This window comes from Neolamprologus brichardi, unplaced genomic scaffold (genome assembly GCF_056152115.1).
Source record: "Neolamprologus brichardi isolate AB-2024 unplaced genomic scaffold, ASM5615211v1 NODE_ptg000033l+_length_6344489_cov_1, whole genome shotgun sequence".
Classification (NCBI taxonomy): Eukaryota; Metazoa; Chordata; class Actinopteri; order Cichliformes; family Cichlidae; genus Neolamprologus; species Neolamprologus brichardi.
In genome coordinates, this window is record NW_028270137.1 from 645,240 (window position 1) to 789,418 (window position 144,179).

Genomic DNA, 144,179 nt, shown 5'->3' on the forward strand with positions numbered 1-144,179 from the left:
CTTGCTGTTCCATCTCTTCAGCCTGCTGCACAAACCTGCTGGGGGGACGTCCTCAAGGTGAGGTGTGTGTCTGTATCCTCCCAGGCTGTAGCCGCCACCGTAGCTGTAGCTGTAAGGCCTGTAGCCACCACAGATGGAGCTCCCATAGGGGCTGTAAGAGGGGAGAAGGAGCTGCTGGATGGACAGTAGGACTGCTGGACCTTATGAGGGGGCACCAGGGGCGCCATCCTGGGCAGGACAGAAGGGCTAGCAGGGGTAGAGGAGCCTGTAGCTAATCCTAAATCTGTAGATCTGTTTGGTGACAACATAAAGATAGAATATCAGTAAAATCCACCCATAATTCATTGCAACATTAATTGAGCAAAGCATTAGTTCAGAAACGTCATGGAGTCAAGCTAAACCACAAACTGAATGAACAGCTCATAGAGTGGCTCTCTTCCACAGCGTGTCCTTTGTTCTTTCTCCCTCCCCTCAACCCCAACCAGTCCTCAGAGGCTGCCCCTCCCTATACCTGCTTCTACTGGAAGTTTCTTCCAGTTAAAATGGTGTTTTTCCTTCCCACAGTCACCAAGTGCTCGCTCAAAAGGGCTTGTTTTGATCATTTCGTTTCCTCTGTATTACAATAGGGCCTCCACCTTGCAGTATAAAGTGTCTTGAGGTGACTGTTGTTGTGATTAACGCTATATAAATAAACTGAAATTGAATTGAGTCAACTCTTCCTCCTGCCTCATCTCCAGCTCTGCTACTCTTCATCTGTACAGACGGTGGAAACACACAATAAATTCACCATCAACCAGCAGCTAGCGGCAACTTTTAGCATGGGATGTTTTCTCACATGAGCTGACGTTATGAACCAGTCAACACACCTTAAATATCCTTAAATATCATTATCACAGCTCTGATTGTTCAGCTTCTCCAATCTGATGACCATATTCTCTTAACCTTAAAAAGATATGTTGATATGTCCAAAAAAGATAAAGATGTGTCAGATTTAATTCCATTTCCTCACTTAAAGTGGAAAAAAGTGTCAGGGTGGGGGGACTGATTGAACTGTGATTGTGGAATTTGCCTCACACAGGTGCGTTCACTGTTGCTTGTTTGAGAATACTGCTGTATATATACAAATGCTGACTGCATAAACAAACTGTTGTACAGATATTTTTAGAATGATCTGAAGATATTAAGAAAAAGACAATAAAAAACAATGACTTGCAGCATCAAGCGGAGGACTTTAATCTTCTCTTGTTTACGAGTTTGGGGACAGGTGAACAGAGGACTGACAGATGAAAAACACGAGCTTTCTCTAAGGGTGTTGCCTCTCCCTTAAAGACAGGCTGAGGAGTTCAGTTACTCAAAAGGGGCTCAGAGTAGAGCTGCTATTCCTACACGTTGAAGAGAGGCTGATGAGAAAAGGAGAAAGAGGCCCAGGGCAGACCTAGGACACTCTGGAGAGGCTATATCTCTCAGCTGGCCTGAGGATGTCTTGGTGTTATCCCAGAATAAGTGGAGGAGGTGGCTGGGGAGAGGGAGATGTGGGCTTCTCTGCTTAGGCTGCTGCCCGGGTAAACCAGTCCTTGATAAGCAGAAGAAAATGGATGGATAACAATAATAAGCAGAAGAAGCTAAAAGACACAAATTTAAAATAAAACATTATTAGTTATGAATTGAAAGATATAATTATTCAGCTATATAATAACTCAGCTTATAAATATATATGTAGGCATTTTTTTGAAGTAAATTATTGGGCAAAGGAACTGAGTTTGTTGGCAAACAGCAGCTACATTTTCTTCTGAACTGACAGTTAGCAAGTACAGAACAAACAGAAATGCAATGAAAATATTTCTGCGGCTTTTATTAATTTCACTTATTAACCAGAACGGCACAAAACAAACAAAAATGCTCAATTAACAGAAGAGAGAGAAATCTAGCGAGACACACTGACTAGGACACGGCCTCAGAGGACCAAACTAGCAGTCAGCCACTTGTACGGCTGTGCAGATAAATAATTAGTTGCTTTTTTATTCCTGGGACTTCTGATCCTCTCCAAATACACAGGGAAGTACCTGATGCAGCTAGTTTTGGGTACTACCATCACCAAGCATTTAAAAAATCTATTAGAGGATAATAAAGTGTTTTCATCAACCAGAAGAAAAACATATTTTAGCGTATAAAATAGCAGTCTCTTCCAAACAAGTCCTTTAGCATGCTGATGTTAAAAAAGATCATGTAGAGTAAGACAGGCATAGAGAACAGCACTGACTGGGAGAGGCTTTGAACAGATGACATACTCAGATCAATTCAACATATAAGACTTTAACAATGCACAAGCATCTATCAAAAACCTATTTAATCTATCATCTGTGATATTATTATATACAATTATAATGTATTGTTCATCTCCCTTAAATAAACAGGCAGCCTTAAGGTATGAAATATTCATTTGTCTACTGTTTCAGTGGCTGATAGTGCCCCACAGGCCTCAATGTGAGTTTGAAGCCATTATAATCTTCAAGTTGTTTAACGATAAACAGATTTTGAATGAAAGCCACGGAACTTCGGTAGCACAAAAAAGTCTATATTCTTTGTGTCCATATGGATCAGTCATATTACCATTATTTCCCCCTAAGGTTGCCAAAAGCACCAAGTTAATACTTGAAAAAACTGCAGCAATACACCAAAATAGAATCAATATTCTGTTTACTTGGTGACAACGCTGCTTTTAGCCTTCAATCAGAAAGCTTGAGTTGGCTAGTTTAGCATCGGGCTAACGTTTAAAGCTTTCACTTTGGGGAAGTAACTCGCATTACTGCTACTGCTGTGTAATCTTGGTTAAATTCACAGCATATTCCAGAAATTACCCTGCAATAACTAACTGTTAGAATAGCGGCACCGTATTGCATCACACTGAGTGCATTTCAATCATTTATCCCGCGAGTTTGCTAGCTAGCAAAATAATAAAAACGATTTTAAAAATTAGCATGTGTAACGTCCACACTGGAGAAAATGATTTACTAGGACTTACGCAAACTCCTCCACAGTGAAAACGTACAAATCCTTCTTGCAGACTCCTTCTTGTATTTTTCGTTTTCCAGCAAACACTCATTAAAACGGCCTCCAGGCACGTTAGTGCGCTCACCCCCGACTGTTCGGGGAGGGGGGGTCACACATTGAAACAGACTGACGTGCAGAGGTACAAGGCAGCCCAGGCAGAGAAATGTTGCTTTTAGACTTTGCCATTTTATTTCTCTATCTGATAAGAAAACTATTCAATCAGATAGTTATTTGTGGTGAATGAAATACAGTTTCAAGACGTTTTAAGCACCAAATCCGAAATAGAAGCACTACAATATATCCAAGATTTTTCAAGGATTTCAAGCACCCGTACGAAACCTGCATATGCAGTTGATGATTGTTAAAATAAAATAGAACATTTTCATCAATTTCTTGTTTGCTCCGAAATCTACGACATGGCTATATACAGAAAAGCTCGACATGTTATGCAAAAGAAAAAAATACACGAACAAAAATTCTCGTAATTGTCAGTTTCGTAATTTCAAAATTCTCCAAAACTAACATTTTCTTTGATTGACTCATATTAAATTGCCTACGGTCAAATTTAGTGTGAACAATATTACACAAACAAACATGTGTGTGTGCGCCTGCGCATACATTAGAATCACTTTGATCCCTTGTGACGCGGTAGCTTTGCTTCGATCCTTCATGACGTGGTAGCTTTGCTTTGATCCTAAAACCCAAATACGAGCGCTCACCCATTATACTTGATGGCATAACGGACGTTGACCTGACACCAACCCAAACCCTTTCCAGATGTTTTCAGAGCATTTTACAAAAGAAACCAAAACAAGTTCAGTTTTGTTTCTAACCAATTCACAGAGCAAACAGACAGATCGTGGCTATTAAAGTCAACAAGAGCGACCCTGAAATTCTGCAACAGGTAAAACTGACCAAAGAACAATTTCAATACGAGACAGATTATCAATCCAAGGAAACTGGATATATAAAACCTAAGCGTTTCAATGACCTCGAACAACTACTGAAGGTTAGGCGAGCACCTGAAAAAGGTCAAGCATTATTTGTTAGTCCAATCAAACAGATGTTGGCCATGTTTCTGAGGTCGTTTTCTCCTTTTTTATGTTGTTCTTTCAGTTTTTCTCCTGAGATGAGGTATGAAGTGTCTGTGGTGCAGCTGATCTGGTCTGTCTCGAGACAGTCCAGGCTGCACTCACCTGCAACAGGTGGAGACTCACCAGAACATTCAGACCTCACAAATTGTGTCTTTCTCAACTCTTCTATAAAGGGTTTCTCTCAGGAGGGGAAGGCAGTGAGGCCTGGAGGAGGTCCACCCCATCACGAGGGCTGGCTAGGCTTTCACAGCCTGTGTGAGTGTATGTGTCTGCACGACCGTGTTTATTGTTTTATATATTTCAAAAAGACGCATGTCCTCACATCTGCAGTTTCTTTGGTGGATCTGGTCTCGTCTGTCTTGAGACAGTCCAGGTTGCATCCACCTGTAATAGGTGGAGACTCACCAGTACATTATGAACTCTGAATGTGTGTGCAGTGTGTGCAAAAGTTTCCATGTTTGGATTTCTTTGGGGGAGTTTTTCTCTGAATGTGTGCAGATGTATGTGCATTAATGTGTGCCTGCATGGAGATCTGACGTTGGCTGCTAGGATGGACCTCTGTGCATAATCACAAGTGTGTGAAAGCATTTCCGTGTTTGGATTTCTTTGGGGCGGTCCATTAATGTAACGAGCGGTGAGGCGGCCCGCTCCCAGTTTTTCCTGCTTTCTTTCCCGCACCTGGAGGGCGTCGCAACCTCCTCATGAGGGCTGGCTAGTTTTTGGGAGTGTGTGTATGTGTCTGTACAACTGTGCTTATTGTTTTGTGTATTCCAAACTAACAGGATTATGACATCACATATATTTAGAATCTTACCACCAATTTGATCCTTTGATCCTTGAATCCATAAATAGGGGTGAGAAGCGATGACTTTTAGTCCATTAATCACAGCATTTATGTTCGCAGAATTGAAACGTTCGCCAGAGAAGTATTTTGAAACATCTGGATCCTTTTCGGAGTAACAGTTTACAGATTCCAACATGTCTCAGAGAAAACAACCCTACAGATTTTTAAGGTAAGTTTTCTTACTGCTGGTCACGTGATGGTGTCAGACTGAGCGGAGGTCTTTCCTGATGTTGCGGGAATTGCCGTCTTGTGTGTGGCTGGGTGCAGTAAGGAGTGTATGTGATGTGTGTGTGAGCATGCGCGTGAAGGAAACGCGGGGAGCGGAAGAGAAAAAAAAGAGAGAGAGAGTGTGTCCTGGGTAGAGAGGGCGACCGGGAGCAGCGATCTAACGGGCTACAGCCTACGCAGTGTGTTTTCGAAGTGTGCAGTACTGTTATTAAAGCCTCATCTCTTCAGTACTCTCCGGTGTCCCGGCTGATTTCTGTCTGCCTCACTACTCCACAAAAGTGAAAGGAGTTAACCCTGAAGGAGGACAAACTTCGGCCCTGGAGGAAGAATCTCCCCTCGCGTCTCCCGACCACAGTCAGGGGACTGACAGCGAGGAATGGTTAACACTGGCGACCACGAAGGGACCCTCTCACGTTGTTAAAGGAGTGGTGAGCACTGAGAAAAACAGACAGGCTAAAGTGGCTAACGATTAAGCCGAGTGACCGTAATTACAAGTGTATTGGCCTGTAGCTAAGCTAACTCGCGATGGCCGCTGCTCGCCATTCTCGTGAAAACTACGGACTTGAGACCAATTACTCCAACCCGTTCATATCGCTGACCAGTGTCTCCGAGGGTGCCGCGAGCATTAGGGAAGCTAACAGAGCTGTGACTGAATACGAACATATGAACCCATTCCTGTGTGCTGAAAGTTGTGCTAACACACACACTAATGGAGAGGGTGTATTCGCGCCGCCCGATGGTCCTGCCCAGCCGCAGTTTTCCCGCATGAATCCCTTCCTTGATGCTGAATACCGCAGCTATGGCCGTGAGAGAAACACAGGCAGCAGCATGAACTACTATCCAGCTCCTACTCCCCAAATGAAAATCCACTATCCAGACTCTAGAATCTAGAGAGAGAGTCCCCACCCTACGTCTGGGCCAATATGACGGCACCACACCGTGAAAGGAATTTCTGCACAGGTTTGAGAGCTGGGCTGAAGCCAACTATTGGTCAGAAAAAACAATGACAACTCAGCTTAAATTCTGCCTAGTTGGAGCAGCAGGGGCCATTATCCACAGAAATCCCCGCTCATCCAAATGGGATTACCGCCGCCTGGTGGACGAACTGGAAACTGCATATGGCCCTTCTTCTGACCATGCAGCTGCTGTTGCTGTAGAACTGAGGCAGCGAGTGCGTAAACCTGGTGAGGCCCTGCATGTTTTCAGAGATGACATTTATGGGAAAGTGGCTGTTGCATATGGTGATAGAGCAGAGATTGAACAAGACTCTATAGCTGTTGAAGTTTTCACCAATGGGCTGGGTGATGCAGAAATAGTACAGAAGTTGCTAGAGAGGCACCCAGCCACACTTGCCTGTGCATACGAAATAGCCCACCGACACGAAACCACTAAAAGGGCTGCATCTTATGTAACCAGTTCCATGCAGCAAGGAGCCCGTAACGCAGCTGAACGCCGGCCCCGAGCTGCCGTTGTCAGAGAAAAAGACAAAGAGGAGACTGTTGCTGAGCATGCACCTGCAGCTAGCCCCTCACCGAATCATTCTGTCCCACACACAACCTCGACAACACCGAACAATCACAGAAACTTTAAAAGGAGTGGGGTTCGCTGCCATAACTGTCAAGGTTGGGGCCATGTCCAAAAGCAGTGCCCTTCCCCTCACAAAACCACCAAGGCCTTAACATTGAACAGTAGCCCTTGGGACAGCCCAAAACCCACCGTGCTCCACCTTAAGTGCCAAAGCCAAGAAATGAGTATCCCCATGCGCCTCTACGAAGTGGAGGCATGTGCTGTTTTGGACAGTGGGGCCCGGAGGAGCGTGCTGCTGCTGCCCTACTACAACTCCATCCACCCAGACGTGAGGCCACCACTACAGCCCTCAGTTGTTGAGACCTTGCTTGGTGTGGGACCTGGGGACGTGCCGGTGCTAGGTGAAGCCCAGATATCTGTCAATATCAACAATCGACAGGTGGATGTTGATTACCTGGTGGCAGATATAGCAGAAAATGAGGTGCTGCTTGGGCATCCCTTTCTCACTCAAGCTGAAGCACGTCTTGATTTCGGCCAACGCTGCATCATCCTGTTTGGTGAAGAGGTGCTCTACTACCAATCCGAAGCCAGTACAAAGTCACACGCAGTGAGAATAGCTAGAACTGTGGTGGTGGAACCGGGGCAAGAGTATATGGTGAAAGGCAATGTGCATCCTGGTGCAGCAGCTCAAGGTGACATGATGCTTAGTCCTACCAAAGGTTTTGTTGAGAAGCACAAAGTACTTATCGCCAGAGTCCTAGTCAACGTGCAGCCTTCTAAAGCTGTCCCACTTTGCCTTTTTAACCTCGGCAATAAAGCAGTAACAATTACGGAAGGATCCATTGCCGGGCTCCTCCAGCCAGATGAGGCCGTGGAACCCTCCATGGTCTCTCCAGCTGCAGACTCACTGACCAGCCCTCCTGTGGTTACACCTGCAGGAGCTCTATGCCCAGAGCTCCACAGACCTCAATGATTATGAACAGCTCCAACTGAAACGCTTGCTTAGCACTTAGGGGGGGCGATCGTGGCTCAAGAGTTGGGAGTTCGCCTTGTAATCGGAAGGTTGCCGGTTTGAGCACCGGCTTGGACAGTCTCGGTCGTTGTGTCCTTGGGCAAGACACTTCACCTGTTGCCTACTGGTGGTGGTCAGAGGGCCCGGTGGCGCCAGTGTCCGGCAGCCTCGCCTCTGTCAGTGCGCCCCAGGGTGGCTGTGGCTACAATGTAGCTTGCCATCACCAGTGTGTGAATGTGTGTGTGAATGGGTGGAAGACTGGTTGTGTAAAGCGCTTTGGGGTCCTTAGGGACTAGTAATGCTCTATACAAATACATGCCATTTACCATTTCACTTATGGACATGTGTTTTCTACAGGGCCTGCTGACCTGGGCCGAACCAGCCTTGTGCAGCATGACATCATAACCCATCCTGGTGCCCGAGTCAAACTACATCCACGAAGAATGGCAGGGGGAAAGCAGCAAGATGCCGATCAGCAGATCTACGACAGCCTACAGAGCGGTCTCGCCCAACGCAGCTGCAGCAGCTGGGCCTTGCCCATTGTTATGGTGCGGAAGAAAGATGGGACATACTGTCTCTGCATTGACTACAGGGCTTTCAACGACCGCACCATAACAGACGCCTACCCGCTGCCCCGCATCCAGGACACGCTGGACACACTCTCAACTGCCAGATGGTTCAGCACATTAGACCTCGCATCAGGCTACTGGCAGGTTGAGCTGACGCCTAGAGCACGCGGGGCCGCCGCTTTCTGCACTAGGACAGGCCTCTTTGAGTGGAACGTCATGCCATTTGGACTATGCAATGCCCCGGCGACGTTCCAGCGGCTGATGGACCGCGTCCTGGCTGGCATGCAGTGGGAGACCTGCCTGGTTTACTTGGACGACATCATCGTGCTGGCTAAGGACATGTCGGGGATGCTGCAACGGCTTGGCCAGGTATTCTATAGACTTCAACAAGCTAACTTGAAACTGAAACTTGCCAAATGCTGCCTCTTTCGCCGCAAAGTTGCTTATCTTGGCCATGTGGTATTCGAGTATGGTGTGGCTACCGACCCCAGCAAAGTTCAAAAAGTTCAGATGTGGCCCACACCTACGTCCTTTGAGGAGGTCAGACGCTTCATCGGCCTGGCCTCATATTATCACTGGTTCGTGAAAGATTTTGCCTCTATAGCCGAACCCCTGCACAACCTGACCAAGAAGAACGCACATTTTCAGTGGTATGCTGAGCACCAAGCAGCTTTCAACAAGCTGAAGTGTCAACTCACCTCTGCCCCTGTTCTTGGCTATCCACTTGACCATGGAGAAATGACACTAGACACTGATGCCAGCGACACTGGTATCGGCGCGGTGCTGTCACAGATGCAACAGGGCGTGGAACATGTGCTGGCATATGGCAGTCGTAAGCTATCAAGAACTGAACAAAACTACTGCACCACACGACGTGAACTACTAGCCGTAGTGGATTTCACATCCCATTTTCGCCAGTACCTCCTTGGACGGCCTTTCAAAGTGCACACAGACCACAGCAGCCTGCGCTGGCTAACAAAAATGAAAGAGCCAGAGGGACAGTTAGCTCGATGGCTCGAGAAGCTTGCTGAGTACAACTTTGAGATCATCCACCGTCCAGGTCCACTACACCAGAAACAAAGACTTTAGATCAAACTGCTCTTACTAGTTCAGACATTTTATGTCAAAACACTCCTACTAACACAGACATCTCAGAACAGATAATTCACACTAGAACAGACATATCACATCAGAACATTTCCACTAATACACACACAGTAAAGCTGACTGAGAAAGTATATGTGGCTAAAACCCTTGATACTGCTTCTCTGTTTCACGGCTGGACCATGGGGGAGCTGAGCCAAGCCCAGGACGCTGATGCAGACATTGCACCCATACACGCCTGGATGGAGGCCAGCAGTGAGCGCCCCCCATGGACTATTGTTTCACCATGCAGCCCAGCCACTAAGACATACTGGGCTCAATGGAAACGGCTCTACTTCAGAGATGGAGTTCTGGTCCGTCGCTTCTACTGCCTTGACGAGACCCAGTTCTATCCCCAAATCGTACAGCCACGCAAGCTACAACCAGAAGTGATGGGCCAGATGCATGAAGGGCCAGTGGGTGGACATTTTGGTGTCGAGAGGACTGTGGCCAGACTACGAACCCGATTCTATTGGTATCACATGAGGGAAGACGTTGCTCTTTGGTGCCGTACTTGTACCAGCATCCAGGGCCCGACCCCAGAAGACACTGCAAGCTCCGATGGGAACTGTCCGGGTAGGAGCCCCAATGGAGCGCGTTGCGCTGGATATTATGGGACCACTGAATGAGACGGAGCAGAGAAACCGATATGTGCTTGTGATACAAGACTACTTTACAAAGTGGACTGAAGCCTTTCCTATCCCAGATGAATGGGCTGCAACCATTGCCGAGGTCGTTGCATCTGAGTGGGTGTGCCGCTACAGGATACCTCAAGCACTGCACAGTGACCAGGGACGCCATTTTGAATCTGATGTGTTCCAGGGGGTGTGCAGTTTGTTTGGCATAGACAAGACTCATACAACGCCATTCCGACCCCAGTCAGATGGCCAGGTTGAACGTTTTAATGCCACTCTCCAGAAGATCCTGGCCTCCACAGCAGAGCGTTGCCATTGGGACTGGGACCTGATGATCCCGTACGCTGTTATGGCCTACAGGGTGACCAAACACAGTGCTACAGGTTTCACCCCAAACTTCATGATGTTTGGCCGAGAACTGAGTGAGCCAGTGGACCTTGTCGCAGGTCTACCTCCTGATCCAGACAACCAACCCTTAGCTCCAGAGTATGTGCAGCAAATGCGTGAGCGGATGGATCTGGCCCACCTCATCGTCAGGGAAGCCCTGTGTGAGTCAGTCACGTGCGCAAAAAGGCAATATGACAAGAACTGTTGCCACACACAGTATAAGACTGGAGATCCTGTGTGGTATCTCATCAAAGGAACATGTCACATCAAGAACAAGGTCAGAAAGTTCCTCCCATCGTATGAAGGACCATTCTTTGTCCTGGTGCAATTGGATGACCTAGTTTATCGGGTCCAGAAGAACCCAAGGTCTAAAGTGAAAGTTGTCCACCATGACCAGCTAAAGCATTATCGCTGCTGCGAGCCCCTGGACAATACCTGGGTCCTTGATCAAGCTCATCAGTGGTCCCCTACAGAGGTCCCACCACCAGCTTTAGAGGATGACCCAGCAGACCGTGATCTGGGTCTGCACAGTCTGTTCTCTACTGCAACTGGCAATGGCCCCAGCTCCTCTCAGCCATCTGTCTCAGTTGCAGCTGATCCCGCTCCAGTTGTGGTTATCCCATCGTCCCCTTCCCATGTAGACCATGAGAATGGTGGGGGTGTGGTGGGTGAGCCAGACCACGTGGGCCAGCAGTTTCAGCGACCAACTCGTCGGCGCAGTGCTCCAGACCGGTATGGAGTGTGGATCACTTAGCTTGGTTTACCTACCATGGACAGTTCCAAGTAGGACTGAAGATTCAGTTCAAGTTTAAATCGTTTCAGCCTCCTACACTGTTAGCTACAATGGTTTAAGAGAGCTATATTTTTCATTGTTCCAGTGTTTACATTTGGAAAAAAAGGGGAGTAAAGTATCTGAAGGACCTACGGGGTTATCTACATGCACTTATCCATTTGTATTTGGGAATTATAACAGAAAAAAAAAAAGCTGAGCTGATATGACTGATCTTAAAATAATTTCTTTAAGGGCTGAATAATGTTGTTAAATGACAAAAAAAATCTTTCATTTTTGAAGAAGGAAAAAACACAAATTGCCTTAGTTTCAGAAAGTCATTTAAATGATTTGGAACACTCAAAACTAAAAAGAAGTTGGGTTGGCCAAGCTTTTTACTCATCCTATAATACAAAAAGTAGAGGAGTAGCCATCCTTATCCATCGTAATTTGCCTCTAACCATAAAAAGTCATAAAAGATAAGGAAGGACGCTACATTCTTATATCTGGTTTCTTATTTAGAGAATCTATTTTTATAGGATGTGTTTATGGTCCAAATTCAGAAGATGTCTCTTTTTTTCCCAATCTCTTAACCCATGTTTCAGCCATAGCTTCCCCATATTTGGTTTTGGGAGGTGATTTTAATTGTGTTCCTGATCCTAGGGTTGATAAATCTCCACCAGGGGGTGAATTGTCCCCAAAAAGCATTAGACTGAAAGAGTTTTGTTCTGATCTAGAAATTTTTGATTCCTGGCGAGTAGCTCACCCCACAGATAGGGATTTCACTTTTTTTTCTTGCCTCCATCAGAGTTTCTCAAGAATAGATTTGCTCCTGTCATCCAGGACGGTCTTGGATAGGATGGAAGAGTGCTCAATAAGGTCTTGTGTCATGGTCCCGGGTCCTTTTGACCCAGCGTTTTGTGTTTTCTATTAGTGTGATTATTGGTTCTGTTCTTCCTCTGTTTAGTGTTTACTCTGTTCTGCCCGTGTGTTCCTGTATCTAGTCCGCGTTTCTTAGTTTGTGTCCTTTCATGTGTAAGTTCCTGTTTTATTGTGAAGGTCTGCGTCTTATGTGAGTGTTTTCAGTTTGCCTCCCTAGTCTCATCACGTTAATCACTCCCAGCTGTGTCCCCCACCTGTGTGTAATCTCCCTGTGTTCTCTGAGTGTATTTAAGTTGTGTCTTCTGTCATAGTAGTTGCTGGTTCGTCTGTGTTGTTTCCCCCTCGGTCTCCCTGCGTCTCTCCGTGTGTATTTCCCCGGACCTCCCTGCATCTTCGTTCTGGTTTGTTTTCTTAGCTCTGCCCAGTTTAGGTTTTCCAGTTTCATGTTCACCCACCATTGCTGTTTGTACCCACTCCTGTAAATAAACACTCACCTGCACCAGAGCTGCCGGCTTTTGGGTCCTTTCTACAAACCCCACATGTCTGCCACAACCGGACGTGGCATCTTGTCCATTATCTGATCATTCAGTAGTAAGCATAAATATTCACCCACCTTATTTTGAGCCACATTCCCGCCGATGGAGGATGAATCCTTATTTATTGAGTATATGACTAAAGAGTGGAATGTTTTTATGACCACTAATAAAACGGAAGATGTAAGCCCATCTTTATTGTGGGAAACTGCTAAAGCCTATCTTAGGGGTAGTATTATCTCATACAGCACAGCGCAGAAAGAGGCTTCAATGAAAGAACAACTCGATTTAGAGCACATAATACAAAAACTAGAAGTGCAGTTTAAAATCTCCAGGTCCAAAACTATACTTAAGAAGTTAGAAGCAGCCCGCTCAGCTTTAAATCAATTACTGACTAAAAGAGCAAAGGCAGCAATTTTAAGATAAGATAAGATAAAACTTTATTAATCCCTCGGGTGGGTTCCTCTGGGAAATTCGGTTTCCAAAAAAGCACCGACAGAAGTTACAGAGTTACAGAATTTTATATATATATATATATATATATATATATATATATATATATATATATATATATATACACATATATAAATACAAAGACATATATAGATAAAATATACAAAGGGGATAAATAGAATAAATAGGAATAAAAATAAAAATACAAGTGAATTGCACATTTCAAGTATGGAGTCTATTGCACCGTTGACTATTAACAAAAGGTATTGCACAAAAGGTAATTGCACAGTGAAGTGAAGAGGCACTACAGCTTAGTTGTTCCCCCCTCCTTTGTCCTCCTGTCTCCCCTCCCTCTCCCCTCCAGAGAGGAGTTAAACAGTCTGATGGCGTGTGGGACAAAGGAGTTTTTAAGTCTGTTGGTTCTTGTCTTTGGGAGAAGCAACCTGTCACTGAACAGACTCGTCTGGTTGTTTATGGCCGTGTGCAGAGGATGCCCAGCATTGTCCATAATGTCCAGCAGTTTCTTTAGTGTCCTTTTCTCTGCCACTAACACCAGAGTGTCCAGCTTCATGCCGACCACAGAGCTAGCCTTCCTGATCAGTTTTTCCAGCCTGGATGAGTCCTTCTTTGCTGTGCTGCTCCCCCAGCACACCACTGCATAGAAAAGTACTCCAGCAACCACCGACTGGTAAAACATCCTCAGGAGCTTCCTGCAGATGTTAAAAGACCTCAGCCTCCTGAGGAAGTACAGTCGGCTTTGGGCTTTTTTGTACAGGTGCTCTGTGTTGCATGACCAGTCCAGTTTGTTGTCCACCCACAGCCCGAGGTACTTGTACTTGTTGACCACCTCCACCTCCTCCCCCTCTATCTGAACCGGCAGTGGACCTGCTCTTGACCTCCCAAAGTCCACAACCAGTTCCTTGGCTAGAGAACCCTCCGGAGGAGCTTCGCCGAACCGTGGAAAGCCGGCTACAACGGCTCTTTTCTGGCCTGCCATGGCTTCTGAAGTCGCTTCCTCCGACCATGCAGGCATTTCTCCGGCACACACCTCACCTTCTCTCAGCCACTCCTGCCTCGCTGCCCGACTCGCCGGATGTGATCTTGCCCGGCCCGTCGGAGCCGTCTGTGGGGAGGAAACGCCGATCGCGCCGCCGGTCCACAACCAGTTCCTTAGTCTTTGAGGTGTTGAGTTGCAGGTGGTTTGTGTGACTCCATGTGACAAAGTTCCTCACCAGACTTCTGTACTCCTCTTCCTGGTCATCCCAGATACACCCCATGATGGCCGTGTTGTCTGCAAACTTCTGAATGTGGCATAATTCAGAGTTGTAGCAGAAGTCAGAGGTGTACAGGGTGAAGAGAAGAGGGGACAGCACAGTTCCCTGTGGTGCTCCTGTGCTGCTGACCACAGTGTCCGACGTGATGTCCTTCAGCCTGACGTACTGTGGCCTGTCGGTGAGGTAGTCGGAGATTCAAGCGACCAGGCAGGGGTCCACCTGCATCCTGTTCAGTTTCTCCTGAAGCAGACAGGGCCGGATTGTATTAAAGGCACAGGAAAAGTCAAGAAACAGGATCCTGACCGTGCCTTTTCCCCCATCCAGGTGTGAGTGGGCTCTACGCAGCAGGTACAGGATGACATCCTCCACTCTGACACCCACCTTGTAGATGAACTGTAGTGGGTCCTGGGCATGTTGTACCTGTGGTTGGAGGAGGTTGAGGAAGAGAGTCTTCAGTCTAGAGTCTTCATAAGATGTGACGTCAGTGCCACCGGTCGGAAGTCATTCAGCTCATTGGGCCGGTTCCTTTTTGGCACCGGGACGATGCAGGATGTCTTCCATAGGGCGGGCACTCTCCCCAGTCGCAGACTGAGATTGAAGACTCGTTGTAGCGGCTCCTAGGATCCTAGGACACACCTTGTCTGGACCTGCTGCCTTTCTGGGGCGAAGCTTCCTCAGTTGTCTCCTGACCTGATCCACTGTGACACTGGGAGATGATTGGAACCTCTGAAACCACTCAGCAAGTAAAAAAAGACAATCAAAGATTGCATTAAAACACAGTTTGGTTCATAATAAATCCTATCAGGTATACAACAGTATCAGTGAACAATATATCAGCTTTCACGTTAAGATAACTACAAAAATCATAAAATCCTATTACAGTTTATGTTATATAATTTATTACCTAAGTCTGAAATTTACCACTAACACTCATGACTTAATCATAACATAATTATTCTAACTTTCACTGACTTACACTAAAGTAAGTGCTCATTTTTCAGGTTAAGGTCCTTTTCTCAGTAGTCATGAAAATATCATTATAGAGTTAAGCCATTATTTTTTAACCCAAGTTAAATGCTATAAGTGAGGAATTTAACTGATGAATGACATATGGGAAACCATAGTTTGCTATCACAGACAAATATGACTTATATATGTTCTGTATTAAGGACATTTTAAAAACTTTTGGCTGAAAGTTCTTATTTCTAATTTTTTCATGCCATGTCTAAATATCACTTTAGCCCTAGTTCTATCAAGTAAATCTAACTCCCGAATGTCTGATGACCTGAGTTAAGGTGTGACAATGGTTCTTTGTTAATCATGGTTTGGTCGTTGGCAGTGTTGGGGAGTAACGGAATACATGTACCGCCGTTACGTATTTAAAATACAAAATATGAGTAACTGTATTCCGTTACAGTTACCGTTTAAAAAGGTGGTATTTAGAATACAGTTACTTTGTTGAAATAAATGGATTACACGGCGGTACTTCCCTGTTTCATATTGTGGCGGGTCAGGACTGTTTGGGTTTTGTTTGACAGCTACGTTCTGTTGTTCCAGGCGGCAGCGTTACGGTTGCCATGGTTACAGGGTGACGCGCTCTCTCTGTGTGTTTCCTGGGTGAGAGAGCGCCTGTTGTTGTTGTTGTGCTAAGCTAATAGGCAGAATGCTACAGGTCTAAAGAATGTAGCATCATAGGCAGTGTAGTCCGTGCTGCAGGGAGAATGGACTGCCATACCCGTTATGTGTCTGTGAGCGCGAGGAGGGAGAAAAAGGAAAAGTACGAGCTGTCATCGAGCAAAAACGGGAGCTGGAAGCATGTAAATATAATAATAACCACTGCAGCCAAGAAGAGAGCCTGACGAGCCCAGCTGTAAGTAAACTATTAAGACTCGACTGTACGCTTTGTTCGTGTTTTCCTCCAAAAAAAAGTTCAGTTGGAGCAGCCTTTCAACGCCTATCTCTGTCTCTGGCTAGCAAAGTTGACCCAGACAACAAAGTAAAGCTAGTTTTCGGCTACGAGCCCGACACGAACCGACGTATTAGTCAGAGGTCCCTTTACTACGGTTCGGAGCCGCGGACCTTCAGTAACAGTAATAAATCACAGCAATAGTACATTCATGTAGTTGTAAACAGCATGATAATATATTAAGTAATCCAAAGTATTCAGAATACGTTTCTCTCATTGAGTAACGTAACAGAATACGTTACAGAATACATTTTGGGGCATGTATTCTGTAATCTGTAATGGAATACATTTTAAAAGTAACCTTCCCAACACTGGTCGTTGGCCAGCCATTATCTAGACCATTGAAATTTGGTGTAAAAGAAGGCGGAGTTGGGTGGAAGAGGCAGCACCCAGCAGTTAAGAGTACCCTATAAGTATATCACCACATCCACTGCAAAAGGGAAACCAAATGGCAGATGCTACAAACCATGGTCAATTTCATTGGTAAGTAAGCATGTTCTTTACATATCTGTTATTGACCCATTGGTTTTATGTTCTATGATTGTTATTACCACATTGTCTTATTTAGTTCTGTTTATAATTATCCTTTGATGGAAGTAATCCAAAGTATACTTATCATAAGAACAGTAACTTTGGTTTTTTTGTGTTTTAATGAAGAAAGTACTTCTGTTAAGGTACTTGATCATGTTAGGTGTCTATTTATAGTTCTATCAGGGTCACATGATGATATAAACTTCTGAATTGGTCACCAAGATCACAACAACATGAGCACTTAAGTGAATTCTGAAAGCATCAAGTGCTAATTGTTGTTGTAATGCTGTTGTCCACAACAAACCATGAACTGACTGAAAACAGTAGGATTAGGTTGATTTCTGAAAGAGTAAGTGTGTATGTAAATGATTTGCTAAACTATATTCCTAGCCCATAATGTTGAATTGTGACTCGAGATACAATTAAGCTTTATTTATTTATTTATTTTTTTTAAAGAAAAGGTTGGATTTGTTTTCCAGAAAAAAATCACAGATCACACTTCTTTAATTAAAGTGCTTTGCTAAATTAAGTCACCAACATCACAACAACATAAGCACTTATTTGAATTCTGAATACAGTAAGTGCTCATTGTTGTTGTATTGTTGATGTCTTCTACAGCCAACAATCACTGTAAAATTACCTTTGCATTATGAATTGTAGCTCATTTTGACCATCAGAAATCTTTGTTGCAAATCTTTCCTCTTTGCCAAGGTTGCAGGACTTGATATAAAGATGCATGTTAACTTAAGTCGACTTTAGATTTTCAGGACGTATCACATTAAGATCACCTCGAACGGAGACACTAATGGTTCATGTTTTCCTAAGTGCTTCCTTTCAAAGTAATCTTGATTGTATTACATCAGGATCACACAGCCAGGTTATTTCAGGATTTGTTCACCATCATTAAAAACAACTGTCACAAACTGGAATTCAAACTACAGTAAGTGCAAGTTTTGGATTGAACTCTTGGATTTTGATTTATATTGTATTTTGACATTCTGAAATCTTTATGTCCTGTTAAAATAAAATTCCTTATGACAACTTAAGCGTAAAACTTTCCTTTTTTCTAAAGCATATAGTTAGGGCTGGATCAGGTGACCCTGAGTCCTCCCGTAGTTATGCTGCAATAGGTGTAGACTGTTGGGGGATTCCCATGATGCACTATTTCCTTCTAGTCACCTATCTCACTCAACATGTGTTAATAGATCTCTCTGCATTTAATCACATTCGTTATTAATCTCTGGCTCTCTTCCACAGCAGGGAGTTTTTCCTTCCCACTATCACCAAAGTTCTTTCTCATAGGGGGTCATATGATGTTGGGTTTTTCTCTGAATTTTTTATTGTAAGGTCTACATACAATATAAAGCGCCTTGAGACGTCTGTTGTTGTGATTTGGTGGTGTATAAATACAGTTGAATTGAACTGAGTTGTCAAGATTTCATGGAATGAAAATGGAATGATTCTTTTTTTCCCAAGTGCTTCCTTTGAGATAATCTTGGATTGGGTTCACATCACGATGAAACAATGACCTAATTTAAGGAATTATTCACCATCATAACAAAAGAGACTATTACCAACTGGAATTTTAGGTTCTGTAAGTGTTAGCAATTATACTCTTGATCTCAGCAACAAAGTATTACATTCAAGACATCAGCTTTTTCACTGATACCCTTGTTATATATATATTCAATAAGCATAAGATTGGTCATGAACATTACAGAGACTTAAGCACTTACTTGGAATCTGAGTACATTACGTGCTAATTATTGTTGTACTCATTAGGTCTAATATAGTAATCATGGATTAGAGCTATACTTAAGAAATTCATAAATATTTGAAGCTACATGTCCTGTGATTCATATCAATGGTGGTTCTTTTCCTAAGTGCACCCAATCAAAGTGACCTTGCATATGAGTTAACAGCAATTAGACAATTTGAAGCAAACTTTAGTTAACACGGTTCACTTACAGAACATTTCAAGTAGAGACCCCTCAAATGGAAAAACTTGTGGTTTTCCTTGTTCCTTAGTGCTCCTATTTGGGGAAGTCTTTATTTTGAATAGTTCAGGGAATCATTAATTTATGTGTTAATAAGATGCCTCTGATTGAAACCGCACGAAACCTTCAACAGCTACTGGAGACAAAAGAGGAAACCAAAATACAATGGGGTGCTACTACAGTCGTTAGCCAACCATTGGTTTCATGACTGAATCTCGTTAATTTAAATGTGGGTGGGACTACAAGAGGAGTATTGAGTTCATATAAAAGGAGACTCATGTCTAGGTAACCCTCATGGATTTGGAAACTGTGAAATCAGTATATCTTATACCCATAGTCAAGGTAGATGAAGTATGTTAAACAGCTGTAGAACATAAATATATTCCTTAGTCTAGGTTGTGTGCAAAGTATGTAACTTAGTTTCCTTATATTTTTAGGTTAAAGAACATGACCCCCTTCGCAGTATATTCTTATAGTATGTTAGACAAATGTTCAAGTATATCTTTGGGGATTAAAAGAATGTGACCATCCTTTGGGTTCTGTTAGACAGGTGGGCGCCACCATTTATCTGCTGCGAATGTTTTACACTGTTTTCTTGTCATGTCAGACTGCTTAAATCATTTTCTGAGAAGGTTGCGTGCGAAGGACCTTGGGCCGGTAACAGCAAAAGCAGACAACATTCTGTGCCCCCACCCTTGTAGGGGGTAGAAAGACAGGGAGCCCGAGGTCATAACTTAGGCGCCATGACAGATAAGGGTCTGTGAATGTTTAGGTTTACGACCAGGTGGGGGCCAGTGGAAAGTATAAAAAGCTGTGTAACACATCACCATTTTGAGACTTGCTGTGACCCTCTCAGGCATCTCTCCCCATCCGGATGGTTGTTATGCTCAGTGTGTGTGAAAGTTGTATGGAAATAAAGGATTGTTGATTGAGCATTTATACACCGAGTAAGTGTCCTTCTTCAGCCCAAAGATTCAAAGAACTGGGAGAATTCTACAAAACACAGACAACACAGGATATTCCAAAAGAACTTCAGGACTCGCTGGTAAGGAAGAGTGTTCATTGCAAGTCTGTATTATTGGTTCAACTCATGCAAGAACTTGTCTCTTGAATTCAGTAAGTGCATCTGCTTGGACCAGTTGTACACAACAACTGCTACAAATTCGACCTGACCCTTCATGTTAGGTCTATCAAATTGAGTTCTATGTTTCATATCAAGATCACTTTGAATGGAGACACTGATGGTGGTTGTATTCCTAAGTGCACCCACTCAAAGTGACGTTCCATATGAGTTTTCAACAATCAGACACTTTGAAGCAAACTTTAGTTAACATGGTTCACTTAAAGAACATCTCAAATAGACACGCTCATCGACTGCTACAAATTCTACCTGACCCTCCATGTTAGGTCTATCAAATTGAGTTCTATGTTTCATATCAAGATCACTTTGAATGGAGACACTGATGGTGGTTGTTTTCCTAAGTGCACCCACTCAAAGTGACCTTGCATATGAGTTTACAGCAATTAGACACTTTGAAACAAACTTTAGATAACATGGTTCACTTACAGAACATTTCAAGTAGAGACCCCTCAAATGGAAAAACTTGTGGTTTTCCTCTTTACTAATTGCTCCTATTTTTGGAATTCTTTATTTTGAAGAGTTCGGGAAATCGTTGATTTATGTGTTAATAAGATGCCTCTGATTGAAACCGCACAAAACCTTCAACAGCTACTGGAGACAAAAGAGGAAACCAAAATACAAATGGACGCTACTACAGTCGTTAGCCAACCATTGGTTTCATGACTGAATGTCATTGACTTAAATGTGGGTGGGACTGAAAGAGGAGTCTTGAGTTCATATAAAAGGAGACTCATGTCCAGGTATCCCTCATGAGAGCGTTCATTACAAGTCTTTATTGTTGGTCCGATTCATGCAAGAACAGTATGATGTCATATAGGCATTCAGTATGATGTCATATAAGGCATACTGTATGATGTCATTCATGGCAAAGAGCTTGATGTCATCTAAATCTTATATATTGATGTCATCGATGCATAAAGGTTGATGTCATATAAAGTAATACAGGTTGATGTCATGTATGACATGGAACCTTGATAGGTTTGTAGCTCAAACCTATTCGCTGGAACTTTCAAGACAATTTAACTACACAGCAAAGCAAGACACGAGTAGGCAAAGTTCTTTATGTTTCTCGTGCACGGGAGAGAACTGGACAAACGCCGTTCCTTCGCTTGACCCCAGTCGCTCTCATCCGCTCCCTCGTAACACTGCTCTTTTATTGAGGTTACATGAATATACATAGGTTCATTAACATATGACGTATACATACAAACAAAGAGTACCTTGCCTGTGCGTTGTGTAAGTATGTGTGTGTGTGTGTGTGTGTGTGGGGTCAGAGTGTGACCCCATAAAGACTTCCCTAAACCTGCTGCTCTGGAAGTCCAGCAGTTCATCTAAACAAAAGGCACTTAGACTAAAACAGATATAGATACGTTCATCCTACCACAAAACAATAAGAGCAGGTACAACCTCTCCCATGCTCCCAGGATGTGGGTGTGAATGCCAGAACACTCTGGAATGCACACAAAGTCTCTGCAGACTCCTAAGGATCAACCCTCTACCAACATGACATTGACTATAAAACTCTAAGCATATATGACAATCAACAATATAACCCTGACAAGCTTCATGTCATATGTCTTAAAGTATGATGTCATGTCTGCATACAGCTTGATGTTGTCATGGTCTGGACCGCTGTTGGAAACCTACAGGTTGTCATACAGGCATACAGTATGATGTCATATAGGCATACAGTATGATGTCATATAGGCATACAGTATGATGTCATCCTGTTCCTCTGACGACCTGTTTGCCACTGAAAGGCAGTGTTAGAGGGACACTTGGGCATTTATCGCAGCATATGATGTGTTTTCTGGACACACTGCTGCTTTTTCAGCGCCCAGAGATTGATGGCTCCGTGTCAGAGCTGGCTATGAATTTCAGAAGGATCAGGCCTTAACTTAACAAAAAGGTTATCAGTAGTTCTTTCCACCTTTTTACCCACAGCTACATCCACTTCTGTCGGGCCTAGGCTGCTCACTACGGCTGGTATCATCACTGATTTCTGGAATCCATTCGATTCACGAGGTCCTGATTCCATTCAATTTGATTTTGCCTCAGACAGTCAGAAATATTATAATTCTGATGATTTATCAGCGCTGACACATGTGAGACTTCATCAGAGGTGTGAGCATCACAGCAGAGGCCTTTGTGTCAAAGTAACTGAGGATAAAACAGAAAAGCATGAAGGAGATTTTCCTGCCCTGTTTTCTATAGCAGATACACTTTATTGCATCGTTTTAAAAAGTTTACATTTCTTCAGTATTGAACAGCAGAAATTAGGCGGCCGACAGCGCTGTAAACAACGGTAGACTGGTGGGTGATAAGTGAATGAATGATGCAGGAAACAGAGATTTGAGACGGGAAACTGTTCCTGAAGTACAGAGAGAGAGAGCTGATGAATCAACATCTGACCATTACCTGATGCTGCTGAAGTGAAGCAGAGCAAAGTTACAGAGGTTTGATTAGAGACACAGCAAAAGTTTTGCAATTTGGCATCATTGTGCTAGATAAGTGGCATTCCAAATCTTTCCATCACTCAGCAAGAAGGCATTCGAGCCTTTGGCTTTTGTTACTGTTACAGGAGGGGTAAATCTGGGATGTCCTTTAGGGACATGGTGGGGTTTCCTTATCCTCACACTCTCTCCTGGTAGAAAAGAAGGTTTCCGTGCGTGACGCCTACCATCAGTGTAACATTTTGTAGTGTTGCATTTTCAACTGATATTTCTGAACTTAATGACGTACAACGTCATCCAGTGGAGACACAGCAGGAGGCAAAGGGAAGACATCCAGTTTAGTACACATCTTCCTGCCATACAGGAGTTCATAGGGAGAGAGGGAAGTAGTTGCATGCGGTGTTGCACGGTAAACTTGAAGCCAATCCAGCACAGTCGCCTTCCATGGTTTTGACTGCTGGATTGCTGTCTGGATACAGGTGCGGAGGGCACGATGAAACCGTTCGATTGCTCCGTTTGCAGCTGGGTAGCAGACAGATGTTCAGCTGTGGGAGATGCCTCTATTCTGGAGGAATGAGGTGAACATTACAGAGGTGAACTGTGTACCATTGTCAGTTACGATGTTCTCTGGGTTGCCATGATGACTAAAGACAGATGAGAGGAACTGAATGACATCATCAGTAGTAGCAGAAGGTGAAAAGGCAAGCTCAGGCCATTTGGAGTAGTACTCAGTCAATGTTATGACGTATCTACAAGCAGGTATTGCAGTATCAAAAGGCCCAACAATGTCAAGACCAAGTATTTTCCACGGTCCATCAGGCAGTGGGACGGGTTGAAGAGGAGCAGTATTAGTATGTGCAGTTTGGTCATTGGACTGGCAAAGGAGGCATGAGGTTATGGCAGACTGAACTTGTGAGTCCATTTTTGGCCACCAGTAGAGATATCGTAATCTTTGTTTTGTGCGCACAATCCCTTGGTGACTTTCATGTGCCAGTGCAATGAGTTTAGGTCTCACTGAAAGTGGTGCAATGAGCCTTGAGCCTCTGAGAACATAATCACTTAGGGTTGAGAGTTCATTACGGATTTTGTAGTAAGGTGCAAGCGTGACATCAAGTGCTTTGATTGAGGCAGGCCAGCCACTTTGTATTTGTGAATGCAAAGCAACCAGTTCAGGGCAAGTTGAACAGGCAGAGTCAAAGTCCACAACTGGAAGAGAGGACATGGCAGCAGAAACTTGGGCTATCATTTCATGATCTGCATCCGATGTGGGATGGGAAGAAACAGGCAGGGGCAGGCGAGAAAGACAGTCAGCTGTATAGTTCTGAGAACCTGGGCGGTAAATAACATCATAGTCAAAACACAGGAGGCGGGCAGACCAGCGGGCGATGCGCATTCCAGCCCTATTAATCCCTTTGGTGCTCAGCAGTGTTGTCAGAGCTTGGTGGTCTGTCCGCAGAGTAAAACGTCGGCCCCACAAATATGTTCTCCATTTCTCTGCAGCCCACACACAAGCATAAGCTTCTTTTTCAACAGTTGAATACTTTTGTTCTGTTGCAGACAGTGTGGAAGCAAAGGCCACAGGTTTTTCTGTGCCATCAGGTTGCACTTGAGCAAATACAGCACCAAGCCCATAGTCACTTGCATCAGTAGAGATCACAACACGCAAGGCAGGGTCAAACAGTGCCAGTGCAGGACTATTCACCAGGAGTTTTTTTACTTCTTCAAAGCTCGCTTGTGCATCTGAAGTCCATGTGAAGGTGTTCTTGTCGTTAGCACAGGCACGCATAGGGGCTACAACAGTTGCAAAGTTTGGCAAGAACTTGGAGTACCATGACACCAAGCCCAGGAAGTATCTCAGAGCAACAGCATCAGATGGGGGAGGGGCACTCAAAACAGCATCAATATGCTCCTCATCAGGAAGAATGCCATCAGCAGTGACAACATGACCTAGGAAGCGTAACGATGTCTTCCTAAAATGGTATTTTTTTTCGTTAAGCACAAGTCCAGCATCTTTGAGCTTCTGCAGGACAGTGCTAAGGTTTTGGTCATGCTTAGCTGCACTTTTACTGTAGACAATAAGGTCATCCAGGTAGTTTTGGACACCTGGGAGGTCTTTAAGGATTTCAGCCATCATTTTCTCAAAAGCTGAGGGGGCAGAGGCCAGTCCATAAGGTACTCTGCAGAATCTGAAGAGTCCATCATGTGTAATGAATGCTGTCAAATCTCTGCTATCTTCATGCAGAAAACATTTTCGCACCCTGTAAGCTGGCAAACAATTCATCTACATGTGGTAAGGGGTAGCAATCAGTGATCACAGCTTTGTTTGGTTCACGGAGGTCTGCACACAGCCTTATTCCACCAGTTTTCCGTCCTGTCACAACAATTGGGGATACCCATGGTGATGCATCAATCCGTTCAATGACACCAGCTTTGAGTAAACGATCCAGTTCTGCTGAAACTGAAGCCCTCACAGCAAACGGGAGACGTCGCAGCTTCTGACGCACAGGTTTGACTGTTGGGTCAACTTTCACTTTATGCACAAAGGCACGCATACAGCCAATATCTGGGGCAGCAGGGATGCAAGAAGCAGGTGATGGGTTTGTAGACATCACAGAAGCAGTAGGATCAGTAGATGGAGGTAGAACAGTATTGCCTGCAATGCTGACATTCAGCGCTTCCATCAGATCTCTTCCAAGAAGAGGAGTTCCTTTCCTTACAACAAAGAACACAGCTGAGGCAGATGCATTTCCTCTGCTCACTGTGACTTGCAGGCAGCCTAACACAGGGATTGTTTTCTTTGTGTATGTAACTAGTTGAAGGTCAGATGGTTTTAGTGGTGTACCACTGAAGTGCTCTTCGTAGATGTGGTTAGGCAGGATAGAAACTGCAGAACCTGTGTCCACAATCAGTTCAATGTCCTTAGCTGATGAGGTAGGTGTGCTCACATTTATGCTGCATTGCAATCCTTTTGATGCATGAGAAGGATCTGTTAAGTAAAGGACTGTGAGTTTTGGTAAATGGACTTCCCGTACATCTCTTGTCTTGGATGAGCAGCAGACACAAGCAAAATGTCCAATTTTATGACACAGTTTACAAGTAGCTTTGGCAGCAGGACACTGACGAAAGTTGGCTAAATGACTGTTTGAACCACATCTAAAACAGTTCTTAGATGTTTTTGTTGCATGAGATGGCTTTGCAGGGAGAGCATTGTATTTATGTTTCCTCTGCATGGAGTGCGAGTGAGACTGCACAGCTTGGACTGGGGTACTGCTGTCTGCAGCTATGGATTTATCTTGTTGAACTGCAGATTCCATTTGTGTTGCCAGTGTAACAGCTTTATCTAGTGTCAAATCAGGTTCCAGCAAGAGTCTTTCTCTTATGCTGGGGCTAGACACATGTTCAACTAGCTGATCACGGATCATTTCTTCTGTCCTGTCATCAAACTCACATTTAGAAGCAAGGTCAAGCAAGCTGGCCACATACTGGATAACAGTCTCATGTGAAGCTTGTGTTCGCTTTCTGAAAGCATGTCTTTCCACAACAACATTTACCTTGGGTGAAAAGTATTGTTCTAGGGCAGTAACAGCAGAGGCGAAAGATGGACGTTTGCGGCCATGATGACTCAGCAAAGCAGAAAAAAAACACGCAGGGGTTACTCGTCGCCAAAATGTAGTAGCGGCCGGTAATAAACCAGTCCTCATGAAGAACAGTGCTCTTTAATAAATTCAGCACAGACTAACATCAAAGAGGTAGCAGTGACACACATCAGTTATCCGCTAGCCATCTAACTATGTTCTAACTCTAAACCTTTATCGACTCCGCTTTACTCTTATTTTGCGACACCACCCTCTAGTGGTGCAATATGATATAAACATTACAGAACACAACACAGAGGTTTGATTAGAGACACAGCAAAAGTTTTGCAATTTGGCATCATTTTAAAAAGTTTCAATTTCTTCGTTATAAAACAGCAGAAATTATTCTTTTCCAAGGTCATTTTCTGGTGGGGAAAACAGCGACCAACAGCACTGTATGTGACTTGTGCATAATAAAGCGAATGAATAATGCAGGAAACAGAGATTTGAGAAACTGTTCTTGAAGTACACTGAGAGAGAGAGAGCTGTGCAGGCGGTGGAAGCAAAACAGCAAAAGTCAGAGGGGATTAATGACGAGATTGATCAAATGTGGAGCGTAGTTTGGATCTTCTGCTGCTGCTTCAGTGAATTTTGGTTAGAGAGAGATAAAACCTGCAGCTCAGAATCGAGCGCAAAAAAGACGGAAACCGCCGACGCGGTCAGTGATGTCAAATATCAATGCCAAATTCGCTTCTCTGTTGTGATGTCAAATATCAATGCGAAACTCGCTTCTCTGCTGTGATTCAAACTTTTTCAGAAACTTTTCTTTGTCCTGCTCTGCCACCTGACCTACAGCACCCACTGTAGTGGGTTAGAAAAATTGTAAAGTGCACACATAAGAAGCCATACTGGGAAATTGTCTTCTCTGCGTTTTCCAAAGAAGACAGTCCCAAAGCCTCCTTCACCCAGCTCATCCTGCTCTTTGAATTTTTCTTCAAAGTCCTCTACAGAGAGACAAAACAAATTGAATTTAACAGGTAAAGGAGACTTTACTCACCTAGATATTTACGCACACCCACAGCACGTGGTGTGGTAAAGGTCGGCCAAGATTTTGACCACATGTCAGAAACTGGATCAAAATTGGACTAAACTCACTTGAACTCTGACTTTGTCTGCACTTAGAACTATCACAAGACATTAAAACAAAACATCGGGCATTGATGACATCACAGGAATCTAACATTCTAATCTATGCAAACTGTCTCCATGGCTACATAATATCAAATTAAATCATAGCAAAGGAGTAAAAAGCAGGATCAGTCTTAGGGTGTATGTTACATGTTTGCCAGTTTGGATGAGTGAGTGCAATACTTCATCGGCCTGTGTTGTAGCAACCTGTTGAACCTGCTGAGAAACTTTTCTTTTTCTTTTGAGAGAGAGTTTGGGTTGGAATTTGGAATTAAATATCTGTAAATTACACGATTTAGAGGGGTCTGACATCACATCCAGTCTCTCTGCTGTGATGTCAAATATCAACGCCCAAACCCAACGACCGACAAATAACACCGAACACGCAGCCAGTGACGCACCAAACACACACCACGTTTAGTGACCAATAAATCAAGCGCCACAGGTGGTGTAAATGACAGCTCAGGGATGTGTAATGATGTTGATTTTTTCTGTTCTTGTTCCTTTTTACCAAGCCGGGTTTGTTGGTCCTTGTTTCCCTCTCCTGCTGAGTTCCTCCTGACGGAGTTCATAAGCCAGTCAAAGATCTGCACGTCACAATGGACTGAGATGTCGACTTCCTCCCACCAAAAGAAAGAAAAAAGTAAAGTCGTCATGCAGCAGGAGAACAAAAAGTCATACTACAGCTACTGCACCCTCTAATTTATTAGATTCTTTCAATCATGTGTTTCATAGGGGCCTCGGAGCACTTCTGCACACTAAATGAGCTGTGCTGGAACTTACACCATCACGTAACCCATAAAGGAAATCTCTTATTCATAAAAAGAAACAAATGTTTGCTTTGATTCCTCCTTGAGAAACTGAATGTCACGGTCCTGGGTCGCTGGCTCAGTGTTTTCTGTTTTGTTTTATTAATCTTTGATTTCTTGATGTGTGATGTTAGTTCTTAGGTTTTGGTTCTGTGTCCCCGCTGTTCTGTGTTGGTACTGCGCCTCTACAGAAACAGCATCATAATTTCATATTTTGTCAGCACTTCCTAGCAGTATGTAACTACACAATAAATGTCAGGGTTTGCGTGTTGAGATATGAATGGAGGACCCAAGATGCAGGCACTGCTGATGTGAGTGAGCTTTATTTATGGAGAGTGACATACAAACAAAGGCGAGGGAGGCGAGAAACAAAACTAGGAAAACCTAAACTGGGAAAGCTGAGAACCAGATAAGAAACCTGGACACGAGGGAATGGAGTTAAAACACGATGACAAGCAGGAAAAACAGCGTGGAGGAACACAGACGGACCAGTAACGCACACAAGAGGACGAATGCTATAAATTAGTGATGGCCCGCTTGAAGCTGACGCTCCGGCGCGTGTGTCAAAAACACCAACACACCGCTTCAGAAGCACTCTGTCGATGCTCGATTGGCCACAGTCACGTGATCAGTGACGTCCAATTGTGAATTGCACTCTGCAGAGTGGGCAATCATAATGAAGCAGTTCAGTTTTATTGTAGATTTCAAGCTGCTCTTCATATTTTTGACCAGCAGATGTCACCACAGAGGACTGTGTTAAAAAGCTTCCAGTAATGAATCGTTTTTCAACACAAGCTTCAGAAAGCTTTGTTTGGCCATCACTACTATAAATACACACAGAGGGAAACGAGGAAACACAGGAGGGGGACACAGCTGAGCCTAATGAATCTGACGAGACGGGTCCTTCATGTACTGTACATGATGCGGGTAGATGCTGTACGTTTATGGGCTGCAGGAGAGACACAGATTTGTGCAGCTGAGGTTGTTTGGGGTGCCTGCGTGTTCGCCTGCTGGGCCTGAGCGAGCCTCTCCACATCTGTGGCCCGGCGGTCTCTTCTCTTGCTGAGGATCTTAACGTAGTTTGCTGGGACGAGCCGGTGGTCTCACCGTCCACGCTGGCCAGGAGCCAGCCACGCACACGGGGCTGTAGCTCTAAACACGAGGGAGATCGTTGCAAACATGGGGCACGCTCACACAAAAGAAGAGCCCTCATCTGTTATTTCTAAGATAAGGAAAACAAAAATAGAAGGTTTTGGGTCAAAGCACTCAGAATCAAATGTCCCGCAGCCAGTAAAAAGCTCATCACCTTTAGGAGCGAGGTTGAGCATCTCTCCAGCTTGCATAGAAAGCTCCTCCTGAGAAGCAGCTGTAAAGTCATATTCTCCTCTGGCCACCACGTGGTCGTCCTCCTCGCTCGCCCAGTTAGTGTCTAAACCAAGCAAGGAAACTGAATGAAAGACATTCATCATTTTAACTGGTCTGAACCAAAAACAAGTCCTTCTGCTTTTCCTTACACTTGTAAAGTAACTAATGGCATATGGAGCTATGGTACCCAATTTATTTGCCACTGAGTTACACAAAGGCACATATGATGTCATACAAGCAGACTCATCTTTACACGTGTACTGCAGCCCTGAACATTACCAGCTTCAGATTCTATTATCAAACTTTGCAACAGCAGCCTTAATTACTTTGAACTCAGAACAATTAGCACCTGCAGCCACTGTCCTGTGTTGAGTACACCTCTCAAAACAACTAAATGTACTCATATGAATATGTGAGTGCTTGCTGTTCCATCTCTTCAGCCTGCTGCACAAACCTGCTGGGGGGACGTCCTCAAGGTGAGGTGTGTGTCTGTATCCTCCCAGGCTGTAGCCGCCACCGTAGCTGTAGCTGTAAGGCCTGTAGCCACCACAGATGGAGCTCCCATAGGGGCTGTAAGAGGGGAGAAGGAGCTGTTGGATGGACAGTAGGACTGCTGGACCTTATGAGGGGGCACCAGGGGCGCCATCCTGGGCAGGACAGAAGGCTAGCAGGGGTGGAGGAGCCTGTAGCTAATCCTAAATCTGTAGATCTGTTTGGTGACAACATAAAGATAGAATATCAGTAAAATCCACCCATAATTCATTGCAACATTAATTGAGCAAAGCATTAGTTCAGAAACGTCATGGAGTCGAGCTCAACCACAAACTGAATGAACAGCTCATAGAGTGGCTCTCTTCCACAGCGTGTCCTTTGTCCTTTCTCCCTCCCCTCAACCCCAACCAGTCCTCAGAGGCTGCCCCTCCCTATACCTGCTTCTACTGGAAGTTTCTTCCAGTTAAAATGGTGTTTTTCCTTCCCACAGTCACCAAGTGCTCGCTCAAAAGGGCTTGTTTTGATCATTTCGTTTTCTCTGTATTACAATAGGGCCTCCACCTTGCAGTATAAAGTGTCTGAGGTGACTGTTGTTGTGATTAACGCTATATAAATAAACTGAAATTGAATTGAGTCAACTCTTCCTCCTGCCTCATCTCCAGCTCTGCTACTCTTCATCTGTACAGACGGTGGAAACACACAATAAATTCACCATCAACCAGCAGCTAGCGGCAACTTTTAGCATGGGATGTTTTCTCACATGAGCTGACGTTATGAACCAGTCAACACACCTTAAATATCCTTAAATATCATTATCACAGCTCTGATTGTTCAGCTTCTCCAATCTGATGACCATATTCTCTTAACCTTAAAAAGATATGTTGATATGTCCAAAAAAGATAAAGATGTGTCAGATTTAATTCCATTTCCTCACTTAAAGTGGAAAAAAGTGTCAGGGTGGGGGGACTGATTGAACTGTGATTGTGGAATTTGCCTCACACAGGTGCGTTCACTGTTGCTTGTTTGAGAATACTGCTGTATATATACAAATGCTGACTGCATAAACAAACTGTTGTACAGATATTTTTAGAATGATCTGAAGATATTAAGAAAAAGACAATAAAAAACAATGACTTGCAGCATCAAGCGGAGGACTTTAATCTTCTCTTGTTTACGAGTTTGGGGACAGGTGAGCAGAGGACTGACAGATGAAAAACACGAGCTTTCTCTAAGGGTGTTGCCTCTCCCTTAAAGACAGGCTGAGGAGTTCAGTTACTCAAAAGGGGCTCAGAGTAGAGCTGCTATTCCTACACGTTGAAGAGAGGCTGATGAGAAAAGGAGAAAGAGGCCCAGGGCAGACCTAGGACACTCTGGAGAGGCTATATCTCTCAGCTGGCCTGAGGATGTCTTGGTGTTATCCCAGAAGAAGTGGAGGAGGTGGCTGGGGAGAGGGAGATGTGGGCTTCTCTGCTTAGGCTGCTGCCCGGGTAAACCAGTCCTTGATAAGCAGAAGAAAATGGATGGATAACAATAATAAGCAGAAGAAGCTAAAAGACACAAATTTAAAATAAAACATTATTAGTTATGAACTGAAAGATATAATTATTCAGCTATATAATAACTCAGCTTATAAATATATATGTAGGCATTTTTTTGAAGGAGATTATCGGGCAAAGGAACTGAGTTTGTTGGCAAACAGCAGCTACATTTTCTTCTGAACTGACAGTTAGCAAGTACAGAACAAACAGAAATGCAATGAAAATATTTCTGCGGCTTTTATTAATTTCACTTATTAACCAGAACTGCACAAAACAAACAAAAAGGCTCAATTAACAGAAGAGAGAGAAATCTAGCGAGACACACTGACTAGGACACGGCCTCAGAGGAACAAACTAGCAGTCAGCCACTTGTACGGCTGTGCAGATAAATAATTAGTTGCTTTTTTATTCCTGGGACTTCTGATCCTCTCCAAATACACAGGGAAGTACCTGATGCAGCTAGTTTTGGGTACTACCATCACCAAGCATTTAAAAAATCTATTAGAGGATAATAAAGTGTTTTCACCAACCAGAAGAAAAACATATTTTAGCGTATAAAATAGCAGTCTCTTCCAAACAAGTCCTTTAGCATGCTGATGTTAAAAAAGATCATGTAGAGTAAGACAGGCATAGAGAACAGCACTGACTGGGAGAGGCTTTGAACAGATGACATACTCAGATCAATTCAACATATAAGACTTTAACAATGCACAAGCATCTATCAAAAACCTCTTTAATCTATCATCTGTGATATTATTATATACAATTATAATGTATTGTTCATCTCCCTTAAATAAACAGGCAGCCTTAAGGTATGAAATATTCATTTGTCTACTGTTTCAGTGGCTGATAGTGCCCCACAGGCCTCAATGTGAGTTTGAAGCCATTATAATCTTCAAGTTGTTTAACAATAAACAGATTTTGAATGAAAGCCACGGAACTTCGGTAGCACAAAAAAGTCTATATTCTTTGTGTCCATATGGATCAGTCATATTACCATTATTTCCCCCTAAGGTTGCCAAAAGCACCAAGTTAATACTTGAAAAAACTGCAGCAATACACCAAAATAGAATCAATATTCTGTTTACTTGGTGACAACGCTGCTTTTAGCCTTCAATCAGAAAGCTTGAGTTGGCTAGTTTAGCATCGGGCTAACGTTTAAAGCTTTCACTTTGGGGAAGTAACTCGCATTACTGCTACTGCTGTGTAATCTTGGTTAAATTCACAGCATATTCCAGAAATTACCCTGCAATAACTAACTGTTAGAATAGCGGCACCGTATTGCATCACACTGAGTGCATTTCAATCATTTATCCCGCGAGTTTGCTAGCTAGCAAAATAATAAAGACGATTTTAAAAATTAGCATGTGTAACGTCCACACTGGAGAAAATGATTTACTAGGACTTACGCAAACTCCTCCACAGTGAAAACGTACAAATCCTTCTTGCAGACTCCTTCTTGTATTTTTCGTTTTCCAGCAAACACTCATTAAAACGGCCTCCAGGCACGTTAGTGCGCTCACCCCCGACTGTTCGGGGAGGGGGGGTCACACATTGAAACAGACTGACGTGCAGAGGTACAAGGCAGCCCAGGCAGAGAAATGTTGCTTTTAGACTTTGCCATTTTATTTCTCTATCTGATAAGAAAACTATTCAATCAGATAGTTATTTGTGGTGAATGAAATACAGTTTCAAGACGTTTTAAGCACCAAATCCGAAATAGAAGCACTACAATATATCCAAGATTTTTCAAGGATTTCAAGCACCCGTACGAAACCTGCATATGCAGTTGATGATTGTTAAAATAAAATAGAACATTTTCATCAATTTCTTGTTTGCTCCGAAATCTACGACATGGCTATATACAGAAAAGCTCGACATGTTATGCAAAAGAAAAAAAATACACGAACAAAAATTCTCGTAATTGTCAGTTTCGTAATTTCAAAATTCTCCAAAACTAACATTTTCTTTGATTGACTCATATTAAATTGCCTACGGTCAAATTTAGTGTGAACAATATTACACAAACAAACATGTGTGTGTGCGCCTGCGCATACATCAGAATCACTTTGATCCCTTGTGACGCGGTAGCTTTGCTTCGATCCTTCATGACGTGGTAGCTTTGCTTCGATCCTTCATGACGTGGTAGCTTTGCTTTGATTTAAAACCCATAATACGAGCGCTCACCCATTATACTTTATGGCATAACGGACGTTGACCTGACACCAACCCAAACCCTTTCCAGATGTTTTCAGAGCATTTTACAAAAGAAACCAAAACAAGTTCAGTTTTGTTTCTAACCAATTCACAGAGCAAACAGACAGATCGTGGCTATTAAAGTCAACAAGAGCGACCCTGAAATTCTGCAACAGGTAAAACTGACCAAAGAACAATTTCAATACGAGACAGATTATCAATCCAAGGAAACTGGATATATAAAACCTAAGCGTTTCAATGACCTCGAACAACTACTATGTCCTCACATCTGCAGTTTCTTTTGTGGATCTGGTCTCGTCTGTCTTGAGACAGTCCAGGTTGCATCCACCTGTAACAGGTGGAGACTCATCAGTACATTATGAACTCTGAATGTGTGTGCAGTGTGCGCTAAAGTTTCCATTTTCGGATTTATTTGGGGGAGTTTATCTCTGGATGCGTGCAGATGTATGTGCATTAATGTGTGCCTGCATGGAGATCTGACGTTGGCTGCTAGGATGGACCTCTGCGCATAATCACAAGTGTGTGAAAGCATTTCCGTGTTTGGATTTCTTTGGGGCGGTCCATTAATGTAAAGAGCGGTGAGGCGGCCCGCTCCCGGTTTTTCCTGCTTTCTTTCCCGCACTTGGAGGGCGTCGCAACCTCCTCATGAGGGCTGGCTAGTTTTTGGGAGTGTGTGTATGTGTCTGTACAACTGTGCTTATTGTTTTGTGTATTCCAAACTAACAGGATTATGACATCACATATATTTAGAATCTTACCACCAATTTGATCCTTTGATCCTTGAATCCATAAATAGGGGTGAGAAGCGATGACTTTTAGTCCATTAATCACAGCATTTATGTTCGCAGAATTGAAACGTTCACCAGAGAAGTATTTTGAAACATCTGGATCCTTTTCGGAGTAACTGTTTACAGATTCCAACATGTCTCAGAGAAAACAACCCTACAGATTTTTAAGGTAAGTTTTCTTTCTTTTTTCTGTTTTTCTGTTGTTCACTAAAAGAAAAAGGACTCACACAGGCTCACCTCTACACGGCTGCCGTCTCCTCTACCCCTGCATGTTTCTAGAACAATTTTTCTAGAACAATTTCAATACGAGACAGATTATCAATCCAAGGAAACTGGATATATAAAACCTAAGCGTTTCAATGACCTCGAACAACTACTGAAGGTTAGGCGAGCACCTGAAAATGGTCAACCATTATTTGTTAGTCTAATCAAACAGATGTTGGCCATGTTTCTAAGGCAAGTTTTCTCCTTGTTTATGTTTTTCTTTTAGTTTTTGTCCTGAGATGAGGTTTGAAGTGTCTGTGGTGCAGCTGATCTGGTCTGTCTTGAGACAGTCCAGGCAGCACCCACCTGTAACAGGTGGAGACTCACCAGGACATTCAGATCTCACAAGTTTTGTGTTTCTCAACTCTTCTGTTGAGGGTTTCTCTGAGAAGAGGAGTGCAGTGAGGCCTGGTGGAGGTCCACCGATATAAAGGGTGGCCATGTGCGTGTATCTGTTAATGTCTGGATGTGTGCAGACTTATGTGCCTTAGTTTGTGTATGCGTGGAGATCTAAGGCTGGCTCATAGGATGGACCTCTGCGCATAATCAAAAGTGCAAACATTTCCAATTTTTAGATTTCTTGGAATTTTGTTTCTTTGGGGAGGTTTTTCTCTGGTTGTGTGCAGATGTATGTGCATTCACCTGTGGATGCATGGAGATCTGAGGCTGGCTGGTAGGGTGGACCTCTACACATAATCACAAGTGTGTGCAAACATTTCAGTCTTTGGATTTCTTTGAACGTGGTTTCTTTGGGGGAGTTTCTCTCTGGATGTGTGCCAATGCATGTGCATTCATTTGTGCATGCGTGGAGTCCTGACGTTGGCTTGTAGTGTGTACGTGCACGCATAATCACATGTGTGTGCAAGCATTTCCGTGTTTGGATTTCTTGGAATTTTGTTTCTTTGGGGGAGTTTTTCTCTGGATGTGTGCAGATGTATGTGCATTCATGTGAGCATGCGTGGAGTCCTGAGGTTGGCTGGTAGGGTGAACTTCATGTCCATAGCCCAAGTCACCATCAAGTGTGGGATCTACCAAGGAGATGCTCTGTCCCTGCTGCTGTTCTGCATAGGCCTGAACCCCCTCAGTGAGATCATTAACAAGACTGGCTACAGATACCGACTACGGAACGGAGCAGTTGTCAGCCACCTCCTGTACATGGATGACATTAAGCTGTATGCCAGGAGTGAACGAGACTCACTGATCCACACCACCAGGATATACAGCAATAACATCGGGATGTCGTTCAGACTGGAGAAGTGTAGTCGGATGATAACAAAGAGAGGGAAGGTAGTCAGAACTGAGGGGACTGAACTACCAGAAGGCAACATTGCAGACATAGAGGACAGTTACAAGTACCTGGGGATCCCGCAGACAAATGGGAACCATGAAGAGGTCGCTAGGTAAATTGCAACCACCAAGTACCTGCAGAGGGTCAGGCAAGTCCTGAGGAGTCAGCTGAACGGTAAGAACAATAGGCTATCAACACCTACGCCCTGCCCGTGATCAGGTACCCTGCTGGGGTAATAAGCTGGCCAAAGGAGGAGATAAAAACCACTGACATCAAGACAAGAAAGCTCCTTACCATGCATGGAGGGTTTCACCCCAAGTCCAGCACCCTGAGGCTGTACGCTAAGTGGAAGGAAGGACGCCGGGGACTGGTGAGTGTCAGTACCACAGTCCAGGAAGAGACAACGAACATCCACGAATACATCACGAAGATGGCCCCAACTGACAGCGTGCTCAGTGAATACCTCAGGCAGCAGAAACCCAAGAAAGAGGAGGAACCATCATGGAAGGACAGGCTGCTGCACGGTATGTACCACCGGCAGATAGAGGAGGTGGCTGATATTCGGAAATCCTACCAGTGGCTGGTAGCTGGACTGAAAGACAGCACAGAGGCACTAATCATGGCAGCACAAGAACAAGCTCTGAGTACAAGATCCATAGAGGCTGGGGTCTATCACACCAGGCAAGACCCCAGGTGCAGGCTGTGTAAAGATGCCCCAGAGACAAACATAACAGCAGGGTGTAAGATGCTAGCAGGCAAGGCATACATGGAACGCCATAACCAAGTGGCCGGCATAGTGTACAGGAACATCTGTGCCGAGTATAACCTGGAAGTCCCGAGGTCAAAATGGGAGATGCCCCCAAGGGTGGTGGACAATGACCGAGCTAAGATCCTGTGGGACTTCCAGATACAGACAGACAAAATGGTGGTGGCTAACCAACCGGACATAGTAGTGGTTGACAGTAGCGGCCGTAGTGATTAATGTAGTGATACTGAATGACAGCAACATCAGGACGAAGGAACACGAGAAGCTGGAGAAATACCAAGGGCTCAGAGAAGAGCTCGAGAGGATGTGGAGGGTGAAGGTGACGGTGGTCCCCGTGGTAATCGGAGCACTAGGTGCGGTGACTCCCAAGCTAGGCGAGTGGTTCCAGCAGATCCCGGGAACAACATCGGAGATCTCTGTCCAGAAGAACGCAGTCCTGGGAACAGCTAAGATACTGCAGGACCCTCAAGCTCCCATCTGTCTGTCTGTCTGTCTGTCTGTCTGTCTAGAGTTCTTTGGTTTCCTGGTGTTTAGCCTCCACTATACCCAAAGTTGTTTCTGCTCTGTTTACTTCCATTGCTGTTGTCTTATTTACTTTGATGTGAGTTGGGTTTTTGCTTTGTTTTTGTTTTAATTCAAGGTGCTGTATTGCCATGACATTTTTTTCTCTTGTGTTTTGTCCTCAGTATTTAGTTACTGTCCCCGATTTGTTGTGGACAGTGGATCTCTTCCCACCCGTTTCCATTAGGCCATTACCTTTTTTTTAGTGTCATTTTGTGAATGACAACATTTTGGACATTTGAGTTTCTTTGGACTGTCCAATAAAGGCTTGCTTTCAGTTTGCAGTACAATGTATCACATATAACCCTCCTGAATGATATCAAGCAAGTTTGAGGTAGAAACAGTCACAAGTTTTAAGCTGCAATCACTTTTTGGCAGCTTGAAAACTCCATGTTCTCAGACATTATTCTTTTAACCAATATAAACAGCAAGAGCAGACACACTACACCTGTAGGCATTAATTATAACACCGTGCTGCCTTTAGTCATTGGTGACTGTGCTACACACTGAAAACAAACTTTTGACAACTGTCATAATTCAGTTACAAGAAATGTTAAAGTTCCATAAATACATACCTTTGCCTAATAACAAAGGCATGAATGTGTTTTTTTGCATCAGTTTGATCCCAGAAGTAGCTGTCTATGTAAGTAATCTGGGCGCTACAGCTTTAAGCAGCTGCACGCACTCCTGCGGACGGCGATGACTTTCTGGTAAACGATCACTTTTTGGCACAACACGGGCACACAGAGGAGCAGCCATGTGCTGACACACTAACACAGTGGTTCCCAAAGTGAGGGGCGCAGGGGGCGTGGTATGAATTAAAAAAAGATTGCTTGGACACTGCTAGCATAATGGACAGGCTTTTTGACGGGTCTTACAAACAAACGCAAAGCAGAAGATGAAGCATCGCCAAATATCCTTCCAAGCCAAAGACTAGAAAATATGATAAAGCATATCTTGCCTTTGGCTTCACCTGCACAACGGTGGTGCCAAGGTAGGCCTCCCCGACAGAATTTGTTTTCCCAGCATCGGGAGCACGTGTTGGGCTGTCCAAATCACGGATAAACAGCATCCCACAGCTGTTCATGTTTTTAAACCCATTTTGCACAGAGAGGCATTTTTGGAAAAATGGCTTTATAGAATATTCTTAGACAGTAAAAACAAAACTACACAAAATAATTGTCACAGGCTCGGCCTCTGACCCAGCACTCTGAGTATAATTTGGTATTTGTCTCATGTTAGCTTTGTGATAGTTCATGTATTATTTCTATTTAGTTTTTCACAGAGTTGTGCGTCCACATTGAAACGGCTGAAAACGCTTATGTTCCAGTACTGCGCATGTGTGAAACCCAAGACGATTCGACCTGCCTCATTTCTGTCTGTTTGTTCCCAAAAACAAACTAATACTCAGCAAATATAGAGTTAGTGTGGAGGCTGCAGTCTTCTATAATATTTAATACAGCTAAATCAGGTGGTATATTCAGATCCCAATGTGTACTTTTATTTTATTTGTGTGACGCTGACTGATCCATCAGGACAAATATGGTCACGCTGCAGACACTATGAGTGAAAAATGCTTCAAGGAAAGGAAAGCAACAATAACGCTCTTCCTCACACAATAAGGAATGTCAACTATTTTCACTTTTTTTAAATGAGACATAAGACAGATCATCAGATAACTCCTTGTGCCGTGATGATTGCTACTGCTACTGCTTTTATCTGCAAATATTTCACAAGTAAGTCTGAACTAATTGTACTTTAACAGCACTGTTAGTGCCATCGTTACAAAAACTAGCCTTCAAAGGATACAGTTTTCAAAACGAACGACTAACTTGAGGCTAGCCGTTCTTCATCGTTTTAGCTACACAATAAACTCATGCTAACTAACGTTAACATTAAAGCTGTTGAAAAAAGTCAGTTTGTTGTTGTTGTTGTTGGCTACTACCTCTGTCACTGTGATGGACGTTGGTGGCCTTTTCTGTCCAGCGTTGCGCTTCAGTGACCCCATCACCTTCAGTATTATTAATAACTGAACTGCCACTTACCAGTGGCCTTGTCAACAAAGCGTCGCCCAGTAGGGTTAGCCAAAACTAAACAAGCTCAGCCCAACTTCAGCGATTCGTTCCATAGAGTGGTCCTACATGATGCCATTGGTCTGCCCCTGTTTTCCTAACCGGGATTGGATCTTTGTTTTGTCACTTTCCTTGCTGTTCGCGACTTCTGTCGCCAGTGTTGCAAAGTGGGAGAGTTGCATCATTTCTCTCATAGTATAGGTCCCATTCATTTGAGCATAGAAATATCAAAGGGCACATAGCTGAAGCATTTCCAAGATTTGCATCAGCATTAAAATTCACCAAATGTGAAAATGAAAAAAAAAGGTTTCACTTATTAACGTTCCGAGCCCCGCCCCCAACCACCACCACACCACGTAAATAAGCAAGAAAAAGAAAGGCTTTAATGTACGTAGACCATTAAAGATTGTGTAATTAACATGTCACCTTTAGTCCGGTATGATTTCAATTAAAGTTTCAAAGAAAATGTCAGTTCTCTCTGGATAAAGACTTGGCCTCAGTTTAGTTCTGACTGAGAATGAATGGAGGAAAAGTCTTCTCTATAATATCCAGTGCTAAGTGTAGACCTTGATCCAGTATAATAGGCCCTGTCAACAGAATAACCCTGCTTCAACTGACCATCATAATTTTCTTTAGAGTGACATAGTCTAATTGGTCAAACTCTGAATTTCCTCCTCTGTGTCCTTCCTTCTCTGCTGGCTTGCTGTTCTCCCCATGGCCATCTCTTTGAACCTTTCAGTTCAGTTGAAGGGAACAAAAGCAAACAAATCACATCGTCCTTTCAGGGATTTTGGCTTGTTCACTGCCTTTCATGACTTCTTTAGGCAACTCTATGCCTCTGCTCATTCAGGGTTTCTAAGAGAGTCAATGGTTCCTTACATCCTGGTTTGACAAGTCAGGAGGATAGACACTAATCTCCTTAATCTGGCCTTTCTCCTGTGTGCAGCCACAGGGAGAGAGGGACCACAGAGAGTAATCCTGTCAGAGAAACAATAGGATTAAAGGCCCAACACTGTGAGTGACAATTGGATATCCACTGACTGTTCTGCAAAGCAGGAGCACTGGCCACTCTTTCTTCATTGTTACTTTATTTTTGTTTGGCAGGTCTAAGAAGGATGGGGTAATGTAGGGGTTGGGATGGAAGTGAGGATTTTTCTTTGATGGGGCGTTGGAGTTCTGACAGGTCTGTAGCCCCCGAAGCACCAGGAGCCATGGGATGACTGACAGGTGAGAGATAAAAGCGAGGAGGGTGTGAGATGTGTATGTATGCATCGAGCCTCTGGAAATACGCCAGCAGTTTAAGCAGTGATTCTCAGACAGACCACCTGGGAGGCGAGTGCTGACACAGGTTTTACTACATTCAGCTTGGGACATTTTTTTATTAGTTGCTTCTGCTTTCATTGTTATGGACTCGGAAAAAATGGTGGTGGTGCAGGAAGTGGTCAGAAGAGTTATTATAGTTTTTTCTAACTAATTTATTTCATCAGTGCCTGATCAGGCATGTTTGTTTTTTAACAGACAAACAAAAACTACAAAAACAAAAGATATTTCCTCTCTATTTGTATTTTATTTTACTTAGTTCACAAAATCATTTCAGTTAGTTTTTTATTTGTATTTTAGTTAACTAACATTTAGTTTTATTTGATAGTGTTGTTTTAGTCAGCTATAATAACCTTGTTAGTTAGCAAAGGGTTTTCTATGTTTGCATGTTCTGCCTCTGATTGTGCCTTTGAATAAGAAAGAAATAATGAAAAAACAAAGAAAAATATAGAACCAATGTGCAAATAAAAACACTATAATGTCGCTTGTTGCACTTTTTAACTGCTGTGATAAACATGGGACTTTCGCCTCATTGACACCAGAGGGCCCCATCGGCACAGGTATATCCTTAGCAGGATCCTTCACAGTAAGAGACCTCTCTGTGGTCAGGTCAGAGATAAAACGCTGCTCACAGACCTTGATAATTGAAACACTGAGGTGCTGTCAATAACCTGGGACAGCAGAAACCTAGGTGCGGCTTTTGGCTTCAGAATTGAGGGAGACTCGTCTCTCATCCAGTGAAAACAGCAGCTGACTCCTCACATCTCCTCGGATTACACTCACGGTTTTCTTAAGTACTGGAGGTAAACTACAGGTTAGAGGATGGTGGCATTTCATGAGTGACAGGTGCCTGCAGTGGTTACTCTGTGTTTGTTTTGGCTAGATGGAGCAGCACTCCCAGTTGTTACTGGGAAATTCTGACTGAAGGTTTATTCTCAGAGGTCAGGGTTATCAAATGGTGACCTAGGGGCCTGAGAAACTCAGGGGTGCCTGACAGAGACATTCTGAGTGACTAGCACTTTGTTCCTGATGAAAATACCCACCAAGACCACTGTTTCATATTTCAAAGCATCCTAATATTTTATTCTTTCTCCTTAAAAGCCTTTAACTTTTTTCTGAATAATCATACGCAGTCTGATGTTGCCAGATTGTCTATGACCGATAACACAATATTTTTTTAGTCCAAGCCCTCCTCAACGACAAGAAGAGGGCCTTCAGCGTGGACAATAGAGAGGAGGTGAGAATGGTTCACTAGAGTTGGATGTCTCGAGACCGGTCCACTTTTACATGGTCTTGGTCTTGTCTTGGTCTCAGCGGACTTTGGTCTTGTCTTGGTCTCGCTGTCTCGGTCTTGCTGTCTCATATCAACATAGTGGTCGGGAGATTTGGAGTCAACAGTATCCATGACACACAGCGTAACGTTCAATAATGTGTCATGCGCAAAAGCTTTAGCTCTAAGGGCCGTGCTTACAGAGTGCTTTGTAGTGAATCAGAATAGTCGACTCCCATTGAGCAAGAGCTGGCTCCTCACTTAATTTCCTTTTGCTGCTCAGCTCTCACACAGCGACACACAGTGGCTCAGCCATGCTCAAATCCCTCCACATTGTGGCATATTATTATTTCGCCTTTCGCACCCTTCAAACACAACTAAATGCAACCCGTTAGATTGAGCAGTATGCCAGGTCAGTAAGTTACACAAATGTGAGCGACTTCGTCTGTCATAAAGTTTGCGTTCATAGAACACAAAGAGTTTTCGGCAAATGCAAAAGAGAAGCATTCGGCAAAATGCAGATTTTGCAAAGTCTCCTTGACCGAGCCGGGACTACCTCAACCTTCACCAGGCACCTGGAGCGCAAACACCTTCAAAGGTAAGCTAGCCAGTAGCCGTCTATGCATCTTCAAACTCTTCTACCCACCTTTCCAACCTCAGATGACCAGGTCATGTTTATGTAATATTGTTATTTATAATGTGTTCTTCAAGCGGTATCAATTGTTTAGGGACAGATTTTTTGCAACCGTCTCTGCAGACTTAACTTGTGAAGATTGTAACTAACGTTACATGCTAAGTACAGGTAGCTAGCGCTAGCAGTGGCTATCAGCTACTTAAACAGTTTTCACTAACTTTAGGTATTTTGGGGAATTAATTGAGCAGAAATATATTGAAACCATTTCAGTGAGCACTTTAAGGGCTGGTATGGTGTGGTTTGTTATCGACTTTAGCATATTTATGTGGTTGCTGACTCGTAAGGAAGGACGGGTGTTTCAAGAGTGCCCCACAACATTGCCAGGCTAACAGCGGCATTCTCGACAGTGAAGCCCAGATCAGAGCGGTCTATGGCTCTGGTCCAGATAGCACGGATGGCAAAACTGAGTCCTAAAGTTCTAAAATCGAACTTATGGATCTTTGACTGATTCGATTTGATGTGGTTATCACGGTTTAGGTGTTTTCTACTATGTTGTCCTACTAAACCAGTCCAGTGTGTAGGGGCTACTGCAGCATGTCAGTATTAGACACAGTTATTTTGTATTGGTGTAACTTCAGACTTTATTGAGTAGTTCATTTCTTGTCAATACAGCTGTGTCTGATAGCTGATTAGCATGAGGAGGTTTAATGTAATATGCAAAGTTAATGCACAGACATTTTTCTTTTTTTGTAGATTTCATTCAACTGTTTTTCTGTTCTTGTTATTTAAGGTCTTGCAACCCTGAACACTCCAGTATTTTCATTATTGCTATGCCTAATGATCTATAAATGTGTCACACTGGATTGGATTAGGTTATTTTGTATGCAAAGACCTGCCCTCATTGATAGGTTTAAAATTACTGTGCTTGTAAGATACAGTAGTTTGTTGTGGTTAAATAGAAACACATATCTTACAGATTCCTATTTCCTTGTCTTGTAGGTACTTGGAGTACAAAGCAGGATCTGCAACATCAATGATAGCGGTCAATCCCACACAGCCTCAATTATCATAGTTTGCTCCAAGCATCCACTTATTTTCCCCTCCAGGACCTTATAGTTGGATGCTCTCTCCCCTTGTCTATCGTTGAGAATCCACATTTTAGACACTTCCTGAATGTCCTTGATAGCAAATACACTCCTGTGTCTAGGACCACCTTGACAGAGAAGCTGATACATCACCTTGTCACCAAAGTGAAGGGTGACATAATCAAAGCCCTGGAAATTCAGCCAAATGTAGCAATAACAACAGACCTCTGGTGTGACCGGAGGCTTCTGTCTTTTCTGGGAGTTACCGCTCATGTTGCCTGCAAGAAGAAGGACTCTTACAGTTTACCATCATTTTTGCTAGACTGTAGACTGTAGGGTGAGAAGTTCGGCCATCCGGGAGGGGCTCAGAGTAGAGCCGCTGCTCCTCCACATCGAAAGGAGCCAGCTGAGGTGGTTTGGGCACCTGACAAGGATGCCTCCTGGGCGCCTCCTGGTGTTCCGGGCATGTCCCACCGGGAGGAGGCCATAAAATAAGCTACATTCTGATGGATAATGCATCCAATATGAAGCGGGCCTTTAAAGTCAGGATGCCAAACGTAGAGCACCCTGAAGGTGACAGCAGTGATGACCTCAATGATGAAACAATGTGGGAGGATGCAGAAGATTCTGATCCATGGTCAACGGGTGAACGTCTTTCTTGCTTCGCCCACTCGCTGCAGCTCATAATCAATGATGGGATGAAAGAGGTAAAGGCAATAGCTAGAGCCATTGCCAAAGCCAGGTAGTTTACAACCCTGCTGCACAGCAGTAGTAACCACAAAGACTTGTGTGAGTCACACTTTGGCTCCAAAAAGTCCATCCCAGCAGGAAACAACACCCGCTGGAATAGCACCTACAGACAGTTAAAGGCTCTGATCACACTAGACCACAGGGCCATCCCTGAAATGTGCAGCGATACAGAGAATTTAGTGTTTTCAACCCGAGAGTGGGCTTCCCCAGTCTACACAGTGTTGCCTTGAGGGTCCTCTCTGTCCCTGCCTCTTCTGCCCCAGTTGAGAGGGTTTTTAGTAGAGGAGGCATTCTAATGAGACTATAAGATGTTTCAATCTTTAGTTTGTGCAATCAATCACTGTTTTAAAATGTGAACTGTTTTCTCTCCCTCCTCTCTGAAAATATGCTGTTTGTTCATTATATATTTGTTCATAATGTCTGTGTTCTATTGTTCCTGCCCTACTGAACAACAGGCTTGATTTCATTGGCAGTGTGTTGTAATCTCATGCCACTGAAGACATCAAGATGTCAGAATCTTTTAAGCACTTGTTCTTATTCTTATTATTGCACAAGTTGTATTGGTATGTAATATTTGTAGTTTGCATCTGATTCATGTGAGGTGTGCGCATGTCTTTATATTGTTTGATTGCAGAATTTTACTTAAAATGGTGTTGTTTGACTAAATAAATGTGACCATTGACTTTTAAATAACATCTACAAATCACTTTGTGTTGACAGGCCTAATCCATTTCATGGAAGTTGACATCATACAGTGTAGTTGGCTAGTACTACTGCAATGGGACATGATGCAATTTCAAGTTTATAATCTTCAGTTTGATGTTACAATTTTATCTATATATAAAGTATAACTGAAAACAGTTACATATTTCCCATTCTTTAGACAGTTGTTGGAGGTGTTTGCTGTTTTGTCAGATGACTTTGGGGTAGGGATGGGTATCGTTTAGGTTTTATCCGATACCAGTACCAAACCGGTACTTTTGAAACGGTGCCGGTGCTTAAAGAATGGAGAACACAAAATTGGTCCAAAAACCAATCATGTTCAGCTGTTTTTTTGTAAAAAGATAACAATGTTAGCCTTTTCTGCAGCTATGGGGCATATATGGTATCACTCTTGGCTGGAAGCAGCTTAAACAATGGAAAAAACACAAACTTTGTCCAAAAACCTCTCATGTTTAACTGTTTTCCACTTTTTCTTTGGTCATTTTAGCCTTTTTGTCCAGGGTGAAGGGAGTATCTGCCATCAAACAAGAAGACAGCCGCATGTAGCTATGATGATGTTTGCTAGTTCACCTTACATGCATTAATGTAATAACGTGGTTAGCCTACTCAACGTAAATTACACACGAACAACATTAAGCTACTCACGCAGAGAAGAACGGCTGCTGCTGCATCATCATCATCATCATTTCTGCTACACTGGCAGGGCTAGGGGCCAGGACTCTCCTCTTCGGGTTTTTGGGGGATGTTGCTAACTCCGGGTCGATAACAGGCACCACACCCGCAGTAGATGTGCTCGGTGTGAGGTCTCGCAGCAAGCTATCAAATACGGCGCATTTCTCGGCTTTTAAAAAAACGCTATGCGTCGCCAGGTGTTTCATCAGATTTGAGGTGTTACCTCCTTTGACAGCATCACAGTATCAGCTTAAAGCACTTGTTGCAGCTGCTGAGTTTGCATCTTTTGCTGTGAAGTACTTTGACCGCTTCGCCTTGGGCGTTTTTAATCTGTAGCTCTGCTCTAAAAGAACGTACGTACCTGGGCCCGCCTACTATCCTCGGAAACGTAAAATGATTGGCTAGAATCTAAAGTGTGTCACAGCTCAGGGGAAAAAAGCACCGAAATGTGCGCTGCTTTTCGATCTGGTTACTACCGTTTATGTCAGAACTGGTGCCATCATGGCACCGGATACCGGTACCCATCCCTACTTTGGGGCCAGTCAGTACCGTCATGTCAGTCCTCAACAGCACACAAAAGTTAAAGTCTTTTTATCTTGACTTGGTCTCTGGTCTTGGTATTGTCTTGGTCTCGGTTTAGGCAGTCTTGACTACAAGTCTACGGTTCAGGCATTATGGAGGGGCAAGCTCACAGAGGCTAAGGACAACTACAGGAGAAAGCTGGAGTGGAAACTCGAGCAGAACAGCATGAGTGAGGTGTGGAGTGGCATAAATGACTGGATTCAGGCCACCCGACAGCAGAGGAGCAGAGGGCAGTGAGGACAGAGCCAACAAATTTAATTTGCTCTTCAACAGATTCAACGCTGCAGTTAAGGCTCACTGTTAATGCTTACATGGAGTCAGCCTGTGATCCACAGCCATGCCACTCCCTCTCTCCACACTGCACCATGGGCTCCTGTGAAAGTCCTGACACCCCTCCCCCACCTATCACTTTCGTTCATCCAGGTTCAGAGACAAATGAGGAGACTCCTCTCAGGCGAGGCTGCTGGAGCAGACGGAGTGAGCCCCCGTCCTCAAGGCCTGTGCCCCCCAGCTGTGTGGAGTCGTTCATAAACTGTTGATGATGAGTCTGCAGGGGGTCCCAGTGCTGTGGAAGATCAGCAACACAAGGTCACCACAAGGGACCATCCTCTCCCCTTTCCTCTACACCACAGACACCTGCCATCTTCAGAAGTTTTCTGATGACTCTGTGGTGGTAGGATGCATCAGTTAGGCTGATGAGAGCGTGCAGAAGGCTGTGGTACGAGCAGCATCTTCTGGACTGGGTTAAAAACACGGCTGCACAGAAAGGTCCAGAGCCGTCTTTATGTTGTGAGGCAGCTAAGGCCTTTTAATATCTCTCAGATAATGCTCAGGATTTTCTATGAGCCTGTTGTGGCCAGTGCTGTCCTCTATGCTGTTGCATGCTGGGATAGCAGGTTGAGGGTCGCAGATGCCAACAGACTCAATACACTAATCTGCAAGGCCGGTAATGTTGTGGTTGTGCTGGACAGCACCTCCCACCCACTCCATGACATGGTGGCCAGTCACAGGAGCACACTCAGTGAGACACCCAAAGGCACCACTGAACCACACAGGAAATCACTCCTGCCTGTGGATATGTCACTGCACAATTCGTCCCTGTAATACACAGTACAAACTGCAGTAGTTGTACACAGTTAATATCTGCACATCCGCTACAGAGAAATAACAAAGTTTTACAGTTTGATAAGAGAGCCGCCTCAATTTCAACCATAGATTTAATTTGTGTTATATACTGGGATATTTATAACTGTGCTATTTGTTTATATTATAGAGATTTTGTTATATTTTGTAACTTTGTAATATGTTGTATTATTTAGTTTAGTCAGTTACTGTCCTTGCTGTCTTGGAGCAACTGTGACCACATCATTTCGCAGTTAGCCTAGATTAGCACGTAGATGGCTGGTGGAAACAGCTGTGCTCTGAGGGGTAAATATAATCTAAACCATGGAAAATAACAATGTGTGCATGAGGTGCTGACACCATCAGCACCTGCAGAAGCTCACTCTGTATATAAAATAGCATAGTTCATTAGTAAGCCTTAGAGATATTGGTAAGGTCCTGACAACATCTCTTTTCATTATCAATATGAAAACTGACACTGTTGGGTTTATTCAAGTACAAAACCCCGCTGGAACAAAAGACCAACAACTGCACGACAAAACAAGACAAGAGTGCACTCTCTGTGTTTTCTGGCTCGCGAGGGAAGTCAGCCAAAGCCAAAGATCCCCTCACCTGACTCCCTCGTTACTGCCTTTTTTATTGTCATACATGAATATGCAATTACAAATACACGTGACAGTCTTAAGCAGGCATATCTGAACAACATCAGTGTGTGTGTGTGTGTGTGTGTCACTTCCTGTCACCATTTATGGTGTGACCCTTTAACGAGTGTGAGCGTCTTGCTGAACTATAAAAACAGGAACTTGTAGCTGGCTGTACTCGCAGTGGAAATTAGCAAAGCTGAAAATAAATCTTCTAATGAGCTAGAAGATTTATGGTGCGCAATGACAACCATAGCTGTGTCCCAAAACGTCGGCTGCATCCTCCGGAGGCCGCATTTGAAGGCCGATTACGTCACAGCGACACGCCGAAGGCTGTCCCAATTCGTCGACTCCTTCAAATGCGGCCGACAAATGCGTCCTTCATTTCCCCGAATTTGAAGGATGGGTCGAGTGTGTCCCTCGTGGCCCATCATATCCCAGAATTCATAGCGCGGTCCAGTCAAACTGCAGTTTCCAACAATGGCGGCCGCTACTAAGTTTTAAAATTACTCTTATTAATCTTTCTGGGTCACAAAATAAACTTTTTACATATTTTCAGGCAAGAAAGTAGCTGTGTAAACCTTAAATATCTGCTCTGTTTATCAAGATATTGCATATTTGCAAAAGTGCTTCGATGTTTTAGGAGACGTCTGTTATCCACCCGCTCGATAGCAAGCCGGGGTTTAAATGGTAACTCGACCGGCGAGAGCAGCGGACTCCCGCTTCATTGTTTTCAGACCCACCGCGGTCTTTCGCTACTCAGGTTAAACATGACATATACGTCACTCGGATAACTTAAAAATGTTATTGTTTGGCTTTTGTTTTGGTGTTTTATTTGTTGCGGAGTAAATCGGTTTGGCTGAGATCAAAGTTATTAGCTTAGATTAGATGAAATAAAGCTTTATTAATCCATTGGGTGGGTTCCTCCTTGGTTTCTCACAGCTGAATAAACGTCAAACGTTATCATGTCATGAAATCAAATTAAATTGAACCTTTTCCAGTTATTTATTTTTTGCATTCAATCTCCATTTATGGGTGAGTTTTATTTTAGGCAGAATACTAGACCTAGTAATAACAATAGTGATATTTTTTGTGACCCAGAAAAGATATGTTGTTGTTGTCCCCGTTCAATTCAGTCTTATTTATACAGCACCAAATCACAGCAAAAGTCTCCTCCTGGCCTGTATGATTAATTCAACTGTCAGAAGTCCCTGGGTGTCACGTCTCCTGCATGTAATGTCTGCACACACCCTGGTCATGGCTCTTACGGCCCTGGTACATTATTTATTGGACAGCATATGTTCTAATATATGCCATTAAGGCACAGACTCTCAGCAGACACCTTGCCATATGTGTGCTGACACAGAAGCACAACTCATACATCGTTTTTTGTAACAGTCCATCTCTATTTCTGTCTTGTTTAATCAGCTCGGGAGATGTACACACAAAATGCCAATTAAAAAAAGAAACTGTTTATTTTAATTAAAAAGAAAGCAAAAGAGGAATTCAAACAGGCCATGGGCTGTGTAGGTCAGTACACTCAGCAGTGTAGATGAGTGCACAAATGAAATGCAATGTTGTTTGCATACCCAAGCCAAAATTCAAGAAGGGCATCTCAGGGAGGAGAGGCACATGGCAGATGAGCTCTGAGGGCTTTTATATATTATATAATATAATTATATTATATATTTCTGATATAAATATTTATATAAACAGGCTGGAAGGGAAACCACGTAGAGTGGGTCATCACAAATGTCTAATTGCACATCTCTGCTGATTTATTTTTCTATAGCAGAAAACACCTTAGCTCAGCCAACCTTAGGCTCCTTAAGGACATGAAGATTTTTTTTAAATTATGAGGCAGCCTCTGTGTCTTTTTTGGCAAGTTAGCAAATGTAATAAAAATAAATTTTATACCGTATTTTCCGCACTATAAGGCGCACTTAAAATCCTTTAATTTTCTCAAAAATTGTCAGTGCACCTTATGTATGAATTCTGGTTGTGCTCACTGAGCTCAACCAATTTTATGTCGTACACGGCGCTCAGAAATCTGTCAAAAATGTTTTATTACGACTTTGGTGAGTTACAAAGTTGCACCGCTTGATGGATTGTCAGAGCATTATCCCTGAGAGTTAAAAACTGTCTAAATTCTTTCATCTGTAATAAAATGATCAGCATTGCTGCTTTACCAAGTGTAACAATTAAGTTTATCATCCAGGCATCCATGAAAACAGGATTTATTAAATTTAACGGAGTTGGAAGTTAGCAGGAAGTTACCAGGACGTTAGCTCGCTAGCTTCCACCTAAACATAATATAGCCTGTTCTGACTGAGAGATTTCTGAAACAAATTCAAACGTACAGCTCTGCTATCACTTCCAACATAAATGAAGACAGAAAACTAAACAGCAGTGATGTTTGTAGGGTTACTGAAGTTGGGCTAGTTCGTATATAATGATGTGCTACGTCATCGCTAGCAATACAGCTATGTTAGCATAACATAAACACAGTGAAGCTGGAGGCAGGATGCTAATCCATCCACAATACGAGGTTAGTCATTAATATACTGCAACAACATATCTGACTGTTTTGTTTTGCTTATTGCGCTTTATTATCCGATGCGCCTTATGTACGAAAACTGTACCATTCATCGACCAAAAAATACGGTAGTATAATTCTGCTATGGATCTAGTGCTCAGAGCTTGTCCTTACATGATGGATTCTTCTCTTTGCTACTCTTCCTTCTCGGGTTTCTTCTGCATGAGGTACTCACTAAGTCAGTCAGTTGTATCCATCCTTCTGTTTGTTGTATAGTCCTGCACAGCGGACTGTACGACACTCTGACACTTACTAGTCATCGGCCTCCTTCGATTTGCTTAGCGTACAATCTCAGGATGCTGTATTTGGCTTGAAGTCCTCCACCCTTCCTTGTCTTGATGTCAGTGGCTGCTATCTCCTCCTTTGGCCAGCTGATTATCCCAGCAGCGTAACTGATCACTGATCAGATAAAGGGGTAAATCAACACCTATGCCTTGATCACGCAGGGTATAGGGGTCGATTGCCAAAATCTTGTTCTTCCTATTCAGCTAACTCATCAGGACTTGCCTTACTCTCTGCAGGTGTTTGGTGGCTGTAGCTCATGGTCCCTTTTGCCTGTGGGATTCCCAGATACTAGATGTCTTTGATGACTGTAATGTTGCCTTCTGGTAGTACAATGCACTCAGTTCTGATTACCTTCTCTCTCTTTGTTACCATCCGACTACACTTCCCCAGTCTGAATGAGATTCTGATGTTGTTGCTGTAGATTCTATTGGTGTGGATCAGTGAATCGATTCCTTGTTCACTCCTGGCATACAGCTTGATGTCACCCATATAGTGGAAGTAGCTGATGATCCACTGCGTAGTCTGTAACCATAGCCAGTCTTGTCAATGATCTCACTGAGGGGATTCATGCCTGTGCAGAACAGTAGGGGGACCAGGCATTTCCTTGGTAGATCCCGCACTTGATAGTGACTTTTGCTATTGGCTTGATCTTGGCCTCTAGTCTCTTTCTCCATGGAGAGTACTGCTCCTTGTGGCTGTTAATCTTGTAGCCAAGCATCTCCTGATCACTGCTGGTGTAGTGTAGCTCAACTGATTAGCCTCTGCGACCTCTCACTCATATCCGAGAAGGAATTGTCTGTAATGCTGCATTCACATCTCCGAGGAACCCTTCAGAGACTACTTCACATACTCATGTTAATTGGCCGCCGAGGGTCCAGGTTTCCAACTTTGCCATGATTCCATCTTTCAGGTCACTTCACTCAATGCTCCTTCAATTGTACTTGGGGCTTGGTACCCAATCTTGAGTTCCCTGTGATGATGTCTTCCCCCTGACCTAACGTCCAGGCTCCCCCTTGTTGTAGCATTTGTACTGTACCTCATCAATCTCCAGTTGTGATAGCAGTTGTTCTTCCAAATGTTGGAACTCTAAGTTTTAGTTTCGATTTTATTTCTATAGCACATTTAAAAGACCAAGGTACATCAAAGTGCTTCACACAAGAACCAAATTTGCAGGGTCACAACAATAGAAAAAAAAAGAAAATACAGTTATTATTACAGGAAAGTTTCAGATAAGTGGCATGGCACAAGTTAAAATCTAATATGTTTCAAAGGCTAGTTTAAAGAGGTGGCTTTTTAAACGTGATTTGAAGGATTGAATGGGTTCCGACGCATGGACATCAATCGGCAGGCTATTCCAAAGTTTAGGTGCGGCAAAAGCATGATTCCCCCTAGTCTTCCGTCGGGACATTGGTTGCACTTATTCCAGTAGCCCACTTCTCATTAGCATGTCCTGGTTCCTCAATACCTGACATGGACCTTGTTAATCCTGGTGAGCCGGTATGGTTTCACTGATGTCTCTCTCGCTCATATCTGAGGTAGGTTTGGTTAGAATGGGGGATGTAACCTAGGGACCCTTACTGATAAAGAGGCCTTGATTGGGAGTCGAACCCCTGACCTTAAGTTCGGAGGTAGGGGAGGGGCCAGTTGTGTTTTTTTTTTTTCTTTTTTCTTTTTTTTTTTTTTTTTTGCCTGTCCCATTTGGTTCTTTAGCCGTCAGAATTGTTGTCTGAAGACCAACAAGGATACCCAATGGATTTATTTTGCCAAATGGATCATCATGGCATTGCCGTATTGGTCCATTGGGGCCAGTTGTGTTAACAGAATTGATAGTAATACTAGTGAGCCAATGGGCAGCTGTCTGTGCTTGCAGGGTCGGTTCACAGCAGCCCTTCAAGCTAACCTGTAGCCCAAATAAGTGACCAAAAATAACAATAATCAAAAATTATATTTAACTAAATTATATTTACTCATTGGCTCAAGTGGATCGGCCTACAGGGTAAATACCAGTATGCCAGATTACCAGCCCAGCCCTGTTAATGTACCTTGTTTTTAATGTAATGATTTTAATGTTTATCTAAAGCCCTTTGAGTTGACTTAAATAAACCTGCCTTGCCTTGCAGTCGGATGGAGGACCGTACACTATCTGGGGTACCACTTGGGAGGTGGGCATGTGCGCCCCCAGATAAACAGAATATCGTCGTGCCAGATTTCCTCTCCCACTCAAGGCAGGCCAGATGTTCCACAGCCTAAGTTGGTTGGTGGAGATATGTGGCGGTTGTGGCCTGTACCCTCAGGTGCAGGGGTGGTGCAGTGGGTTCAGGCAGAGGCCCCATAATAGGGACAAAAGTGATGACAAATCTAAGGGCTCATGACTGACAGGTGCCCTAGAAAACAGTCAAACAATCAATTAGTTTGATTCTGTGATTTTATTTTTTTTAATTACCCTATCACCATAAATTAATACTTGCTTCACAAGGTACTTATACCTAACCCTTACTGTTTGGTTTGCACCAGGTGCAAATGTGGCGGTGTGAAAGAGGAAAACCGATAAATGTAACTAAATTGTACTGACCACACCACCTAGAAGTGGAGCTAACCCCATGAAATATTACATTAACCAGTGCAAAGGTTTTAACAGTTACAAAGGCATGAAGGTTCATTATTAACAAAGCAGAGGTGTGGCCAATCAAGTTAATAAAAAAAAGTTTATTAAACAACTGCAAATCCTACAGAGCTGCAGAAACAAAACTGTCAAATCTTACCAAATCCCAACACCAAAATAGAACTCCAGTTAAAAGCACCATCAGGCACACCCAAGCTGGACACCAACAAAGTGAGGTGTAGCAGAGGCACGCACTCAAATGGTACACGGCATGATTAAAATATAATAAAAAGTTAACACAAAACACCAGAAAACACAAAGAATAACCAAACAACACAAGTCAACAAGACAACAAGAAGACAGCCGCAGGGTAGGCCTGCAACAAAAGAGAGAAAAACAGTTATCTGGAGTTCACCCTACTATAAACCAAATTGCAGACCTCCTGCGGGGATCCTACCACCCTTCAAGAGTCAGGGAGTAGGCCACAGCTGCTCCCTATAACCAGCCTGTGATGAGAGAGCTAGGGGAGGGGTGAATGTTCATGCTGTGTTCAGCATGCAGGAACAGAACATCTACAAAATCTAACCCACTACACAAGCACTGCTGGGGAGCTGGGGTGTGATTCTGCAGCACAGTGTTACAGAGGCATGCCAACCAAGCCACTCCTACAAAATCCAGAGCCTTTAAGAACACAAGTCAAGCCTAGTCCACCTGAGGGGCCTGGCCACCAAGGAGTTGTTTAAATACCTGAGTGACCTTGCCCTCAGTGATGGCTGCGTTCACCCCTTTGTTTCCAGACTCTGCTTCCTCTACAGAACATGTGTCAGTGGGATTAAGGAGTATTCCTTCCACTGCCAGACTATATCCTCAGTTGAGAACAACAGCACCCAACCCCGATATACACCGTATGTGTAGATCAGGGCAGCTGCAGCTGCTTGCAGCAGCCTCAGCAATGAAAGTGCAGAGCATGGCCCATTAGGATTCAATATACCCAGCCTGCTTCAGAATGGTGTCAAAACCCTGCAGGAGTTGGGAGCTGAAGATCTTCTGGACTGGAGCTTTTGAGTTGAGCTGAATCCGACTAATCAGCCCCTGACCATCACCTGACACACATTACAGCCGACCTCTATGGCAGGCCTCTCCTGGCTGCTCCAGGCTAAGGCTCCTCGAGCTCCCTCCCTAGGTCTGGCTCCAGGGTGGGGCCCTGTTCTGGGCAGAGTAGATTTTTTTCCTTTGGGTTAGTTCCTAGGTTCGTAGGGGTTGGCTGAATGGCCTTTCGACTATGACAAAATAGCCCCGGGAATCACTGGGACACACAAACCCCTCCACGATGATAAGGTGGCAATTTGTGTGTGTGTGTGTGTGGAGGGGGTAATCATCATTTATTATTATTATTATTATTGTTATTATTATGATATATTGTTTTATCCAAATATGACCTGCAGTCTCAAGTAGTCCTTGTAAGACCTCACTTTCCAAACTTCTTTAAATGCACACATATGAAGTTAAGACTCCACTGGGACATGAAGCTCAAACTTTACTCTTCTGTTGAAACACCTGGTGGACTGTATGTGAGGTTTTGACATTTCCAGATGTGTGGTTAAAACATTGATCTCTGTTTATCAAATGGATCCTCATATTGTACAAAGTGGACTTAGGAGATCAAACACTGCATTCCTACAGTGATGCCACAGACTTTAATCCCTTCAGTGACTTCATCTGGATCCAAGCTGCTATTTCATGTTGTTGGGAGCAAAGGACGAGCTGTGTTTTCTTCTTTGGACTTAGTCTCTAGAGACAGTGTTTGCACATGATTGTATGTGTGGAGCATTTGTCTGCACATGCCTCAAGCTAATGGATAAGGAATTTACTGGCAGGCTCAGGCATGCTTTCTATGTCCAACAAGGTAGTTTGGTTTGGTTTTACTATTTTATATTATCTTCACATGTTTTTGGTCATTAGCATCCACATAACTTGAAAACTTAAAATAAGTTTTATTTGTTGTTGTCTATCATTCACCCAGGCCTCACCCCGAGTTTCTTATTTTTCAGACTCTTTATCTATTTTAGTGATCAGCTCTAGATGGATGGATGCTAAAAATTATAATCTCAACATGGCATTTAATCTGTTATTAGACTCAATTGGTTTCTCTCAAAATGTAAAAGAACCCACCCACCACTTTAATCACACTCTAGATCTTGTTTTAACATATGGCATAGAAACTGAACATTTAACAGTGTTTCCTGAAAACCCTCTCCTGTCTGATCATTTCCTGATAACATTTACATTTACAATAATTGATTACACAGCAGTGGAGAGTAGACTTTATCACAGTAGATGTCTTTCTGAAAGCGCTGTAACTAAGTTTAAGAATATAATCCAGCCACTGTTATCATCGTCAATGCCCTGTACCAACACAGAGCAGAGCAGCTATCTGAACGCTACCCCAACAGAGGTCGATTATCTTGTTAATAATTTCACCTCCTCACTACGTACGACTCTGGATACTGTAGCTCCTGTGAAAACTAAGGTCTCTAATCAGAAGTACCTGACTCGATCAGAACATGCTGTAGGTATTACAGGTACTGTGCTGCAGTGGTTTGTATCATATCTATCTAATAGACTCCAGTTTGTGCATGTAAATGGAGAGTCCTCTTCACACACTGAGGTTAATTATGGAGTTCCACAGGGTTCAAAAGCTTACTTCAAGGTTCCTCACAGTGTTACTGGAGGCCAAGGTAATGCCATCCAGTAACACTGTGAGGAACCTTGGAGTCATTTTTGACCAGGATATGTCCTTCAACTCACATATTAAACAAATATGTAAGACTGCGTTCTTCCATTTGTGCAACATCTCTAAAATTAGAAATATCCTGTCTCAGAGTGACGCTGAAAAACTAGTTCATGCATTTATTACTTCCAGGCTGGACGACTGCAATTCATTATTATCAGGATGTCCAAAAAACTCCCTGAAAAGCCTTCAGCTAATCCAAAATGCTGCAGCAAGAGTCCTGACAGGGACTAGAAAGAGAGAGCAGATTTCTCCTGTTTTGGCTTCCTGTTAAATCCAGAATTCAAAATCCTGCTCCTCACATACAAGGTCTTAAATAATCAGGCCCCATCTTATCTTAATGACCTTGTAGTACCATATCACCCTATTAGAGCACTTCGCTCTCGCTCTGCAGGCCTACTTGTTGTTCCTAGAGTATTTAAAAGTAGAATGGGAGGGAGAGCCTTCAGTTTTCAGGCCCCTCTTCTGTGGAACCAGCTTCCAGTTTGGATTCAGGAGACAGACACTATCTCTACTTTCAAGATTAGGCTTCAAACTTTCCTTTTTGCTAAAGCATATAGTTAGGGCTGGACCAGGTGACCCTGAATCCTCCCTTAGTTATGCTGCAATAGATGTAGGCTGCCGGGGGATTCCCATGATGCATTGAGTTTTTCCTTTCCAGTCACCTTTCTCACTCACTATGTGTTAACAGACCTCTCTGCATTGAATCATATCTGTTATTAACCTCTGTCTCTCTTCCACAGCATGTCTTTATCCTGTCTTCCTTCTCTCTTCAACCAATCACAGCAGATGGCCCCGCCCCTCCCTGAGCCTGGTTCTGCCGGAGGTTTCTTCCTGTTAAAAGGGAGTTTTTCCTTCCCACTGTCCCCAGAGCACTGGGTCATATGATTGTTGGGTTTTTCCCTGGTTTCTTTGTATTATTGTACAGTACAATATGAAGCGCCTTGAGGCGACTGTTGTTGTGATTTGGGACAATATAAATAAAACTGAATTGAATTGAATTGTAATCTGAGCACTGATATGTATTATAGTGAAAATGAGGGCTAAAGGTAACAATAACCAACTTTCTTAAATTTTGAAATAGTTATAAATCTAATCTATGGACCTTAAATGTCATGAACCATTTATTAAAAAATAATGAGAGATTAAGTAGCTGCTAAAAAAATATTCTAAATTACTCATAATCAATGTATATAGTAAACTGTTCAATGTTTTAAATAATATTTAATACATTTATTTTGTGAACAACTGTGGATTTGTAATTCCACCTGTGAGTCAGAAGCCAGTCCAGGACTGATGACATAAACACAAAGTCCAGCTGCTCACATGTGTGTACTTCAACGAGCACTGTAGGTTTGCCAAACCTGAGCTCAGTGCGACCTGGCACCACCGTACATGTGACTGAGGGAGAGGCACATGTGTTTATTATTGTGTCTGCTTAGGGTTAAGATCATGGCAGGAACTTTCTTTCTACAGATTTTGTCAATGCAATAATGCTGCTACAGTGCCCGTGTGAGGACAAAAGGGATGAGCAGACTCTCTGAGACTCTGATCTCTGCAGACAGCGCTGCATGAGGAAGACGCAGCAGATCCTCTCTGATCACAGACACACACTTTTCTCACTCCTGCCGTCCGGCAGGTGGTTCAGGAGCATCCAGACCTGCACTACCAGACACAGGGACAGTTTTTACCCACAAGCCATCAGACCTTTGAACTGCTGACATCCCACACACACCGCTACACTCACTACAGTTACAGGACTGCACACTGTCACTTCAACAAATGCCACTTAAATGCTCGTTGCACAAACTTGTAAATACCAACTCGTCTTCAATTCTCTAATATTTAATACTTTATTTCTCTCCTTTTTATTATTATTATTATTATTATTGTTATTGTACTGATAAATGCTGTTATTTTCCTCTCAATATAACTGCACACCCTCTATATGCTCATGTAAATCTGAGGAGCCAAAGAGTTTCATTATGGATGAATGTGGCTGCACTGTTTATCTGTACATGACAATAAAACCTGAAACTAGGTGACCTGCTCCACCTCCTGATTACATCCTTTGTTACGTGGTGACACCAACAGGCTGAATACATGATTAGCAACACTGGCTCTGTGATTGGCTGCAAACCAGAAACCTGGAGGAAGTGAACACTGAAGTCACTTGTTCATGGTGAGTAATCCTCACCACCCTCTACACCACTCACCTGCAGCACAGCACTTTGTCTAACTGACCAGTTTGACACCAGTGTCCAAAGAACAGAGTCATGTGCTCTTTCATTTGATCTTATTTTATTACACATTTGTAACAGTCACTTAGAAAATAGATCTTATATTTATGGAAATGATGAAACTAAAAGCAGTGTCTGTGTGTATCATCTAATCTGGGCGCCATTCTGTCTGAAGTCCAGCGAATGCACAGCAGTGGCCAAAGCTGCATACAGGTGGGAGCTGTTGAACCTCAGGCAGTACACCGGGCTGCTCACGGGGTCCGAGCTCAGCTGGAAAAACTGCAGAAAAGACAAAACTCCAGATGTAAAGAACAGCATCGACATTTATAATCGATCACATCAGATCCTGGACATGTTGCTGTGTGGAGGTTTTTCTGTGGCCTGAGTATTGAAATGCATTTGTTAGATAATTCCTCAATCGTCTGACAAAGAGGTCCTCCACATGATCCTCACCACCTCCTCCACCACCGGACATGCAGCTGAAAACTTTCCGTGCCACTGGCATCACATAGCGCTACACCTACATGAATTTGAACCTTTTTATTGTAAAATATTTAGATTTATTGAACAAAAAAGTCACTTTTCTTTAAACTTTGTTGGTTGCTGTAACAAATGAATCGTTTTGTGTTCTTTCAGGCGTGTCAGACACTGTGTTCCTGTCCTTACCTGCAGACATTCAGTCTGCCGTTTGTCCCAAAGACGTACGACACCGTAATATGAGGAGCCGCTGGCTATCATGTGGTTTCCATCTGTCTGGATGCAGTACAGCGCGCTATCATGAGGCTCCTCCCACTCCATTGCACACTTCCTGTAAGAAAGGATGAGAGACTTAATGCATGCTGATATGAAATTATTATTAAATTTGTAAATATAATAATTTGTATGACTTGTAAATATAAGTTTGTAAACTGGATTTATAAAAGCAGAATTGTAGTTTACTCTTCATGTCAGATTCTCTGCTTGTCCCAAAATACGGCAAAAACACGTCGAACCTTTCGACAAGCTTACTGAGGTGTGTGAGTGCCCACAGTTTTTAGATCATATGTACCATTTTTCAAAAACGATATACTGTTGGATTTCTTTAGCCAACTTCAAAGCGCCCTATGATGAGCCAGCCAATAAAATTCAGTGATTAAGCAGCAGACTAACACTTAGGACCATATCTTAACAACCTCACGTCAAAACTGTTGTTTGGGCTTTGTCCCAACTTGTTCGTTATCCAAAAACAATCATTTAACTACAATAACGGCGCAGTAAGCAAACGTGACACGGTGAAAAGAGTCCGGTCAGTCTTCCTTTATTCATCTTTGCCAACATCAACAACTTAGGATGAAGTTAAACAACACAGTCGAACATAGTGGGCGTCTAAAATGTGTGGCACATCACAGTCCTTGTGGAACGAATTATTTCTTTCCATTAAATTCATGTGTTCAAGTGTATTTCTCAAGTTACACAGACATAGACCTGTTAGCACAGCTCATATATTTAATGCCAGGATATAATGAACATGAATTTGTGGTTGTGATTAATTTGTCAACATTAAATTTGTAATTTAATATCCTGAAATTAAGAATGCAAGTCGGGATAATGTCCTCACAAGTGATGTAAACACACACGAGTGTGTCAGAGGTGTGTTCTTGGGTTGTTAAGCAGCAGAGTGATTCTTACATGCTCATATCACATCAATCCTCCATTAGTGCAGCCTCATCAATAAGTGATGGAGCGACACCAGGACAGACATTGGTGTAAGGAAGTGTGCATGCACACAGAGCTAACCTCTGTGGGGAGCTGACCTGCTAGACTCTGACAGTGAGACACATAAACAATGGAAATCACAATCAGAAATCTTTATTAACCCCAAAGGAAATTATTTGGTCACCATGGCTCCATTACCAGCTGCTAATATTACCTACAGGTACTACAGCCTGTTTCAGCTGAAGCACTGTTTTCAATAAACTGCATGTTTGGTCCCGTTTCTTCTTTTTTACATGTTGAAGCTCGACTTGGAAACTTGTGAAGATTCAACCATGCACAATAGGATTTTTTGCAATTTTTCAAGCGGTCTGAAACGTTTGATCAGGACTGTATTAAGTTTTGTCATCGTCTGCCACCTCACCGGTCGACCTGGCCGTTGTTTCCATGTGTTGTGTTTTTGTTTCGGCTCCTCTCCCAGTCTCCTATTTTCCTGTTTGTGTGTTTCAATTCAATTTTATTTATGTAGCGCCGAAACAACACCACTGTTTCTGTGTGATGATGTGTGTGTTTCCAAAAGTCCGGTTTCAAGTGTCATCTGACCTGGAAGTGTTCCTGTGCTGCAGCTGCTCACCAGCTGCAGCTGATTGTCATCGTCAGCAGCCTCCCTACTTAATTGTGTGGCTGAGCTTCAGTCGACGCTGGATCGTTGGGTTTACTCGTCAGTGCAGCGGTGGATAGCTTATGGAAACTCTGCGTGTGTTTGGATTGCCTAGTTGACAAATGTGTGTTTCTTCACCAGCAGTTGGGATCAGAGTTTGTCATGGAAGCGGGGCGAATGCTGAAGTGGGCACAAGTGGTACTGAGAACGCACCCTGAAATCACATGTAATGACTTTTTGGCTAAATTGTTGCTGTTTTCGACCAGGTTTCCCACCAAAAATGTGAATTACACGTGTAAACAGTGTCCTTCCAGGGTTTCATAGTGGAAAAGGGGCAGCTTTGGGTTGAAGTGGCCCAAGCCGAAGAATCAGAAGTACAGTGGGAAGCAAAAGTTTGGGCAACCTTGTTAATAGTCATTAGTTTCCTGTATAAATCGTTGTTACAATAAAACATGTCAGTTAAATATATCATATAGGAGACACACACACAGTGATATTTGAGAAGTGAAATGAAGTTTATTGGATTTACAGAAAGTGTGCAAGAATTGTTTAAACAAAATCAGGCAGATGCATAAATTTGGGCACCACAAAGAAATGAAATCAATATTTAGTAGATCCGCCTTCTGCAGAAATTACAGCCTCTAAACGCTTCCTGTCGGTTCCACTGAGAGTCTGGATTGTGGTTGAAGGTATTTTGGACCATTCCTCTTTACAAAACATCTCTAGTTCATTCAGGTTTGATGGCTTCCGAGCATGGACAGCTCTCTTTAACTCACACCACAGATGTTCAATAATATTCAGGTCTGGGCTGAGATGAACGTTGTACTTGTTCCTCTGCATGAAAGCCTTAGTGGATTTTGAGCAGTGTTTCAGGTCGTTGTCTTGTTGAAAGATCCAGCCCCGGTGCAGCTTCAGCTTTGTCACTGATTCCTGGACATTGGTCTCCAGAATCTGTTGATACTGAGTGGAATCCATGTGTCCCTCAACTCTGACAGGATTCCCAGTCCCTGCACTGGCCACACACTCCACAGCGTGATGGAACCACCACCATACTTTACTGGAGGCAGCAGGTGTTTTTCTTGGACTGCTGTGTTCTTTTTCCTCGATGCATTATGCCCCTTGTTATGCCCAAATAACTCAATGTTAGTTTCATCAGTCCACAGCAGCTTATTCCAGAATGAAGCTGGTTTGTCCAAATGTGCTTTAGCGTCTCTGTTTGTGCTGTGGGCAGAGAAAAGGCTTCCTCGGCATCACTCTCACATGCAGCATCTCCTCGTGTAAAGTGCACCGAATGGTTGAACGATGCACAGCAACTCCATCTGCTGCAAGATGATGTTGTAGGTCTTTGGTGCTGGTCTGTGGGTCGACTCTGACTGTTCTCACCGTCGCTTCTGTCTCTCCGAGATGTTTCTTGGTCTGACACTTCCAGCCTTAACTTGAACTGAGCCTGTGGTCTTTGATTGTCTCAATATGTTCCTAACTGTGGAAACAGACGGCTTAAATCTCTGAGACAGCTTTCTGTGTCCTTCCCCTAAACCATGATGCTGAACAGTCTTTGTCTTCAGGTCATCTGAGAGTTGTTTTGAGACCCCCATGTTGCTACTCTTCAGAGAAAATTAAAAGAGGAGGGAAACTTAAATTGACCCCCTTAAATACTCTTTCTCATTATTGGATTCACCTGTGTATGTAGGTCAGGGGTCACTGAGGTTACCGAGCCAATTTGAGGTCCAACAATTAGTTCTAAAGGTTTGGAATCAATAAAATGACAACAGTGCCCAAATTTATCACCTGCCTGATTAGGTTTAAACAATTCTTGCACACTTTCTGTAAATCCAGTAAACTTGATTTCACTTCTCAAATATCACTGTGTGCGTCTCCTATATGATATATTTAACTGACATGTTTTATTGTAACAACGATTTATACAGGAAAATAATGACTATTAACAAGGCTGCCCAAACTTTTGCTTCCCACTGTAGCTGCAGAGGTTGAGAGATTCACAAACCTTTACAGGCGGTTTATCAGAGACTTTGACACAGTGGTAACATCCCTCACACAACCTGACCACTGAAGCGTTTCAGTGGTCTCCCTCTGCTCAATAGGCAGCTGTTCTCCTCCACTTCTATCCTGGTTCAAGGGGACCTCAACAAACTCTTCATGGTGGAAGTGGACGCTTCTGACTGAGGCGGGGGCGGTCCTTTCCCAGCAAGTGGAAGATAAATTGCATCCCTGCGCCTTTTTCTCTTGTTGTCTCTCACAGGCTGAACAAAACAATGACGTGGGTGATCGCGAGCTGCTGGCCATCAAGATGGTTTTGGATTACTGGCGACATTGGCTGGAGGGAAGTGAACGTCCCATGTTAATCTGGACTGACTACAAGAATCTGGCATACCGGCAAGCAGCCGAACGCCCTTCAGGCCAGATGGGCTCTGTTTTTTGCCAGATTTAACCTCACTACTACCTACAGGCTTGGATCTCGGATTACCGAACCAGACCCTCTTTCACACCAGTTTGTGCTGCATCAGGAGGCCTGGGAGAAGGAGAAGCCCATCCTACCCGCTGCATGCATAGTCTCACTTGGGAGATTGAGAAGCTGATTTGGGAGGCGCAACAGAATGAAACTAATTCGGGGACCGGACCCACCGGCCGTTTGTAAGTTCCCATGGGTGTCTGAGGCAAGGTCATCCACTGGGCACACGCAGACAGATTTGCCTGCCACCCAGGTAAGAATCACATGTCAGTTTCTTCAGCATCTGTTTTGTTGGCCTTCTTTAGTGACAGACACACATGAATATGTGACGGCCTGCTTGGTTTGTGCACAAAACAAGGTGCCAAATACTCGTCCCGCTGGCCTGATTCGACCTCTGCCTACTCCAAAGAGGCCGTGGTCTCACATCGTCTTGGACTTTGTCACTGGCCTCCCGCCTTCATCAGGTAACACAACCATCCTCACCATAATTGACCGTTTTTCCAGGTTGGTGCACTTTGGTCTCCTCTCCATGAGCCCAATTAAATATTTGTAACCTACAATTTGTAGGTTGGAAGAAAATTGTCTTTTTTAATCACAACACATCCTTTTCAACATAGTTCACTATGTTGAAAAGGTTGATGGAACTCACTGGAATAAATGAAGGCTGAAAAATACATTTTAGCTTTGAGATACAGGTAGTGCTGCAAAGGTTCAGCACCCATTCTTAAAAATGTTAATAGGACAACATTTAAAAGTAGACTGCACACAAATGGGGAAATTCCTCTTTAAAAAATAAGATTTCTCAATTAAGTGTGGAGTTCTAGCGAGTGACAAACATCAAGCTATGGAACCAGTTCTACGCTGCACTTGACAGACACACACCACGACTTATGACCCCATACAGACAGAAGGCAGCACACACTGTGAAATATCCTGAAAGTTTATGATCTTCAGGTGAATAATTATAAAGATAAATTTCAGGTGATTGGAATTTTTGTCAAATGAGTAAAAAACAGGCTCTTTTTTTATTTTACGTCTTGCTTGTCAAATTTCCTCACAGCAACTTTACTTATTGATACTGTGTCTATTCTAGGTTGCCCTTAAGTGGCTATGGGGACCATCAAGCATAGGTATGAACCCCCTCAATGAGATTATTGTCAAGACTGGCTACGGATACCAACTACGGGGATTCCCAGGTACTTGTAGATGTCTTCGATATCTGCAATGTTGCCTTCTGGTAGCTCGGTCCCCTCAGTTCTGACTACCTTCCCTCTCTTTGTTACCATCCGACTACACTTCTCCAATCCACTGGCATTCCTTGCTGTAGATCCTGGTGGTGTGGATCAGTGAATCGATGTCTCGTTCACTCCTGGCGAACAGCTTGATGTCATCCACGTAGAGGAGGTGACTGAGGATTGTCCGTAATGCTGCATTCACATCTTCTAGGAGACCTTCAGAGGGGACTTCCTGTATTTTAAATGTCTTCATCCCAGCAATATTCATCCTGTTTGCAAAATCCACACCATTTGTCCTTCTGTGTCTCTCTCCATAACACCATTCCTACCCAATACCTCCTCTTCACCTACATAACTATTAACGTCCAATCCCTCCCCTCTACCACTTGAACCAACTTGAACCAGCTCACTGCAGTTTCTTTCTTCTCTGACATCCAACACTGAAAACATTCAACATCACGACTAAATGATCTTGTCTAACACTCTCTTCATCTACACACATGCTCTTCCTGGTCTCCTGAACCTGGTCTTGTGCACACACAATCAACCAGCTCCCTCCCTTACTAGTCATGGTCCATAAACCAATATGATGTAGGGGTGGCTGGAGCACAGGAGAAGAGGTAAAGCAGGTCATCTACTAATCGGAAGGTTGGTGGTTCAATCCTTGGCTGCTCCAGTCTGCATGCCAAATATTCTTGGGCAAGATAACTCCAAGTTATTCCCAAAGGCATCCATCAGAGTGTGAATGTATATGAATGTTAGATACAAACACCAATGCATAGGATGCTTCTATGAATGAGGCATGTTGTGCATGTGCTTTGAGTGCTCAGATCGAACAGATAAGCCCTATATAAGAACCGTGGTACATGATATTAATATAGCCAAGTCTGTAGGCCACTCCAAACCTCCCTGTTCACCCCGGCTTTGGACTGACATTAGGAGTGATAATAATGATTATAGTTATTGTAAATTTTCTTAAAACGACCAGACCTTCATTTGTTGGCACACATGGTCAGCATGCTTTATGCAGACGTGTGAGTGTATGCACTGTTAGTAACTGAGGGTACTGATTCCACACTGGATCGTATAAGCGCCGTGGGATCATGTGAAATGTGTAGTAGTTTTGTTCTTTTGTTTTATTTCTTGATTGATCACAGTGCATTTTCTGCTGAACCTCCGACAAAGTGCAGCTTCAGCATGGTCACAGAAGTCTTTTAAGTCTTGTCAGGTTTGTGCATATGAATTATTGATATCTAAAGAGGGACCCCCTCCTGTGCCAGCCATTCTCCAAACCCAACTCCTTTCATAGTCCCTAGAGAGATCAGCCAATCAGATCAGATTTGTCTTACTTGACTGATCCCTGAGAAACAGAGACTGAAACTCCTTGTAACCCCTTTGATCCAAAATAATGTCGTTATATACAGAATTGCTGGTTAGCTGCCTACACTGGTCATACTGGTGTTCTGTCAGGACAAGCAAGGCAAGCAGTGTTTGCCTTTTAAAATCTAAAAATAGATATAAAATGTTCCAAATTAAGTTATCTCTCTTATCATCTAAGACAGCGCTGTCATAAAGCCCCTCGCGTGTCAATATATGCATCCAGCTTTTACACTACTGCCATCTTGTGGCCGCAGTCGTCTATTGTCACTAAAACCTGCGCTTATTTCATCTCATAGCAAAGTCTGGTGTGTCTCTGAGGGCATGTTCATCTCCCATTGACAATGACTGCAGCTGAGGAAGCTGAGAGGCCAGCAGCTTGTATCTTGTGATTTATGAGGACACACTCTGGACGAAGCACTGCTCTGTGACTTTACACTGATCGGAGAGAGTCGGCGTGAGGCGTGTTTGCCTTTCTGCAAGAGCATCCCCTGCTTCAAAGAAAATGTGCCAACTTCATGCAAGCATTCCAACTTTGATGGCAGTTTGTAATGCACATACTGCAAGAACCTGTTTTCTTCTGCTTATCCTCTTCAAGGTTGTGGGAGGAGGGGTGGCGCCTGCTGTCATAGAGGCAGAGGAAATTCTGGAGAGGTCGCCAGTGTATCTCAGGGCCAACACGTAGAGACTGACAACCATCACACTCACATCTACAGCATCATTCATGTCTTTGGAGTGTGGAAGGAGCCATGCAGACTCAGAGCCCATGCAGACTCAGAGTCCATGCAGACTCAGAGTCCATGCAGACTCAGAGTCCAGGCAGACTCAGAGTCCATGCAGACTCAGAGTCCATGCAGACTCAGAGTCCATGCAGACTCAGAGTCCATGCAGACTCAGAGTCCATGCAGACTCAGAGTCCAGGCAGACTCAGAGTCCAGGCAGACTCAGAGTCCAGGCAGACTCAGAGTCCATGCAGACTCAGAGTCCAGGCAGACTCAGAGCCCATGCAGACTCAGAGCAAAACAAAAACAAAACAAAACACCAAGAAGAACAATTTGCAGCTGAATTAGGTTTTCGTTTTGGTCAATCACAATGTCATAAGTCACTGGACACTGTGAACATCCACGGTCACCACTTCATGCATAATGGACCAATCTTTGGTCCCCATATGCATCGATATGCCTTGGTGGTCAATGACCCCGTTGCTGGTTCACTACTGTTTGTTCCTTGGACCAGTTCTGATAGACGCACACCACGGCAGGATTACTACACAAGAACTGCAGTTTTGGCTTTGACCCAGTCGAACTGGCATTTTTAACGCCATCAAAGACGAAGCTTTGCTAGCGAGACTCCGTGTTTGACTTGTGTCTCTGTGTCTCTAACTGGAATCAAACCAGTTCAACCAAGTTATGATTCACTGAAGTCAGTGTTTATTTACATTTATACAGCAACACTTTTTAGGAAACAAACTCCAGAGAAACACTGACTTTAAAACCAAGCCTGGCAAGAGGAAAATGGTGGCATACCTTGGGCAGAGTCGAAGGTCCCACAGTCGAATAAAGGTATCATAGCCACAGGTGAAGAGCTGGAACGGAGACTCAAACCTGATATCCAGCACACCAGCACCACGACGAAAGCCTGAGCCCAGAGCGCACAAGCATATCGATCTAGTGAAGACAGAACGCATAAGGAGATGATGAAGGAGTGGTGAATGTATTTATTGAGTTTTTTATTCCACATATGAAATTAAACAGAGTTTAAAAACTGAAAAAAAGACACTGAAAGTTGTTTTTTTGTGGTTTTGTGTTTTGTTCCCCAGTATGACATTGCCGAGTCATTCCTATGCTAATATGCAATTAATGCTTAACTAGTGGTGCTCTAACGGGCTATTGGAGAGCTTTATAATAATATGAATACAGTATAGGGCGATACACAACTTTTATTTAATACATGTTAGTCACAGTTTCAGTATTTACGAATAAAAGCTACGTCTCGCTCCACATCTGTCATTGCTTTAATAAAAGGCAAACCAGAGCGTCAAGCCAGAGTATTCTGCCAGCACCAAGCATGGATGAGTGCAGAGGACTGCATCGGGAAAGGCAACCAACATAAAATGTTTGCCAGATTAAACATGAAGATCATCAACAAAACGTCCGTACTGGAATGGGCGTGACCCAGGTTAACAACGACTGCCACCGGCGCTGTTGGCCAGGATGGTGCCGGTGGAAACGGTGCTACTGTTGGCTGAAGACGGAAGCGTTGAAAGAAGAGGAGAACACATGTTTTGAGGCCGTGAGAGAGAAAGAAGATTATGAGAGAGAGCGTGCCCAGATAAGAGAAAGGTGACGAGAATGGACTTCAGTGGACGTGACGGGAAGGGAGGAATAAAGCAGTAGAGTAACGTGCCATGGACTATCTTTAGTCTACGTTTTTATGGTTTATGCAGACGCTGCAACCCAACGTGATGTCAGGGGAGAATGTTGCCAGGCAGTGTCAGATGGTTGGATGGAGGGTGACTAAAAGTCCAGAAAAAGAAGCAAGACCCAAAGATTACTTTGTGGAAGTTCAAGAAGAAAGAATGTTGGTTCAGCTGCTCCCATATTTCCTGAGCAATCACTATGTATTCCTGAATCATGTTTTTAGCACAGCTTTAATGCCGAAAGCCCTTCCTGATGTAACCCTCCCCATTTATCCAGGCGTGCGACCAGCACTGGGACTAACTGGTAAATGGACTGGTTCTTATATAGCACTTTTCTACACTACTGGAGTAAGCGCTTTATACAACTTGCCTCTTTCACCCATTCATACAAGCACCTCTTTTCCTATGCCACACTTTCACACTGCAGTTAGTGTATTGTAGATCAACCAGGGGTTCAGTATCTTCCCCAACAGCCAAGCTTCCAACCTACAGATAAGTAGATGACCAGCTTGTGACCACCTGAGGCTGGGTTAGTGGCTCTTACTCTTGAATTAATGGTCTTTTGTAGTGGTGCAACAGATCACGGTTGATCCGTAATCCGAACCGATCCCACTCCACGGTACGGCACGCACAAAGATTCAAAAAAGAAGGAAAAAAAGTATGTGTATGGTGCGCGTGGTGGATCTGTCAAGCGGTAGTTATGGCCAGCGCTAGCGGTCCAAGTGGCGGAGCAGAGGAGTTTGTGGTATTTAAGCAGCCCTTTGCTGCCCAGCCCGACCGAGCTAAAGCTGTTACAGAAGCTGTTGGGGTGTCCTGCAGACGGGAAGTATTCTGTTGTGCAAACCAAGGGGTTTGAACTACGATGCTTGAGCCACGCTACGCGTCCACTTTAGTGGCAAGATTGTTCCAAGCATGTACGAGCAGGAAAAGATTTAAGTTGTGGCTGAACTGTCCCAGGCATCTTCTGTTGCCCTAACTACAAATGGGTGGAGCTCCAGGGCAATGGAAAGCTACGTGACCATGACAGCTCATTATGTCACAGCGGAGAGCGATATAATGAGCCTTGAGGCGACTGTTGTTGTGATTTGGTGCTGTGTAAATAAAACTGAATTGAATTGAGTGGTAGATACAAAGACTGTACTGCCCTATATTGAACCATAATTTTTTTTAATAATTGAGTCTTGAGTTGAATGTTTTTAACAGGCAAAAAAATACTTCAGTAAGTAAATGTTAAACTTTTGTCTTTTTTCCTTTTTTGCTGATCAGAAAATTGATCCGATCCAAACCGTGAGACTTTTGATCCGTTGCACCACCAGCCTTTTGCATGTAGAGTAAATGTGCTAACATCACAGCATGGAGCCACATGACTGGGATTTTACTGTCAAGGTATCAAACAGAGTTTCACAGCAACCTCGTGTTCCCTGAGGTAACTTTAATGTTCTCTGTTTTGTGGTTAACAGAATCTGCGTTTGAAGACAAAGCTCTGAAAAAATATCAGAAGGTGAGTGTAACGCATTCTGCCACAAATCGTTGTAAGGGCAGACTACACGAGCAGGAGTTTCCACACCTGTGGGACTAAAAACACCTGGATTCAGAGATTCAGAGGTGTGGACTGATAGCTCGTCCCTACAGTGTCTCTCTGAGCGTGGGGGTAGCGAGACAGCTAAATTATCAGAATGAGCGACTGAAAACTAAAGTTTGTGTTTGCGAGCAGATGTCCCTGCAGTCTACCTCTGTGCACCACGCTCTTATGATCACAGCTCCATTCCACTTGCTCCTCAGCTCTTGATTACTGAAGAATAACTTGCCCTCAGCAGGATGGATTATTAGAGAATAACTGTCTCATTGTTGCCATTTAATACCCTCCATGACCGTGACTGTGTGCGACTCTCGCATGTTTGATACCTGCCTCGTAGCAACCATTTAAAGGAGACTGCCGGCCATAGCAACCGAGCAGCCCTACGCCTCAGCTAATGTCCCCCTCCCTAAACCTGGAGCTCTATCCATAGCCTTGGGATGGTAATCCCCTAGCCTTACCTCAGGGAACCTTTTCATTGGGCCAGGGCTTTCCCTACAGGGTGCCTTATTGGGTGAGAGCTTTCTCATTGCTCGGGTCTCATGACTAAGAGTTTGTGTCTCTGTGAGGTGGTTGTGAGGTAGTGACCCCTCATTTTCCCCTTACCACCAAAACCAAGGAGCTTAGCATATGCCACAAAAGGAAACTCATTTAAGCCAAAGGGATACAAGCCTGTCTATTCATAACTAAATAATGATGTCTCCATCACAGCACTACCACCAACTAAAAAGAGATCAACAATTCATAACCCCAGCTATTGAAATCCTGTTGACATGATGTTATTCCTAAAAATGAGCTAATGAAACACAAAGCATCCAAATGTGAGAGGAAAAGAAAAACAACTTTCATCAAAGACCTGATATTTGTGCAGCGATCTTAAATAACAGCACCATGAAATGAACTGAAGCACAGCAAGAAAAAGCAGGGAATCTCAAACTGGTAGGCCACTGGTTTTACTGGTGTGTGTTCACAAAACAGAGGCAGAACCAAGATCTCAATAACCTGAACTGTTATACAGGCCCCACCAACGAAACCGAGACACATCCACACACATCCCTGAGAAAGAAAAGACCGATGTGTGCTAAACTCTGCTGATGGATCTGATGGATCGCACCGACCTCAGCTTCTGCTCAACCGTCTCCGATTTGTGTAACATTTATAATGATTGCTGTGAAATGTAACTTCATATATCAAAGACTTTTCAAGATCAACCCACTTATAGGCTGGAGGCAACGATTGAACATGAACAGAATATTAAAGACAAAAGCTGGAACTCTGTCACCATTAAATGATTCAGAGTCTGTCATTTGCCACAGAAACATCAACAATAGTATCGGTAAGTTAAACATGAAACAAAACCTGCAAAGTCCCAAACAAGCAAACTGCAAAAGACTAATAGTGATGATTTCTGAAATTCACAATGCTGTAAAATAAAGCACGTAGAAAACCTTCTAACATGAAATTAGCCACAAAAATCAGGAAAGAGCCATTTTCATTCAGCGTTCATGTTGAACTGAAAGTCTGTCCTGAGTGGAAGGAAATTCTGGAGTTTCCAGATCATACGCTGATGATAACCGAGGAAATCCTTTTGTTAAATAAGTGAATAATTTTATTTAATTTTAATTATTTTAATAATTTTAATTTTAATTTTCTAGACCTACTATTTTGAGACATATTGACTCTGATAATTCCTGTTAAAATATACTGAGAGGCAAAACGTGCACATAGTTAACAGAACTTTCTACTGATACTTTTGTTTTTGTGATACTTTTATTTGCTCAATCAGCATTAAAGTTGAATGAAAATCGCATTTTGTTCATTTTGTTACTAACAAATTCTAGTTGTAAAGTATTCGGGCTAGTTTTGAATTATTGTGAAATATATTTATATACAGTCTTTTTGATATTGGTGTGCTCCCTGATATGAGTTTATGAGACAGCTTGAATACATTTGTTATTTCTTCATGTTTTACGCAGCGTGCGTATTTTGATGGTTTGACCGACCAGTGGAAATATCAGGTTTTTTGACGTATCCACGTTCAAACATTGACTCGTGTTTCACTCAGTGTGAAAACACAAAAAGTGATTTTCTATGTGAAAATTTCACAGCACTAAATATGTTCAAACTTTGCACCATAACAGTTTTATCAGACTTGGTTGATCAGGACATGAAACTGAGTTAAGATGGATCCTAAAGATTCACACGTAAATGCAACTTTGTTGGAAAAATAATTCCACTTCTTCAGATTAAGCGATCCGAGCTGCACTTGGGAAGCTGTTTTATGAGATGGGCAGCCTGGTGCCCTGGCTGGGTGTGGGGTGGGTGTGTGGGGGGGCTACAGGCTTAGTATTTGTTATGAAGAGACTTCTGGCTGCGTGACACACAGCGTCTGTCTTGATTTAAGCCTGTCTGGCCTTATTGTAGGAGTCAGGTTGGCTTTAGTGGGCCACACACAAGCGAGCATTGAAAGGACTCACTAATGAATTGACAAAGTTGAAAAACCCACTAAGAAAGGCTGATTATCCTTCAGTATGTGGCGGCTGTAGAATAGTAGTGTGTGTATATTTGTGTGTTTTTGTGACAGGAGGGTTGGAGGCTCCAAACTGGATCCCGGGGATGTGCTGGGAAACAGGCCTCCTGTCAAAAGCAATCACACAGGTAGAGAAAAGGAGCCACGCTGAGGTTTTAGCCACTAAAACAAACAGAGGGGAGCCGTGCATCCACCCGATTTACCCACACCTCTGCTGCTGCTCCACACTGTCTCCGGGCAGAGTCGGTGGAGCTGGGTGTTGGGACATCAATGTCACATACACATGTTCGTCTGCCATTTGTATAACAGAGCTTCTGCTCCGATTCAGTCATTTCACCGCGCTCCTTTCAGATTCAGGAATGTGAGGAATCCCAGCGCGGCCGTTTGATTGTTAAAAGGAGCGCCTCCTTTGGGAAGGAGCCGAGGGTAACGTTGGGTGTTGGGAGCGATGGTGGTTTTTCTTTGATGTGTTTTCCCTTCTCTGTGTTTAACCATGAGTGAAGACAGTGTGAAATGTCGGGTTGCCCCTTGTGTGGGATGCACCTCTATATGGGTGATCATAAGACTTCTTTGTCCCTCTGAGATGAGAAAAGAGACAAAATCGACTTGAAGAGGGTGAGAAAGAAAAACGGTTAAAGCCAAAGGAAGTTTCCTTGTGGAAGCTTGTGGTTCGCTCTTCTCTAAACCGGCTGCAGCAGCTGATGTTCGTTTGGTGTGATGGGCTTTTGTCCTGACATGTACAGAGTTTGATGCACTGAAAGTATTCACAAAACTCCAGGTAAAGTGTATTTGCACATTATTTCCTCAGAAATGAGGAATTAAAAAATGCCTGTATACCCATGTTTAGCTGTAAAATAAAGAAATTTACATGAGATAAATAAACAACACAGAAACCGTCTTGATGCAAAATCACCCTGGATGAAGTTTTCAGTCAGTCCAGACGAACAGAGATCGCTCGGCTAATCTTTATCCAGAATTGGAATAAAAGGACTCAACATCCAGGCGTTTATGGCTAAAGTGATAAAGTGTTACAACTGTTTATTTATATGTGATTTTACTAACAGTTAATCATGCTTTAAATTGCATTTCTATTCTTTGTGCCGTGTTGGAACGTCCACGAACGGTTTCCTGCTGGAGTGTAACTTCAAACGATTTGGCTCCTTCCTATTGGCTTACACCGACACGGACTACTTATTATTATATAACTATAGAAACACTGAAAATATATAATAAAAATTATAGATAATAAATGATGTGGTTTTGCCTCTTACATCTCATGTATGCGCGGATTAAACGTGTAACCTGGTATTTAAAAGTAAAAAGGTGTCAGAAAAATAAATACTCGAGTACCTGAAAAATCCTACTTAAGTACAGTAACAAAGTATTTCGCTGTAGTGTGATCCTGATGCCATTCCTGACACTCGTGTCTTCTTTGCATGTTCACTGATAATATCTGTTGTTGTCAGTGTTTCTCCCTCTCAGAGGCGACAGGAGGACGTCAGGTGTGAGGAGTGAACGTCCACGTGGACTCTGAAGCTCTGGTGTCTGCACAGCAAGGCTCTCTGTTCTTCACCACTTACACCTCCATCCTCTGCACTTGGTCTCTGCAGTTCCTAAAGTCCGGCCTGATGTCAGCTCCTTCTGTCATTTAAAGGCTGAATATTTGAAATTATTTATAGGTTTTTTCTAAGGTCCAAACATTTTGGGAAGCTGCTGCCATAACATTTCAATATCATTTAAATATATAAATGCTGTTCAAGGGTCATCTCTCTTTAAATAATCAAATTCATTTCATATCAGGGGAGTGTTTCCAGCCGGGAGAAACCAAACAGCACAAACACAGTCTGCGTCGTCGTGCGCTGTCAGTCTGTTCTCACTGCTCACTGACAGACGCCTCGTCAGGGACAGGTCAGATATGTCAAAGCTTCCTCACTTTGGACTGACGAAGCTCCAGACTTGCTCCATGGAGTTTTCCAGCTGATGCAGATTTGTTAGTAAGATGGAAAATCAACAAAAAACGAAACAGGCAGAGATCCGGTAAATTCAGACTGTTGAGGAGTTTTGATTCCAGCTCATTACACATCTTACAATAACATAAAAGATGCTTATTGTTCTCATTTCAGGAGTAACCTTTGACAGGAACACGTGACGATTTAGAAGATTGAACTTGTGTACGTTGTGTTGTACACAAACACTGCACACAGCTCATCGTGTTGCACTTCTGTCACGTGGATCAAAGCTGCTTCTGCTCATCATCAAAACGTTTCTAGCTGAGCTGATAATTATTTAAACACTTACATGACAAAAAGCAAAGCATGTGTTGTATGACTAACAATACTTTAATGATATGTTGCTGTTACAGCGAGGAGCTTCCTGACTCACCGTTCAACATCCCAGATGCGCAGAGGGGAGAAGTTCTCGCAGCACGCAGTGCCTGTGACGAAGGAGCTGCACACAGAGAGACATGTCCTTAAACAAGCTGAACAAACATGTGCTGACACAAAAACAAAATGATTGATTTAATTTTTATCAGCTGGCTTATTGTCCTATATGGAAAAATATATTAAAAACAATTACAGCGGATGAAAACGACTCGTATGTACACATATGTAAAAGGAAGCGGTCGTTCCAACGTTTCCTGTTTTCCAAAGATTAACCAGCGTAGTTTCTAAAATGCACAGAAGACGTTTTATAAATGATGCTGAGATCTGGAAATCTTATTAATTCAAATCATTATTCTTTTTTATATTTGCTTCCCTGTGGCTTCATCTGCACATCCAGATGAACGGACACAGTTTGAAACGGTGGATCCAGCATGAATCACAAAGGGACAAGTGTGAGGAGCCGGCAGGATTCAGCTGCTGGGCTCAAGATGCTCTGAAAGTGCATAAAGAGCCCAGAACGCCTGGATCACATGTTACAAAGTAGCAAAAGATACACAAAAACTGCCTTTTAAAAGCATTTTAAATGTTTACTTTGAGTGAAATTAAGAGTGGTTTAATACAGTTTGACAGTTTGTGTTAGCTCTGCTGTCTCAGAGTCAGAAGCCTGCCTATAGCCTCCTTTCTCTGTGGGAGCACGTGTGAGTGCACAGCATAGAAAGTGTTTCTGAAAAAGACAGTTTTGCACTGTTAAAGGAACAAAACTGTGACCGCAGGTTCGAGACGGCAGCGGCAGCACCTCAGAGGATTCATCAAGGCCCACTTTGCACTTGATTTACGCGTTACTGTAACGCGTTACTGTAATCCGATTACTTTTTTCAAGTAACGAGTAAAGTAAGGGATTACTATTGCAAAAACAGTAATTAGATTACCGTTACTTTCCCGTAGGAACGCTGCGTTACTGCGTTACTAAAACCGTGATTTTTTGCGAGAACGTCTCATGACAGTGACGTAAGCGAGTGCGACGTTCGTGACAACAGCTGTGTGCAGATCAACAATGGATCATATATCGAGTGCAGAGAGAGTATGAGCGTGCAGCGTTTAAAGCGTGGAAGTACTGACCTTACTTTGAGTTTGATTCCATAAAAAGTGACAAAAACATTAGTGTCCGTTGTGCGTGGGAAGAAAACTTCTTGTTACAGCGAAAAAAAACCCTAAACTTCTGAGCAAGCACCGAGTAGCTACGACGTAATGGGAAACTCACAGAGAAACTCGCGGATTCTTCCACTGACCGCGGCACACCTGCACCAGGGTAACCCTCCGCCTACCCCACTCCTGCTTTACAGGTGAAAATAGAGCAACAGGACCGCTAGTCTTTGACTTTATTTATTTTCTGCTGTGTTTTACTTGCATCTATTTGTTTAATACAAATTTCTTCCAGTCAGAGAATGTTGCAGATAATTAAATGTTTGCTTGATGCATAAAGTTAAAAGATTAAAACTAATAAAACAAGTTTTAAAAAGAGACTTTTCCATTTGATTACATTTTGTATGATGATTATGCAGAAAAAGTAGAATTGGGCTGAAAGATCTATTTATCACCTATTCAGGTTGTAAATCGTGTTTTTTAAAAAGTAACTAAGTAACTAAGTAATTAATTACTTTTGAAAATAAGTAATCAGTAAAGTAATGGGATTACTTTTTGGGGAAGTAATCAGTAATTAGTTACTGATTACTTTTTTCAAGTAACTTGACCAACACTGCATGTAGGGTTTGTCTGACGAGAACGGAGAGAAATGGGGAGTCTGGTAGGAAAATGTTCGTTATCACAAATAACCAGATTCTCTGTTCTGGTCTTACATTCAGCACATGTTGTTTCCCAGCAGAAGAAAAGAGAAGAAAACAACAAGACCGCTCTTTGACTCAAGAGGCAGGTTGGAATTAGCAGCCTCGGTATGCACAGTGAATGTCACGCATGTGGGGAGGTGAGGGAGAGGAGAAGGTGAGGGGAGGAGCACTGTGGGAGAAGCTGACTAGGAGGGCTGAACGGGATGTGGAGACTCAGAGCTTAGTGCCCTCCCACAGGGTTGACAGACAGGGGGAGGACCCGCCTTTCACATGCAGAGGTAGCTACTGACAGATGTTTAGATCAAATAATGAGGACTCAAGTCTGTGCTGCAGCAGGTGAAGATGTTATTTGGAAAACATCACACTGCATCATGTCCACAGACTTGTCAGTTACACTTGTCATGCTTTCAACCTCCCGGCACAGCTTAAAGGTGCATGACGAGATTAGATTCCAACGGGCTCCATGGAGTCATGCTAACGGTGGCGAAGTCTGTGCATGTTTGAATTTGCAGCCAACATAGAAATAAAAAGTCTCCTTCCAGCATCAGAGTTCAGATTTCTGTTCAAAGCTGACAGAAGTTGAATCTGCTCTCTGAAACTCACTGCGTGGCCTCGTTTGTTATAATTCAGAGTAAATTCTCAAGATTATTAATGTCCTAATTTTTAATCTGTGGTAAGAAGCTCTCACTGTGAAATATTTTACATTTGCAAATTACTGCTAACTTTGAACTTCAGTGTCATCAAATTACATAAAAGTAGAATCAACTAAAACTTCAAAGCAAGATTTTGAGTAAGTGATGAGGTAGCACGGAGCATGGGGAGAGCTTTATCTTAAACTAGCTTTTTATAGAAGATATGTTTATATTTAATGTATTAGATCAGGGGTGTCGAACTCCAGGCCTCGAGGGCCGCTGTCCTGCAGGTTTTAGATCTCACCCTGGGTCCGCACACCTGAATCACACGATTAGTTCATCAGCTGTGTTGGATCGAGGATCTAAAACCTGCAGGACAGGCGCCCTCAAGGCCTGGAGTTGCCTACACCTGTATTCAAGAGTTGAGGGGAAACAAGAGAAAACTGAGACACAAAGCAGGACTGGAACCCAACCAGCACCATAACCATCATCTTGGTCTTTATTACATTTTTCTTTTTACATGGCATATTGTTCATGCCGTATTTCTATAAAGAGTCGAGTCCATAATCTTGACGAACATTTGTAGAACAAAACCTACAAATTCCAGGTTCTGTGAGATGTCGAGGATGCGGTTGTACTCCAGCCTACATGTTCCTCCTCAGGACCAGACTCTCTTATGTTGAAAGGGCCACATGCCTGACCTGCTTCCCCTCTCCTCTGCTTGACACAGCTCAAGTTGAATCAGCATATACTTTTAGACAAACAAGCTGCTCGTGGACAGTAATGTGGCACCGTGGTGGAATCACATGCACTGGCTTGACTGAACATTTATCCTGGAGGCTGTGTTGCCGAACCTAACAGGACTTGGCCTTACGTAGAAGTCCTTGCAGCGGTGCTAAACGTACCAAGCAGAGCTGCGACTGAGCTGTTGGCGTGTATGTACTTTGAACTGGAGCGACGGAGAATGTGCATGTTTGCAGGAAAACACACGCTCAGTAATGTGGGCGGCTGTCAGCCCCGTCACATAGCACAGACCTTTGGCAGGTTCCCAGTAATTAGTGTTGGGTAAACTCATTTATGACCCAGATGGGTCTGGGACCAGTAGGCACAGTGGGTGACCTCTGACCTTCCTGACACAGGATACAATAGGGTTATAGTCACACTTGCTATCTGGACCCTATTACTCTCCATTACTCACATTACTCACCCCTGACTTGGCTGTATCACAGCAAGAGGAGAGGAGGGGGACACCACCTACACAAAGAATGACTCCTTCTTGTTTCCTCTGCTTCCTAAGCCAACTGAATCACCAACCAGATCTGATCTGGAGTCAGAACAATGGACTGATATTATAGCTGTTAAGGTCAAAGCCTCTATCATGCCTAATTTTACCTAAACACATGCAAACAAACACGCAGCCACATCTCTGACCAGAGTCCTGGCTCCCCATCGCATCACCTCTCATTAGCAACACCCTGGACAACCTCAACAGCTGGCTGTATCATCTGAATGTGTCGCACGTGTGTGTTCAGTGGGAACCAGTCATATCAGCATCTCTCCAAACACACATTCATACACACTGATACAAAAACACAGGCGGCACCAGACACAGACGCTTAAAATGGTCATCAGTGACAGATCACGATTGATCCCTGATGGAATCGTGACCGACTTCCGGCCGATGGTCGACCGTAAGGATATCCCCCACCTGTGACGTGGATGATGCAACCACGAGTGGTAACGCCGCTAAGCGGCATTTAGGAAAACCAGTGGTAATGTAAAATGTAACCACCAGGGGGAGCAGTACTTGTATTTCATTGCACTGCTAATGTTCTTGTATAAAATGCAAAATGGAAATGTAAACACACTCGGATTGTGCAACAACATATGGACTGGTTCTTATAAAGCGCTTTTCTACTCATCTGAGACCTCAAAGCGCTTTACACAACTTGTGCATTCACCCATGCACATTTTTCTAAGTGCTTTATAGCTAACATTCACACACACATTCATACTCTGATGGATGCATCGGAGAGCAATTTGGGGTTAGTATCTTGCCCAAGGATATTTGGCATGCAGACTTCGGGAAGCCAGGAATCGAACCACCAACCTTCCGATCAGTAGATGACCTGCTCTACTGCCTGAGCTACAGCCACACCATATGTGTGTGTTTGTATTTCTGCCACAAACATGTGGCGCTCTGTTGATCTCTGATGATTAATCAGGTCAGTGAAACGCTGCTGTACAAGTCTCATTTGGCGCTGTGCTTCTCACCATTTCCACTGTCCAAATAAATTAGCAGCCATAGTGGTTTTCTGCTGGTAATCTTAGTGTGTCACCTTTGCTGTTTAATTTATGCATGTTACTAAAACTGGTGTTAATACACCTGCAAACTTTGTTACATCCTGTTGACTTTATACTTAAAAATGTGCAGAAGTAATTTGTACTTGATGACATAATCTGAGGCAGCACGGTGACGCAGCGGTTAGCACTGTTGCCTCACAGCCACAAGGTTGCTTTCTATGTGCAGCGCACGAGCTGCATTCATGTGAACTCCGACGTCACAATATCGGCCTTTTTTATCTTGGGGTAACTGTGAGAGCATGTGCTCTGCTGCTTTCAACAGGAACAACACAAGCTGAATATCATGTAGGAAAACCTTAAATTCATGGAATTCACATAGTAGTTTTCTACCAAGAGGTAGCTTCGTTTTTTTTATCACATTTTCAAAGACCGAGCCCATAAAACGCAGCCCAAACAGCTGATAAGAGTCACATCTATCCAGTTCACACGGCTGGAACGAATTTTATTAGAAAAATGATAAGTGATGACAGGGTGTGCTTAAACCATCTTCTTGAGATGTTGTCTTCGGAGCTTGTGTCTGACATCCTCTACTATGTGGACTGGCTGGCAGAACATTTGACATGGGTGTTTTTCACATACTCATCTGCTGCTCAACCCACAAACATTTTCCTTACAAATGTGGGCAAATGAGGGAAAAAGTCTTCATCCAGTTCATTACATGCAATCACAGTCATGGAGTAGACTGCTGCCACGATACATGTCCACAGGATTCATAGTGTTTTAAGTTTAGTGTCTGTGATTATTTATAATGTATTTCTGCCCACAGTGCCTAAACTACTCCAAAACAGTGTGTTGACTGTGGTTGATTAGCAAGCCTTGATTGACCTGAATTCTAGAGCGGGTGTAGGCAAGAGGAAGGCCAGGATGTAAATACCGTTGAAGACAAAATGATTAGCCATCGCATTATTGTTACGATGTTTATTTTCTACACATACTAGTTTTCTTTAGAATTAACAAATTATTTTTATTTGCACACAATAACAGAACCAGGGAGGATATTATTGGCCCCTGAAAAACGGAGCTTTTAATTGAGCCAGAGCCCACGCCAAAAATGAAAGAAATTTGTTTAGAGCATCTCCAAGTGTCTGGAGTGAGGTGTCCCATCTAGAAATCTAACGTGAGCCAAACAGCACAGAACAAGCCTGGCAGAGGTAGAGAAAGCAAAAGATTTTAAAGACTATGGAAAAACAACAAGTGAGAGACATGAGTGAAGGACTGAACCTGGTCAGAAACCGTAGTCTCAATGAGGACAATCACTAGAACCCTGCACAAGAGTTCAACAGAAACTCCTCTTCTGTGGAAGACAGACAGAAGGATGGAGAAAGATTATGGATACTGGACCTTTGGTAGAAACTAGAGCGTGTGCGCCACAGAGATGCTGCCTACATATGGAGAGAAAGGAAGGAGGTACAGCCCAAAGAACACTGTGTGTGGCAGTATTATGCAGGGGGGATGCTTCAGTGCATCTAGAGCTGGGAATCTCATCAAGGTGGAAGAAAGAAGGATATGTGAGATTTTAAAGGACGAGTGGGTGGTAATATGAAAGAGTATGAAAATACTTACATAATGAAAAACTAATTGCATTTGAACTTTGTGAATTACATAAAGTTTTCATGATGACCTACCTTTCTGGAGATGCATCAGCATTTGATAAAGGCTTCTCTAAGATGCTAAAAATCGCGATGGGGGTTTCAATGTGTGAAACAAATAAGAGACAAATAAGATTCTTGCCTTTCATAGTAGCCGTCTTGACTTTTGTTAGAGTTACGGTAGGCAAGTCTTCTATAAAGAGGATTATAATAGAAACAAAAGTAAGTCAGCATTCACTCAGCCTCTCAGACCAATTACACATGAATGCAAGAAAGCAGCCCTCTTCACCACCCTGGGAAGCTGGGCTCCAGCATTTCAGCTTCAGCCTGTCACCAAGCCTCCAGCTCTCACCCCCACCCCCTGTCAGAAATAGGGCTGTTAATTTGTTGCGCTTGACCCCGGGCTTTGTGACCGACGTGTATCTAGTTTGTAAAAAGTGCTTTTATGTGGTTTCTAAATATGTCTGGGCTCAAAGGGTTATGATGCTTTTATATTGCCAGGGAGGGAAACAATGCTCAAAGGGTGCAAGTGCTGACCCCCAAACCCCCTATGCACACTCCCTCTCTTTCTTTCACTCCCAGGGTTCTCTCCCTCGCCCCCTACCCCTTTACACAACGACATGCATGGACAAACATTTGCCTGCCTACAAGCATGCACTTTTTTCTCTCACAAATAGACACTCTTATGCATGGGGACACACACACGCGCATGCCTGGACCCTGTTGTCCCATCACCACCCCCTGTGGCCCTTTTGGCTTCTGTTTGTGTCTCATGTCTGTGGGGTCACCAGGACATTCCTCAGCTGGGGCTGCTCAGCCGGGTGGAATAGACCAGGACCTAACGCGATGTTCCACACTGGATATCGGCGTGGAAGAACTCTGCTGTATACAAACTGCGTTGGCAACACATTTGCAACAGCAAATAGGATTAGGAGAAAAGATCATTGTGATAGATTTTCTTAAACATAACAAGGAATATTACATCACTTTGTCTTTCATTTCGGTGATCTGAGGTTATTATATTTCTCATTATTATTAAGCTTATATCTAACACAGACTTGTTGAACCACCAAAGAAATTACAGAGATCTGTACTTCTAACTACTACATGCTAAAATATCTCGACATTCTGCATAACTGACTTGCAGACTGTTGTGTAAGAAAATATGATTAAAAACAAAAATTAACTCTACGATTCTTAGATTTTCAAAGCTGCCAAACTAATAATAATAATAACACAAACGGGCAGCTTGGTAGTGTGGTGGTTAGCACTGATGCCTCACACCAAGACACAAAGACTCTGTGTTTGCATGTTCTTCTCGTGGTTGTGTGGCTTCTCTCCGGATACTCCGGCTTCATCAAGGTTGGGATAAATGTGAATCTAAATTGTCCAGGTGTCAATGTGAGAGCAAATGGCTTCCTGTCTCTTTGTATTTGCCCAACGTCAGGCTGGGCAGTTATCCATCAGGTATCCTGCCTGCCTATCGTATCTGATCTCTAGGATTCTTAGATTTTCAAAGCTGCAAATGTAATGATGTTGAATTAAAAAAACCCTAATGATAACAAACAACAAAACTGTGGACAGACAATCCCAAAGTGGGATTGGCCAGAATACACAGCACTATATTTAGCTTCAAACCCCTCATACCAACTGTCAACCGCTGGTGGACGGCTGACGAAGGCCACAGGGCCTGGGCACCTTGTAATTATTGAGTAAACCATAAACTCCTGGGTAGAGCTGGGCGATAGAACGATAACTATATGTATTGCGAAATAACTTTTTCTCGATAGAAAAATTAAACTATTGCGATAGACCTCACCGCTCTTGTCCTCTTAAAAAAAAAAAAGAACAGCCAATCAAAATTAAGTAGCACAGAGCCGAACCAATCACAGCCGCAGCGTCACGTCACGTGACTTGTTACGTGCAGCACAAGTGCAAAGCCGCACATGTGTATTTGTTTGGGAAGCAGCCAGCCGCCGTGCCGCCCGGGTAATGGAGGAAATGAGTGTGGACCGAAGGTTACCGAAGAGAAAACAGATGATGGTTCCAATGCCGGAGAGATTGTCGAACGGAAGAGCCAGAGAAGTTCTGTAGTGTAGGTATTTAAGGTATTTCTGCTATTTCAAGTCTGACAAAAACAGAGTAGCGTGCACTGTAAATTGTGCCAAAAGCAATTCTGGAAATACAATAAAGCGGTGCATGCTCAATCTCTGCCTGGAAGCGCTAATTCGTCATTCGGCTTTTGTCAGACTAAAGTAACTGTTAAACTGTTTGAAAAGCTCAGCTATACAACAAGGAGAGATTGAGAATTTCCTTTTAGTTCTCAGTTTATTTGATATTGACAAAAGTTAGTCAATTTTGTCTGTTCTTCTGTAAAACAAACAGATTTATTTTTAGAATTAATATTTTGTTTCTAAGTGGAACTGACAATTTAGTAGTTTTGTTTGTTCTGTTTTGAAACTTAAACGCTTTAGCGGCTGCCTTTTGTGTAGTTTGCAATATTTGCCTTTATTTATCTGAAAAAGTCTCCTTAAGTACATCTACCCTGTTGAACTTATTATGGGAAATAAATATTTAAATCAAAACAAGCTGCTGATTATTTCACATTTTACTTGTGAGCAACGGCACATTTAAATCTTACAAATATAGTTATTTGGCTCATATCGTGATATATATCGTTATCGCCTGAAATGAAAAAAACATATCGTGATATGAAAAAATCTTATATCGCCCAGCTCTACTCCAGGGTATACCAAATAATTCTAGAGACAAATGTGAGCCCACCTGTCTAACAACTAAATCATGGCCAAAACTGGGTGATGCAACAGGACAATGATCCCAAGCACAGCAGCAAATCTACAACAGAATATCTAAAAAACAAACAAATCAAGATGTTGCAATGTTTAAATGCTGTGGCAGAGCTGTGCATAAACAAATGCCTGCAAACGTAACTGAACTCTGCTTAAATTACTCTGTAACAAGATGAGAGATTGTACACTTAAGATCATTTTGCATATATAACAAATAACTGCCAGACCATAACGCAGATATCATGTAATCCAAAAAGTCAAACATTACAAAGTACCATCGGTTGAGTTACCATCTTCAAACATCTTGTTTTGTCTAAAAAGCAAAACAAAATGCATAGCTGATTTCGGCAGATTTTCATATAGAGCTAGAGGTAGAAGATGTTCAGTGTTTCTTTTGCTAAATGACTACATGACTAGAAATTTCACCACTGTTTTACATATCACATATATGTTTCCTAAGTGGACTCCACGGAAAATCTCCAGTGTTTTAATTTAGCTTTTTTTTTTTTTTTTTTTATTACCATTGTTAACTAGCCTTAGTTAATTTACTCCATTTCTATACTTTTAGTTTGACCCCTATGAGTGATAACCCCCCCATTAACCTGTGTATCTTGAGCAGGATCAGTTTACAGGTTATCACCCTGGAGCCATGGATGGGGAAGGAGCTTGACGCAGAGCGCCTTGGGGCCCATGAAACCTAGCTGGGTGCAAAGATGCTACATTGTCCTTCCCTCCTGTAGGCCCACCACCCGCAGGACGAGCTGTAGAGGTCGGGTACATTGTGCATCAAGCAGCAGTCAAGCATGGGGGCCATGTTGGTTCAATCCCAGGCTATTGAGGCTGACTACTGGGACATGGAATTTCACCTCTCTGGTGTGGAAGGAGCCCGAGCTTGTGTGTAGTGTTGACAGATCCCGACTAGATATAGTTGGGCTCACCTCAATACACAGGTCGGGCTCTGGAACCAGTCTCTTGAAGAGGGGCTGGACTTTCGTCCAGTTTGGAGCTGTCCTCAATAAGAGGCAGTGAAGAGGGGTGGGTATTCTTGTATCCCTTGGTTTGCTACCTGTACATGTGGAGGCTTTGCCACTGGACAAAGGGTTGCTTCCCTGCATCTTCGGGGAATGGGTCCTGACTATATGACTGCCTTCTGAGAGTCACTGGATGGGGTGCTTCAGGGTCCTCCATCTGATGACTCCATTGTCCTATTGGGAGACTTCAATTCACATGAGCAATGCATCAAGTGACAGAGAGTGGAGTTCTGCTATTGGACTTCTGTGCAAATAACAGTTTGTCTATAACAAACACAACTTTTTAACATAAAGATGTGCACATGGCACCAGGACACCCTAGGTCATAGGTCAGTGGTCGATTTTGAAAACATGTCATTGGATCTGTGATCATATGTTCTAAACAATCGGGTAAAAAGAGAAGCCCAGCTATCAACTGATCACTACCTCATGGTAGGTTGGATCAGGTGGTGGAGGAGGATGCTGGACGACCTGGCACATTTAAATGTATTGGGAGGGTGTGCTGGGAATGCCTGACAGAGGCCCTGATCCATGAGATGTTCAACTCCCATCTCTGGCAGAACTTTGACAGCATTTGGAGGGAGACTGGGGACATTAAGTTCTAATGGACCATGTTCCGCACCTCCATTTCTGAGGCTGCAGCAAGGAGCTATGGCTACAGTGTGGTTGGTGCCTGATACGGTGGTAGCCCTCGAGAAAGGTAGTGGACAGGTGAAAGGAGCCATGAGGCTGAAGTCCTGGTTAGCCTATGGGACTTTAAAAACAGCTGAAGAATAGCAGCAGGCCAAGTGGAATGCAGCTCAGGTGGTAGCTGAAGCAAAAACTCAGTTGTGGGAGGAGTTTGGTGAGGCCATGGAAAAAGACTTTCAGTATGCCTCAAAGTGATTCTGGCAAATTGTCAGGCGACTTGGAGACGAGGTAGTACTCTACTCAGATGTTGGATAGTGGGGGTGGACCTCCTTAATCCTACTGACACATCTTCTGGAGCAGAGTCTGGGAACGAGGGGGATGACTGTCCCATCACAAGGGGAGAGGTCAGTGAGGCAATTAAACAACTCCTTGGTGGCCGGAACCCTAGGGTGGATGTTCACTCCGAGTTCCTAAAGGTCCTGGATTTTATAGGGCTATAATGGTTGACACGCCTCTACAACACCACATGGAGATCTAGGGCGGAACCTCTAGACTGGCACACTGTGGTGGCGGTCCCAGAGGGAGGCCCAGAGGATGTGTTTTGACTACAGGGGGATTACACTCCTAAGCCTCCCTGGTAAGGCCTATTCAAGGGTACTGGAGAGGACAGTTTGTCTGTCTTTAGTCGAACCTTGGAAGCAAGAGCAACAATGTGGTTGTGGTTTTTCTGCCCCAGCTCTTTATCCTTACAATGATATTTGAGGGTGCATGGGAGTTTACCCAACCAGTCTACATGTGGTTGTTTTTGAAGAAAGCATTCAACTGCGTTCCTCAGACTATCCTGTGGGGAATTGCTTTGGGAGTATAGGATGTCTGACCCATTCCTACCAGCCATTCAATCCCTGTATAACCATAACAGGAGCGTGATCCGCATTGGTGCCGATATGTCGGACTCTTTTCGGTAAATGCTGGACTCAGGGGTGCCCCTTATCACCGATGCAGCTCATAGTTTTTATGGACAAAATTTCTAGCTCTACTCAGGTGGTGGAAGGCTTTTTGTAGATGATGTGTTTCTGTTGGTTTTATTAGATGGTGGCCTCCAGCTTTGAGAGGGTTGCAGTGGAATGTGAAGAGCACCTTCAAGTCACCTCCAAGTCATGGTCCTAAGCCAAGAAAAGAGTGAACTGCCTACTCTGGGTCAGGGACGGGTTACTGCCCCCCAGGGGAGTAGTTTAAGTATCTCAGGGTCTTGTTCATGTGAGTGAGGGGAGAAGGGAGCAGATGGATTGGGACCATACCTGCAGTGATGCTCTTGCTTTACCAGTCCCTTCCTGTTACCTAAGCTCTGGATAGTGACTGAAATTATAAGATTGTGGATATAAGTGGCAGAAATTAGCTTTCTCCAAAGGGTGGCGGGCCTCTCCCTTAGATACAGGGTGAGGAGTTGAGCAATCCGACAGGTGCTCAGAGTAGAACCAGATAAGCTAGAAGAGGTGGCTGGGCGTTCTTACTTAGGCTGCTTCTCCCGCGACCGAACCCCAGATAAGGGGAAGAAAATGATTGAGATATGGATATTACTGAATGTATTTTATAATTTTTATTAATTGTATTTGATGTACTTTTATTCTTCTTATAGGCCATTTCAATTTTTATTTCCTCATTATCAGCTTGTCAGTAATCTGTCAAAAAGTTTGATAATCTGCATGAACGTTGCTATAAAAATGAAAGTTTGATTGATACTATAGTGCACATATTCACCCAAAATTCACCCTCCTGATGGAAACAGACATGGACTGCCATTTATATAGTGTTTTTCTTGCTTTGAGACAACAGTGCTAACCACTGGACTTCCACAAAAGAAAAATCTATAGACAAAACAACGATCCTTAATAACCATCAACACACTGTTTGCAGTAGTTACAGATCTACCAAACATTTAACTCTGTCTACCTATTTCAATTATGCATCGCTCTAGTAATTATTAAGTATCAATTGCTTGGAAACTGTTTACAAAGTTGCCAGTTTAAGTGTAGCTCTAAAACACTACTTGCTGTAAACTCCAGACAGGAGAACACCTGTACGAGTGCAGCAGGTTTTCACGTGCCAAGTGTGTTTTTGATGGGAATACTTGTGTGTTTGCTTCTCAGAGTGTATGTTTATTCATGGTAAGTGTGGGGGATCTGCAAGGTGTGTCGCTCTTAGGTGGAATGTCTGCTTGTAATATGTGTCTGAATGAAACTATCTGTGTGCGTCAGGAATGCAAGGTGCGTGCACGTGTGTGTGTGTGCATGCGTGTCTGTAATGAGGGGGTTTGGAACGAGCTGTGATTATTCTTGCCTCCTGTGGTGTAGGTTCTCTGGCTCTGTGGGCCCCAGAAAAAGCGCTCTGTATTTAGTGTGTGGGAACGCACATTCTGCCCCCTTATCGCTGTATTGTTGCAGCTTCGATCTTTTCTTCTCTTTTTTTAACTAATTGAATTCTTGACTCCTGAACCACAGGAACGGCTCAGAAGAGACCAAAGAGAAAGACATGAATTTCGAGCTTTTTCTTGCAGTTGAGTAAGGCAGAGCAGTGGGAGTGAAATTGGAGTGTCTGAGGTTGGGTGGCAGTGGTGGGCAGTAGTTAGAGAGGGCCAGTTCAGGATGGCTAGGTGGCTGCTGTGGCTTAACCCTGTACTTACTGGAGGTCAAAGGTCCTCCTTCCCTGGTGGTGGTGAGAAGTGTTGAAGAGATGGTTTACCCAACAATCATGTTCCTCTTTTTGAAACGTTCAAAGGCGCTTTTGGTCTCTGCAACATCTTTGTAGTTGTGCTTGAGGAATCCTACACAAAACAACTCTAACCCCCCCACCCGCCTGTTCTCACTTCTCTTCAGGGTAGCTGCTTTCTTCATTAGGTTCTGCCAACCCCCTCTTCTCTACATTAGTGATCAGTGTGGCATACCCTCCATGCCAAACCCCACCACATGGCCGTAAAGATTTAGTGTAAAGACATTTCTGGCTCTCTGCTTCTTGGTGGGAATTTTAAAGTTACTCTTTTTTTCTTTATATAGACATAGCAAGACTGCACACGCACACAAATGTGTAAGTGTCAGGGCCAATGAGCACTTAGAGATGATCCAAATAATTAATTATTTTACAAGTATCTCTGTCTGATCTATGAAGGGTTAGGGGTAATTTACACAACCAAAATAACCCGTTCTTGGTGCCAAATACTGATGACAATCTTTAGACGTTTTGTAGGATCCATGCCTGTGCTGGAGCTGGAGCAGGAATGAAAGCGTGTCATGCAGGAGTGGTCATAATGCTTGTTAAATGTTAAAACTACTTTAAATTTAAAATATATTTTATAATAATAATCAATTCTGATCCAAAATTGTAAAATGAAACATTTTCAGTTTATTAACTTGTGCTGTGCTGAAATTAATTTAAATACATTTGACTGTGTGAAGTGACTTCAATGAAACATTAGTAGAAATCAGTGTATTCACATTAATCACAGCTGTGCACCTAAACAGAAAGAACTGCACTAACACCAGCGTTTACCTACGATTTCAGGTCAGAACTGCTGCTCTGTTGCAGGTCTGTTGACTGTAATTAATTTAAAGTCATTAATCAGAATTTTGATCATTACAAAGAGGTAACATGGATTCTTTATATATATATATTTTTATGTGCAGGGCTAACAAAAATGTAAACAAAAACAAAACATGTCATATTAATCAGCATCACTTTGGTTGAGACCAGTTACTGCAGGAAATACTTGGTCATCTATTCACTTACTAACTAACTGAAATGCCATTGCCTCGCCCCATACACACATACAGCAGTGAGCGCTACAATAGAAGTTGTTTATCGGTGCGTATCAATGGGAAAGTGACTCTGAGCACAGAATGGTTGATGGTCCCAGACGAGCATTTCAGAAACTGCACATATACTCAGATTTGGCTACATAACCATTTCTGGATTTAAAAATGGTGGAAAATAAATAAATAAAAATACATGAACAGGCTAAATGATGATCCTCTAAATTTGTGAAACATCATTTCCTCTCCAGATTACGAGTCATCTGCTTTAAGGTGCACGTTTGAGAGTTATACCACGGGGTCAGGTACTTCTGACGAAGCAGGAAAATCATTAACAAGATAATCGACCTCTGTTGGGGTAGCGTTCAGATAGCTGCTCTGCTCTGTGTTGGTACAGGGCATTGACGATGACAACAGTGGGTGGATTATATTCTTAAACTTAGTTACAGCGCTTTCAGAAAGACATCTACTTTGATAAAGTCCACTCTCCACTGCTGCATAATCAATTATTGTAAATGTAAATGTTATCAGGAAATGATCAGACAGGAGAGGGTTTTCAGGAAACACTGTTAAATGTTCAGTTTCTATGCCATATGTTAAAACAAGATCTAGAGTGTGATTAAAGTGGTGGGTGGGTTCTTTTACATTTTGAGAGAAGCCAATTGAGTCTAACAACAGATTAAATGCCATGTTGAGGCTGTCATTTTTAGCATCAACATGGATGTTAAAATCACCCACAATAATTATTTTATCTGAGCTCAGAACTAAATTAGATATAAAGTCTGAGAAATCAGACAGAAACTCTGTGTAAGGCCCAGGTGGACGATAGATGATAACAAGTAAGACTGGTTTCTGAGTTTCACAGCTGGGGTGGACAATGCTAAGCATCAGGCTTTCAAATGAATTAAAAGTCTGTCTTGGTCTTTGGTTGATTAAAAGGCTGGTCTGAAAAATTGCTGCAAATATTGATTTTAGTGACCTCCGGTTGGCGTAACCGTTTTTAGCATGGATGTGGAGATCGCCCGCTTCAGGACATGAAGTAATCCAGTGACAGCTGTATTTGCACTGCTACACAGCAAACCGCTGATAGTTCATCTGGCAAGCTTCATTTTCCAAATGATAAACAAAGACCAAAGAACGCTTTGGTGGGACTTAGTTTACGTAGAGAAGTGGATCTTTCCATCACACGATATGGCGTCACTGATTTCAAAGCAACCAATAAGATTAGGATCCGTCTTCCTTTGGACTCTTCAAACTGTTAAAGGTCAGTTGATGTGAGTGAGCAGGCTTCAGCGTAGAGTGCAGTGATAATCAAGGTTTATGTTCAGGTAGAGTTAGCACGCTTGCTATCCAGTGCAGCGATGGCCCATCTGCCTGCACAGAGCTGGTACGGATTGGTTCTGATTCTTATATAGTACCATTCTACTCTATTTAAGCAGCACTGTATACAACAGGCCTCATTCACCAGTTCCTACAAACACTTTCTGTTCACACACTTTCACACTCCAGTAAGACATCAGAGACCAGTTTGGCGTTCAGCATGTTGCCTAAGAATACTTTGGTAGACCTGCTCTGCCTCCGTGTTACAGCTGTGTTCACCTGGTCTGTGCACGTACGGTTTGAAAAAATGTCTCCGTCCACATGTAAACACCAAAAACAAAGTCGAACGCTGTTAAGAACATGCCGAATCCTAGCCATGTAGAAATGTTGGCCAATCAGAAGTCTAGAAGCCTGGGAGGAAAAAAGTACTTCTGAAAAGTTTTTGTGTTTTTCTGGGAAGGTGGATCATTTTGTGTTACTTTTCAAATGTTAATTACCAAAAACAGATTTTTGGTTGGTGTCGACAGCAAAATGCATACAGCATACATACATTTACTTTAAAACAGGGGTGGGCAATCCCAGTCCACGAGGGCCGGTGTTTAGATCTCACCCTGGGTCAGCACACCTGAATTACATGATTAGTTCGTTACCAGGCCTCTGGAGAACTTCAGGACATGTTGAGAAGGTAATTTATCCATTTAAATCAGCTGTGATGCATCAAGGACACATCTAAAACCTGCAGGGACACCGGCCCTCGTGGACTGAGATTGGGGACCCCTGCTTTAAAAGAATAAATGTATTCAAAACCGATGACGACGTTGGTGTCAGGACTTGGGCTGTGAGAGTGTTGAATGTAGAAGCCATGTCCACAGTTCACTCTGACAGCTGTAGATAGACAATTTTTTGGACTACAAGCCACATTAATTGATACATTATTATTCTGTACACTTTAAGCACCTCATCAATTACTTTACTATGGAAGGAAGCTTGAAAACCTGCAGGAATAGGTACTGAGAGATAATGGAGACTACACCAGTACACATCATGCTGCCCACCCTGGGAGACACTTTCCTGATGAGTTTATGGTTTCAGTGATCATTTTCACAGTCTACTGTAACACAGCATTTTATTAACGATGGCCTCAGCTACAGTCAAATAAATGGAAATGTTCTTGAGAAATAGTTCTCGGGGTTTTCTGAAGGTCTGTCTCACTTTTCCTTTCACTGCTTTTTCACACACTCTCAGTTCGGTTCTTGCATCAGAGAAAAACGGTCAGAGGACATCTTTTTCTTCTGTAAGCCAACTAAAACTGTAACTGAATTATTCCATATATGAACCAGTGCTGTGTCTACAACTAAAGAATCAACTTTAAACTGTATTTGTGCACAGATGTTAATAGCAAAACAACATTTGGTTTCTTTGGCTGAATCTATGAAAAACGCCACAGAATATTCAGTTTAAGGGGCACAAAAGTGGATTTCTGCACTGACCACAGATGTGACATATAAAGAGTTATCAGCCAAATTCTGGGCATTTCCTGACGTGGTTTACAGTGTGTCTTTAAAAAATTGAGGAAACTTAAAACTTTGAGGACAAAGAACAGTGGCACGCCTTATAAACCACGTCCAGCAGATGAAGCGTCTGTGGATGGACAATCACCTGCCTCTCAGACCAGCAGGTGATGAAGCGGATACTGTTACAGACGTCTGCATCTGTCTGTGTAGTCACCAGAGCTGTGAGTGTGTGTAAGTCTGTGTTATTAGGTTTCTGAGCCCAAACATGGTTGAGAAATCAAAGGCACTTCTAAAGCGCCGCCACAAAGAACCTGCTTCTGCTGTTTCACGCACAATCAGTCTCTGCACACAGTCTGTGACCAGCCAGCGTCTGAACATCAGCAGAAATCTGCCAGCTGCTTTATTACAAACTAGATTTAGATAAAATATACCTGAAAATGATCATGCAAATGTAGCATGACCGAAAATTTGTTTGCATTAAATGTAAGTAACAGAAAAAGAAACAAGCCTCAGTGTTAATGCTGCTGCTCCATGTTTGTTCACACTTATCCTTTTTTATTGGTATTTATTTTACTTTATTAGCTTTTATTTAACACGTTTAACCTTTTTTCGTGGAATCCTTTTTGTATCTCCCAGATTTCCTACAACAAAATGAAGATAAACTGCAGTCAAAGGTTTTTGCTAGGGATGCAACGATACCAATTTTTTCAAACCGATACGATACCGATACTTGGATCTGAGTACTTGCCGATACAGAGTACAAAAAACGATACTTCTACCACACACACACACACACAAACACACACAATTAATTAGAAGACAGGTTTTATTTTATTCGCTGCCGATAAAAAATAAATTCTTAATAAAAATGACCACAAAAAAATTTCAAGTGAAAAATAAGCACTTCTGTTAAATTATTGCAGAGTCTCCACATTGTAATTTTACAAAATATCACTGAACTATTGGCACTGTCTCGAGCTTTCAGAATAATAAATAAACACTTCTGTTTGCAATAAAATAAATACAAATTAGGTTTGAGAATAAAATAAACTTTTAAATTATTGCAGAGTGTCCATATTGTAAACAAACAAACAAAATAATTATTATTAAATAAATAATAAATAAAATAATAATTGGCCCCCTAGTGGCCAATCTAAAAAACTACAACAGAAATGACAAGCCCCCCTCTGATTAACGAAATAAGTTGGTATCGGTTAACTTTTACGAGTATGAGTACACACACATTTTACAGTATCGGCCCCGATACCAGTATCGGTATCGGTGCATCCCTAGTTTTTGCGTCTGGTGATTCGAGGCCACGTGATTCCTGTTACTCGCTGTAGCACCGTGCTACTGTGCACACAGCTGGAACCGTGATGATGTTCCTCTGCCACATGTAGGTATAACATGGCACTGACACCTGCATGACTCATGGTTCCTCATTGTTTACTTATTATTAGTTCATAATGGACGTTTCTTTCTTTTAGCACCACTGTGGGTCAGTGTTCCAGTTATGACTGAACAACAAGAGTTAAAGTTAGTTGCCAACGCTGCATCCACACATTCAACTTATTAACGTCACTGTTATGCATAAATGATGCAGGAAAGCTGCTACTCTTTAACAAGGGCTGAACAGCAACAGCCTGCAGGTCCTGGTGAGGTGCGCAGCACGTCCAGCAGCTACTATGAAAAAGTGCTTTAAATAACGATAAGAGAAAACACAAGTGAGTGGGTGACTCTTACCTCAGTGTGGGGTTAATAGCCACGGACCACACTCTGTCACACATGGGAATTGTATCTCTGGGAGCGGTGGAAGTCAAATTCCAAATCTAAAGAAAACAAACTTATTAGATCATCTATGGATTAAATGACAAATTAAATTACATGACATTATTATTGTGATGATTTAGATATACAGTGAAATGTAGCATTTGTTTAGTTTAAATATGAGTAAATGTTTCGTTAACTTCAGTCTTATAAACATGGAGCAGACAGCTCTCTATGTAACGGTCAGGATGTGTTTCATGTGAGCATCGGGGGCGGGGACACAGCAAGGACAGGACGGAGGTTAACTTTTGTCTACCTTCATGTGTTCGGGACACAAACAGAAAACAGGGAGCGTGTTACTTTATAATGGGACATAAATCTGGTGAAGTTAATGCTTATCAATGATTATTGTACTAGAGTCACAATTTTATGAGCTGTAATAATCGTCCAGATTAAAACAAAGATTACAAGTGTTTCATTTTGAATATAGCATATGAAAGCTTTCCTGCTGAATTCAACTATATTACAAAGCTTTTTTGCAGATTTACATGCAGGTGTATCACTGTGTTTAAAAATGCATGTTCACTATTACGTGTACAAACTACAGTTATGTCCTTAAATATTTGGACGTTTTCCTCATTGCGTCCTGTACATCATCACAATGAACTTTAAATAAAGAACTCAGATGTAGCTGAAGTGCAGAGTTTCAGCTTTGATTCAGTGGGTTGAACAAAACGATTACATAAAAATGTGATGAACTAAAGCATGTGTAACACCATTCTTCACTTCAGCAGCTCAAAGATAATTGGACAAATTAAATACGTGAAAATGTTCATCTCTAATACTCGGTGTAAATGCCTCAGCGTGAAGTCAGCAGGTGCTGGTTTGCTCCTGTTTACTGCTCTGCCAGGTCTTTACTGCAGCTGCTGTCCATTATATAACTAAATATGTTTCAGTAAACAGATAAAAGACCAAACTTGTGTCAGTGTCCAAATACGTATGGAGCTAACTGGAAACAGCTCGGCGTAAGAAGCAGTTTACGAACGGCCTAAAACTGCAAAGAAGCAGGTTTTTATCTGAGCTGTATAACGTCAGGAAAGCATCACAACTTGATGCTTAAAAATAAAAACAGACTCGGTGTTTTTCAGCTGGCCTCAGGCCGTCTGCCAGTCTGTCCATCATCCATTTCTATTCCTCTGATCCAGCTCAGCAGCTGTGAAGACGTGAGGCTCATCCTGGACATGCTGCCAGTCTAATACAGATAACAACCATTCGATCTCACATCTACACTGCACTAGTTAACCCAGCAAGCCACTGCAGGCACAGGGAGACATACAAACTGTACACAGAAAGGCCTCAGACTGGATCAGAGCCCCCGACTGTTGCTGTGCCGTCCCCGTTATTTGGCTGAATAGTGAAGGGAGCGTTTGACTTGTGATTGGCTCACAGTTCAAGAGTGATTTGCAAATCATTGATATGACATTTTACACAACAAAGTGTTAGAAGTAGGACTGTAAACACTCTGCTACTGCGCATCACACAATAAAGCCGAAGTGTAGAGTCGCTCTGACCCGGGCTGTCCGGTCTCTGGAGCCACTGATGATGAGTCCGTCTTTAGCATCCACACAGTTGACCTCCTGGTTATGACCTGAAAACTCCACTGGCACGTCACTTCTCCTGCTGTGGACGACGATCTTCCCGTCACTGACACCGTAAAGAAGAGCATTAGACTTTCATCACACTTTAGCCGTCCAGAGTAAATCTGTATTCACATAAACAGAAGCTCTTAAGTTGTTTGATAGGCTGGAACCCACAGATCAAAAGTCTTGACCTCTCTCATGCTGACAGGAACACAGGAAATGTCTTTACAGCAGTGTAATCAGCGCTTAGTTCAACCAGCCAGATGTGACAGTAAGTCTGAGCCACCGTCTCTTTGCTCATCATCACGTCACGACTATTTTCAAACCGAGCTGGATGTACTTGTGTTTTTGGCTCTAAATTATTGCCCATAAAGTTGCAGAGTGCGTTTTGAATGTGGACCCTTCTGAGATCACTGTTTAAAGCTCATATAGACCCTGTGTGAGGCTGAGCATTAAGGCTGTATCAGCTGGTGTTATAACAAAGTGGGAGTGACTGGTAAATACAGCAACTCTACCAGATGGTAAGCCCCGTGCTGAGGTGTGCAGAGGTGCCAATCTCTGCACACCTCCAAACTTCATGTTTGCTGCAGCAGTTTTCCTTCAGCTACCTTCCACCGCTGATCAGGAGAGACTCCGTGACAACGAAGCGACAGACGTCACCCTTGTGGCCCGAGTAGACTTCAAATGGACTACGCTGGAGTCTCCCCGAGTCTTTGTGGATATGGTACACCTTTATATCAGCGGCCTGAGACAGAAAAAGAGTGTCCCCGTCCAGCTGTAACCATGGTAACAGTCTGACAACGAGATACAAATAAAACGTAAGCGATTTCAACACCTGAACGTCTTTAAAATATGCAGATAATGAGATGAACTGACTCTTTATCAGGCAGAGACATGATTAACAGCTCTTCTGTGAAACCGAAGTTTAATCTTTGACGGCACTGAAATCCAAAACTCTCGTTTTACATCTGCACACGTCTGCATGATGTGAACTGAAATAACGTAGAACAGAGGACTCACTTAGTTTTCCATCTCAGAGGAATTCTTCTTCTGCAGATCCCGCTGCACCAGTTTTGAGCAATCTTCACTCTGTCCTTGAGGCGTATGAGAGGATATCTGCAGGAACAGCAACGACCGGGATGACTTTGATCTGTGTGGGCTTTGAATGCTGTGGCATTATCCATGAAAACAATGCATATCTGACCCTCAATCTACACATGTTCAGATGACACATCAACATTTCTATGAAATAAAATGTTTTGTCACAGAAAAACAGTTTTTTGTTTTTTAGCACAACTGTGACGTGCAAACTTTTGTTCAGAACTTCTGAAACATCTGTCAAAAAGTATGGTTACAATTTCAATTCAGTTTTATTTATATAGCACCAAATCACAGCAACAGTCACCTGAAGGCTCTGAATATTAAGATAAAGACCCTACAATCATACTGCATCAATAATCTCAGGAGTTGTTTACTGAACTTACATATAATAACTTTGAATACAGACTTTGTGACAGCTTGCTGAGATGGTCACCTTACACTACGGCTTCAGCGAGGGATTCGATTGTAAACGCTCTGCAGCGCGCCGCTGTGTTAAACGATGTCAACACCAGCGTTTCACCACACGTGTGACTACAAACAGACCTGCAACAGAAACTCATGCAGGAGCAGCGAATGAACACGAAGTGTGACAGCCCACTGATGACACTACAGCAGCAGTGATGGTGACCCAGAGTCTGCTGACACACCGTGAAGAGCAGAGAGGTGGAGCCGACACGCTGAGCTCAGCGAGCGTGACAGAAACACCAGCGCTGTTCCTGTAATCACCACAAAACCTTCACTGGGATGTTAGCAGGAGTCCATCAAAGCAGCTGATCAACAGGCTGTGACCTCAGCCTGCACATGTTCCATATACTACGCAGACAAACTGCTGACTTGTTTACATTATCCAGCTTAATGACGGCTGACGCCAGCAGGACATGATGCCTGCAGACGTGGGGGAGTCTAAAGGGGGCATGGGGGGGACCAGACCATATTTATTTCAATTCTTTTGTAACATTTATCACTTTATTTAAAAGTGATATAAAATATTGTATTAATTAAAATGCATTCATAATTAAAAACAAGCCAATACAAAAAAGCACGTGGGCCATTAAACCCTGAGCCACTGAGCTGGGTGTCAGCGTGGACCCTGAATTATCATTATTATTAAATAATGTCCACACCATGATGAAGGTTCTGCTCCCAGCAGCACAAACATCTGCCTCGTATCAACGAGAGCCTGCCAAGAATACAGAGTGAGGTTTGCCTGAGCTTAGAGGACTGACTGACTGTACTGGAGATGATTCATGTGTCTCTTTACATTTAAGAAATGTCATTTTAATATGGACTTACAGTCAAAGGGTTTCGTTTAGTATGGAGTTACATTTAAAAGCACTGAAACCAGTGAGCACTCACTTTAAAAGACCTGTTTTTTCTCTTGAATATTTGTTGTTGCTCATGAATAAAACTAAAGTCTTTCGATTCATTGACAGATTACAAATAGAGAGCTGCAGCCTCAGTTTACACAGATGATTTTTTCTTTCAGCTTCCTGCTGGGACTCTATGCAAACAGTTTTGGTGAGATTTTACTGCAAAGAAAATTCAACAGTCAGGTTTAGTTAATGTTAGCCTGAACAAGTGGAGATCACTATGACGACAGTGGTTTTCATCTTAGTTGTTCATGCAGGCTGTCCTCTTTAAGAACTGTGCTTGCTCACATAAAGGTGAGAAGAAGTGCATCTAAAGTTCAAAAACAATGAAAGGAACACGTCAGATCTCAGTGGGAACTAAAATCATCCTGCACATGGACTGGACAGTGTGGTAGACTGAAAGGAGTTAGAAATGAAAACCATACAGGGCTGAATACAAAGACACCTGCAGAAACAAAGTGAAAAATGATGAAGCCAGTCCAAATTTCATTGCAGCAACTCAAGATGTGCTCTGTGCTCCCGCATGCGTCTAACGAGGCGACAAACGGTGTCCTGAGTGATCTCACCCTAGATCTGGACCAGGGCATCATTAAGATCCTGGACAGTGTGAGGCAACGTTGATAGACCGACACGTGATGTCAGAGGAGGCGAGTGTAGGGAGCAATCAACAGACTCATCCAGGAAGTGCCCGGTGAACCCAGGACCCAGTGTGTCTCAGTGGGTCCACACTGACACACTTCTTTGGATCGTTCTCTATAAAAGCTAGCGTCTTTTCAAAAACGTAGAGCAGCTCTCTGTCACCAAACATTTACGTTTAACTCTCTTCTCCATTATGATACTTGATCTTGTCATATGATTGGCTAATTCGATATTTGCATAAATATCTGGTAACTAGAATGCATATTACTGCTCAGTGTACTATCAGTGGTGCGCTTTATTTTGAAAAGCCAGACAATCAGAGGTCTGAAACTCCAGTTTTCTAACTGACTGGAATGATCTAAAACCTGAACATAAGGGTGAAAAAACAAACAAAATAACAGACCTGATGAGGACACCACCACGAGTCCTACTCTGGGTCCTGACTTTACAGTGTTTGCACCTTAAACTGAATACTAGGATCAGGACTTGGTGTCAGGTGTGAAAGCTTTGGTTCAAACACTGCAGCAGCGTCAGGGCAGCTGTCTCGATGTTAGTGGTCACAGATGTGGACACTTACTCCCTCATAGCAACACGTGTACGTTTAAGCCAAAGCAGGTGATGCTGCGGCCACATCGCATTTCATGAAAAGCTACTTAGTCGCGTTTATCACTGTCATTCAATTAAAAGTGCTGAGAGTGATTTAAAGTTAATCACTTTTATTTAAAGTAAACTGAAGTCTGTTTACTGGTTTATGTAAATGATGCACTGGGACCACAGCGTTCATGGTTACACACAACAACATGCTGCGGCCGCAGGTGTGAGCTCCGCTGTCACTCTGTATGCAGTGCGGCAGCAGCACCGGCCAATCAACACTGCACGCCACAATCGCACAGTTAGCTAACGCTAAGCTAAAAACACCCAGCAGCTTGCTCAGAAGTGTGCGACTGTTTGCTTACATGTCCTTCCCCTCCCGAGTAATGCCGGTGTTTAAAAGCTCTTTAGCAATCTTCTTCCAAACAGCGTCCCGGTTTACAAAGCGGTAAAAGCTTCTACAAACTTGAGAGAGGCGACTGAGAGATCTGTGGTCCAAATAAGAGAAGATGTAATAGAGAAGATCCTCTGGCAGCTGAGGCAGCAGCATGGCGAGCCCTCGGGCACCGCGGCGCCGCTCGCGAAGCCTCTATGTCCGGTTCTGCGTGTTTAGTGTGTGTATTACGCGCAGCAGCGAGGTTTCACCTCACAGAGCAGGGACAGACATGACACAGGAAGCCATTCTTGCAAAGAACCACCGCTTGATGACGACACGCAACGTGTCTGTACGTCATGACGTCATATGTTGCTTTCCCGTTTTAGGCTCGATACGTTGTTGGCCTCCACTGCAAAAGTCAGATTTCTAATGACATCACATTATTGTTGAAAGACAAAAAAGAGGTTAAAAAACAGCGCATACGCCTGTGCACAGACAGTGTTCAATAAAGGGCTTCAGTTAAAAGAAAATTACATTCGAGTGTTGTTCTACAATATTTGAAGTAAAAAACAAACAAACAAAATTACATTTTCGGAAATATGTAATTTTATAAATATATAATATTTATAACCGGTATAATATTTATAATATTTAAGTTTGAGACCCCTGCTCCTTTAGCTCCTCTAACCTTGGTTTGTCTGAATCACCTACCAGCCCGCCCTCCTCCACTCTGTTCTCTGTTGGACTCAGTAAATGAACCTGCTGGATACATTTCCTCCTCAAACACCCCCAGTCTGTGGAAAACTCTCTTGGCAACCTCCTCCTAGCATTAACTCACTCCAGCTCACAAGTAAGCCACGTTTTTGCTTTCCCAAAAAAGTAATCCGATTACTTTACTGATTACTTATTTTCAAAAGTAATTAATTACTTAGTTACTTAGTTACTGTGGTGTAATCTGTGTATAGCCTGTTTTATTGTGAAAGGGGTTCGGAAACAGGAAGTGAATAATAAAGGTCCAAGACAGTTACTTTTTAAAAAACACGATTTACAACCTGAATAGGTGATAAAGTGATAGATCTTTCAGCCCAATTCTACTTTTTCTGCATAATCATCATACAAAATGTAATCAAATGGAAAAGTCTCTTTTTAAAACTTGTTTTATTAGTTTTAATCTTTTAACTTTATGCATCAAGCAAAAATTTAATTATCTGCAACATTCTCTGACTGGAAGAAATTAGTTTAACATTTAAACTTATTTTCTGCACATTCCAGCACATAAAATAAAAATTTTTTTGTGTTTACACTCAGTCTTTCAAATAGATCCAAGTAAAACACAGCAGAAAATAAATAAAGTCAAAGACTAGCGGTCCTGTTGCTCTATTTTCACCTGTAAAGCAGGAGTGGGGTAGGCGGAGGGTTACCCTGGTGCAGGTGTGCAGCGGTCAGTGGAAGAATCCGCGAGTTTCTCTGTGAGTTTCCCATTACGTCGTAGCTACTCGGTGCTTGTTTGGAAGTTTAGGGGTTTTTTTCTCTGTAAAAAGAAGTTTTCTTCCCACGCACAACGGACACTAATGTTTTTGTCACTTTTTATGGAATCAAACTCAAAGTAAGGTCAGTACTTCCACGCTTTAAACGCTGCACGCTCATACTCTCTCTGCACTCGATATATGATCCATTGTTGATCTGCACACAGCTGTTGTCACGAACGTCGCACTCGCTTACGTCACTGTCATGAGACATTCTCGCAAACAAATCACGGTTTTAGTAACGCAGTAACGCAGCGTTCCTACGGGAAAGTAACAGTAATCTAATTACCGTTTTTGCAATAGTAATCCCTTACTTTACTCGTTACTTGAAAAAAGTAATCGGATTACAGTAACGCGTTACAAGTAACTCTGCCTAGCAACAACATGGATGTCCCAGATAAAATAAAACTCTTTTCTATTACACATGGTTTGATAATGCAATTTTAACCGTTGGTTGATTTTTTTTAAATCACAATGGTGGACTTATTAATTAATATCAATTTGTAAAAACATTCATGAAAAATACAATACCTATAAAACTAACCGCCATTGTTTTCTATGCTATACCAAAAGCTGTGCCCATACTGTATCGACTTTGTAAATTGCTTATCCAATGTAAAGGGGGACTGCAGCAGGACACAGGATGTGCCCTGGGCTGGTCACATGTCAATCACAGAGCTAGGAGAAAACGATACACACTAATAACCAAATTAAGAATAGCTAACTGGGGACGGGAATCGAGGACTGGTACCCAGTGGTTCAATTTCTTGGAATTTTTAGTCTGTTTGCTTATTGGTTCCACAGTCAGCTGATTTCAGTTTGTGTACTGGAGGATAGTGGTGCAGGCTCCAGCACTGAAACTGTGCTCAGAGTTGGATCACATCCCACATCGCTTAAGAAAAAATATTTGATATTATGAATAATATTAACAAGATACTTAAAGTATGTGTGTGGCTTATTTACAGACAGCTATTCCCCATTAAACTGAATGAATTTGATCTGTGAATGTGCACATTGTGCCATTGTCTAAATACAGAGCTGATAATCCAACTACAATCTGAATAAGTTTACTTTGAGTTTTTGTAACTTCTAACTACGTGTTCTGGATTGTTTTATGTACACGCACACAATGTTTCATCATAGAAACCCAACTTATTTGCATAGTTTCAAGTTTATAATTGTTTTAATTCTAGTTGGTAAAATGTTTAATTTTGCCTTAATTGATGTTTTTAATAAATGACTTGTTGTATTGTTCATCCCAGCTTCCTGATTACTGCCTACTTGTTTTTGCTAAAAACCCAAATTAAAAATAAGCAAATGTGTTACTTTTCCTACAGGATCAGCTTTTGTCCAGAAGCTTTCTTGCTAAAACCAACAGTTAATTTATTTCAAACAAATTATCTTAAAATTTACAATTTCAATAAATTTACAATTTGCAAAAAAAGATTTCCATTTCCATATAGCTACAGTTGTTAAATACAACTATACATCCATCAGAAGGTCAGTTATTCTGTCTGCAAGTCCTCCGGTTCACATCAGTGGGGAAGGAAGTAAACTCCACATCACCCACTGATGCGTTCACTGCTGTGCAGGTGTTATATGGTAAAAAGTTTAATGTTTAAAATAAAACACCTTAAGAATGAGGTGAACGATGCTTATGTAAATGCGTTTTGAGAGCTCATTTTTTTTTATCATAACAGTAGACACATGTGTGAGCTTCAGTCATCTTCACTGTTTATCTGCAGTTACATTAAAAGCTTTAGAAACTTTGTAGTTACTTTTTTATTTCACTAAGCTATGTTCAGTTTCTCACGCAGGTGAATTCATGTCCATAAATTAGAGGCCGACACTTCTAAAGTATATGATACATAACCTCAGAGCAACAGAGGGTTTGGTTTGATCTCTCCTGGCTGCAGACTCTGGGACAGTTTAGCTACTAAAACTGTCAGGGTTGTGTTATGGTCACATGACTACCAAAAGTTCATTGACTTTAGCTGTTTAGCATCAGTAGCATCAGTTTGTGCTCATTCACATTATTTTACAAGTTGCTCTTTGATCAGCTGAACTGTTTGTAATTAAAATATGCATCATAAAAATCAAAGCTTTGCACTCTAAAGGATGAACCAAACACCAAGCTGCCAAAAGATCATTTATGGCTGGCTTTCCAGCTGAACTATCATGGCTCAAAAAGAGAAGAGGCTGGGAGGAGGGATACGTGGAGTGGAAAGGATGTATGGGGTTTGCAGTGGGGGTGTTTGAAGGGTGAGGGGGAGTTCTTTTCTTTTGATCTTTGATAGCAAAAGGGCGGAAAAGAGCGAGGGAGCTTTGCCAAAGCTGGCAAACACATTTAGCTGGTAATTGTTCAGATTATACTGACAATCTGTGTTAGAAATGCTTAGACAAACACAGGTTTACAGCTCCAACTGGAAGAGTCAACAGGTCCTGTGTAAAGCCTGCTGAGCTAGAGCGTTACTGTGACCAGCTGAGTGGGTTCAGTTATCCACACTGGTCTAACTGGTGCTTTTAGCCATTTAATGCCATTTAATGCCATTTCTGAAGGAAATCCACCTTATTGCTTTTGTGCTCGTTGCATAATACATATACATTACAGTTATCTGTAGTCACCTAATTACAGGAAATCAACACCGATAATCTCACAGATGCATTTTTCAAATGAACTAATTTTTAAATTTGGACCATTACATGTTGTAATATTGTAAAAAAGTATAATCAGCAAATAGAGAGAAATCTTAGGAAACTGAGAGGAGCCTTTGGCACCGACACTGTATCCTTGTTAAAAATAGGCTGACATGTTTAGTCTCCAGGGTGTCACTAACAAAATTCTGACAACTTTTTCAACGTCTCTGTTTTTTATTTTTCAAATCCATTTTTCTGATTCGGTATTTGTTCACAGTTCAGACAGACGCCTATTTAAATATATTTATGTTACTCTGATTTGCTGCAGGAGGACGGGAACACACAGGTCAGTGTCACAGGGCCAGCACAGAGAGACAGAAACCCGGGCATGGTGGTTAGCACTGTGCCTCACAGAGCATGTAGCCAGCATCTGGCCAGCGCCTTTCTGTGTCAGGTATGCACATTTTCTCCACATCTGGGTGAGTACTCAAGTACTCCAGCTTCCTCCTAAAGACATGCACTTCCTGTGGCTGAAGCATTCTCCAAATGCTTCAGCATTTAGTGAATTTTCACAATAAATAAGGAAAAAGAACTAGTTAAATGTTTTAAACAGAATAAAGATAGGATTTCCAGTATCTCTAAATAGCATTTTTAGTTGAAATTAGACTTGCAAGTTGCAACAGTCTAGCCCAGAGAAAAAGGGCTGTTTCCTCACTGGGACAATCCTCATCTTATTAAATGTGTGCTGGCTTGTGGCATTTGAGGCTGCTTCGAAGGACAGGATGACATTGCATGATCACTCCTGCTATTTTACAGCCTACATAGGGGAGATCGAGGTAGGGCTTAAACTGGTGCTCACACAAATTAAGAAAGTAGCTCTGTTTGTTTATTTAGGGTCATGGATGATGATCCATCCATTTTCTTCCACTTATCCGGTGCTGGATTGCGGGGGCAGCAGCCTAACTGGAGAAGACCAGACCTCCCTCTCCCCAGCCACCTCCTTCAGCCTGTTTAGGGGAACACCAAATGTTCCCAGGCCAGCTAAGAGATATAATCTCTCCAGCGTGTCCTGGGTCTGCCCCAGGGACTCCTCCCAGTCCGACATGCCTGGAACACCTCAGCCAGGAGGCGCCCGGGAGGCATCCTAGTCAGATGCCCGAATCACCTCAGCTGGCTCCTTTCGATGTGGAGCAGCAGCGGCTCTACTCCCATCACTCGCCAACAAGACCCCGAGATACTCAAACTCCTCCACTCCAGGGCAGGAATTCCTCCCTGACCCGGAGTGGGCGCTCCACCCTTTTCTGGTGGAGGACCTCAGATTGGTGCTGATTTTCATTCCTGCCGCTTCACACTCGGCTGCGAACCGCTCCAGTGTGAGCTGGAGGCCATCACCCAATGAAGCCAACAGAACCACATCATCTGCATGATGGGTGATGATGTCTCCATAAATCTTACCTGACAATATTACCCTGTTTTTATGCATCAGTACTGCTTCACATTCAGTTTTCAATTCAGTTCAATTTTCTTTACAAATCACAACAATCAGATAACTCCCATAGGGCAGCTATTTGGTGACAGTGGGAAGGAAAAACTCCCTTTTAACAGGACAAAACCTCCACCAGAACCAGGCTCAGAGAGGGGCGGGGCCATCTGCTGTGACCAGGTGGAGGTGAGGATAAAAGACAGGCTGTGGAAGAGAGCCAGAGGTTAATAATAACTAATGATTAAATGCTGAGTGGTGCATAAACACACAGTGAGTTAATAAGGAACATAGTAGACTACTGCAGCATAACTAAGGGAGGATTCAGGGTCACCTGGTCCAGCTCTAACTACATGCTTTGTAGAAAAAGGTCAGTTTTAAGCCCAGTGTTGAAAGTAGAGAGTGTCTGTCTCCCATTCGACTTTTAAATATCATGGGAACCACAAGTAAACCAGCAGAGAGTGAAGAACTTGACTTTGTAAGTACTTGAAGACGTGGCAGGTCATTGTCACTGAATATATTGTTAACTTAACTTTGATGAGGTGGTTAAAATACATATGAGGGGTTTTTTAGCGGGGAGATCTAGTAATCTCTGTTAATATTTTTCCTGACTTTTCTCACCTCAAGTAGGTGTTTTAGTGAACAGGATACAGAAAAACATGAAGTGAGTGGGAAAGACAAAGAGCAGCGAAGAGCCCGGGGTCAGATTCAAACCTGCACCTATCCTTTGGTAATGGGGTCACCTGCTCAGCCCTGCAAACCCCAGGCAAACTTTTATATTAAAGAGGATCATGTCCTCTTTCAGCAGGCCACAAGAGGAAACATCTGATTTGAAACATGAAATGAATTCACGTGGATTTTTAACCATTTAAGAAATGAGCTGATTCATAGAAATGAACTGGCAGCTTTTGTATTTCTATATATTTAATTTTATCTTATTTTATTCCTGTCAGTCTGCAGGGCAGCTGTGGCTACGACTGCAGCTGCCTCCACCAGTGTGTGAATGTGAGAGTGAGTGAATAGTGTCATTGTAAAGCGCTATATAAATGCAATCCATTATTATTATTATTATTATTTCATTTCTTGCTAGTGACAGGACAACAGTTTTTTAAGTAGTTTTTTTGTCAACAGGTGAAGTGACAAAGTAAACAAGATGTTATTGATATCTGAGGGCAGCCCAGCTGTCACCAGTCTCATAATATTCTCAGGCATTAAATGGAAACTGGACTGGACACACATTCTTACATATCAGTGCACAATTTAGAGTAACCAATAACCTAACACATAGTACATCTTTAGGAGGAAGCTGAAGTACACAACCTGTTTTTCCAAGTCTTACCTTCGGGGCGATCTCTTTATCACGCATTGTTGCTCCTCGTCTTCTGTCCTCCTGCTTACCCTCCAACAGTAACAGTCTTCTTGAAAACAAAGTAGTGCTCAGCTTGTAATTACAAACCAGTGTTTTGAATGTGTGTATTGGTTAGTTGATGGAGTTCACAAAAAAAACTGTTTCCTGCTTCATCCTCAGATGCCACACATTCCCGGCCCGTCGTTCTTGCAACTCCGGAAGATATGGAGACACAGCCTGCTCCAGTTGTCAGCCGGGCCCACAGAAGCGATGTTCCGGGGATTCTGTTCTGTAAAGATTATAGTTGGCAAAAGCGGGACATTTTATTGCAGCCTAACCGGTGTGGCCAAAAGAACCTGCTGCCTGCCAGGAACGACGGAGATGCTGGTCAGCGGCTCATCACAAGCAGTGTTTCTTGGCTCACTCTCTGCGCTGTCATCTGTTGTTGTCATGATTCTTTTCTCCTGCAAACTCGGTCGATTTGGGGGCGGAGCAGAATCTCCTGGACGGAAACCTCACATTCCTGCACAGACGCACCCCATTCCCATCACAGCCTCAGCTCTGAACAGACATCCTCGTTACAATTACCCATCAGACTGTCCAGTCCACCTAGTTGTCTCTGCCAGCCATTAACAGTATGTGACTTCATGTCTCCTCAGCTCCACTTGGTTACATGTGGCTCAATTCAGTTCAATTTTATTTATGTAGCGCCAAATCACAGCAACAGTTCCCTCAAGGGAGTTAAGTTAAAGACTCCACAATAGACATAAAAAAACATAAATCAAACATTAATTGGGCTTGTTAACTTGTAATTTTCTGTTATATTGCGAGAGTACTGTTGCCCGCGGTGAGCTGTTGTTATTGTGTGTGAGTGGTAAAACATGGCGTAAAGCGCTTGGAGTGAGACTACGACGTCGTGTCTTTTGAGTTTACATTGGTAGCAGAGGATGGTTACCAATTATAAAGTACCACCAAAGCTTGATGAAGCCAGGCCATGCGAGTGCTGGAAGAATGAAGTTAATATTTGGAGACGAGTTACGGAGCTGGATAAAAAGAAGCCGGCACTCGCGGCGTCGCTGGGGCTCGAGCGGAGAGCCAGAGAAACGGCCATGGAGATCCCAGCGGGAGATCTGAACAAAGATGACGGTATGGAAACACTACTCGCAAAACTGGACGCGGCGTTTCAGAGAGAAGAAAAAGACCACGTGTATGACGCTTACTCGTGTTTTGACTCCATTGCAAAGGACCACAGCGTGTCCATGGCAGACTACATTATAGACTTTGAACAGCGTTATAACCGGATGAAAAAGTACAACATGACGCTGTTTTAGCATTTAAGCTTCTAGATACAGCTTGTCTTGATGAGAAAAGTCGACAGCTTGCACTGACAGCGTGCACGGACTTAACGTTTGCGTCTATGAAGTCTGCACTGAAACGGATTTTTGGAATTCAACTGAACCAAGATGCAGTTTTCCTTACAGAGCAAAAAGGTCCTAAATACAAACGAAACACCGGTGCTTCATCGCGGGGTGGACAGCGACAACCACTACATCACTATTTTTGTTGAATAGATTTTTTTGTACCTCAACTGGGTTCTGGAGGCAGTTTATAACTTTAGCGAGGATCGGGACATTAATCAATTACGCTGCATTGATGACGTCTGCGGTCAGGTGCTCTCATGTTCGCTCTGTTTACGTAGCTTTGTTAGCTCGGTAATTTAGACCAGCGGTCCCCAACCCCCGGGCCATGCACCTGTACTGGTCTGTACCGGTTTTATTTTGTTGTATTTATCCGCAACACCTTAAAGGCCGGTCCATAAAAATATTGTCGGACATAAACCGGTCTTTTGCAGACAGCAAGATATAGGTTATAGGCTAGTCAGCCTTAGCATAGCTTCCCGTCACTCATTAACTTAGCTGAAACTTCCCACATGGATTGGGTCAACCAAACAGAAAAGAGTGTTGCTGCTGCTGAGCACCTCTTGGTCCTACACCAGCCAAAACAACTTGATCAAGATCTGTGTGGAAGCATTTTACACTCAGTGCTGCAGATGAAGCCAAACTGTGTGCAAAAGTCAGATCAGCAGAGGCAGTTATATCAAACATCTGTCAACATCTGTTATGCATAATCACATGCACTTAAAGCTTCCTATTCCTGGTACAGTCTGCCAACTCCCCCCATAAGCACCAACCCCCCACCAGCACCACTACTAAAGAATACTTACACTATAATGTTAATTACAAGTGTAACGCAAAAAAATGGATTTTTACGCCTATTTTGAATTTTACTCGAATACAAATACAAATACTTTCTCCCCTCAACAAATACAAATACCAGCTGCTTTGCACATCTCTAATGTACACGCACAGTTTGCAGCAGAGGTGGGTAGTAACGAGTTACATTTACTTGAGTAGGTTTTTGAAAAAAATTTACTTTTAAAGTATCTTTTTTGCACGATACTTTTTATTTTTACTTGAGTACATTTGTGAAGAAGAAACGGTACTTTTACTCCACTACATTTGCAAAATTCGACTCGTTAATTAAAAAAAAAAAAAAAAATTAGTTTAACACATTAGATAAAATGCCGCCAGTGGAGTTTCCGGTAACGTTTTTACCAATCAGATGTGGCCATGCAGTCACATGACCAGTTTCAAACTGTGGCGGGCAGAGCGGCCCAAGCGTTTCAAAGTAGCGACACACGGAAAGAAGAAACATGAAAACATGGCAGAGTCTACGCTAGAGCTGAAGAGGATGAACAGCATTTTCCTCACGTTTCTCTTAAAAGCAGCACAAAAGAACAGCTATGTCTTCAGTGTCGGTGTCTTCAGTGAGACCAAAACAAACCAACTTTTCAGCGTGAAACAACTCAGCTCGTGTAACCTGAGGAAACGGTAAGTTTTCTCTAAATGTCTTTTAGCTGTGGTTAGCTGGATGTCAGTCTTATGTTACAGCAGCTGTGTCGAGCTCGAGCTGCGAGTCATGTACGTTGTAGTGAGACAAGTTTGTGGGTGTTTTGTGCAGCGTCAGCTGTCTTTTTAACTGCTCGCTGGTTAGCTAGCGTGAGCTATAAGCTAACAGCTAGCATGGTTAATGACGCTAGAGTTCCACGCACATGTAAACAGCTCGTCTCTACTGCTTTAACTGTTAAAACAGAAGCAACACTGCGGCTGACAGGGTTTATTATGTGAAACAGCAGCTTGTTTAGTTTAAACAGTCTGCATTAAGCTGGGCAAACACTGTACGATTTTTTTCAGTCGCGTTATTCAGCTCCTGCTCAAACTGTACAATTAAATCGCAGAGGTTAGAAGTTCATAGGTCACGATGCAGGTCTCACACTATACGGCCTGATGCTCTGATGCTCTGATGCGACCTGAGTGCTCAAACTGTGCGTCCATAACATGAAGCTTATCATACAAAATCTGTCCCTCGCTCTCCCTCTCTCTGTCTTTCACTCACACAGACACACACCATCAACTTTGCTAAATTACTAATGAAAAACATTGACCAGATAGCTGTGATTGAGCAGCAATGTCCATCCAACTCTTTTCATGGTTGTTGTAGTCGTGATAATTTTGTGAGGCCACATTGAAAAGCCTCGGATACGGAAGCGTAGAGCTGCCACCCAGGCAAAAGAAAAATAGAGCTATATCACGTTAGAACGTGAAAGGTTTATTGTTCTAACAATATACATTTAATGTTTGTACAATATAATATCACGTTATTACAATATACATAATTATCACGTTTGTACAATATAAATATTATATTGTTCGAACGTGAAAGGTATATTGTTAGAACAATAAACTTTTCACGTTATAACGTGATATAACTCTATTTTTCTTTTGCCTGGGTGGCAGCTCTACGCTTACGTACTCAGATGAGCTTTCCAAAGTTCTACAAGTTGTGCCTCCATCTCTTGTGTCCAGATCACGCGCTGCACTGCCGTGCTGCTCCACCTTTTCTTTCATTTCTGTGTTTGTGCGTGTGCAGTGTGAGAGGCTGCGTTGAGGGGCGACAGGATTTCAAACAGGTCTGATTATCATGCGACCATACAATTGATGATTGGGAGCTGGTCGTGAGGTGTTAACTGCTTTTCGTTGCCCCATGTATACGACACGATGCACACACGATTAAGGCAAAACTCGGGCCGATCCCCAAAACGGTTGCGCGACTGAGAAATCGTCTCAAAATGGGCCAAAAATCGCACAGTGTATGGGCAGCTTTTGGAGGCTAGCTCCAAACAAACATCTGCAGCTTGGCAGTGTATACAGCACTATAATGACCAGACCTAATTCTTTTGAAAACCTTACATCTTTCCACAGGTCTCCACTTCACCAGACATCACCTAGACTCAGAGCTGGATGAGGCAGCACAAACAGCAGCCTAACCGACGAAGATGATGGATCCATGGGGTCAGGAAAGCCAGAAGCAGGGGAGCTGGAGAGGTACCTTTCATGTCCATTCACTGGAGGTGTGGATCCATTGCATGGCGTTCCTCACATCAAGAAGCTGTCGATCAAAACCAATACAGCTCTTCCTGCATCTGGAGCTTGTGAAGGACGTCTCAGTCATGCAGGACTCCTGTTCACTGCTAAACAGTCACAGCTTCACAGAAAGAACCTTGAGAGCAAACTGCTGCTGAAGCTGAACCATCACCTCACTGAGTGAAGAAATGGCACATTTTGCTAAATATGCAGAAATAGATGCACACCCATACAACTCATGGTAAACTGAGCTGCCTTGTATGAACATATGTTGAAGATGCCTCGTTCTGTTTTCTCTGAGGCTGCTGTGCCATTTGGAGCAAACATGAATATAAAGTTTACAGCATATCTTGTCACTGGAAATTGTTTGTACTGTTTATATATTTATATTAATTACTGTAGGTATTGGTGAAAAAAGCTTTACTGAAATCTGGAAATTAGAATTGTTGTGCCTTATTTTGTTGATGTTTTTACATATATTCCTTTTGAAAATGGTAAAAAAATTGTATATTTATTTATTTTTGTTATTTTTTATTTTATTTGTTATATTAGTTTATTTAAAAAATAAATCGGACATTTCAAACAGTTACTCACTACTTGAGTAGTCTTTTCACCAAGTACTTTTTTACTCTTACTTGAGTAACTTTTTTGATGACTACTTTTCACTTTTACTTGAGTAATAATATTTTAAAGTAATGCTACTCTTACTTGAGTACAATTTTTGGATACTCGACCCACCTCTGGTTTACGGTCAGAAGTGGCTAGATAGTTACATGAGTGACCTCAGCCAAGGCCAAGAAACCCCCAGCTCAAGACCATTTAGCTTTGGGGATGGTACTGTACTGTATTCCAGCAGAAAAGTGACACTGCCAGCCACAATTGGAAAAACGAAATGTGACATTGAAAGTGAAGTAGTTCCTGTTGATATTCCACTACTACTGAACAAAACGTCTCTCAAGAAAGCAGGGACTGTTCGAGACATGGAGAATGACAGTGTTGTTCAAGCAGCCTGTTCCCCTAGAGCTCACTAGTTCGGGACACTATTGTGTGGACATTAGAGATGAAAATACTACAGAAAGCTGTAATGAAAATGAAGTTCTCATGGTAACTGCTAAAATGTCTACAAAAGAGAAACAGAAAGTTCTTGTGAAGCTTCATAAGCAGTTTGGCCATGCATCTGGAGAGAGGTTATTGAGGCTCATCCAAAGCTCATCCAAAGCTCTGGCAGTACAGACATCCATCCATCCATCTTCTTCCACTTTATCCGGGGCCGGGTCGCGGGGACAGCAGCCTAAGCAGAGAAGCCCAGACCTCCCTCTCCACAGCCACCTCCTCTAGCTTATCCGGGGGAACACCAAGGCGTTCCCAGGCCAGCCGAGAGATATAATCCATCCAGCGTGCCCTGGGTCTGCCCCGGGGCCTCCTCCCGGTGGGACATGCCCGGAACACCAACCCCAGGAGGCGCCCAGGAGGCATCCTTGTCAGATGTCCGAACCACCTCAGCTGGTTCCTTTCGATGTGGAGGAGCAGTGGCTCTACTCTGAGCCCCTCCCGGATGGTTGAACTTCTCACCCTATCTCTAAGGGAGAGGCCAGCCACCCTTCGGAGGAAGCCCATTTCCACCGCTTGCATCCGCGATCTCATTCTTTCGGTCACTACCCACAGCTCGTGGCCATAGGTGAGGGTAGGGACGTAGATCGACCGGTAAATTGAGAGCTTTGCTTTTACACTCAACTCCCTCTTCACCACGACAGACCGGTGCAGCGTCTGCATTACTGCAGCTGCAGCCCCAATCCGTCTGTCGATCTCCGGCTCCCTTCTCCCATCACTCGCGAACAAGACCCCGAGATACTTGAACTCCTCCACTTGGGGCAGGAACTCATCCCCGACCTGGAGTGGGCACTCCACCCTTTTCCGGCTGAGAACCATGGCCTCAGATTTGGAGGTGCTGATTCTCATTCCCGCTGCTTCACACTCGGCTGCGAACCGCTCCAGTGCGAGCTGGAGGCCCTCACCCGATGAAGCCAACAGAACCACATCATCCGCGAAAAGCAGAAATTAGATTCTGAGGCCACTGAAGTGAAAGCCCTCCGGTGACAAAGGGCAGCCCTGGCAGAGCACATCACCCACCAGGAATGAGTCCGATTTATTGCCGGCAATGCGAACCAAGCTCTTGCAACGGTTGTATAGCGATTCACGGAGAGGACAAACAATGTGCAGTTATTCTACAAGAGATAGTTTGTGACTGTGACATTTGTCAGAGATATTGCAAAACCAAGCCGAGACCTGCTGTTGGTCTACCCCTGGCTTCTGAGTATAATGAGACAGTAGCGATGAATCTACATGAGCTGGAGCCCGACGTGTGGTACCTTCACATCATCGACCACTTCACACGCTTTAGTGCCGGCAGCATCGTAAAGACAAAGAAAGCTCCAGAGAGCGTCAACGCCTTCATTCACACCTGGATAAGTTTTCATGGTGCCCCCAGGCAGCTCTACACAGATAACGGCGGAGAGTTCAACAACACAGAGATTCTGGACATGGCTGAAAACCTCAACATTGAGGTAAAGACAACGACGGGGTATAGTCCCTGGAGCAACGGACTACTGGAGAGACATAACATGACACTTACAGAAATCCTCCTGAAGGTAAAAAAGGAACAAGGATGTGACTGGCACACTGCGCTAGACTGGGCCCTTATGGCCAAAAACAGTATGCTTAATGTACATGGTTATAGTCCACATCAACTTGTGTTTGGCCAAAACCCCAACCTTCCTTCTGTGTTGATGGATAAGCCACCTGCCTTAGAGGGCACAACTGTAAGTGCAAGAGTAGCTGAACATATATCAGCATTACATGCTTCCAGGAAAGCATTTACTGAGGGAGAGTGTTCAGAAAGGATCAGGAGAGCACTACACAAGCAACATAGGCCTACAGATGACAAATATGAGGCAGGAGATAAAGTATACCACAACCGAGTCGACTGTACAGAGTGGAAGGGTCCAGGTGTAGTTATTGGGCAGGATGGAGCTGTTGTATTGGTAAGACGTGGTGGGACTCTTGTAAGAGTGCACCAGTCGAGGTTGAGTAAAGTGGATGCACAGAGTGGCAATAATCAAATACCACAGAGTACTACTGATGATGGCAACAAAGACACAGTTGAAAATGATGAGACAGAAGCACCCGATGGTGAACAGAGCACTAGTGAGGAAGAAGACAACAGTGTTCAACATACAGCCAGAGTATTAGGCAGAGCAGGGAAAGCCAAATAGCAATACAGAAACTGGTACAAAGTAATGGTGTATTTGATGAAGTGAAAGACCTGGGTCAAAAATGTGTGTCTACTAGATGTACACTCAAAGAAACTACTAATGGTGTTGTCCCGAAGGCTCGACTTGTGGGGGTTTGAAGAAGTTAATACTCAAGAACTACAGAAAGACTGTCCAACATGTGCATCAGAGTCCCTCAGACTGGTGCTAGCTGTGATATGTCAAAACAAGTGGAAAGTGAATTCAAGGGACATTAAATCTGCCTTTTTGCAGGGAATGGAGCTGTCAAGAGACATTTATCTTCACCCCCCACCTGCAGCTGGCAAGGACAATGTTCTATGGAAATTAAAAAAGTGTGTTTATGGACTTGCAGATGCTTCACTTTATTGGTACAATAAGGTCAAAGACACTGTGCTCAAAACTGGTGGTAAAATATCACAGTTTGATCCCGAGGTGTTTTATTGGCAGAATGAACAATCTGAGATTACAGGAGTGCTTGCATGTCACGCTGATGATTTCCTTTGGGCTGGTTCAAGTCACTTTGCAAGTCCTTGTGGGCCGTGAAGAACATGACAGCTTTTCTTATGTTGGTATGGATATTTGTACAGTTAATGATGTAATAGAGACGCATAAACAACTTTACATTGACAACCTGAAACCGGTTCAGTTACGAGCAGCACGGGCTGTACAGAGGGAGGCTTCCTTAAGTGAAGCAGAACATGAGCAACTCAGGTCAAAGATAGGACAGATTTTGTGGGTTGCCAAACAAACGAGGCCAGATGTGATGTTTGACACATGTAGCCTGGGATCTAATATCAAAGATGCAACTGTGCAGTCCATTCATGAAGTGACCAAAGTTATCCGTAAACTTAAGGCAGAGAAAGTGACTCTTAAGTTTCAGCACTTGGGTAACAGTGAGGATTTGGCATTGGTTGTTTTCAGTGATGCTTCCTTTGGTAACCTTCCTGATGGCGGTACTCAAGGAGGGGCATTAATCGTCCGTATGGGTAAAGGAGGAAAGTTTTGTCCTCTCTTTTGGCAGTCTAAAAAGATCAGGCGTGTGGTCAGAAGTACACTGGCAGGAGAAACTCTTGCCATGTCCGATGGAATAGACAGTGCTGTCTTCCTGGCAACACTTTTTTCTGAGCTTACAACTCAGGCCACCTGTTTATCAGCTACAAAATCAACCTCACTACAAAAAACCAGCTTCACCACCCAATCTCCACCAGATTGTGGTGGATTGCCTAAGCATCGTTGGAGACACACAAGCGTGGTAATCAGGCTTAAACCTGACTCTTTGTAAGTTCCTAGTTATTGTGCTAACATCTCCTATTCCCAGTGTTCACCTCGCTGTCTGAAAAGCAGTACCTCACCACTTTGACAGTCTCTTACGAGCTGGGTTTACTTTCAGGACAATCTATGGATTATCCGTTGCCTTCTCTTTATCTGCCCGTTTACCCTCCTGTGGTGACCAACTTCTCGGAAAAAAACCAAAGAACTCTCCTGGATCCAGAAAGCCTCTCCCTGAGATCACAGCTCCTTCAGTCTCAACTCACCATTTAAATATCTCTGTGCAGTTCAAGGACCCTTGGATTAACGCCTGTCTCTTCTTTCCCCAGTGAACTCTTTCCCCTTTGACCTGGAGAGAACGCTAGTGTTTACCTTGTGGCTCCTCAACAATTTCCTCTGTTCTGTAAGTGAGAATAAAGACTGCGGAACATTTACTTGTGAGCTTGTTGGTTCTGCTTTTGGGTCCGTTTCACTATTTGGCCTCATGGCACTGACACATCCATTTCCAAAAGTTGAAAAATAACTGGACAAACTGACATTTGTAATTACATTGCTCAAAAAAAAGGAACACTTTGAAAATACATCAGATCTCAATAGGAAAAAAATATCTATATTAATATGGACTGGGTAATACACTACCAGTAAAAACTAGGGACACATTCAAAACTTGAATATGTTCCCAAGTGCAGTCTCAATACCCATCAAACACTACGACAAAACTGTCTCACATGAGGACCACCCCAAGAAAGGAAGACCAAGAGTTACCTCTGCTGCTGAGGATACATTCATCCGAGTCAGCAGCCTCAGAAATCACAAGTTAACAGCTCCTCAGATCAGAGCCCAGATAAATGCCATACAGAGCTCCAGTAGCAGACACATCTCTACATGTTCAGAGGAGACTGTGTGAATCAGACCTTTGTGGTCAAATAGCTGCAGAGAAACCACGACTAAGGAAAAGCAACAAGCAGAAGAGATTTGTTTGGGCCAAGAAACACAAGGATGGACGTTAGACCAGTGGACATCTGTGCTTTGGTCTGATGAGTCCAAGTCTGAGATCTTTGGTTCCACCTGCTCGGTCTTTGTGTGACACAGAAAAGTTTAACAATGGTCTCTACATGCATGGTTCCCACCGTGAAGTATGGAGGAGGAGGTTTGATGGTGTGGGGGGGCTTTGCTGGTGACACTGTTGGGGATTTAGTTAAAACTGAGGGCAGACCTGACCAGCATGGCTACCACAGCATCCTGCATCCCAATGCTCCAAATGTGACTCGGAAACAATGCACCATTTCTATTTTATTGGTGACTATGTGATGTCATTTGAACACAGTGCTAATTACGATAAAAAGTATCTTTACTTATTTAACACAACTTTCTAAATCACACATTTCTTATATGACAAGAATAGTATTTAAAGTGTTTCAACATATTTATCTGCTTTGTTACATTTGGTGCTGTGATGTGTGCCTCTTGCAACAGAGGGTGCTGCAGCATCCCCAGCACCCATATTTCCCATGGCCTTGCAAAGGTGTCATGGGAGACAGTAAACTTTGTGACATGTCATGTATCGATGTACCATCCTGGAGGAGTTGGACTACCTGTGAAACCTCTGTAGAGTATGGCTTTATGCTGCTAGTGATGACCTGACCATTGCCAAGTAAAATCAGTGGAAAAAACAAACAAACAGTCAGAAAAGATGAGGAGGAAAAAACTGTCAGTGGCCTTCCTGGGGTTGTGTCATTGTTGCCCCTCCACTGCAACTGTTGTTAATGTCATTAACATCAAAACACCTGAAACTGATTAACAACCTCCAATTACTTACTACAAGATCTTTTTTCGTATGTCTCTCTGCTTTGCTTTTGCAGTATGGTGTGGTTCTTAATCTTTTGCTCCGTGAAAACATCATTATTGAGCTCTTCAGCCAAATACTGAGCCTCTGAAAATAATTAGAATAAAATCGTCAGTAATCCCTGCACAGTTAAGGCAATAGTTTTGTTAAAGCTGTTGAATAAAAGCTGAAAATCTTTCTAACAAATCAATTACTTTGCATGTGTGTGTGTGTGTGTGTGTGTGTGTGTGTGTGTGTTTAAGAGTGCAGGTGGGGCCCATTTTGAATATTTTTCATTACTTCTGCTTGTTATCAAGATTCTAAAATTCACTTCAACTGGTAGCAGCTCTGATCTTTACTCAAACCTTACGTTATTTATTTCTATTTATTGACCTTTTTGTCAAGTACTGATGGATACTTTTGTTGTGAGAAGACATTTTTTCATTGAAACTGTGCAAATCTGGAAAATACCACCCTATTTCAACTGAAATAAAGAGTTGTTTTTGTGGTTGCCATGCTGCGGCAGGGATAAAGACTCGTACTAGAGATGCACAAATTAAGCTCACTTATTTATTCAAAACAGATTAAAAGGATGCTTAAGCGTGTTTGCAGGGACAGTCTGGCGGAGAACTGTGGCACTACATGACCTTGATATACTTGCTACCTGATTTATTGCAGAAAGGTGTAGGAAGGATGGCTCCGCCCTAGAAGGCTGAGGTGTAAAACAGCCCAACCATTTCACCTACGAGTAATTAACAAAGACGCGGAAGACAGAGAAACAAAACCTCACCACAGTTCTGCCAAACCATAACAGTATAATGTGGGGAGGCTAAGTGATATCCAGGGTGGGTGGGGAAGATGGGTGAAGAGAAACTGAATCTTTTTGGTTCTAGTTATTGGAAGTGAGCTGTCATGGCTTACTCCTTCAACTCAACCAGGGTCATAAGTTTCCCAGTCCCTAAAAAACCTCCTCAAGGTCTTTCTCTGGCGTTCTCCTGTAAGATGTCTGGAAATTAATAAGAAAAGGAAATGAAATACACTTACAGACCAGCAGAATGAGCCAAACTGTGACGTTCACCCAACATGAGCAACAATGTTACCCTCGCTACAGTAGAGTGTGTTACTTGGGTATGACGGTCTATTATTTCACTTATCTATGTGTTTTGCTTAAGGTAAATAAAATGTAATAAACATAGATAGGACGACTATGGGGATGTACAGAGCTTCTGTCATTTTGTATTCTAATAACAGTGGAGGAAAGTTCTGCTTCCTGTGAAGGCAAATTGGTTGACATTTTGTTATCCTCATCAACCAGTGAACTCTAATGCCATACGTATGGAGACATTGGAAGACACCACTCGCACACACTCTGCAATCGGTCAGCTTCATTACTCCTTACAGATACGTGTGTGGCTGTAGGGGGAAGAGGCCAGTCAGCAACATGTCTGACTTTCCAAGGTTTCACAAATGGATCCCAAGCAAGCATGTACCACACACGAGCTTCGGTATTCTAATGTGCATTTATTACACGTTTTAAATAAATAAATCATCCGTAAAATTATTTTACACATCCTCAAATAAAAATATATTTATATATGTATAAAAACAGACATTCAGCGAGCAACGAGAAGACAAAGGGTTAGGGGATGTGTCCATGGATTACACTTACACTTCAATGCATTTTGTACACATCGAGACAAAACAGTCAGAACACAAGCCTGTGAATATCAAGTATAGCTGCCATGTTGTTCATTCAATGCTAGTGAATGTCTGTTTGGTTGAACTGTGTGAGCGAGATAATGAGCCCAGTCAGGACGCAGTGCCCAGCAAAAAGTGTGCACTGCAGTGTTACCAACAAATAATTCTGATTATAGTCTTTGTTGCCTCCTGTACACTACGAGACAGTCTGTGTGTCTGAATATAGCGTTCCCTGGCAGTGAGGTCAATCAGGGTCCTTCAAGTCTCCTTGAGCAGCAGGCAAGAGTCCAAGAAGTGACTCCACTGATAAAAACAACGAACAATAATCAACACAGGGCACTCTACTAAAACGATGTCCTCAAAAAGTCAAACATGAGTCATGAGGATTAAAAACAAACTTTTCTTTTTCTTTACTTTTTTACACAAGTCAGTACTAAAAACCCGGAGTACAAAAATATATGTTTTTTGTCTTTGTGTGGCTTTTTTTACTTTACAAAAAATAAACTACTCATCAAGGTATATTTATCAGTATAAAACTGTCTCCAGAGGTTTTTGGGGAGAGAAATCCAGTCAGGTTCTCCTTTTTCTCTGACTTTTCCGTTTTATTCTCTGACGAGTATCACGTGCGCTTAGTCCTTTGACTGAAAGGGTAGTGGATGAAGTCAAAAGGCCGGTGGTGGCTCGGATGGGTGGGCTGGTGCCCCTTTGGCAGCCTCTTCATGAAGTGGACTTCACGTTGGTGCTGGCGTGTCCGTGAGCCCTTCCGTGGACGCCCCCGACGCGTGAAAGCCATGTACCAGCCCTCATAACGGACGTTCTTCAGCGCCGTGTAGTTGTTCTCCAGAACGATTTCGGTGAAGATACAGTCACGGCCTAGTCCATTTTTCTGCAAAATCACAAACGACAGAAAAAAGAGGATATTCACAAAAGATGTTAAAGATTTGCAGAATGAAAACCGTCCCCTCAAATGTGCAGCGTATGCTACAGTCATTACAAATCAAACAGAGGGAGATCACTATTCTCCCCCTTCAACAGACCTCCAGCAACCCTCGTGGGTCAGTTGCAGCAGCGCACACCTTCCTGTCATAAAGCCTTAATCAGACCCTAAGTGTCACTTTCATTCCAGGTTTGACTTCCTGTTGCATTTGTGGTTAAATCTAACAGCTCTGGTCAGCTAGAATAACAATCAGTAGATGCTTAAACACACATCAGGTCTGCAGAGTTCAGTGAATCCCATTGAATTTAAGTTCCAGGTTACATCAGGTCTTTACGACAATAAAAGGCAGGCATGTGAAAGATGGGTGAAGTGTGGATGAGCGTGTGATGTCCAGTTGGTAACATCATAAAGTGTACAGTGTAGTTCTCTGAAACAGCACTAGCACGCAGTCCTGGCCTACTGTACAGAGTGTGTTAAAAATAGTCCTGGCACACTCCTGTACACACACTGAAAACACACACTTTCTGTATATTCTTCAACACAAGCACACACACATATACTGCGGGTGAGGTAGGTGGTGACTGGGCCGGTAGCTTGGGGCAGATGGTGTTCAAGGTAGGGTGCTGGGTGGGTGGAGCGAGTGTGTGTGTGTGTGTGTGTGTGTGTGTGTGTGTGTGTGTGTGTATGGTAGGGTTACAGAAAGCCTGGCAGCTCTGTTTATTAGCCATCACAGTGAGAGAGGTCAGGCAGTCACCCACTAAGACACATCTCACATGACAACGTTAAATGCAGCATTGTGGAGTCCTGAGCCAGCCGCATTTCTTTATTTCTAACCAAAGAGCCAGACTTTTGTAACTTTTAAAAGTGGTCCTTAGTAATAATTCCGAAGGTCTTCTTCAGTCATTATCAGTCTGTCTGTTAGGCCACCTAACACTGACCTATGAATAATACGAGCATAAAAAAGGCTAAACCAGCGTTGTATCTACACATAATGACCAACTTCAAAAAGAACCAGTTTTTCAGTTGTATCTTTAAGCATGTTGTTACTAGCAACCATTTACAAAAACACATAGTTTGTTTCCATGTCTTTTGTTGAATCTAAATGCCAAAGATAACAATTTAAGAACCATAAAGTAATAGTTGTGCACCAACAAGGTGATTCCCAAAGAGCTATTAAGTGAAATGTTGGCATATCTCAGCATGGTGTGAAGAAATAGTTGAAGAAACTGGACAAGTGGAGGATAAAAGAAGAAGTGGCACATGTAAAAATATCTGCAAAAGATGAGCAGATGAAAGCCATGTCCTTCAGAATCAGGAAAAACAGAACCCAGATGTTCCTGTCTGCTATACCGGCCACTTGGTTATGCGTATATGCCCGGTGTGCTAGCGTCTTGCATCCTGTGGTTATGTGCTGGATTGTCTCCGGGGTATCTGCACAGCCTGCTCCTGGGCTCTTGCCTGGTGAGTTAGGGTCCAGCGTCTATAGATTGTGCTTACAGTTTGTTCTTGTGCTGTTTTGATTAGTGCCTCTGTGCTGTCTTTCAGTCCAGCTTTCTTCAGCCATTAGTAGCATGTTTCGGTATCAGCCAGTAGTACATGCGTCCTTCTATGATGGTTCCTGTTCTTGCTTCTCTTCTTTCTCTGGTTTTTGCTGCCTGACATATTCACTAAGCACACGATCGGTTGTGGCCATCTTCATGGTGTACTCATTGGTCTTTGTTGTTTTATCCTAGTGGTTTTGACACTCACTAGTCCTCGACCTCCTTCCTTCCACTTAATGTACAGTCTCAGGGTGATGGACTTGGGGAGAAACCCGCCATGCATGGTGAGGAGCTTTCTTGTCTTAATGTCACAGGGTGCTATCGCTTCCTCTGACCAGCTTATTATTCCAGCAAAGTATCTGATAACCATCAGGGCATTGGTGCTGATTGCCTGGATGTTGTTTTTCCAATTCAGCTGACAGAAGGCCAGTCGCTGCACCACCGAGATTTACTACAAGAAAGTCTTTGATTCAATCCCTGACACGGGGATCCTGGAATGGCTTGAACTGTACAAGACCAACAGGGCCCTAACAACCTTCATCAGGAATTCAACGAGGATGTGGTGAACAACACTACAGGCCAAATTCAAGACAATTGCACAGGTCACCATCAAGTGCAGGATTTACAGAGGAGGTGCCCTGTCCCCACTGCTGTTCTGCCTCAGTGAGATCATCATGGATACTGACTATGGAATGGTGCAATCGTTAGCTGTCTTCTCTACATGAATGACATCAAGCTGTATGGACCAAACTAGGATCTACAGCAACAACATCGGAATGTCATTCGGATTGGAGAACAACGAGGAGAGGGAAGGTAATCAGAACTGAGTGGATTGCACTACCAGAAAGCATACACTGAGGACAGCTACAAGTAGCTGGGAATCCCACGGGGAAATGGAAACCATGAAGAGGAAAGCCACAACCACCAAAAACCTGCAGCGAGTAAGGCAAGTCCTGAGGAGTCAGCTGAATGGGAAGAAAACAATCTGGGCAATCAACACCTACTGCTGGTCATCAGATACCCTGCTGGGGTAATAAACTGGCCAAAGCAGGACAAAGAAGTTACTGACAGAAAGACCCCAGAAAGAAGAGGAGTTAGAGGAGGAACCATCATGGAAGGACAGGCCCCTACACGGCATGTACCACCGCCAGATCTGTGCTCTAATCGGTCTGCTAAAAACTGACTTTAATACATTTAGTTCAGTTTTGAAATCACTTCAGTCTCAACTTCACACCAGCAGGTGCAGCAGGAGAGGAGGAGTCAGAGAGAAACTCGGTTTGTAGAAGAGAACCTGCCCGCGAGCAGGTTATGTCGCAGTCTGTTACCTGGTAAGTGACTCAGGGTTAAAGTTAACTCTCGTTCTGGAACTGAGAACCCAGAATTCCCCTCATCTTGGGTTGTTAGCTCAGCCTGTTTCCTGGAATAGGACCAAAATGCTTTTGATACCCATCAGCAAGCTTCTAACATAATTCTGGTTGGATATTTGACCACTTTTCTTATCTGGCTGGTTTACTGGTATGAACCTGACTTTTAAGTATTGTCCACATGCCCATGTAAATGGTAAATGGACTGATTCTTATACAGCGCTTTTCTACTCTCTCGGAGTACTCAAAGCAACATGCCAAGTTCACCCAGTCACACCCATTCTCACAAGCACTTTTATCTATACCTAGTGCTATCTAACTGCATTCAAACACATTCACACTCCGATGGACGCATCGGAGAGCAACTTGGGGTTAGTATCTTGCCCAAGGATACTTGACATGCAGACTGGAGGAGCCAAGGATCGGACCACTAACCTTCCGATCAGTAGGTGACCTGCACTACCTCCTGAACTACAGCCACCCCTGTATAGCCCATGTTAATGTCAGCCTAGTTTATTTATTCCAAAACCAGTTTTTATGTGTGTTTGGGATCATTGTCCTGTTGGAACTCCCAGCTGTGTCTGAGTTTCCAACATCTGTCGATATGATGTAAAGTTAAAGAATTAGGAGGTAATCCTCTTTCTCCTTTATTTCACCCATTTTGTGCCACGTACCAGTATCACTGGCAGTAAAACAGCCCCAGTGAATCCTGCTTCAAGTTAAGCTTGAAGGTTTTGTCACAGTCTCCGTCCATGGCAATGTAAAGCAGGTTTCATTATGGGCGGTGATGCTGGCATTGCAGCAGCTTTCACTTATGGCAGGCTTGAGTCCTGGTTGTTCCTGAATATCCTGGGCAAATTCTTTTCCATCTGAGGGCAAAAGTTTGGGTTTCTCCTAGGACTTCCAGAAAGATGACACATCTAAATCACTAATTACATATAATTGCTTGAACAGATGATCATGGAATCTGCAACTGTTTAGAAATGGCTCCAGGAGACCCTCCCACTTTGTGCAAATCTTCACTGAGCTCCTTAGACACATTGTTACAAGCGTTGCTCTCAAGCAAGTTATTTTTATGTTGCAAAGAGAAACTACCAGATGTAGTCAGTCCTGATCACTAATGTGATTTTAAAAGGCCTTGGCCTTGTCAAATTAAAAGACATAAGTGAGTGTACGTCTATATTTGAGTCCATACGATTACTTTTGGCCATGTGTGGATTGGAGAAAATCCCAAATAAATTCAAACCCAATTCTTGTTTTTTAAAATGATTGAAGGTGTATTCATTCATTCCACTTTGGAAAATCAACAGTTCAAAGAAACTGTTAAAAGCAAATTTACCATAACATTTATAATAATTGTGTGTACACTTCTGGCCACACAGTGTATGTGAGTGTATTCAGTCTGGACTATTTTCAGCTGCCAGTGTCATTATAACTGTGTATTGACAATAAATTACGTGTAAAAATGCAATAATGATAGTTTAACATTAATGCATATATTTAGATAATTTATTGTCTATGAAAAAAGCCTTTTGTGAAGCTTGGACATCTTATTTACTTCATCACCGATAAAATAAAACTGAAGAATAACTTCAGGCTCCTTTTCAGCAGTTTAGTCAGGATCACATAAAGTCAACTTCAGTTATCGATGAGTCCATGAATTAAAACCAGTTTTTAAAAACATATTCATAGTTGTCCCACAGATTTATCTTTCTGTACAGCAACTTTAAAAACCTCCTCATATTGATATCGACACATCTCTGTGATCAAGCTTTCTGAGTAAACTTCGATAATTAGATCCCACTAATACGAGACTTGATAAAGTGTTTGGTGCTCGTCCTGTAGCATTAAATAATGTTGACCACTGTTTGGTCAAAACTCAGATTATTAAACTTTCCCCTAAACCAGCCAACCAGTGGAACCAGCTCCCAGTTTGGACTGGGTTGACAGGCACCATCCCTACTTTTAAGAGCACACTTAAAGGTTTTCTTTTTGATGAAGCTTGCAGTCATGAGGTGATGCTGCAATGGGACTTGGCTGCTGGGGGCTTCCCATGATGCAGTGCTTCTTTTTCACTCTTCATGTGTTTGGACACCACTACTGTATGTCATCATTAGTAATTAATTTTAAACCATGGGTCTCTTTCCCCTCACCCCCACAGGCAGCCTCGTTCTGCCTGTTTCTCTTTGTTACAGGAAACTTTCCTTCCTGCTTTCTCATGGGGTTGTTAGGGTTGTCTCTCTAATATTGTGGGATCTTTACTGTATAATATATTTATTTTTTATTTTTATTAACCTTTATTTAACCAGGAAGATCCCATTGAGATTAAAAACCTGGCCAAGATAGGCAGCAGCGTTTGTCTCACAGTTACAGGAATCACTCAAACACAGGCAGCAACAACACACATGCAACAATAAGTGAAAGAATACAAATAAAATAAAATTCAATAAAATTCAAATAAAAATAAAAAAGTCAGTTAAAATGACAATCAATCTAATTGAAACAGTTGCATGTTATGGACTTGGCCTCAAGGATTCGTAGTTTAGATTTAAAAGCACTTAATGAAATGAATTCAGTCATTTTCCTTCTGCAGTTTGTTCCAAGTCGAGGCTGCTAAATGGACAAAAGCTCTTTTACCAAGTTCAGTTCGGGCAAATGGAACAGAAAGCAACAAGTAACCATGCGGACGAAGAGAATACCGACCAGCATGTTTCATTACAAGCAGGGAACAAGAAGGCAGCAACCCAAGTATGGCCTTATATATACAACTGTATAAATGAGAGTTCCTCCGACTTACCAAAGCAGGTCCTACCTGAGAGTATAACTCACAGTGGTGAGTCTGAGATTTACGGTTAGTGATGAACCTCAGAGAAGCACGATACACAGAATCAACCATTCGACGACATTGAGCAGAAGCCTTCATATATAGAATATCTCCATAATCCAGCACAGGCAGAAATGTTGCAGCAACAAGCCGCTGCTTTGTATTAAAAGAGAAACACAACTTATTTAGAAAATAAAATCTCAGTTTTAACTTAAAGATTCTCTACATGTGGTTTGAAGGTGAGCGAGTCATCAATTAAGATTCCCAGATATTTATAGGTGTGAACCGACTCTATTTTATTACCTTCAAGAGTGGTTACTGATGGGATTATACATATATACACATACATACATATACACATATATGAATGTGAAATGAAATGGGATTGCACTGAACTTAATAAAAATGTTATAGATTAGCTTGATTGATAGAATCAATCAATTAGTATTATTATTTTTTCTAATGTGCCATTAATTTTATGATATTATTTGACCAGGATAATGGTCACTCTGACATTCAGTGTGAGGAAGAAGCTGTTTCCAGGTTTAGTCTTCGTTTTGCTTTTAATGGGATCATTCACAGAAAAAAATAATTAAATAAAACGAGTAAATCAAAAATGACTGTTGCTGATGTTATTGATGAAAAGCATCACTAATATGGAATAATTTTCATTAATGTGAAAAACAAATGACTTATTCTCTGACATGCTCGGCCATCTGGACCCTGAACACATGACGCTTTCAGTCATATGGTCAAAGTTCTGTCTGATTCTTTTACATCAAAGAAATCGATTTGATTTGATTTCTCTGATCTCTGCACATTTCTCTCGAGGTCAGCTTAAAGCGGTGGATGGAGCAGTAGTTTGTGCTGCTACATCCATTATCATTGAGAATCAGCTAGTGAGTCTTTGGACCATGAGCTGGCTGAAATCAGCTTTGAGCCTCACCTTGCCAATGAGCTTCCCTCTCTTGTTCATGCAGATGTATAGGTCAGTCTCAGCTCCCCTGATGCGCACTCGACTTCCAAAAGTATCTGTTTCCACGATGAGTTTAGCTACAGAGATCAGACAGAAGAGTTCAGTCAGCAACTGCAACACAGACGGTTTCTGTGCCTTTTAGTAGACATTTTGCTTAAACATTAAATTCTGAATAAATGACTTTGCAGACTATGCAAACAGAAAAAAAAGAATCAAAAACACACACAAAAACGCTTGCATGTATTTCCAAGCATACACACTCTCATTCACAGTGAAGCCTATGGGACCGTTCCTGGGGATTCATGCAAGCTGGAACTTTTGCAAAATGATAAAACCACGTGTCTCCTGAGCCTTTGAAACCTAAAGAGGCGATCCTGGCAGTCTCATTAAGACTCCCTTTTCAAATAATTCAGCACTGACCTCATGCATAGAGCGGCACATTTATCTCTATATCCTGAAAAGTACTGAAAGACACAGGAAATACAGGATTTTCATGTTTATGTTACTTTTTTACCCAAATACAAAAATATTAATAAATTCTCCTGTTGAAATAGCACACAGTATTTCTATATCTCCTGTGTTTGCTGTGCATTCATCTGACATTCACACAGGTATTATTTCAGAGCACCTTAAGACAACAGCAGATTGTCTATAACATTAAATAAACAATGTTTTAACAGTCACAGTTTTAAACAGATTAACTATTGGGAACCAGCAGTTACAGCAGAGAGAATGTAGAAAGCACACAGACTTTCTCACTTTCTCTTTCATTCAAAAATGTGCTTCAGGTGATCCTAACACACACACACACACACACACACACACACACACATGTACATTAGCTCCATGAAGACTGTGCTTGAAATAAAACAAAGAGAGTAAAGCTCGATGAGGCCCGTTAGATTCTGAGGCAGGACAGAGAAGGGTTAAAGGTGGGGGCTGACATGGGAGCAAGAACTATGCAGGAAATGTTCAGGAGGCATAAGTAGGATGGCTTCTAATAGCTCTTCCAGATCTGCGTGATCTCTAGAGGATCACCTCCAGCACCATCCACAGCCAACTGGACAATTTCTCTAGGCCTCTTCCCCTCGAACAGTACAGACTGAATTCAGATAGAGTGCAAGGAGGCTACAAGTAAGTAACTCAACACTAAGTAAGTAATACTTAGTGTTGAGTTAATAAAAGAAGATAATATTGATATCGTTGCCTTTCTTGGGAAATTTAAGCATCTTCAGACACAGACAGCTCCAGGATTAGTGATTGAAACAAACTGACACATTTATAATGTAATGTGACGATGTTTGAAGGATGTTTCTCTTTTAAAATAATTTCAGACATTTAAATACAAAAGGTGATTTTGCAACTATGTTAATGTTCTCTCTTAATTTCCATATAGTACAGTGGCCCACCTTTCACTGTAATATGGTTAGAATGAATTACAGTGAGAGAAACAAAAGCAAACAAACAAATGTGAAATATGTCAAATAAAGCTTAAAAAAGAATGAACCAGGTTACATTTGTATGCTATAGTTTGATAAGCACAAATTATGGTAATGTTTTAAAATAACTGAAATCTACCTGAACACAGATAAATCAGGCGTCGCCGTCTCTGCGCTGTGTGGAGCGTGGAAGCGATTTTTGGAGAGTTGTCGGTTATTACAGGAGTTACTGGATTTCTCTTACCGTGCACGTCTCCATCCTCGGCCATGGCGTTGATCTTCTTGTTGGGCAGGACCTGTACGTGTTTGCCGCTGGTCCGGCTGTAAAGCTGGTAGATCCGGATCAACCTGCGGCTCGTGCGGTCCGTCACTTTGCTCTGTTCGCTTACATGCTGCGTGAAATTAGGCGGGGACTGATTGGTTACCTGTCAGAAATTAGACGGCATTACTTACTTATTTATTTAAAATTTACAAGGTCGGTCGCGCGGCTTCGGGTTGTCGACGGACTGAAGCGCTTTGAAACAGTTCGTTTGTTTTCTCACTTCTTTCTTTCTTTCTTTGGGTTTTTTGTTTGTTTGTGTTTTTGGGCGGTGGTGGGGGGTAACTGTAACAAGTTCCAGAAGAGCGGCTGCCAGATGAAATTAACAGGTTCCAAAAAGACGCTGTGTGATAACAGGTTGTGCATACAGGAGAATGCGCGCCGCAATGCCCAGAAGAAGAAGAAGAAAAGACGTCGTATGATTGAAATAAAAGCTCGACTGCTCATTCATCATGGTGTGAAATAATATGAAACTACTTTCACTTTGTTCTTAATGTGTTTTTCTTTCTCTCTCTCTCCGTCGCGCTCCGCTGTGATGGAATGAGTGGAGGTAACGGAAACGTTGGAGCTTTCAACCCCCAATCTGTGCCCGAGCATCTTGTGCCAGGGCCAATATGTTCATCAGCAACCTGTCAGCAGGCCGCGCGCCGTGGGAGCCTTTCGATACTGTCGTATTACAACATGTTATGTTACCTTTCCCCCTCTCTTTCGCCCGCTTGGACTGACGGTTTTTAACCTAATTCTTATTTTTGCAACTAAAATAATTCGCAGTATTTTAAAGACAAATTGTAGTAATGACATACCTGCGCGCAGTAGAACAATGCAAATAAGTGCAGAAACCTGCAAAAGAAAGAATACCGTGCATTCAGTGACTTAATACGGGGCTGCGTGGAAAAACATTAATAGTGCGTAAAGAGTCGAGGTTAAGCAGGACAGCACTCACACACAGCTGAACCTGGATGGGATGGGTCGCATGTTGGATGAAGTCAGTTTTTACTAGGATCCGTTAATAAGAGCACACAATCTACAAAATAGCAACCAAGTCCAAAGATCTCAAAGGAATCCAGACAACGGTCAGATGCGCTGACAGACAGGTTTAACAAAGGGACACATTCTTCATCACATCTGTGACCTTCGCCGACAAAATCTTGCTCAGTTGAAACGGCAGTTAGTGGTCATAATTTGTCATTAAGGTGTAGCTGCCCGCGTCTGTCACAGAGCTACCCAAAGTGCACTTGGAGAAGAAAAGCTCTGCGATGAAGTTTCTTTCTTGTTCCTACGCACAGCCCGTCACTATATTCCTCCTGCGTGATAAATCCTCGTGGGTCCTCTACGGCCTTCAGGTGTGTTTGCAGAGTGAGCTGACTCGCTGTTGCTGCACTGGCTCGATGCTCCGCTCGGCTGTGACTACACACAGGACTCTCCTCTCTCTGCTCTCATCCCGCAGCTCCCGTGTCAAGCCTCTCGCTCAGTGCTCACACACCCCCGGTAAAAATGGCAGACTGAGAACAAGCCCCCTTTTTCTACAGAACAAAAGCGACCCCCCACACCCCCAGCCCCACTCTTTCCTCCCTTGCCTTGATGCGAAACATCTCTTTACCTGAGTAGCGCTCCGGACTTTGTTGAGGAACAAAGAGGCGAGGAGGAGCCCTGGCTGCCCCAGGGACTGCATGAAAAATTAAAACCACCAAACAAATACAGTAAATTACAACAAGGCATCAGGGTGATAAACACTTTTCTGGGGGCTTTACCTGTTTGTCACGAAGGCGATTTGATGACCCCGCAGACGCTCGCGTTGATCGTTCAGTTCTGGGATGCAAACATTGAACAAACAAACTAAAACAAAAAACACACAAATACAAACAATTAAAACAGAAAACTAAATTTGATAAAGACCGCAGCCTCTCTTTCTTGCAACATGTAACTAGACTACAGTGACTATCTGGCTTTCAAAGCCTTAATCTCATGACAGAAGGAGACATCGGTTCATTAAGGCAAAGCCGACAGCAGTATGTGACATTCACACCTCACAGCCTCCCGAGTTATATTTAAGAAAACCCTTAAAGGCTTAAAATGACCAGTGACAACTTTATATCGCTTTGATGGCTGAGAGGATGGATGAGGAGGTTCATTAGATCAGGTGGAGTCATTTTGTTTTTAGGTTATAAGTAATGTCCAGGTTTGCTCTGATGAGTTTTTGCTAAGAACACCCTCATACCTCATTAAACCAAAGCCCCCAGCCACTGAAAGAAGATGGTTTCAGTGAAGCATGTCATACAGACTGAAGCCACCAGTGGGCGCTGCAGCAGAAATTATTAGGTGTAGGAAAACACTAGTTGCCCCCAGTGTTCTTAGTGACTTTATACTGAATGACAGTTTAAAAAGAGACATTTCATCTATTATCTGCTCTACTGACAGGCTTCATGTTAGCACATAGTTTGTTTTTCTGTTCCCTCCCTCTCATTAGCCTCCTCTGCTCCGTGGATGTGCACATGTGGATATACATCTGTGTGCGGTGACAAGTTAAACACGTAACCTCAGTTGAAACGTTACGTGGGTCAGTGTGTGAGGTAATGTGTGTGTTGTGGCTGAAAACTGTAATAAAACCTTTTGCATGTGTCCTTATGTGTATTTGTAGATGAGTGGCAGGTAGCTGCTATTCTGTGCCCTGGCTCAGGGTCCTGTCGCCCTCCCCTTAACCCTGGGGGCCCTGCATCCATCAGCAGCCCTGCAGGGGGCAAACACCCTTCCCCCCTTTCTCTTCCTCTCTCTCCTCTTCTTCCACTTGTGATCACAGACACACCATTGGATTTATGAAAGCGCTGTGGTTCGAAGACAGTGGAAATGCTGGGATTTTTATTGGGAGAGACCAGAGACGACAGGATAAAAAAAATGAGTATATTGGAGGGACAGCTGAGGTTGAGGAGTTTGGAAATAAAATTAGAAAGCCGAGGTGAAGATGGGTTGAACATGTACAAAGGTGGGATAGCAAATATATGGAGCTGCTGGCCAAGAAGAAAGGAGGAAAACTCTGGTGGTGCAGAACTTGAAAAGACTTGGTCTGACTGAGGAGGATGCTGGGGTAGGGATGCTAGGATGGCAGCGGATGCTGTGGTGACCCCTGAAGACAGCCAAAAAAAGAAGATGACGAAGTCTCAGGCTTTTCAGGGACCCCCATCACCCCCTCTATCCTTTTCACTACTAAACATTTGCCTTTATTAGATGTTGTTAACTTTAGTCTGTTATTTGCCAAAGTTCATGTGCTTGTTTGTGGTATCACTTTTTCTTCGTTCCTTCAACATTTAACCAGCCCTGACAGATGAGTGCCTTCCTCAGCATCTTCCAGTGATCAGATCAGTGTCTGTGTCCAACATATGCAGGGTATCTTTCTGTTATGTGGATTCACTTCCCCTAACATTGGCGATCAGGATCAGTTAAAAAACAAAACAAAACAAAACAAAACAAAACAATCATTAACATTAGGTAAGTCCTTGTTAGTACGTGAATTAACAGTTGATCGACGTATGGATTCACTCTGCCTGACAGCAGGTTACCCCTGAGTCCGACCAACTGTCAGAATTAACAAGTGGCATAGAAACATTCGACAGTATTCCCCAAAAACCCTCTTTTGTCTGAGTATTTACTAATTAAATTTAAATGTACAATAATGGATTACGCCAGTCTCGCTCTGCAGGCCTACTTGTTGTTCCTAGAGTATTTAAAAGTAGAATGGGAGGCAGAGCCTTCAGTTTTCAGGCCCCTCTTCTGTGGAACCAGCTTCCAGTTTGGATTCAGGAGACAGACACTATCTCTACTTTCAAGATTAGGCTTCAAACATTCCTTTTTGCTAAAGCATATAGTTAGGGCTGGACCAGGTGACCCTGAATCCTCCCTTAGTTATGCTGCAATTGGCCTACAGTTTCATGGTCCTCCCTGGCTCCCTGCTGGAGTTCGGTCCTTTTGGTTCTCTCTCCCTCTTGGTCTTCTCTTTGTTTATTTTTGTTCTCTCTGTCTGGCCTTTGGCCAACACACCTGCTGACAATCAGCCACCTGCAACTCATGACCTCATCACTGCTGCCACTACTTTAGGTGATGGCTGAGCTGCATCATTGTACTCACTCTAGTGTAGCCCCGGCTCCAGTAACCATCTCGTGCTTTCATTGTCGTGCTTCTGTGTGCTAACGCATTTGTCCTCTCCCTGGATTATCCCCTTCCCTCTTGGACTGTGGTGAGCGTGTGTTCTGTGAGGGTGAAGAGTGCTGAAGGCTGGATGTTTGTTACCGGTTACCTGGATCCCCGGAGCCAACCTGGTGGTTGCACTGTAACTAAACGCACTTCTAATTGTGAAAGTCTCGAGTCCTGCATCACTTGGAAGTAATAAATGCATGAACTAGTTTTTCAGCATCACTCTGAGACAGGATATTTCTAACTTTAGAGATGTTGCACAAATGGAAGAACGCAGTCTTACATATTTGTTTAATATGTGCGTTGAAGGACATATCCTGGTCAAAAATGACTCCAAGGTTCCTCACAGTGTTACTGGATGGCATTACCTTGGCCTCCAGAGGTAATGCAAGATCATTGTAGACTCTTAGCAGGGCCGTTTCAGGGCTATGGTGTGACTGAAATTTGTCAGTGATATTATTTGCTAGTGAGTAGGCCTGTATTTGGAGAAAGACGACTTTCTCTAAAATGTTTGATACGAACGGAAGTTTAGAGATTGGCCTATAATCCGCAGGGTCTTTCTGATCGAGGTTACTGTTTTTAAGCACGGGGTGCACTACCGCATGTTTAAAAGCAGTCTGGACACAGCCCACTAACAATGATAAATTCATTAAAAATAAGATGCAAGGCCCAATTTCCACTTGATAATGTGGGACAGAAGGATATCATGACAGAGTTTGAGCTTCTCGATCGTTCAATGAATCCCTTAAGAGTAGGGAGTGACAACAGCGCTCTTACTTTATTGACATCAATTTAAAACAGACATCAAACTAAAGGAGCCATTAATTCAGCTGCACATATACTGTTCATTGATTCAGAGCTGTGGTTTACCAGTGTGCAAATGGGAAGCCCGATGAAGACGAGGACATGGAAGATCCCAACACCAAGGCACCCAATCACTTCCACTTTAGGTCTTCGGCTTCTGAATAAGAAAAACACAAGTTGTTAAACAATCAAATTAACCCTCTGTGTAGTTAACACTACTGCAGCAACACACTAGTGATATGCATAAGTTGTTACTCAACTTTAAGGACCTCCTTAAAGTTGAGTAACAACAAAAGCTGGAATTGCATGGATGTTAAATTTACGGATTTCAGTACGCGTCCACACAGGGCTCTAACAGTGGATGTTAACGGGGAGGATGTGTAGCCAAATAAGTGTAACATGTGAGTAGTCTGAAGACTTTTTCAACCACCTGCAGCTTTTCCAAAGAGGTTTTGTCTTGTCAAAGCTTGTGGTCACAGGTGAGGGCAGGAATTAACCAGTGAATCTACAGTGATCCTGTAAATGTCTCATTCCAATCTTCCCTTACTTCTGAACAAGACTTGACTTAAACTACTCCACTTGGGACAATTCCAGCCTGGAGTGGCTGCTCCACCCTTTCCCTGCTCAGAACTATGGCCTCAAACTTGGAAGTGCTGATTCTCATTCCCACTGTTTCACACTCAGCTGCATCTGACACAGTGTGAGCTGGAGGTCACTGCCTGATGAAGCCAAAATCACCACATAATCTGCAAATAGCAGAGAGGAGCACCAAAAACTTCCGTTTATAATTGGCTCCAGCTGGAAGTGTACTGGGAATTATTGTAACTTCCTACCAGCAATACAAACCAAGCTCCCACACCTCTGGTTTCCCAGACGCAAACAGCGATTGTTTAGCTTTTTCTTCAGCTTGATGACCATTTTCATGCCCTGTGTGCCCAGTTCAAGGATTGTCACCTCAACAGGTACCAACCAGCTTGCAGCAGCAACTACATGTAGTGCTTAAATAATGAATTGTAAAATAAATGTATATGTAAATTAATTTACAAATTTATTTATTCAAACATTACTTAATAAATGTATTATTTAATAATTTAATTTAAAATAAAAACACTATTTTTAAGTAAATTTTTCAAAATGAATTCTACATCAATAAATACTTCACAAAAACAAAAATTTAATTCTCAATAAAAACACACTCCCAAAAACCATTTTTGTATTCCAAATAAAAAAAAGGATTTTGTTGAAATAATTTTCATAGAGGTCTTAAAGTAGTTAAATCACTGCTGATAATCTGGTTGTTTTAAAACACTTAAACATTTTTAGATGTTTTTGTGAGTCCGCAGGTCTGCTTGATGGTAGTTTGGACTCCTCTGGGAGATGAGGACACGCCCACATCCGTTGACCACAGCCATGGAGGGTGTCACAGCTCTGAGTCAGCTTTGTGGCATCAGACAGCCACACAGGAAAACAGCACCTGGACTTCATATAGGAGAGAATTTACTTAGGAAGTCTGTAACTTGTACACACTTGTACTTTTATTTGTTTTATAAGTTACATTTAAGAAAAGTAAAGTTATTCACAAGTTTTTATTCTTTTGTATTTATTCCTTTGTGTTATGTACCACAGTCATACTGAACTTTACAGACCGGGTGTCAGCCACCTCCTGTATGTGGATGCCATCAAGCTGTATGCCAAGAGTGAACGAGACATCGATTCACTGATCCACACCACCAGGCTATACAGCAATGACATTGGAATGTCGTTCGGACTGGAGAAGTGTAGTCGGATGGTAACAAAGAGAGGGAAGGTAGTCAGAACGGAGGGGATCGAACTACCAGAAGGCAACATTGCAGACATAGAGGACAGTTACAAGTACCTGGGGATCCCGCAGACAAATGGGAACCATGAAGAGGTCGCTAGGAAAGCTGCAACCACCAAGTACCTGCAGAGGGTCAGGCAAGTCCTGAGGAGTCAGTTGAACGGTAAGAACAAGATCCGGGCCATCAACACGTTCGCCCTGCCCGTGATCAGGTACCCTGCTGGGGTAATAGGCTGGCCAAAGGAGGAGATAGAAGCCACTGACATCAAGACAAGAAAGCTCCTGACCATGCATGGAGGGTTTCACCCCAAGTCCAGCACCCTGAGGCTGTACGCTAAGTGGAAGGAAGGAGGCCGGGCACTCAGGCAGCAGAAACCCAAGAAAGAGGAGGGAGACGAGGAACCACCATGGAAGGACAGGCCCCTGCACGGTATGTACCACCGGCAGATAGAGGAGGTGGTTGAGACCAGAAATCCTACCAGAGGCTGGACAAAGCTGGACTGAAAGACAGCACAGAGGCACTAATCATGGCAGCACAAGAACAAGCTCTGAGCTCTGAGGCTGGGGTCTATCACACCAGGCAAGACCCCAGGTGCAGGCTGTGTAAAGATGCCCCTGAGACAATCCAGCACATAACAGCAGGGTGCAAGATGCTAGCAGGCAAGGCATACATGGAACGCCATAACCAAGTGGCCGGCATAGTATACAGGAACATCTGTGCCGAGTTTGGCCTGGAAGTCCCGAGGTCAAAATGGGAGACGCCCCTAGAGGGTTACAGAATGGCCAAACTAAGATCCTGTGGGACTTCCAGATGCAGACGGACAAACTGGTGGTGGCTAACCGAATAATGAAAAAATGAATTTGTACATGAATTTACAAATGCATAATTTATTGTACAATTCATTATTTAAGCACAGAATCCTCCACACATCCAAGACTTACAAAATTCTGCTGGGGGATAAAGATTTTATTTACTTGGGTATCTGGCAGACAAGGGTGGTGTGACGTATACGTGCTTCCCTAGAAGAAGGCACAGCATGCATTTTCAATGATACCCAGCCTTATCTATCCATGAAACCAGATAACAAACCAACTAATCAAACTGCTCTGTGTCTACCCACATACTTACCCTGTATGGCATTACTTTGGCCTCCAGGATCACCGTGAGGACATGTCCTTCCATATGCATATTAAACAAATATATTGCATTGTTTTCTTGCAAACTTAGAAAAATTCTGAGTGTGGCTGAAAATTTACTTCATGTGTTTATTATTTCTGGGCTGGACTATTGTAATTCATTTCTATCATTTCTCCTACAAAATCCCCGAAAAACCGTCACTTGAGCCAAAGTGGTACCGAGCAGGGCTAGAAACAGATTCGTTGCATACTGGCCTCTCGTCACTGGCTCTGCACTGAATCAAATTTAAAATCCTTCAATTCCTCAATTACAAGGTCTTGAGATAGCATCCCATCTTATCTTAAACATCTTATAGTACCCCAAAAGAGCAATTCACTCTCAGACTGTTGCTTCACTTGTGGTTCCTAAAAGTAGTACGTGAGGCAGAGCCTTTGGGCTCCACACCCATCATCTGTGGAACCATTTTTGATTAGGGGGAGAGCCAACCCCCCAGTTTTTAAGATTAGGTTCAAACTTTCTTTTATGATAATATTATAGTAAGGGCTGGATCAAATAACCCTGAACAGGCCTGGGATGCTGGGGGCTTCCCATGACTCTTGTCTTTGCTCACCTCTTTTTACTCTCCATATGTTTACAGACTAATTATTAATCTCTGGCTGTCTTCCACAGCTTCCTTTCCCATCTCTCCCAGTGTGCCACAGTACATGGTGACACAGAACCCTGGTTCTGCCATGGGTTGCTTCCTGTTAAAAGGGAGTTTTTCCTTCCCACTGTCACCATGTGCTTGCACATAGTGCGTTGTCTGATAGTTGTCTTTTTTCTTGTGGCCGAAATGTGGTCTTTGGGGTCAGGGTCATTCACAAGGATGAACGCGATTGGGATCGCTGGTTATGCCCTCAGGCCTCCATGGGCAAGGGCCCTTCATGGTGACATGGCGAGTATGCGATGTTGACTATTGGGTAATCTGATCGGACAGGAGCTACTCAAATATATCACCTCAATCATCTTAAAGCATGAAAAGAGGCTGAAACCGCTTCTCTGGTGAGCCTAATTAAGGAAAGAGATGAGTTGGGGCTGGAGGTACCAAATTCAAACATTCCTGCAGTTTTTCATGACACCCGATATAACCGAGGCCTACTGGCAGATGTCTTGTCTGCAGAGTCCAAGGAAAAGATGTCCCTCTCCCCTCCGTACAGTTTGTACCAATGGGTCACACTTCTGTTCGGCTTGATCGGAACTCCAGCCACGTTCCAGCACCTCATGGACCGGATGTTGAGTCCACACGCTGCACATGGTGCCGCCTACCTGGACACTGTGATCATCCATAGTGACACCTGGGGGGAGGATGAGCAGTGGGTTGCTGCAGTCCAGGCGGGGCGCACTGCCAACCTGTAGAAGTGTGCAGTTGGACGGAGGGAGGTACAGTATCTATGATACCTCTTGTGAGGCGGGCAGGTGTGGCCACAGATGGTCAAAATGGCGACCATCGCATCGTGCACGTGTTCCAAGACTAAAAAGAGGTGAGGCAGTTCCTGGGGCTGGGAGGTTTCATGCCAGGATACTCCCACGCCTCAGTCGGGCAGTGTGTGGTGGGGATGTGGAGTGGCAGAGTAGCTCAAGCGGCAAGGCCAGCTGACGGGGCAGCTGTTCCTTTTCTCCCTAATTAGTGTATTTCCCTTTTTAGTGACACCAGGACAGGAAAGTGTTGGAGTCAGCTGGAAAGCTGAGCAGCCATGGAGAACATTGGTGCTGTTAAGTAGAGAAGAGTAAAGTGCACATCTGTGTGTATTCACAGGTTTCTGCATGTAAGTGTAGCAGGTGTGGGGAGCCATAGCCCTGCCCCCAAGACATGAAGCAGGCATGGGGGAGATCCAGGACCCGGACATCTAGAGGCAGGAGTGTTCTGGCCAATAGAAGCTAAATTCATTTTTACTTTTCTTTGTTTTGTATCACTGGTGTGTATAAGGCCTTCAGTAGGCCCTTTGGGACAACAGTGTTGTTTATTTGTTGTTTATTGTAGGCTGTACTATCTTCACTCTGTGTCATGCTACTGTAATACATCAATTTCCATCGTGGATCAATAAAGTAGCTTCCAGTCTCTGCCTCCTCATAATAATAATATTAATAATGGTGGTAAATCCAGTTTCATGATATTGGTTAGCGCTCTCGTTCCTCCTCGTACTGATGAGGTTATCTCCCTGTGCCTTCACTGGGTCAACACCACTATAGCATTGACCAGCCCCTGCCTGGTCTTTCAGTGCTGCTGACTCAGTCTCCATGTTCCTTGCTGGACACTTACCTCCCTGTCCTCTTCATTATAACTTCCGGTCTCTGGAAAGAGGTCAGATTTCTTGACCCCCCCCCCCCCCCCCCCCCCCCCGACTCACTGAATCACTGTTCTCTGTCTTTCTGAGTAAGTGCTTCAGCTTCTCTCACTCCTCTGAAGATCCTCACCTCAACGTTCCTGTTCACATTCACTGGATTAACCCACCTGCTCCCCTCTTACAGTGGACTTTTTTCATTTTTGGCACTTACTCCTCGTAAAACTCTGTTCATTAAGACTCCAGAGTTAAAAACAAAAACAAAAAACTTGTTCTTAAGAAAATATTGTCCTCTGTATCTGGATTTAGATCCAAACTTTGGCCCTTGACACCTTCCATATGCACACCTCACCTAGGAGGTGGCCAGGAGGCATCCTGATGCTCAAACCATGCCAACTGGGTCCTTTCTATGTGGTTGAGTAGACCACCTGAGTATAACCACCTCACCTTATCTCTAAGGACGAGCCCATTCACCATAAGCTCATTTCCACCACTTGTATCTGTAATCTCATTCTTTGGGTCACTATTAACAGCCTGTGATTCGTAGGTGATGGTAGGAACATAAATCCACAGCTTTACTTTTACACTAACTGTTCACCACGACAAACCTGTACAACATCTCTCCCAATCTCAAGTGGACACTTCACCCTTTTCCAAATGAAAACCATGGCTCATCTAAACTGCTTCATGCTTGGTTACAAACTCTTGGTATGAGCTGAATGATGTTCCTCGGTGAGGCAGACAAAAATCAGATCATCAAAAAGACAAGATGCTAAGACCAAACCTTTCACTTTTTACAGCCATGGCTAAAAATGATTACGACTAAGAATTGGTGACAAAGAATGGTAATAAATAAGTAATAAATGGTGGATGAAATGTGGACCGAGCTCTGAATGCCTGTGTGTGGACCTGATACTATTCAACAACGGGCCTGATACCCATATTAAACAAAGAACTGGTGCAGCGTTCCACACTGTTCCTGCCTGATCCACGGTTTGACACCAGAGCTCTGGCAAAGACCTTCCCAACGAGGCTGAGAAGTGAAAACCCCGAAGTTGCAAACATGCTTTAAAACAAAAAGCGAATATTTAATTTTTAAAATGTATTTATTTATGAACCAAATGTGTAATGCAGAGCATATGTCTCCTAGGTCTATCCAGTACTAACAGGAAGGAGAGATTTCACTGATCTTTCTGTAACTGTAGGACAGACCAAGATAAAGGATTTGTTATGTGATGGTAAGCTCAATGTTTTGGCTGTTCTCTTGGTGTGTGTGTGTGTTCATGTGTTTGTTGGGGGTAGGAAGTGGGCTGCACTAGTTGATACATTTGATTTGGGATGAGTCGCCTCTGACAGCAGCTGTCACAGGAATAGCAGGGGATAGTCCTTATCAATCAACCCTCCCCCTAGCTGCCAATCAAATCCCCTGACTACAGCAACCTGTTATCTACACAGCTGTCAGCCCTCTCTCTGCCCAACATGAAGAATGATGCAAATGAGTCAGGGATGGGACAGTGTCCCTCTGGGCCTGACATAATCAATGTGTCTTTTTGTTCTCAGCGTTATGAATCTAAATGTGAAAAGGTTAAACTGGGAAAAGTTTTATTTTCCCACCATTAGAGACCCACAGACACTGAGGCAGTGCAGGAAGCTGCATGGCTGTTTAAAGGAGTTTCCTTCATCTGTGTGCAACATATTTAAAAACAGTAGAATTAAATTGACCTGAACCTTCTCACAATATTTGGCAATATTTCGTTTGGTTCGTTCTCAAAGTCATGATAGAATTAACAAAAAAACGTTTAACATCCCGATCTCTGTTCACTGGAATAATGCTCACAAGGATTTGAAGGAATCATTATCGTTGTAGGACAGGAGAAAGTTTTACTCTTCATTGAGGTCATAGCGCTAAAATCTGTTACACTGCACAGTTACTGTTACACAGTGTGTCTCTCCTTCACACACACACACACACACACACACACACACACACACACACACACACTGCACTACAGTAACAGAGAGAAAGGCAAACTATTCCTTTTGTTGAACTGCAGCAGAATGAATATGTAAAAAAGAACTGAAAGAACCCCAGCAGAGTCTGTGCTGACTCCCCCGCCACACACACACACACACACACACACACACACACACACACACACACACACACACACACACACACACACACACACACAGTGGTCTTCTAAGGGACAACCAGGATCTAGCAAAGGTCTATATTTGAGGGATAGATCAGTCGGCTGTGATTTTTTAAACGATTCTTCGTCCTTTCACAGCTGCTCGCTTTGGTGTCACCACAGTGGATCAGAACATTTTCATGATTGTACCCATCTCACCATATCCCACTGTCTTCTTCTGTCACAGCAACCCCTTTCCATGTCCACCTTGGTCTTTCTCTTTCCCCCTGCCTGGCTGCTCCATATTTAATATTGTTTGTCCAGTATAGCCCCCACCCTTCCTCTGTACATGTCCCGACCCCCTCAGCCTTGCCTCTCTAACTGTCTCCAAACACTCAACATCAGCTTTGTGTCTGATATCTGATTGCTGTCCATCGTTTCACTCCCAGTGAAAATCTTAACACTTACAGCTCAGCCTCCTTTTTGAGGTGCCGTCATCTCCAAATTATACATCATAGCAGGTCTCACCACAATCTTGTAAACCACACTTTCAGTCTCACTGCTACCCTTCTGTAACAAATCACCCCTGGCACTTGTCTCCAGCTACTTTAAGTTGTCTACACTCTCTCGTGTGAACTCTCTGGCAGCTGCGGCTCAGGTTGTGGAGCGGGTTGTAGAGCAGTCAGAAGGTTGGTGGATTGATGCCCGTATCCTTGGGCAAGAAAATGACCCTAGCGTTGCCCCAGATGTATCCACTGGAGTCTGAGTGAATGTTAGATAAAACTGCTGTAGCAGCAAGTGCTGTGAGAGCTTCGACTGAGTACAAAGGTGCTGTATAAGTATTGGTTCAGTTCAGTCAGATCAGTCGTTTTAAATGGTTGACCCCAAGTATTTAAATTCATGCACCTTTGGTATCTCTGCTGCAGGAGTGCGGTCGGACAGCAGGACGAGATCTGAAACACAGCAGATCCACCTCTGATGGCGAGAAAAAGGTTTTTCATTAGCTTATAAAAGTGAATTGAGTTGCCACAGTGAGTCAACAAAGTGGAATCGGTGCAAAGGAAAATCAACGAGCAGAAAGTGTGTGTGACTGTCAGAGGAAGGAGAGGTTCAGCATAGCATACATAGTTGAAATGGGTGATGTCAGTTTTTGTAGAGTCGGAAACGCTGCATAGACATATGTGAGTGTGGTCATGTGTTTGTGTTGCTCTGCAGCCGCACTGTGCTGTTTGTCTCCAGGCTGTGGATCCCCGCCATCGTCTGCAGAGCCCCACCAGCCTCTCTCTCTCCAGCTGTGTCCCTTGAGTATTTCAACTTTGAACAGTTTTATCGATTTATTTGCAACAATTATGAATCAGTCAAAAACATTTTGAGGAAAATTAAATTATGCCTTAGAATTCATTGTACAGGGTGTTTCTATGGATACAGCGTAACAACATGGGACTGGTTGGTGATATTAAAGTCCTGTTTGTGGCACATTAGTATATGTGAGGGGCAAACTCCTCAAGATGGGCGGTGACCATGGTGGCATTTAGAAGTCGGCCATCTTGGATACAACTTGTTTGTTTTTTCAATAGGAAGAGGGTCATGTGACACATCAAACTTATTGGTAATGTCACTTCTGTACAATTAAGAAGTACTGCTACTTAGTTACTGCTTTCACAAAGTACATGAAAGCTGGACTGACATCATATTGCAGTCTAAGCACACCACAGATTAAACATGGTCAAAGAATTGGTTCCAGCACCAGAAAACAAGAATTTTGCATTAATACAGGTCTTTATCTTCCCTCTGCTGTCCCTTTGAAACGCCATCACGTCTGGCCTCATGTGGTGACCTTTGGTTTCCTGCTTGCATTAACCTTGATGACATCACCAATGGTGTCACTGGATTTTTATCACAAAAGTATAGAAAATACAGCGACAAGCAGCACATTTCCTTTATTATATTCGTCCACACATTTAGCTTTCATATTCTCTCCTGCTCTCATCTTCCTCCTACCAATCCTGCCAGCTCCCACCAGTCATTATTGTGGCCTCCTGGCCACTGCTGGTGCTGTAATCATCATAGCTGTGGTGGCCTGCTCATTACACAAGGGCTGCGCTGTGATTTGGACAAATTGTGATGAGATGTCTTCTCTTTTCCAGGGTAAAAAACACTGGTTGGAACACACGAAGCTGGATCAGGAAAAAAGAATATAGACTAGAAAGGGAAGAGAATATCTTTTTGTCAGTGAACGATCGAGAATGTCTTTGTAGACTTAGGCCCTTATTTTTGGATATTCATGCTGAAGTGCAGCCATGTGACAGGGTGTTGCCTGAATACCTGTGTGTGTGTGTTTGTGTATGTGTGTGTGTTTGTGTTTGTGTGAGGGAGGAAGAAATAAGCCTCAAAGACTTCAAAGTCAACTAATGAACAAACATCCAATTAATGGAAGTTGTGTTGAACACTTTGGTGTTTTTATTTTTATTGACCGAGTCAAGTCTCAGTACTTGACTGAGACTTTTTATGGTAAATGGCCGGTCCCCCCCAGGGACCCCAAAGCGCTTTACACACCCAGTCATCCACCCATTCGCACACTGGTGGAGGCAGCTACAGTTGTAGCCACAGCTGCCCTGGCTGTGGCAGCTGTGGCTGACAGAAGCGAGGCTGCCATATCGCGCCATCGGCCCCTCTGACCACCACCAGTAGGCGGTGGGTGAAGTGTTTTGCCCAAGGACACAACGACAGAGA

At 43.1% G+C, this 144,179-nt stretch overlaps 2 protein-coding genes, 2 long non-coding RNA genes and 1 pseudogene across 4 annotated transcripts in view; 1 reads left to right on the plus strand and 4 right to left on the minus strand.

Annotated features, from left to right (window-relative positions):
• Nucleotides 1–599, minus strand: part of LOC148094595 (uncharacterized) — a 2,078-nt gene extending 1,479 nt beyond the window's left edge. Inside the window, exon 1 of the long non-coding RNA XR_015718463.1 lies at nucleotides 36–599. This is a non-coding gene — a long non-coding RNA (uncharacterized LOC148094595). The remainder of the gene's footprint in view (nucleotides 1–35) is intronic.
• A 28,557-nt stretch (nucleotides 600–29,156) lies between these two features.
• Nucleotides 29,157–30,486, minus strand: LOC148094596 (uncharacterized). The gene is made up of 3 exons (XR_015718464.1): nucleotides 29,881–30,486; nucleotides 29,368–29,490; nucleotides 29,157–29,283 (listed from the first exon to the last, which is right to left on the minus strand). It is a non-coding gene; the product is annotated as an uncharacterized LOC148094596 (long non-coding RNA).
• Nucleotides 30,487–42,517: 12,031 nt separating this feature from the next.
• Nucleotides 42,518–44,701, plus strand: LOC148094597 (uncharacterized; annotated as a pseudogene).
• A 14,068-nt stretch (nucleotides 44,702–58,769) lies between these two features.
• fbxw4 (F-box and WD repeat domain containing 4) lies at nucleotides 58,770–100,400 on the minus strand. The gene is made up of 9 exons (XM_035916413.2): nucleotides 100,080–100,400; nucleotides 97,034–97,129; nucleotides 96,622–96,807; nucleotides 95,945–96,077; nucleotides 94,350–94,435; nucleotides 75,068–75,133; nucleotides 67,687–67,827; nucleotides 59,392–59,533; nucleotides 58,770–59,004 (listed from the first exon to the last, which is right to left on the minus strand). The coding sequence occupies exons 1-9, from the start codon at nucleotides 100,262–100,264 to the stop codon at nucleotides 58,870–58,872; spliced, it is 1,170 nt and encodes a 389-aa protein (XP_035772306.2). The 5' UTR covers nucleotides 100,265–100,400; the 3' UTR covers nucleotides 58,770–58,869.
• A 19,056-nt stretch (nucleotides 100,401–119,456) lies between these two features.
• Nucleotides 119,457–130,520, minus strand: fgf8a (fibroblast growth factor 8a). The gene is made up of 5 exons (XM_087837441.1): nucleotides 129,991–130,520; nucleotides 129,851–129,887; nucleotides 128,973–129,153; nucleotides 127,260–127,366; nucleotides 119,457–120,533 (listed from the first exon to the last, which is right to left on the minus strand). Exons 1-5 carry the CDS (start codon nucleotides 130,020–130,022, stop codon nucleotides 120,267–120,269), a joined length of 624 nt encoding a protein of 207 aa, XP_087693567.1. The 5' UTR covers nucleotides 130,023–130,520; the 3' UTR covers nucleotides 119,457–120,266.
• Between the last annotated feature and the right edge of the window lie 13,659 nt (nucleotides 130,521–144,179).

Bases quoted from the DNA above. Each gene is read 5' to 3' on its own strand.
- fgf8a (XM_087837441.1), bottom strand. From the start codon at position 130,022: ATGCGACCCATCCCATCCAGGTTCAGCTGTGT. The intron at 129,154-129,850 runs GTATGTCATTAC...AATTTCTGACAG, and splicing joins CATTGTTCTACTGCGCGCAG to GTAACCAATCAGTCCCCGCC. The intron at 120,534-127,259 runs GTGAGGCTCAAA...GTGATTTTGCAG, and splicing joins GAGGGAAGCTCATTGGCAAG to AAAAATGGACTAGGCCGTGA.
- fbxw4 (XM_035916413.2), bottom strand. From the start codon at position 100,264: ATGCTGCTGCCTCAGCTGCCAGAGGATCTTCTCTATTACATCTTCTCT. The intron at 97,130-100,079 runs GTAAGCAAACAG...CTGTTCCTGCAG, and splicing joins ACTCGGGAGGGGAAGGACAT to ATATCCTCTCATACGCCTCA. The intron at 59,005-59,391 runs GTAAGGACAGGA...TCTTTTCTGCAG, and splicing joins GGCAGACTGAATGTCTGCAG to TTTTTCCAGCTGAGCTCGGA.